The sequence below is a fragment of the Bufo bufo genome, chromosome 3, assembly GCF_905171765.1.
Source record: "Bufo bufo chromosome 3, aBufBuf1.1, whole genome shotgun sequence".
Classification (NCBI taxonomy): Eukaryota; Metazoa; Chordata; class Amphibia; order Anura; family Bufonidae; genus Bufo; species Bufo bufo.
In genome coordinates this window covers 232,376,680-232,519,095 of record NC_053391.1, presented here as the reverse complement: position 1 = coordinate 232,519,095, position 142,416 = coordinate 232,376,680, and the positions used below count along the sequence as shown (strand labels likewise).

Here is a 142,416-nt window from a genome sequence, read left to right as displayed (position 1 = left end):
GTCATAGGTACAAATCTGCTGACAGATGCCCTTTAAATAAAAAATAAATAAAAAAAACTGTTAAATCACCTGTAGCTTCATTGCCCCTGCTCCTACAGTAATGACATAATGTACTACATTCACATGTTCACTGTAGGGATCAGTGGTGCTGGGGAGGTGGGGGTTTTAATATGCAAGTATTGGTTATTTTTTAATTGTATGCTATTTTTAAACCCTTTTTTTCATTAAAAAGAATGTGTAAATCAAGTTGTTATGTTAAACATATTTTGAAATAATTTTTGATTTAATTTCTGATTTTCTATGTTACTATCTATATTCCCCAAAAATTCCTGCAATTTCCCTATTTGCCACTAAGGCCTCATGCACATGGACTGTTGTTTTGGTCTGAGCCGCAGTTTTTGCAGCTCTGATGCGGACCCATTCACTTCAACTTTTTTACATATCCTATTCTTGTCCGTTTTGCAGACAAGAATAGGCATTTCTACAATGGGCCGCCCCTTCCATTCCGCAAATTGCGGAAGGCATACTGGCGGCTTCCCGTTTTTTGCGGATCCGCGGTTTGCGCACCGCAAAAAACTGAATGGTCGTGTGCATGAGGCCTTAGCCTAATAATCTTTTACAGATCACTTTTGCTGGATCTGGGGAGTCCAGCATTCAGTTTCTGTGCTGGAACATAATACCAGAAACTGGCTGCAGATGTGAATGTAGCCTTTTCAGTGCCTTATATGTAGCCTTCTTGCAGTACATTTGCTTTTTGAGAAAGACTCACAAAATTGTGGGGTTAATTGTACTAAATTTTCATATGATAAAATCAAGCACTTTATCTGATTATATTGAGATCTTTTGTCTCCCCTCATCCCTCCACAGTGTTTACATTAGATACATTTTTGTGTACATAAAATATTTTGTATATAGAATGTATTTTGCATACAATTTTATGACCATAAAATGTGTTGAAATGTTGTTGAGTTCACAGAAAATCCAAAAAATAAACAATGTTTCTAACAGTTTGCGAAAGTGTGATTTTCACAGTTCGGCCACTAATAGGCATTTATTAATTCTAATGTATGAGCAGTTGGCTATGGCAAACTCAAAGGCAGGAATTTATTATGAGGGGAATATTTGAAGTCAGTCTGCATTTTCTTACCTTATGGCACATTTATCAAATGTCACATGTTTGTCTTATCCTTAAAGGTGTTGTCTGGGTTCAGAGCTGAACACGGGCATTACCCTTTCTTTCCTCACTCAGCCCTCTGATTTGAGCATCAGAGCATTTCATGCTCCGATGTTCCCCTTGCCCTGCACTGTATCATGCAGGACAAGGGCTGTTTGTTTACCTTTTTAGGCCTCATGCACACGACCGTGCCGTTTTTTTGCGGTCCGCAAACTGCGGAGCCGCAAAAAACGGAAGCCTTCCGCAATTTGGGGAACGGAACGGGCGGTGATTGAAGTGAATGGGTCCGCATCCGAGCCGCAGTTTTTGCGGACCATAACTACGGTCGTATGCATGAAGCCTTACACTGCTAGGCGAAGGCTTCCGCCTAGCAGTGATCCCGGTGACATCACCAGCACTAATGGGTTAGGGCAGCGCTAAAGACTACCCATTAGTGCTGGCGACATCACCGAGCTCACTGCTAAACGGAAGTCTCCACCTAGCATATCCCGGTGCGTCACTGCATCTGAAGAAAAAGCCCTTGCCCTGCGCTATACATCTCAGAGAAAGGCCTCATGTACACGACAGTATTTTTTCACGGTCCGCAAAACGGGGTTCCGTTGGTCCGTGATCCATGACCGTTTTTTTCGTCCGTGGGTCTTCCTTGATTTTTGGAGGATCCACGGACATGAAAAAAAAAGTCGTTTTGGTGTCCGCCTGGCCGTGCGGAGCCAAACAGATCCGTCCTGACTTACAATGCAAGTCAATGGGGATGGATCCGTTTGACGTTGACACAATATGGTGCAATTGCAAACGGATCCGTCCCCATTGACTTTCAATGTAAAGTCAGGAGTTAATATACCATCGGATCGGAGTTTTCTCCAATCCGATGGTATATTTTTACTTGAAGCGTCCCCATCACCATGGGAACGCCTCTATGTTAGAATATACCAACGGATTTGAGTTACATCGTGAAAACTCATATCCGACAGTATATTCTAACACAGAGGCGTTCCCATGGTGATGGGGACGCTTCAAGTTAGAATATACTACGAACTGTGTACATGACTGCCCCCTGCTGCCTGGCAGCACCTGATCTTTTACAAGGGGCTGTGATCCACACAATTAACCCCTCAGGTGCCGCACCTGAAGGGGTTAATTGTGCGTATCATAGTCCCCTGTAAGAGATCAGGGGCTGCCAGGCAGCAGGGGGCAGACCCCCCTCCCTCCCCAGTTTGAATATCATTGGTGGCCAGTGTGCGACCCCCCCTCCCTCTATTGTATTATCATTGGTGGCCAGTGTGCGCACCCCCCCAGCCCCCCCTCTATTGTATTAATATCATTGGTGGCCAATGTGCGCCCCCCCGGCCCCCCCCTCTATTGTATTAATATTATTGGTGGCCAGTGTGCGGCTGGTGAGCTGGTGAGTAGTGATAAGCAGCATAGGCGATATTCCAATTCGCGATATTTCGCAAATTTTTGGCCAAATATTTGCCATGAATTCACAAATTAGAGATCTTCAGTCATTTACTTGACTGCAAAAAATCGGCAATGTAATATATTCGCAATAAAAATTCGCGATTACAATATTCGCAATCAACACTAAGGGGTAGGCAACTTTCCTATTGGTTGTGTAGGGATTTGCTCTGGTAGGCAGGGTAAGCGGACGCAATACAGAGGCAAAACCACGGTTGAAAAGCAAAAGTCAGTGTTTATTCACACAAAAAGTACAAATACTTGGCAGGGCCCTGGTGTTAATTCACACCGCAGGAATCCTCGTGTTAATTCACACAGCAAAAGCCCACAGAACTAAAAAACAAGTCACCTGGCAGTCCACCCCTGGCTTCCAGCTGGAAGCTCTCATGCAGCTCTCAGCCTTGCAGTATGGCAGAACTCCTCAGCTCCCAAAACACAGAGCTCCACTATCACCTGGAGGTTCATTCCACACCCAGCTGAGCTGCTGGCTGGGTTTTTAAACCCCAGCCCAAAACCTGGCCTGGACGTGGGGAACAGCCACCCACCCTGCTCTTTGGCTGCTCCCAATAAGAACCGGCCCGGATAGGCTTTACAGCCACACTAAGTAAAACAGTGTCAGCGAGCACTAGCTGCAGCTGACACACAAAATAACCGGTTCTTATCTCACCGAGGCCAGGAACCTCGGTGACACGTACCTTCCGTCAATCACTGACCCCTGCGCCTTCCTACAGTTGCTAGGGATGTTGCTAAGTGCCGATATTCACGATAAATTCGCAATTAGAATATTCGCAATCAACACTTTTTGTGAATACGAATATATAGCACTATATTCTAAATATTCACAAATTCTCAAAGTGGCAATATTCGGGATTAAAATTTGCGATTCAAATATTCGCGCTCAACACTACTAGTGAGCCCAAAAAGTTGCAAATGCCCCATTTTGCGACTTTATGAAGCCAGAAGTTTGGAGTGAAGGCATTCTACATCAGGGCCAACTCAAAGAGTGATGGCATAGGATATGACACCCCTTTTTGATTGACAACTTATGGTACCTCTATAGATTCTAAAAATGAAGGGCCACATAACAGTTTTAGAGACCTTCACTGTTTAAACCTGCACAGTGGCACTCAAGCGGTGCTGGAAACTTCAGCAGAGCTCTGTTTAAATGAAAGAGTGGTGCTGCAGCTCACTGCTCAGTCTGTGCTTGCAGCCTATCAGAGGCCGGCTCAGGCAGTGCTATGATGTCATTATCATCGCGCTGCCTGAGCCGGGCAGCATACAGCACGGGACAGGCCGGAAGAGGCCTGCATCGCATCGTTGACACCCGCATAGAGGTAAGTATTAGTGTATTTTTATAGATTGCACAAGATAGCAAAGAAGAACCATGGGGCATCTAGGGACATTTTTTTTTTTACTTGCACATTATAGGGGGCACTTGGTGGCACTAAAGTGCCACTTCTTACTGGCCCATTTTTTTTTTTGGGGGGGGGGCACTATGGGGGCATCTGGTGGCTTTAAAGGGACTTTTTTATTGGCATACTTTGGGGGGCACTATGGCATCTTGTGGCACTAAGTGGGCATTTTTTACCTGGCACATTATAGGAGGCACTATAGGGGAGAGTGACACTATTGGACATCTGCTGGCACTATAGGGGCATTATTTACTGGCACGCTATGGAATGCACTATGGGGGAAAGCAGCACTATGGTGCATTTGGTGGCACTATAGGGAGGGGCATTATTTTCTGGCACTATGGGGGAGAGGAGCACTATGGGGCATCTGGTGGCTCTAAAGGGTCCTTTTTTTACTGGCACAATATGGTGGGCACTATGGCATCTGGTGGCACTAAGGGGGCATTTTTTTACTGGCACATTATGGGGCATCTGCTTGCACTAAAGGGGCATATTTACTGGCACTTTATGAGGGAGAGGAGCACTTTGGGGGCATCTGGTGGCACTAAGAAAGGGGCATTTTTTACTGGCAAATTATGGGGGCACTATGGGGGAGAGGAGCACTATAGCGGTATCTGCTGGGGGCACTAAGGAGGGGCATTTTTTACTGGCATATTATGGGGGGCACTATGGGGAAGGGGGATAGGAGCACAATGGAGGCATGTGCTGGGGCACTAAGATCAGGTATTTTATATTGGCACAATACTAGGGGCACAATATAGGGATATTTTATACTGGCATACATTATGGGGACATTAGCTCAACTGTGGGCACTAAGAGGGGGTATTTCTTGTACGGTCATATTATAAGGAGAATTATTACTATTAGGGTCCATTCAGACGTCCATAGTGCATTGCAGATCCGCAATACACCCGGCCGGCATCCCCCATATAACTGCCTAGGACATGTTCTATTTTTTTTCCGGAGCCGCGGACCGGAAGATCGGGGGCGCGCTCCGGAAATGCGGATGCGGAGAGCACATAGTGTGCTCTCCGGATGCATTCCGTCCCCTTTCCGCAATTTGTGGAACGGATGCGGACGTGTGAATGAAGCCTTAGGGGGTATTATGGTGGACTTTACTACTACTGGGGGCTATGGGGAACATGATTACTAGTATGGGCACTACGGGGGCATTATTACTAAGTGTGCTCTGGCAGAGAGTTATTTCTATTGGCAGGATTTTGGGAAGCACTGTTACAGTTGTGGGCACCCTGGCACAGTATCAGCTTAGCACTATTATTTTTGAGGGACATTATGTTTATACTATTAGTGTCAGGGGCACTATTTACTGGGAGCAGTTATTTTTCTTTTTTTAGAGCACTGTGGGCCAATAATTATTGAAGGCACTATCTGTGTGGTACTAGTATTTTCAGGGGGGCTTTATTATGCGCTGAGCGCGCCACATTTTTTTTTCTTTGGACCTCCCCTAGACAAAATTTCTGGGTGCTCCCTTGGGCACCACTGCGCAGCGAAGATTTTGTTGTCAGATATTTTTGGTTTTGAATAAAGATGTGAGAACAGGCCAAAAGTTACTTTACAGAGACAAAAACTAAATAAAAATGAACAAGCCCATTGGTCCCCAGGGATCTCTTATACATGGGTCCTTATGCTAAAATGAATCACCTTTCCTTGGGTCTATGCTTCCAAATGAAGTGAAGGAAAGTTGGTTCCAGCCATATTCTGCTCAAATTAAAAAACTCGGATGTGTGGTCAGGGTGGAGCCACATTCCCATATGCACAAGGCAAAAACAATGTACTGATTTTGCATTTGCTATATAAATGAATATGCAAATATTTGGACCAAAATAAATGATCCCCTACCAGGGGCGTTGCTAGGGTAAAACATTCGGGGCCTGGGCCCCTGATGTTTTGTCCCAGGCCCCAAATGTACTGCCTGCCAGATAGATAAAACTGTATTGCCATCCTCAGGACGGCAATACAATTGAATCTAATGCCCTGCAAGAGCTGAAGGACCTGTGATGACATCACAGTCCATGTGATCAGTTCTTAATGCAGTAGCTGAAAAGGACCTGCGATGATGTCACCATCATGTGACCAGTGCAGGAGAGGACAGCTCAGCAGTGAAGAGAAGTCCTGGGAAGAAGCTGTGGTGATGTCTGTATATGAGGAGAGGTAAGTGAAGGGAGAGGCAGAGCAATGCTGGGAGTTGTAGTTATTTAACTGGGACTGTATGTTAGGGCTAAAGGGAGGGAAGTTATTTACATGAGACAGTGGGGTGGATTGATGTAATTTACATGGGACTGAAAGTTGAGGGGGTGATGTTATTTACATGGGAATGCATGTTGGAGGTGGCTGGGGCACAATGATGTTATTTACGTGGGACTGTATGTTGAAGGTGTTTGGAGGAATGATGTTATTTACATGGGACAGAATAATAAGGGGGTGATGGGACTGTATGTTGGTGTTGGCTGGGGAGGGGGTGATATTTACATGGGACTATATGTTGAAGGGGGCCGGGGAGGAGGTGATGTTATTTACGTGGGACTGTATATTGGAGGGGGCAGGAGAGATGGTGTGATGTTATTTACATGGGACTGTATATTGGAGGGGGTTGAGAGATGGTGTGATGGTATTTACATGGGACTCTACGGCGGAGGAGGGAAATAATGTTATTTACATGGGACTGTATGGCAGAGGGGCTGAGGAATTATATTTTCTGAGGACAGTAAACGGAGGAATATAACTACAGGGGGCACTTCAGGGCAAGCATTATAACAGTAGGGGACAATATAATTACTAGGGTCAATGTAGGTGCATTATAAAAGTAGGTGGCGATATAAATACTGCGGCACTTCAGGGTGAGCATTATACCAGTAGGGGGCATTATAAATACTGGGGGCACTGGGGGGCATTTTAAAGCCAGGTGACATTAGGCGTTCTTTTTACTACTGGGGGCTCTATAGGAGGGACTTCTAGATCTGTATTATTTCTAAGAGCACTATGGGGGTCTTATTACTACTGAGGGGTCTGCAGAGAGCTTTATTACCACTGGGGGAACAATAGGGGGCCTTATTTCTATTGGAGGCTCTGTGAGGGCATTATTAATACTGGAGGGCTCTTCTACTAATGGGGGCACTCTTGGGGAGCACTATCATTGTTGTTGGCAGTATTACTAATGAGGGTATTATAGAAGGGAATTACTATTGGTGGGACTATGAGGAGTACTATTACTATGGAGGGGCGCTCTAATTTTTCTTCAGGATAGTATTTGGGGGTACAGAAAAGTGAGGAAGCTAAGATGTCTGTGTGTTACACTCTGCAGGGACGGGGCGGCTGAGAGAAGTTGTCCGGACTGAATGGGGAAGATGATGACAGAGAAGATCTACATCAGAGGAGACGTCACCTGGGAGGCACTGGATGTGAGAGGTATGTGCTGCTGTATAGCAAGTACAGTAAAATGCCTTCAATGCTAGTGTTTGCGGAAGGGGGGGGGGGTCGGTTGGTCGACTTAGAGAATTGGGCCATATGCATTGGGGCACCTGCCCTCTACCATAACAAGACAGGGTCATTGTGGAGCATTTTGAAGCTAAGGTATGTACTGATGGGTTTTCGTGACAGTTACTTTTTAGTGATGACACTCACACATTGCAATTCTGGTTTTGGATGACGATAACCACATAAATGTGAAGAAAGTTGTGGTTTGACAAAAACTAGCTAAAGGTCCTTTTACACAGATGGATAATTAGGTCAGTTATTGGGTATGAGAGCTTATAGAAATGCTTTTTACCAAAAAATTGTCTCATGTAAAAAGTACCAGCTATCACCTGATGAATGAGCAAACACTTGTTCATCAAGTGATCCTGTCTTTAGGTTGACACCTAGAATTCTTTCTGTGAAGCACAGGAACAATGATTTTCTATGGTGACAAGTGATCACTTGTTCCCATAGAGCAAAGGTGATTACTGCATATAACTGCAACTTTCATCTTCCACTGATGATCAGGCAATTATTGGGAGCATTTGGTTTGTACCCGTTAATTGCCTCAAACATTGGTCCATGTAAAAGGAACTTTACTGTTCATGGGCAGTCAGTGGGACACACTTTAATATATCTCAATGAATTACTGCAAATGGATATTCTGCGCAGACCTTGCATTTATGCTGGTTAAACATGTTCTTTGTCTTGTACTTATACATTTTCTGTACACTAATCAGTAAACAGTTAACAGGCCTTAGTAACCAATTGCTTGATATGGCTGTTTTCACTCTCCCCAGGGAGTGGTTAGAACAGACAGTGTAGGCAAAGCAGAAGCCTATCTCTTATATTATAAAAATGAGTTTGTCTGTCCGTCCATCTGACTGTCTGTCTGTTCGTTCTTTATGCGCGACCAAATGACTAGTGTTGAGCGGGAGGTGCCATATTCGATTTCGACGAAATTCGCGAATATTCGCTTAAATATTCGTCTCATATTCTTCGAAATCGAAAATTCGTCATTATTCTAGTTATCGCGATTAAAATAATCGCGTATTGCGATTTTAACTTAAGGTTACTTCCCTATTGGTTCGATATCTAGAATTAGCGAAGGTGACGAATATGACGAATGTATTCGTCATATTCCTCAAAACGAAGATAAAGTATTCTCCATCTTCGTTTTAGCTCCATATTTGTCAACTTCGCTAATTCTAGCAATCAAATAGGAAAGTTGACTAGAGACAGCTAAGTTTTTAATTCGCTATGCGATAATATTACTTTGCTTTTTTTTTAAATAAATAAAATAATTATAATACTTGATAATTATAATTATTCTATTTATTAAAAAAAAAAAAAGTAATATAATCGCATAGCGAATTAAACACAGCTGTCTCTATAGTCAACCTTCCTATTTGTTTGCTAGAATTAGCGAAGTTGACGAATATGGAGCTAAAACGAAGATGGAGAATACTTCGTTATCTTCGTTTTGAGGAATATGACGAATACATTCGTCATCTTCGCTAATTCTACCAAGCCAACCATAGTAAACCAGGTCTAAGTTGAAATCGCAATGCGATTACTTCAAGTTATAATAATCGAATTGCGATTTTAACTTAGAGCTGTGTTTCTAATGGGTCAGCTTGCTAGAATTAACGAAGTTAACGAATATGGAATATAGCAGTGCTAAGTTGAAATCGCAATTCGATTAATTCAAGTTATAATAATCGAATTGCGATTTCAACGTAATTCTCAAATCCGACAGTACATTCTAGTATGGAGGCGTTCCCATGGTGATGGGGACGCTCCATGAGCACGGAAGTCGGCAGAAGCGGCAACGGGCACTGACTGGAGCAGCCAGGAAGCCAGGAATCCTCAGGACAGGTAAGAACTACTTTTGGGAAGTGGGAAAGAAAAAAATATAACAATAAAATAAAATAAAAAAAATAATATTCGAAATAGCGAATTTATAGTGCTATATTCAAAATATTCGTGAATTAGCGAAGTGCTGATATTCGCTAAAAAAAATTTGAATATTCGCGCTCAACACTACAAATGACTTGACCGATCTTCACCAAATTTGGCACACAGGTACATAAGGTGTCCAGGAAGGTTTTAGAACGGGTCTTAGCTCTCTATGACGTACCGTTCCTGAGATATTCCCAAAAAATGACCTGCATTAGCCAATAGAAGCCTGCAAGTCTTTCACTCTTATCCCAACTGCCATACACACGGTCACATGTCCCTTCTCGGCCAATAGAAGCTCGCAGGCTCTTAGTCTCCACATACACACAGTTTTACGCCAGGTTTCCATAACAACCCAGTCATTTTTCTTTACTGCTATAGGTCAGCTTTAGGCTAGGGCTACACAACGACATGTGTTACGCGACAATAAGTCGCACAACACATAGGGCACAACTACACTGCTATATTAGGGTTGAGCGAACCCATGGAAGTTCGGGTTCACCAGGTTCAGCCGAACTTCAGGTCAAAGTTCGGGTTCGGGACCCAAACTTGACCCGAAATTCACCCCGAACTCCATTTAAGTCAATGGGGACCCGACCTTCACTTTATTATTTTCCGTTATAACATGGTTATAATGAAAAATTATAGCATTCTTAAAACAGAATGCTAAATAAAATTTCTATTGAGGGGTTAAAAATTTTTATAAAAAAAACTCACCTCATTCACTTGATTGCTTAGCCGGTATCTTCTTTTCTTCAGGACCTGCAAAGGTCCTTCTATCTTCATTCAGCAGGACCTGCGATGACGTCAGCGTGCTCACCACGTGGTGAGCGCGGTGACATCACCGCAGATCCTTTTGCAGGTCCTGAAAAAAAGAAGATACCGGCTGCACGATCAAGTGGATGGGAGTTGTTTTTTTAACCCCTTAATAGACATTTTATTTAGCATTCTGTTTTAAGAATGCTATTATTTTTCATTATAACCATGTTATAAACGGAAAATAATAAAATTACCCGAACACCGAACTTCTGTGAAAAAGTCCCGGTTCGGGTCCGGGTACCTGAACCCGCAAAGTTCGGTACGAACCCAAACTTTGCAGTTCAGTTTTGCTCAATTCTATGCTATATGTGTCGCGCGACAATTTTTATAATAGTCTATGGTGTTGCACTGTGACATGCAACATGCTGCGACTGTGACGCAACAAATCCATCTTTTTCCGTCATGTCGCAGCATATCGCATGTCACAGTGCAACACCATAACCTATCATTATAAAAATTGTTGAGACAAAATGTCACGAGACACATGTCGTAGTGTAGCCCTAGCATTAAAGGGCTAGGGCGCTGTGAAGGTCACTGTTAAGGGGGCAGAGGCCACTATTAAAGAGGCAGCTGCTGTGGAGGTCACTGTTAAAGGGGCGGGCACTGTGGAGGTCACTGTTAAGGGGCAGACACTGTGGAGGTCACTGTTAAGGGGGCAGGGGCAACTGTTAAAGGGGCAACTGCTGTGGAGGTCACTGTTAAGGCAGCAGGGTATTGTGAGGGGACGGTTAAGGGAGCGGGGTACTGTGGAGGTCACTGTTAAGGAAACGGGGTACTGTCGTGGTCACTGTTAAAGGGGTTGTCTGAGTTATGAAAAAAAAATATATAGCACTGAAAATCTGATGGGCAGCAATATATAACTAAGCTAAGCAAGTTTTATGGAAAAATAAATAAATAATACATTTCCTCATTTCCCTGGTTCTTTTCTGGCCCTTTGTTTACATGCAATAAAAACAATCTCTGCCCCTGGATACAAGAGCTGCCCTGAGTGACATGTCTGCCTGCTGGGAGACTCTGCAGCATGTTGTATGTGTAGGACTACAAGTCCCAGCTGTATAATGACACTGCTAAGGGAGTGAATATAAGAGCTGCCCTGAGTGACATGTCTGCCTGCTGGGAGACTCTGCAGCATGTTGTATGTGTAGGACTACAAGTCCCACTTGTATAATGACACTGCTAAGGGGGTGAATACAAGAGCTGCCCTGAGTGACATGTCTGCCTGCTGGGAGTGCAGAGTCCCACTCAGGACACGTGGGAACTGCAAAATTACTGTAAAACTGCATTACTGTGTTGCGTGTCATTCTGCATTACATCACTTGTATCTCTGTTCATAGGCTGGTTAGGTGTGTTTTATACATCCCACCACTAGAGGGGGATAGCACTTAGTCTATATAAATACCTTAGTCAGGCCTAGTGTGGGGGGTTAGTTGTTGTGGTTGCTAGTAAAGTGATTCAGTTCAGTTGAGACTCCACATCACAGAGTAGTGAGTGAAGTCAGAAGCAGCTATGTGGTAGTGCCAAGGTGTGAGGACCAGGAGAGCGTTTTCTGTGTCCACTCCAGTCCTCAAAGACTCATCTGATCTGCTGTAAGGACAGCGTCCTGACAGCACCCCAAAAAAACCTTTTTAGGGCTAGTACATCAGATAATGGATAATTTTGCATAGAAAAAACATTAATTTTCTTTGTGATCATCTAAGGTGATCATTAAAGCCTACTAGGCCAACAATGGGCCCACACTGCAGAATCATTGTTTTCTGGGTCACTTAACTGTCGTTGAACTACCTCAGCATGACCATAGGCTTTGAAAGACCGCCATCGCCTGCAAGCTCCCAAACGTGCGCACGAGCACAGTCATCACTACACCAAGATTGACGCATAGAGGAATAAAATTTATGTCATGTGTGTCAACTATTGACAACTCTTTGCGGTTGTCTAAAATCTATTCATAGAAACATAGAAACATAGAATGTGTCGGCAGATAAGAACCATTTGGCCCATCTAGTCTGCCCAATATACTAAATACTATGGATAGCCCCTGGCCCTATCTTATATGAAGGATGGCCTTATGCCTATCCCATGCATGCTTAAACTCCTCCACTGTATTTGCAGCTACCACTTCTGCAGGAAGGCTATTCCATGCATCCACTACTCTCTCAGTAAGTAATACTTCCTGATATTACTTTTAAACCTTTGCCCCTCTAATTTAAAACTATGTCCTCTTGTAGCAGTTTTTCTTCTTTTAAATATTCTCTCCTCTTTTACCTTGTTGATTCCCTTTATGTATTTAAAAGTTTCTATCATATCCCCTCTGTCTCGTCTTTCTTCCAAGCTATACATGTTAAGGTCCTTTAATCTTTCCTGGTAAGTTTTATCCTATTCGATAAACGTCCCCTGATAGGGGACGTAACAGGGATTAAACTGATAAGAATAGTACTACTTAACACACCACTCATATAGGGTGGCACAGTACATTGCACGGCGCATGTGCCGTGCCCCAAATTGGAAGTAAGAGGACCAACCAAGCATCTTTTTCCATCTCCCGGTTCCTAAAATCTATTCCATACACCAGCCCCTGATAGGAATAGTACTACTTAACATACCACTCATATAGGGTAGCACAGTACATTGCGCACGCGCAGTGCCCCAAATTGGAAGTAAGAGGACCGACCAACCATCTTTTTCCATCTCCCGGTTCCTAAAATCTATTCCATACACCGGCCCCTGATAGGGGACTTACCAGGGATTAAACTGGTAAGAACAGATTATAATATATTTTTTTTATATAAAAAAAAAAAAAAAGAAAAAAAGAGGACAACCTCTGCGGAGCTAGGTATTTTTTGGCCATGTTACTGAACACTCATGCACAATGGCTGTAGGCTCATGCGTCCTTTTGCGGAGGTGACAAACCTGGTCAGTCAAACCCAAGGCAACATCATCAACCTCATCCCATATGCGTTTTTTCTGCAGAGTGCTGGATCAGGCTGTAGATGAGCATGAAGAGGAAGAGTTGTGGTCACCATCACCACCAGAAGCAGCCTTGTCATCGTCGATTGCAGAGAGAGGATTCTGAAAAAGAGGAGTCAGAGGAGGCGTCCCAGGGGGCTTGTTGTCACCTTTCGGGGACCCTTGGTGTTGTACGTTGCTGGGTGGAGGAAGAGACCTTCAATGACGTCAGTGAGGACAAGGAACGGGACATGGCTAGCTTGGTATCCAACCTTGTGCAAATGGACTGTTTGCGGTGCGTTAAACGGGTAGTTTGGTCTGTCACTGAAGCAGGCGTAACCTTTACACTACCTGATCGATACAACATCATACCTGATGTTTTAAAGCACGTTATTCCAAACAATTTAGGAATGTTAGGTGATTTATGCCCTTTTGTCACAGATAATGTTGCAAATAGCTGGAAGTTAAGGATAAACATCCGACTGGCTTGATCCCAAACTAAGGAGCATAAAGGTGACCCCTATAAAACCCTAAGAGCTCACCCTGACTGCTAAGCCCATACAAGGGTCTCAGAGGTAGACGATTGCATGCCCTCGTACCTAGACTGTGTGACACCTGAAAACCCTATACTAGTGAGGGGACACGACCACCAGCTCCCTGCACTTAATACGGAGGGAGTCAGGGTCACCTAAAATCAAGCCAGCAAGGAAACACAATACATGAAAGGACTTATCTGAACAAGCAGTAACAGAAATCTCCAGCAGTGAACACTCCAATCCAGGAAGTAGTATAAACCGCAAAGTGAGGCAGTATGGGAGGGGATATATAGGGAGGCAATTAGTGTAAATAAGTGACAGCTGGGAGAAGGAAAGGAGATGACAAAGTGAAACCAAAACAAAGAACATCATGCAAGAGGTACAGAAGAACGTCTGCCAGACCTCCTCAGAGAGCTGGTGGTGACACCTTTATGGATTTAAACCAGACTCTGCGTCAACTACGTAATTTTCCATGGGAGTTTTGCCATGGATCCCCCTCCGGCATGCCACAGTCCAGGTGTTAGTCCCCTTGAAACAACTTTTCTATCACTATTGTGGCCAGAAATAGTCCCTGTGGGTTTTAAAATTTGCCTGCCTATTTTAGTCTATGGCAGTTCGCCCGTTCGCGAACACTTGCGGAAGTTCGCGTTCGCCAACGGAAAATTTTATGTTCGCGACATCTCTATTCATTAGTATAGCCTTAGAGAACAGGAGGCCAGGCCCCAGGGAGTGGTGAATATGCGCTTTACCTTCACTGCTCCTTGGACCTCTTCTGCTGATGCCAACAGCGTTGCGATGTAGTGCGTGTAGGCGTCCACTATAACCTGACGCCACGTCAGCATGTAGTGCAGCGCTGGCAACCATCCTGCCCCAAGTGTCCTTTTTGATATAACCAAAATATGGTCACCCTAGTTTCCACTTTAACTGTACATATGCTTTGAAGCAAAGTGAACTATCCTTGGCTCATCTCTATTAAATTTCAACTTCTGTATTTAGGCATACCTCCCAACCACTACATCCGGCGGGACAGTCCCGGATTGCAGTGGCTGTCCCGTTACGGGGGAGGTATGTCCTACTTTCTGGCAGCTGTCTCTGCATCCATAGAAAGCAGAGACAGTTGCCTGTATTATGATGAAGCAGAGAGACTGCTTCCTGCCTTCCTGCTTCATCATCCCTCCCTCTGTCGGCTATCCACACCTCTTGTCTGTGCGGGGGGGGGGGGGGGGGGGGGGGGGGGGGGGGGGGGGGGGGGGGCAGGGCCAGCCGACAGTCAGCCTTGGCTCCACCTCCTTCACAGACTGTAGCAGCTGATGTCCTGCTGCTGCTAGGAAGAAGGTAAGTATGTGGTGTTTATTTTTTTAACTTTGTTAGGGACACAATGTGGGCATATTACTGGGGTGCACAATGTGGGCTTATTACTGGGGGGCACAATGTGGGCATATTACTGGGGGGCACAATGTGGGCATATTACTGGGGGGCACAATGTGGGCATATTACTGGGGGGCACAATGTGGGCATATTACTGGGGGGCACAATGTGGGCATATTACTGGGGGGCACAATGTGGGCATATTACTGGGGGGCACAATGTGGGCCTATTACTGGGGGGCACAATGTGGGCCTATTACTGGGGGGCACAATGTGGGCCTATTACTGGGGGGCACAATGTGGGCCTATTACTGGGGGGCACAATGTGGGCCTATTACTGGAGGCATAATGTGGGCCTATTACTGGAGGCACAATGTGGGCGTATTACTGGAGGCACAATGTGGGCATATTACTGGAGGCACAATGTGGGCATATTACTGGAGGCACAATGTGGGCATATTACTGGAGGCACAATGTGGGCATATTACTGGAGGCACAATGTGGGAACATAACTGGGCATATTACTGGGGGCACAGATTGGTATAATTTTGTGAAGACCCAATGTGGGCAAAAAAATTGTGTAGTGGCATAAAGGGGGAATAATTACTATGTGGGGGCATTAAGGGGACTGGGTGGGATTTGATGTATAGTTATGTTTTTGGTGGAATTAGAGGCGTGGCCTAGTGCAGAAAAAAATATGTCCCTCTTTGTTTGTTTATAAAGTTGGGAGGTATGATTTAGGTAATCTCACAATGGCTGGCATCACATTGACATGTTTAGAAAGCTAAATCCCAGGTGCATAACAGCATGCTGGTCATTTAGAGGCTCCACATCAACTGAAATGTTCCATTTAACCACCTGTTTTGCCAGAGTCCAGATCCATTAGTGAGAAAAGTAGCTAAATGGAGGGGGAGGGCTGCTTTAGATGCTGCTACCTCCTGAATGACAATACCAGAATGACAGCAATATGTTCAGGACAGGGGAAGATATCACTGATAGAAATCGGGATGCTGTGAATGCAGCTAAAAGTGAAAGTAAAAATTAGGTTTTACCTGTGATTATTCCCAACTTGATTTCTAACAGTGATTTCTCCTCTGTTGCTTGGGCTAATGCTAATGCCATTCAGGAGATCGCAGCATATAAAGCAGCTCTTCCCCCTCCAGTTAGCTACTTTTCCCACTGCCTGAGCTGGACTCTGGCAAAACAGGTGGTTAAAGGGGTTTTCCAGAATTTTTATACGGATAGATCATCTATATGAGATCTGTGGGGGTCTGACTCCCAGCACTCCTGGAGATCATCTACTTGAACTTCTGTGAGTGCCGTGGCCTGCTCACAGCTTGCCAAACACAGCGTCATCCTAGACCATGTGACCAATGAACATGATGTCACTGGCCTATCAAGAAGCAACAGCACTCACCAGAGAAAAGGCAATCATTCTCAAAATCCGTGAAAATCCCTTTAAGTCTTGGAAGTTGACAATTTCAAAATGTAAACCTCTAGCACGTAGGTATTGCTGCATGTCTGATTATAGCACTGAGTAATCTCCTTGTGGAATCTGCATTATCTGGCATGTCATCATAGATATACACACAGACTACATAGTGCTGATGACTCAGTGAGTCTGCATGTAGATACAGAGGAGGAACTGGAGCTAAAAAGAGTAAACATCACATTATTATGGACATGGTATAGTCCAGCGAAACAAGGAAATCTGCGCCCATCGATGTCTATTACATTCATAGGGTATTAAGTCACAGTTATAAAGCAAGAATCTGTTCTTTTAACTCTTTGTGCTTCTACCTATTTCATGTAGACAACATATGCACAAGCTTTATTAATTTCTTCACTGAAAGGTATCAACACTTTATAATGAGGGCACTGATTGTGTGTGTCTGTCTGGTTCTCGTTCATGACAGCTATACATACCTTTTACTGCCCTGGAGCCAACTCCTTAGAGTTAGGAGAGTGGTTTCAGGTGATCAGATTTTTGATGCTCAAGTTGAGGAAATATGTCACAAATTTATTGTTAGAGGTTATCCTCGGAGGTTGTTGCAGAGATCGAGCAAAAAGGTTAAGGATGTTGAAAGAGAAACCATACTGCAGACTAAACAAATTATCAAACAAGATGTACGGAGGATTCCATTTGTATCTACGTTTTGGGAGAGTTTGGAATACCTCCGTTGATGGCTTACAGGAGGAATACCAATTTACGTGATAGGCTGGTTAAAGCGGATATTGGGGGTAAACAGCTAGAGAGACAAAAATACTTGGCCCCGAGGAAGATGGGGAATTTCCCCTGTTTGAACTGTTGGAACTGCAGCAATATGATCAAAGGTGACCCTTTCAATCATCCTTATACAGGGTATGTATATAAAATTAAGAACTATTATGCATGCAGGTCATCTACATGACACAGTGCCCGTGTAGCCTGATCTATGTGGGTGAGACCACTATGGAAGTAAGAGAAAGAATAAATGAACACAAGAGTATGATCAGAAAAAAAACCATGTGGGATAAACCGGTTGCTAAACCTTTTATTGAAAAAGGCCATTCGATTAATCAGTTAAGGTATAGGGTAATTGACAATGTGGGTCAACTGAGGAGAGGAGGGAACAAAGATATGGTATTGAGGAAGAATGAATAGGGATGGATTTATAATTTGAGATAATGTTCAATCCATGGGGTTGTAATGAATTTTAATGTAAGTGGAATTGAATAATGTCTATATGTCTAATCTAGTGCCAGTATGATAAAGTTGTTTTTAATATTTAGTCTAGTTGAGTTCATATATATTTTTTTAATGACAGGTGGAATACTGCCATGGGTGTTTTACATCATGAATAAAGAAGCTATATTGAAAAAAGCCCGGGATAAGGCAATATATAATAGTCATCTTTTCCTATAATAACACTACTCCCTTGAGCTGTCATTTTATTACTATACAACACAATGACTGATGTAATCAGTCAGTGTTTGTGCCGCATGGTGGGGCGTTTCCTTGGATGTAGGACGCTTCCTTGATAGGGAGGAGTGTGCTGACACGTAGGGAGGTGTGTCAGGTTAGGAATGATGTGTATGGGCGCTCACATTACAGAATTACATTCACGTTATGAGTCACGTGATCGGAACTTGTCACATGTCCAATAGAGGTGGAGAAAGCACTTGGGCATGCGCATTGGCGTCAAGGGAACGCTGAGATGTTGTAAAGGGGGAATATTAATCACCAATATTTATGCAAATATCGAGAATTAATATTCATAAATAGGAGCCCTCTAGTGATAATTCCGCCTATTTATGCCTTTATATTTTAACAATACTTTCACTATGCTCTACACTGATCGCTAATGCTAGCTGCATGCGCCTTACTAACTCGCTACCGCTAACAAGTACACGCTACACAAAAGGGTACAAATATAACGGTATTTATTACACCACGCAATACACTAACAATACACTACGCACGCAGTACACTACGCACGCAGTACACTACGCACGCAGTACACTACGCACGCAGTACACTACAATACAGCACTAAATATACAATCCTAAACTACACTACACGTTCCCAATTCCACCCATAAACTAACTACACAGTTCACACATACAAGTATATTAACAATCCACCCCACCTGACTATACACTGTCCCTACGGGGTATGACGAAGGGTTATAAGGATTTGGTTGCAGAGCAGAAGCATGCTCTACAGAGGAACCAAGGCAGGGAACCAGGGCCACCAGGGTTCAGGGGTCTATGGGGGGTGTACCAGGGGAGAGCAGGCACACAGGGAACCAGGGATACAGCAGGGAGTGGGGGTAATCAGGGGTACAAATAAGGATACAATAAGGCAAGAGTTTGGGGGATCAGGGTGTCCAGTAACACGGCAAGGGTAAATCAGGGCCCAGGGTACACATCAGGGACACAAATATACTGGTTACAGGACCAGGGGTGTGGGTTAACCAGGGGAGATATATAGCGGTCGGGGGTCAGGGGATATACTTAATCCTTCCAGCGTTAGTAGGCCATTTCCAGGCGGTCATAATGGAGCTGCACTCTCCCATGTATCTAGTCTGGTTGCAAGAGAAGGCACCTCTGTCCGGTTTGGGGTTTTATAGCCCAAAAGCAACCCCCTCCTCCTTCCTCAGGCATGTGACATCATAGTGTGCCTTAGTCCCCCCTCCTAGTCCCAAAAATGCTGGGAGTAATGGGCATGGCCATGGGGCAGAGGTGTGGAAAACAGGTTATGATGTCTCTGGTTAGAAGGCCCTCTCACGAACGGTGCCAGAGAGTCTGATTGTAAGGGGCCTGAACAAAAGGGGACTAGATGCTAATCAGCTGTTATCCTACAGGCTATCAGAACAACTCTGTTGATAACAGTTGGAATTGCATATATATATCCACAGATGCTTGGGGCACATCTATAAACACATACAAAACCGGGGGTATGAATGGGCAGCAATAAGCCCACATACATACGGTCATGCTGACATAAGTGTATATACATAGACACGTGTGCAAATACATACACACATATCTATATATACACACACCCTCGCATATATCTGGGGCATCACATACAGGGGACATGCATATGTCCCCACTTGCCATACAGGGCCAATATATACACGAATATATACTAACTATAAGGGGACACATATAAGGGGGCACATATATATACTAATATAAGGGGGATTATAAGGGGGCACAGCTTCCAGGGACCACATATTTCCCACAAGGGCCACCATGAGCCCCTGGGGATCACCATGGGCAGACGTGCGCAGATGCTGGGCACATCTGCGCACATCGTCCCATGATGCTGTGGTTAATGTATGCAGATATATACCATACATGACCGCACGTGTTTGCAGGCATGCATGGATATATGCATACGTCTCAACCGTTCCTCAACAGATGTACATCATGATGTGGAACCTATGACTGTGTCCCACAAGACCTGATTTTAATGCACTGAGTCACTATTGGTAAGTGGATAGGATAAGATACACTGGCATTGGTCTATGTCTGTTTGGAGGCAGTGATTTTATGTATATTAACATAATTTGAATAATTAGTTTTGGGGAGGAGTATAAGCACTATTTAAACCCCTGTATTTCACTTTGTTATGCTTGAAAAAGGCTGCCATGTAGCCGAAACATTGCATTTTTTACTGGTGCGTTGGTACACATGCTTTTCATGGACCCACTGTGAATAATGAACCTTTTTGTATAGAGATGCTGCCGTCAATCTGGATTTTGTAAGCTATACCTCCCAAGTCCTCCATACACATACATTCTAGGTTCAGGGTACTTTCACACTAGCGTTTTTCTTTTCCGGCGCCGAGTTCCGTCCTAGGGACGGAACTGATCAGTTTTATCCTAATGCATTCTGAATGGAGAGTAAACCGTTCAGGATGCATCAGGATGTCTTCAGTTCAGTCTTTTTGACTGATCAGACTTTTCAGAAAAACGTAGCATGCTGTATTTTTACCTCCGTCCAAAAATCCTGAACACTTTGACTGAATGCCGGATCCGGTCTTTTTCCCATTGACTTGCATTAACGCCGGATCTGGCGCTGTGTGTTCAGTCAAACCGGATCCGGCTTTTGCATGTTAAACCCGAAAAATGTGAAAAAAAAAAGTTAAAGTCCATAAATGGCGGATCCGTTTTTTCCAATGCATTTTTTCATTGTCATCAAAATCCTGATCAGGATTCAAATGTAATCAGTTTTCACACGTTTTTCCGGATCCGGCGGGCAGTTCCGGTGTTGGAATTGATTGCCGGATTAAAACAACGCTAGTGTGAAAGTAGCCTCAGCTGGTGTATGTGTTGTCAAAGGGAAGAGAGGAGAAACTGCTGCCAAACATCTTTGGTTGCTTATCTCCTAAGCAAACACAAAGATCAAATGTCCCCTGTCATTATCTGAAAATGGTTGGTTCAATACTCTAATGTGCCAATCCACACATTAGGAATTAATAGCTACACCCTGCCCAATTAGCAACTGTTTGTCATACAACAAAAACCTAAGCAAAAAGCAATGCAAATCACCTGTGTGAAGTTGGCACTAGGGATGAGCGAACCCGAACTGTATAGTTTGGGTTCGTACCGAATTTTGGGGTGTCCGTGACACGGACCCGAACATTTTCGTAAAAGTCTGTGTTCGGGTTCGGTATTCAGCGCTTTCTTGGCGCTTTTTGAAAGGCTGCAAAGCAGCCAATCAACAAGCGTCATACTACTTGGCCCAAGAGGCCATCACAGCCATGCCTACTATTGGCATGGCTGTGGTTGGCCAGTGCAGCATGTGACCCAGCCTCTATTTAAGCTGGAGTCACGTAGCGCCGCACGTCACTCTGCTATGATCAGTGTAGGGATAGGTTGCAGCTGCGACGTTAGGGCGAGATTAGGCAGATTAACTCCTCCAAAAGACTTCATTCTGTGATCGATCTGCAGCTGTGGATCATTGAAGTGCTATTATTGACTTGCTCACTTTTTTGAGGCTGCCCAGAGCGTTTTTAGATCACATTTTTTCTGGGGTGATCGGCGGCCATTTTGTGACTTGTGGTGCGCCAGCACAAGCTATCACCAAGTGTATTTAACCATTGATAGTGTGGTTATTTTGTGCTATATCCTACATCAGCTGCAGGCTGAGCCTGTGTCACCGAAGTGCATTTAACCATCAACAGTCTGGTTATTTTTTGGCCATATACTACATCTGGTGCAGGCTGAGCCTGTGTCACCCAAGTGCATTTAACCATCAACAGTGTGGTTATTTTTTGGCCATATATTACATCAGGGGCAAGTTGAGCCTGTCACCCAGCGCCTAAAAAATAGACCTGACATTTCTATTCAACCAAATCTGTACTGTTTTAGCTGGTCAAGTTATTTGTAGTGACGTAAAAGCACACTTTTTTCTGGGTTGAAAAACTATTCCCAAATTTGCCATTCTCCAAATAACTAGTTTCTGGTATTTGAGGCCTACTTGAAATCTATCTCAAAAAGGATATCTTACATTGAAGGTACTGATAGTGTCATTCAGAAAAACCTAAGACACACGCTACCGTGCAGAAAGAAGTCTGATTCTGAGATTCTGCGCTGACATAAGGCCAGATTCTCTGTTACAGGACCTCTCTCCTCTGCCTGGGTGCCTGGGCCTAAATGTGTGACAGTGGCCTGTTCCAGTGGTGGGTGACGTGAAGCCTGATTCTCTGCTATGACATGAAGCCAGATTCTGTGCTGACATAAGGCCAGATTCTCTGTTACGGGACCTCTCTCCTCTGCCTGGGTGCCGGGGCCTAAATGTGTGACAGTGGCCTGTTCCAGTGGTGGGTGACGTGAAGCCTGATTCTCTGCTATGACATGAAGCCAGATTCTTTGCTATGGCATGAAGAGACTGATTCTCTGCTGACGTGAAGCCGGATTCTCTGCTATGGGACCTCTGTCCAATTGATATTGGGTCATTTTTATTTTTTTAATTTTTATTTTAATTCATTTCCCTATCCACATTTGTTTGCAGGGGATTTACCTACATGTTGCTGCCTTTTGCAGCCCTCTAGCTCTTTCCTGGGCTGTTTTACAGCCTTTTTAGTGCCCAAAAGTTCGGGTCCCCATTGACTTCAATGGGGTTCGGGTCCGGGACGAAGTTCGGATCGGGTTCGGATCCCGAACCAGAACATTTCCGGGAAGTTCGGCCGAACTTCTCGAACCCGAACATCCAGGTGTTCGCCTAACTCTAGTTGGCACCCCATGTTCTTAAATTTCAAAAAGAAATACACCATTCATTTGTGCTGCGTTTGTGCCGCAAAAATTTACATTTGCGCCGCTTTGGTTTCCGAGATATTGCGCGCTTGATTTGCTGAAACCCCGCCCACTTTCCACCCCATGTTTTTAACCCTGACCCTAGACCCCCTGGTGTGCTGCAGCTTGCCCCCCTCCTGCCCCCCCACAACTTTTTTTGGGGCACAAGCATATTATTATTTTTTCTGCGTACGCTGACTGGCCGGGACTCTTAGTGTCTGGCCACTTAGCGCATTGCACTCCCCACCGCTGATCAACTTCAGACGTTGTACCGTTTTTATTTTATTTTTTGACCGTGTTCATCTTAGGGGTTAGGTCATGGGGTATTTTTATAGAGCAGATTCTTACGGACGCGGCAATGCCTAATATGTCTACTTTTTTAAAATTTATTTTAGTTTTACTAAATATTTTTGAAAAAATATTTTTTTAGTTTCAGTGTCTCAAGTCTGAGAACCATAGTTTTTTATCCGATTGTCAGTGGCTAAATTGGGGAAGGGGAACATAAATTTAGTACTCTATGGAAGCGTGGTACTCCCTGAAGCAACCAATAATGCAGAGGCACGGATGATCGGGCACGTGTCACACTGAGTAGTGGTGTCCTTCCGTATCCCCTTCCTGTGACACACACTGCACCTTTTTTGGGTCCGTCCCTTCTTTCCAGTATGTGGGACCACACCTGGAAAGTGTTGGCCAGGGACGATCCAGGCGCCTCCAGTCAGGGCCGCTGCAAGGATTTTTGCCGCCCTAGGCAAGATAAAAATCCCCCCCCTCCCTTGTCACTCTCATTATTCCACCCCCCCCTTGTCACTCATTATTCCACCCCCCCTCTCCCTTGTTGTCACTCTCATTATTCCCCCCCACCCCCGTCACTCTCATTCTACCCCCACCTCTAATGTAGCGTGGCCGAGCTCTGTTCGGTCCGCGGTACAGGAGCATTTGTTTCATGTACCCGGCCGGACTGACAGGAAGTGCACACTAAGTGAGCACTTCCTTTCAGTCCGGCCGGGTACAGGAAACAAAAGCTCCTGTACCACGGACCGAACAGAGCTCGGCCACGCTACATTAACAACAGCACAGAGCAGACACAGCAGGCACAGGCAGGATTCTTTAGAGCGGCAAGCGCTCAGCTTCAGCCGCTCAGGCGGCGCAACATGAGGGGCGCCGCAGGCCGCCCGAACTTATATAACCAACTTTTTTTCTTTTTTTTTTTAAACCGCAACAGGCGCCCCCTGCTAAATGGCACCCTAGGCGACTGCCTAAGTCGCCTTACTGGTGGCGCCGGCCCTGCCTCCAGTTCCCGAGGTACTCTGGCCTGCTCTTTCCCGGTCAGAAAAGATCAGGTCCTTGAGGACTGCCTCATAGAACTGAAGAAATGTCCCTGTGTTGCCAGTGCTCCGGGACAGCACAAAAGAGTTGTACAAGGCAACCTGCACCAAGCAGACTGCAACTTTTTTGTACCATGCCCGGGTTTTGCGCATGGCGTTATATGGCTTGAGGACTTGATCAGATAGATCAACTCCTCCAATATACAGATTGCAGTCGACGATGCAATCGGGCTTGAGGACCGTTGCTGCGGTACCTTGCACAGGGACAGGGGTGATGCCGTTACCGTGAATTGTGGACAGTACAAGGACATCCCTCTTGTCCTTATATCTGACCAGCAACAGGTTTCCACTGGTAAGGGCATGGGTCGCACCCCTGGGGATAAATACCTGGAGGGGGTAGGCAGGGAGGCTGCGTTGATTTTTCTGCACGGTCCCACAAGCAGACATGGATCTGGCGGCGAGGGACTGGAACAAGGGGATACTAGTATAAAAGTTAACCACGTACAGGTGCTAACCCTTATCTAGCAACGTGCATAAGGTCCCACACAAGTTTCCCGCTAACACCCAGAGTGGGGGGACATTCTGGGGGTTGAATACGGGAATCTCGCCCCTCGTACACACAAAACTTGTAAGTGTACCCTGAGGTACTCACAAAGTTTGTACAGCTTCACGCCATACCTCCCCCGCTTAGAGTGAACATACTGGCGGAAAATGAGTCTCCCCTTGAAAGCAACGAGAGACTCATCAACCTCGATCTCTCTTCCAGGTACATAGGCCTGCACAAATTTGCCCCCAAAGTGATCGATGACCGGCCTGATTTTGTACAGGCGGTCATAGGCAAGATCATGCTGCATTATCTGCATAATGCAGGCATTTCCGGATGGCCTCAAACCGGGGGCGTGTCATGGCCGTACTGAAAAGTGGGGTCTGGTAGAGGACATCCTCACTCCAGTAATGCTTGACACTAGGTTTCTTGACTAGGCCCATATGCAGCACAAGGCCCCAAAACATCCTCATCTTGGCTGCACAGACCGGAGTCCAGCCACTGGGCCTAGCCAAAAATGTTAAATGTTTTTATTGAACACACCATGTAAACATTCACAGTGCAGGTGGAAAAAGTCTGTGAACCCCTAGACTAATGACATCTCCAAGAGCTAATTGGAATGAGGTGTCAGCCAACTGGAGTCCAATCAATGAGATGAGATTGGAGGTGTTGGTTACAGCAGCCCTGCCCTATAAAAAAAACCAAAAAAAAAAACAAACACCAGTTCTGGGTTTGCTTTTCACAAGAAGCATTGCCTGATGTGAATAATGCCTCGCAGAAAAGAGCTCTCAGAAGGCCTACGATTAAGAATTGTTTACTTGCATAAAGCTGGAAAGGGTTATAAAAGTATCTCCAAAAGCCTTGCTGTTCATCAGTCCACGGTAATACAAATGGTCTATAAATGGAGAAAGTTCAGCACTGCTGCTACTCTCCCTAGGAGTGGCCGTCCTGTAAAGATGACTGCAAGAGCACAGCGCAGACTGCACAATAAGGTGAAGAAGAATCCTAGAGTGTCAGCTAAATACTTACAAAATTCTCTGGCATATGCTAATTGTGGCGAAAGCCACTTCACCACGGTGTTTTGGAGGGGGCTGTTTGCCAGCCTCCTGCCCCTGGATTACGGCCCTTTAAGATACTTTTACTAACTTTTAAACCCCTGAACCTATTCAAGTGAATTTTGGATAGGTTTGGCCCCAAGTTATACTGGTTAAATTGATATAAGTTATATGTATGTACAATGTAAACTCCCAAAGTTGTAACAATTTATAAGAAGTGTAACTTTTCAGCTTAGGAGATAGTTGTGTAGATACAGAAATTGACTCAATTATCTCCTAGACAGAGGGGAGGAATATGCTGGGTGTGTTTCTATTGTCCCATTGTGTCCGATTTGCTGCTGTACTTACATTGTAAGTGTTGTAATATATTAATTGGTTGTATTTCAAAACCCTGTGGGCAGTACTATGTTTGTGGATTGTGAATAAAAGAGGCTGTACGTGTAAGTACAGTGAGTTCTGCTTAACCCTCAAGCGAAGGGTCGTCTCGTTCTTGTGGGAGGATAGGAGTGTATGCTGTTACAGTTCAGGAAATTGGTGCTTGCAGTAACTGCCTGTCAATCTGAAAGGAGGATATCGTCTGAACGGAGTTGTGTGCTGAACAGTCCGTTACACTAATATCCCTGTTACCGAATCTACAATATGTAAAACATTAAACAAGAATGCATTTCATAGGAGGATACCACAGAGGAAGCCACTGCTGTCCAAAAAAAAACATTGCTGCACGTTTACAGTTTGCACAAGAGCACCTGGATGTTCCACAGCAGTACTGGCAAAATATTCTGTGGACAGATGAAACCAAAGTTGAGTTGTTTGGAAGAAACACACAACACTGTGTGGAGAAAAAGAGGCACAGCACACCAACATCAAAACCTCATCCCAACTGTGAAGTATAGTGGTGGGGGCATCATGGTTTGGGGCTGCTTTGCTGCGTCAGGGCCTGGACGGATTGCCATCATCGAAGGAAAAATGAATTCCCAAGTTTATCAAGACATTCTGCAGGAGAACTTAAGGCCATCTGTCCACCAGCTGAAGCTCAACAGAAGATGGGTGTTGAAACAGGACAACGACCCAATCAACAACAGAATGGCTTAAACAGAAGAAAATACGCCTTTTGGAGTGGCCCAGTCAGAGTCCTGACCTCAACCCAATTGAGATGCTGTGGCATGATCTCAAGAAAGCGATTCACACCAGACATCCCAAGAATATTGCTGAACTGAAACTGTTCTGTAAAGAGTAATGGTCAAGAATTACTCCTGACCGTTGTGCACGTCTGATCTGCAACTACAGGAAACGTTTGGTTGAAGTTATTGCTGCCAAACGAAGGTTCAACCAATTATTAAATCCAAGGGTTCATACTTTTTCCACCTGCCCTGTTTACATGGTGTGTTCAATAAAAACATGGTAACATTTAATTCTTTGTGTGTTATTAGTTTAAGCAGACTGTGATTGTCTATTGTTGTGACTTAGATGAAGATCAGATCACGTTTTATGACCAATTTGTGCAGACATCCATATAATTCCAAAGGGTTCACATACTTTTTCTTGCAACTGTATATAAGATAATACAACCGGATCCGTTCATGAAGGATGCATGTGGTTGTATTATTGTAATGGAAGCGCTTTTGCAGATCCATGACAGATCTGCAAAAACACTAATGTGAAAGTAGCCTCATCTGTGATCTCCTGAAGGTCAAACTCTTTTTTTTAAGCCACATTTTTGTCAATTTAACAATAATTGAGCTGTAATGAGTATTAATGAGCTGTCAAGAGTTCAAAGAGCAGGGCTACAGACTGAGCAGGCAGCTCTGCTGGATAACCAGACTGAGGTAACTGGAAAACAGTCTGCAGATATGCAAACTCAACCTCTGTAGTACAACAACTGCTGGGAGTTTTTAATAAATATTTATTTAGCCCAAAATATTGCCTCCAAAAAAAGGTGTCCATGGCTTTTAAGCCTACAACCTAGTTCATTGAAATTATGCTTAAAGACCTGCCACTGTCACTGATTGGTTCCAACATGGACCATGACAGTTAGGGCATCACCAGCCACTCCCATATTCATTCACATCTTGTTAAAGGCATATTTCAGTTGGCAAATATTCTTTATATATGAAAAGCTATCAAATTGTTTAGAGTAAGACTATTGGACAAGATTATTGTCAGTCAATGGGCACCTTCATGGTTTGATTTTTCTGGATAGAAATCTTGCCTGGTTAGGTCATGGATGTACAATGAAAGTTCTTATTGAATAGCTACAAGCAGAGATCTTAAAAGAATGAATAAGAACATTTGAAAATTATATAAAAACTTAAAGGGGTTCTGCACTTTGTTTAAACTTTTGATCTATCCTCTGGATAGATCATCAGCATCTGATTGGCAGGGGTCAGACACCCGGGACCCCAGCCGATCAGCTGTTTGAGAAGGCAGCAGCGCTCCAGCAGCACCGCTGCCTTTTCACAGTTTACTGCAGGCCCAGTGACGTCACGACTAGCATCACTAGCCTGGGCGTGGGTAAGCTCCGTTCCCTTGAATAGAGCTTAGCCACGCCCAGACCAGTTGATACAAGTCGTGAAGTCACTCGGCCAGCGGTAAACAGTGAGAAGGCCGCGGCGCTGATGGAGCGCCACTGCCTTCTCAAACAGCTGATCGGCTGGGGTCCCGGGTGTCGGACCCCCGCCAATCAGATGCGGATGATCTATCCAGAGGATAGATCATCAGTTTAAACAAAGTGCAGAACCCCTTTAACATTTGCTGAAACCGGAAGCAAAGAGATAGTCAATCTAATTTGAGCCTTTGTTGTAAGGGTATTTTACGCAATCAAGTACTGATTGATTATGCATTTTTAATTATTATATCTTGTCTATTTTTTGTAATGATATCCCTTGTAATCAGGCAGGCCACGCACCTGCTACGGTGGCCCGGAATGGATAGAAGGCCCTGCCCAATGTCTCCATTTGTGCATTATGCTATTGCCACAGTCCTATCTGGGGCTCGGACATCCCTGCTTCCACTCTGCTCAAGTTCCCCCTCCTCCCTTACATACATTGTGTGCACAGATGGCGATGTCCCCGACTCAGACTGCCACCACTGCAGCCAGGTGAGCGCTCGCTCTCCTTTGTTAGGTGCTGCACTGGCAGTGCTAAGCTCCTGCTGCTGATTGGCTGGTGTATTGCAGGAGCAGACAGAACTGAACGGGCGGGACGCGGCAGTCTTCAGTGTGATACTGCACTGCCTTGCTCAGTGAAGCCACTGGAATTCAGCCCCCAGCAAGTTTGAGACTTGCCACTGTGTGCCACAGACAAAGCAAGTTGAACACACAGAAGTGAGTGCCTCTATGTACATGAACGGCGGGATGATTGGGCGGGCACCGGAGCAATGCACGCCCGATCACTGCAGCCGGGCCTCTGCTGTATCTGCCAGCATCGCTGTTTACAGCGATGCCGGCGGATTAACCCCTTCTATGCCGCGGTCCGCGCTGACGACGACATAGAAGTGGTTTGCGGCGGGTGAAGCAAAGCATAGAGTCCCCGCACTGCTATGGCTTGGATCTGATGCGTGACAAGGAAGCCCTTGACAAGGGACCTGCCTTCTAGGGGTGCAGAGGAGATCCAGCCTCCTGCTGGGTCTCCTAGGCAACCTGTTTGTGTACTACTCACTGTAGTACATGAACAGGCAATGCATTACAATACAGATGTATTGTAATGCATTGCAGAGGTGAGCAGACACCCAAAAGTTGAATTCCCAGAGTGGGACAGAAATAAAAAAATATATAAAAACGCACATTAGGTATCGCTGCGTCCGTAACGACCGGCTCTATAAATATATCACATGATCTGATAAGCACCATAAAAAATAAAAAAGCCATTTTTGTCACCTTACATCACTAAAAGCGCAACACCAAGCCATCAAAAAGGCGCATGTCCCCAAAATTGTACCAAACAGTCATCTCATCCCGCAAAAATAATACCCTACCTAAGAGAATCGCCCAAAAAAAAAAAAAAAAAAAAAAAAAAAAAGAAAAAAAAAATATGGCTTTCAGACTATGGAGACACTAAAACATGATTTTTTTTTTTGGTTTAAAAAAATGCTTAGTGTTAAATGTAAATAAAACATACAAAAAACCACAGGTATCACTGCGTCCGTATAAACCTACTTTATAACCTACTTTATAAAAATATCACACGATTTAACCCCTCAGGTGAACACCTTAAAAAAAGAAAAATTAATAAATTAAAAAAAAATGTAAAAAAGCCATTTTGTCACCTTACATCACAAAAAGTTTAATAGCAAGCGATCAAAAAGTCATATGTACCCCAAGATTGCATCTCATACTGAAAAAAACCCCTACATATGACATTCGCTAAAAAAACAAACAAAAAAACAAAATAAAAAAACTATGGCTTTCAGAATCCTTTTTATTTTTTCAAAAACGCTTTATTATGTAAAACTGAAACAACTGAAACATATCATTATATTTGGGATGGTCGCATCCGTAACAACCTGCTCTATAAAAATAGCAGATGAACATTGTAAATAAAATAAAAACCGTGGCAAAACAGCTAATTTTTGTTAACTTGCCTCACAAAAAATGTAATAGAGAAACCAAAAATAATCTGTACCCTAATATAGTACCAACAAAACTGCCAGCTTATCCCGTAGTTTCCAAAATAAAGTCACTTTTTGTAGTTTCTACTCTAAAGGTGCATCAGGGGGTCTTCAAATGTGACATGGCAAGTTAAAATTATCCCAGTGAAATCTGCCCTCCAAAAACCATATGGCATTCCTTTCCTTCTGCACCCTGCCGTGTGGCCATACAGCAGTTTTTGACCACATATGGGACGTTTCTGTAAACTACAAAATCAGGGCAATAAATATTGAGTTTAGTTTGGCTGTTAACCTTTGCTTTGTAAACAGGGGGGGGGGGAATGATTAAAATTGAAAAACTGCCAAAAAAGTGAAATTCTGAAATTTCATCTCCATTTTCCATTAATTCTTGTGGAACACCTAAAGGGTTAACAAAGTTTGTAAAATCAGTTTCGAATACCTTGAGGGTGTAGTTTCTAAAATGGGGTAAATTTTTGGGTGGTTTCCATTATGTAAGCCTCACAAAGTGAGACCTGAACTGGTCCTTAAAAAGTGAGTTTCGGAAATTTTCTGAAAAATTTCAAGATATGCTTCTAAACTTAAGCCTTATAACGTCCCCATCACTATCCGTTTTAAAAGCAGAAAAATAGAAATTTGGAAAGTTGAGAATTTTTCAACATTTTTGGAAAATTTGGCTTTTTTTTTTTTTAAATAAAAATGAAATATTTTGATTCAAATTTACCACTGTCATGAAGTGCAATATGTGATGAGAAAACAATCTCAGAATGGCTTGGATAAGTAAAAGCGTTTTAAAGTTACTACAAAGTGACATGTCAGATTTGCAAAAAATCAGTCTGGTCCTTTAGGTGAAAAAAATGGCCCGGTCCTTAAGGGGTTAAATAAAGTTAATGGATAGATGATTAGTGGTGGGAAGAGGGGGCTCTTCTGGGGCAGAAGCAAGCAGAGTTCCTGATCAGGGGGGGGGGGGGGGGGGAGGAAGTGTCGCACTGTTCTTTATATGATGAATGATGAGCCTTATATACAGAACAGTGTGCCCCTCCCCCCTCCCATGAACTCTGCTTGCTGTTCATACTCATATGGACAGTGTGCCATAGGGCAGTCTCCCCTCACCATGAACTGTAGGGGAGGGCTGGTGCACACCAAGTATCAGCAGCAAAAATACTTCAGGTGTGGGTGGGGGGGATGGGGGATGTCAGGCTTTAGCGCAGTGGGCACAGGCAAGAGGACTGATGTGTATGCGGGCCCATGCCCTGCACTCGCTTAGCTGTGCTCGCATACATATGGCACTCTGTGCTCACTCTGCTAAAACCTGACAGCCCATCTATGCCCAGCTCTACCAAAGCAGACAGGCAAGAGCAATCATGTGTGCTGTACCTCGCTCACAGCAGCCCGTGTGAAATCCTTACTCCCATACACCACTGTAATATCAGTGGTTTATGAGAGTACAGATTATAAAGCATTATACGCCGCTGAATACAGCACTATTTCTCATAGAGAAAAAAAAAAAAGTGTTATTAAACGTCGTTTTAAAAGGTACTTACAATAGGTTTTAATACACTGTCAGGGATGTCCAACCTCCAGCTGGTGCAAAACTAAACTTCTTCGCATGCCCTGCCTTGTAGTTGCAATAGCTGGAGGGCCACAGGTTGGATATTCCAGCTTTAAATGGGTATTCCGGTTGTTTGAAGTTATCCCCTATCCAGAGGAAAAGGAGGGGAGGTGGTGGGGGAGGAGCCAGGGCAGTTAGTGGGATGAGCCAAAGGTGGGTAGTGGCCGGAGCTGGGGGGACAATTCAGACTCTTGCTATGGGGCCCATTGATTTCTATGTACGCCCCTGCTTGTAATGTAGCAAGTTAGGGATAGTTAGATAACATATACTAACCTCCCATTGTGCTGTGAAGGCCACATTCCTGAGTATTATCTCAGAGACATGCATACTGCAGACTGGACATTCTCAGTGAGGAGGTATAAACTTTTGTGCACAAAGACAAGTAACTGGAACTCCGCTGAGGACATCATCCAAGTAGGATGTTGTAGGCCACTCTTGTATCACCATGGGATGTTGGCAATGGGCTACAACGTGGTGACAAGAGTTTCCCCCCATATTTTATTGTGCAAGTGTTCTTAATCATCTTTTATTCTGTATGCGATTTGTAAATTTAATAACATTTAGTAATTATTTTTATCATTTAGCCTGCTTAAGCCTATTTATTCTTAAATAGTCAAATTTAAGTTAAAAACAAAGCACCTTAACCTACCTCTCCCAAAATATTTGTTCATAAGGGTCCTTCATTTACAAGACTATAGGTAGGGGGTGCGTTTGTTTAATGTACACAAACCCACTACTGAGGGTGTTACAGAGTACAGAGACAGCCATTTTGTCCCATTCGTCCTGTAGCCATGTACTGTATTTAATAAATTACTCAGGCAAGATTTGAGGATTCAAAATAGTTTATAGGTTTTAAAGAAACATCAGTGCTGTCACCATTACCATAGTACCAGTCTTATAATACAGTGAGTGACCAGTAGATAACTGTAGAACAGATTCTCAGTATATGGAGCAAATAGAACATAAATTATGTACAACAGTTTGTGTCAGTATTGCATATTCATGGCTTGCACACAAGATACCTGTTGCACTGCTCAGCATCCTGCTGTATGCAAAAGGTTTGGATTTTTGAGTGAAAGTTAAGGATTTAGAGATCAATAAACCATTTTCCAATTATCATTTTGGTCTTCTTTTAGAACATGTACGCTTCGTGAATCCTTTATGTGGTTGTATATACAAGGCGTGGATTGATCGATTTTGCCAATGGAAATTAGATAGAGAAATGCATCTTTATAACCTTGGAAGTAAAAACTCTTCAGTACCTGTGGGTGCAAATAAAAATGTATAACAGTATGAATGGTCTTCGTTAAAAATGCTAATTACATAAACCCACTGCATGTGTACACATCTGCATACATGGTGTAAGTACCTACCATCATATTACTTCATGCAAATGTTTTATCATAGTTAAAATTAATAAAAAAAAAAAAAAAAAAAAAAAAGTGAGTTCAAGAAGATCAGTGACCAAAACACCAAAGTAGAAAAAAAAAAAAAGAAAATGACAGAAGTGTCATCTGAAATATATCCATTTTTACACCATGCCAGACCTGGAGTACCTGCTGCATCACTGGTCGAATTGTTTTACAGCAAAATTACCACATGGCCACATTTTCCCGGGGATTATATCTTATTTGTGTGCAAAAAAACTATGAAAAACCTTGCAAGTAACAAGTCTATGAATTAAGTCTGCTTATTTGAGGGGAAAGCCCAGCATAGGCTACTTTCACACTTGCCTTCGGGGTTCCGCTTGTGAGCTCCGTTTGAAGGGTCTCACAAGCGGCCCCGAACGGATCCGTACTGCCCCAATGCATTCTGAGTGGATGCAGATCCGCTCAGAATGCCTCAGTCTGGCAGCGTTTAGCCTCCGCTCTGCTCAGCAGGCGGACACCCGAAAGCTGCTGGCAGCGTTCGGGTGTCCGCCTGGCCGTGCGGAGCCAAACGGATCCGTCCAGACTTACAATGTAAGTCAATGGGGACGGATCCGTTTGAAGTTGACACAATATGGTGCAATTTTCAAACGGATCCGTCCCCCATTGACTTTCAATGTAAAGTCTGGACGGATCCGTCTGACTAACTTCCACACTTAAATTTTTTTGTGAAATATAATGCAGACGGATCCGTTCTGAACGGATACCATCGTTTGCATTATAGGAGCGGATCCGTCTGTGCAGACACCAGACAGATCCGCTCCGAACGCAAGTGTGAAAGTAGCCATAGAATGACCAGATGTAGTCCTGCCATGTAACAGTGGTAAGCAGAAAAAGCTTATCTGTAGGCACTACCTCTCAACCTTTAAATGGATGAGCTACAGAAAGCACCCAGATTGAGTGGGACTTCAGCCAGTTATGGACGAGAAAAAAAAAAAAAAAAAAAAAAAAAAAATTATATATATATATATATATATATATATATATATATATATATATATATATACACATATATATATAAACATATACACACACATATATATACATATACACATATACAATTTTATCTCATATATATTAAAATGAGTTTGTCTGTCTAGACGTTCTTTATGCAGGACCAAACGACTGGACCGATCTTTACCAAATTTGGCACACAGGTACATCAGGTGTCCGGGAAGGTTTTAGACCAGATCAGCTCTCTAGGACGTACCATTCTGGAGATATTCCCAAAAAATTACCCAGATTACCCAATACAAGCCTTTCTTTTCAAATCTCAACTGCCATAAACAAAGTTTTACTCCAGGTTTCCATACCAACCCAGCCATTTTTCTTTACTGCTTAAAGGGGCGGGCACAGCGTAGGTCACTGTTATTAAAGGGGCGGGCGCTATGAAGGTTATTGTTAAAGGGGCAGCCACTGTGGAGGTCAATGTTAAAGGGGCAGGCACTGTGGAGGTCGATGTTAAAGGGGCAGGCACTGTGGAGGTCAATGTTAAAGGGGCGGGTGCTGTAGAAGTCACTGTTATGGTGGAAACTGTCGATATCTTTTACAACACAAAGAAACTTTAAATTAAATAGATGAAATATACCCGTGCGAAGCCGGGTCCTTCTGCTAGTATGTATGCGTATATGCATATATGCTAATTATATTATAATATAATATATATATATATATATATATATATATACACAGTATATTTATTTTTATTTTTTTTATTTTTTATTAGTTTGTCTGTCTGTCTAGACGTTCTTTATGCACGACCAAACGACTGGACCGATCTTCACACCGGTACATCAGGTGTCCGGGAAGGTTTTAGACCGGGTATCAGCTCTCTAGGACGTACCGTTCCTGAGATATTCCCAAAAGATGCCCCCCCAAATACAAGCCTGCAAGTCATTCTCTTCAAATCCCAACCGCTATAAAACAGTTTTACTCCAGGTTTCCATAACAACCCAGCCATTTTTCTTTACTGCTTAAAGGGGCGGGCTATGTGGAGGTCACTTTTAAAGGGGCAGTCACTGAAAGGGGTGGGCATTGTGGAGGTCAATTTTAAAGTGGCAGGCACAGTGGAGGTCATTGTTAAAGGGGCGGGTACTGTTATGGGGAAAACGGTCGATATCTTTTTACGACAAACGGAAACATTAAATTAAATAGATGAAATATACCCGTGCAAAGCGATATAGATATAGATACAGATACACACACAAATGAAACACGATGGCGGCACCGGACAGATGAAGAAAACGGGTGCTAGGTCCAAGGGTATAGCTGCTTACCCAATATCATAGACCGGAAACCGGACAGCACTCCAGATAAAAAAATTGTGATTTATTTACCCATGTGGTGTAGGCCTACACCACATGGGTGAATAAACCACTATTTTTTTTATCTGGAGTGCTGTCCGGTTTCCTGTCATAGGTTATGTAGAATATATTTATATACATATACACAGTCAGGTCCATAAATATTGGGACATCGACAATTCAATTTTTTTTGGCTCTATACACCACCACAATGGATTTGAAATTAAACAAACAAGATGTGCTTTAACTGCAGACTGTCAGCTTTAATTTGAGAGTATTTACATCCAAATCAGGTGAACGGTGTAGGAATTACAACAGTTAGCATGTGTGCCTCCCACTTATTAAGGGACCAAAAGTAATAGGACAATTGGCTTCTCAGCTGTTCCATGGCCAGGTGTGTGTTATTCCAATTACAATGAGCAGATAAAAAAGGTCCAGAGTTCATTTCAAGTGTGCGATTTGCATTTGGAATCTGTTGCTGTCAACTCTCAAGATGAGATCCAAAGAGCTGTCACCATCATTAGGCTGAAAAAAAAACAACAAACCCATCAGAGAGATAGCAAAAACATTAGGCATGGCCAAAACAACTGTTTGGAACATTCTTAAAAAGAAGGAACGCAGCGGTGAGCTCAGCAACACCAAAAGACACGGAAGACCACAGAAAACAACTGTGGTGGATGACCGAAGAATTCTTTCCCTGGTGAAGAAAACACCCTTCACAACAGTTGGCCAGATCAAGAACACTCTCCAGGAGGTAGGTGTAGGTGTTTCAAAGTCAACAATCAAGAGAAGACTTCACCAGAGAGTGAATACAGAGGGTTCACCACAAGATGTAAACCATTGGTGAGCCTCAAAAACAGGAAGGCCAGATTAGAGTTTGCCAAATGACATCTAAAAAAGCCTTCACAGTTCTGGAACAACATCCTATGGACAGATGAGACCAAGATCAACTTGTACCAGAGTGATGGGAAGAGAAGAGTATGGAGAAGGAAAGGAACTGCTCATAATCCTAAGCATACCACCTCATCAGTGAAGCATGGTGGTGGTAGTGTCATGGCGTGGGCATGTATGGCTGCCAATGGAACTGGTTCTCTTGTATTTATTGATGATTTGACTGCTGACAAAAGCAGCAGGATGAATTCTGAAGTATTTCGGGCAATATTATCTGCTCATATTCAGCCAAATGCTTCAGAAATCATGGGACGGCGCTTCACAGTGCAGATGGACAATGACCCAAAGCATAATGCAAAAGCAACGAAGAGTTTTTTTTTTTAAGGGAAAGAAGTGGAATGTTATGCAATGGTCAAGTCAATCACCTGACCTGAATCCGATTGCGCATGCATTTCACTTGCTGAAGACAAATCTGAAGGGAAAAATCCCCCAAGAACAAGCAGGAACAGAAGACAGCTGCAGTGGAGGCCTGGCAGAGCATCACCAGGGATGAAACCCAGCGTCTGGTGATGTCTATGCGTTCCAGACTCCAGGCTGTAATTGACTGCAAAGGATTTGCAACCAAGTATTAAAAAGTGAAAGTTTGATTTATGATTATTATTATGTCCCATTACTTTTGGTCCCTTAACAAGTGGAAGGCACATATGCAAACTGTTTTAATTCCTACACCATTCACCTGATTTTTCACCACATTTTCCATTCAGTTTTGTCATCAGCAAGTGAAATGCATGTTCAATCGGATTCAGGTCAGGCGATTGACTTGGCCATTGCATAACAATCCACTTCTTTCCCTTAAAAAACTTTGGTTGCTTTTGCAGTATGCTTTGGGTCATTGTCCATCTGCACTGTGAAGCGCCATCCAATGAGTTCTGAAGCATTTGGCTGAATATGAGCAGATAATATTGCCCGAAACACTTCAGAATTCATCCTGCTGCTTTTGTCAGCAGTCAAATCATCAATAAATACAAGAGAACCAGTTCCATTGGCAGCCATACATACCCACGCCATGACACTACCACCACCATGCTTCACTGATGAGGTGATATGCTTAGGATTATGAGCAGTTCCTTTCCTTCTCCATACTCTTCTATTCCCATCACTCTGGTACAAGTTGATCTTGGTCTTATCTGTCCATAGGATGTTGTTCCAGAACTGTGAAGGCTTTTTTAGATGTCGTTTGGCAAACTCTATTCTGGTTTTCCTGTTTTTGAGGCTCACCAATGGTTTACATCTTGTGGTGAACCCTCTGTATTCACTCTGGTGAAGTCTTCTCTTGATTGTTGACTTTGACACACATACACCTACCTCCTGGAGAGTGTTCTTGATCTGGCCAACTGTTGTGAAGGGTGTTTTCTTCACCAGGGAAATAATTCTTCGGTCATCCACCACAGTTGTTTTCCGTGGTCCTCCGGGTCTTTTGGTGTTGCTGAGCTCACCGATGCGTTCCTTCTTTTTAAGGATGTTCCAAACAGTTGTTTTGGCCACTCCTAATGTTTTTGCTATCTCTCTGATGGGTTTGTTGTGTTTTTATTTCCGCCTAATGATGGCTTGCTTCACTGATAGTGACAGCTCTTTGGATCTCATCTTGAGAGTTGACAGCAACAGATTCCAAATGCAAATAGCACAATGGAAATGAACTTTGGACCTTTTATCTGCTCATTGTAATTGGGATGAGGGAATAACACACCTGACATGGAACAGCTGAGAAGCCAATTGTCCCATTACTTTTGGTTCCTTAACAAGTGGGAGGCACATATGCAAACAGTTGTAATTCCTACACCGTTCACCTGATTTAGATGTAAATACCCTCAAATTAAAGCTGACAGTCTGCAGTTAAAAGCACATAGTTTGTTTAATTTCAAATCCATTGTGGTGGTGTATAGAGCCAAAAATGTTAGAATTGTGTCGATGTCCCAATATTTATGGACCTGACTGTATACCCGTGCGAAGCCAGGTCCTTCTCCTTTTAGCAGGATGACCCCGCTTTGCACAGATTTATTTAGATTATTTCATTTAATGTTTGAGGTAAAAAAAATAATAAAAAAAAAATAATGTGTCCCCCATAACATTGACCTCTACAGTAACCCTTTCTTAAGTGACCTCCACAGCACCTCAACTTGTTAACTGTAACCTTCACAGCCGCCTGCACCCATAACAGTGTTCTCCACAGCAGCCCGTCCCCTTAACACTTACCCTCCACAGCAGCCTGCTGCCTTAACAGTGACCCACCCCCTTAAGTCACCTCACAATGACCCGCCCACTTGAAAGCAACCTCTACCCCTTTAACATTGACCTTCACAGCAGCCCGCCCCATTAACAGTGACACCTCTCTTCCCCCCCCCCCCCCCCAACAGTGGCCCGCAGCCTTAACAGACCTGCACAGTCCCCCTCCCCTTTAAACAGAGAGGCAAGGGTAGTCACATCAAATATAGTTTCAGCTTTCTCTCGTTCAGTCACTTTACTTTTTCATCAATTAACAAAATGCAAAACACAGTATTATGTAGTTTGCACAGTACTGTAGGCAGGTTGCTGAATCTCATTAAATAGACTAGTCCTGTATGGAGACCTGTTTATTTCCCATGGAGCATTGCCAAGAAGCAAAGAACCATCTGGCTAACCTTTTTTCCTTTGTCAAATCCCAAGGCTTATTGGAAAGTTGGATCTTGACTCCTTGCCAGTGCCACCTATTGGAAGTGGCCCCCTAGAAGATACTTTCTTGGGAGATACCCCTTTGCACATTACTGTATATATATTCTGCTTAGTCAGTACCGCATACAGTACGTCTACATACTCACATCTTCCAAAAGATGTGAATATTCAGTTGAATGCGGTATCGTCATGATATTTTAATAAGAAATAAAGCAAACTGGATTTTACTCGCTGGATCCTGCTCGTTTCTGTTGGATACATGTTAGAGTCTGGACTGATTTGGGATCCGTAGCTGAATTGGATTGCAACTCTCCCACCTGCAAAAGCTGGACTTTTCTACATGCATGTCAGATTTGAGCTACAGTATCTATTGTCTCATTGTCCTGACTACAATATTGCTGGGTACTTTCAAACCCATATCAATTGTGGAGTCAATGCTTTAAAAGATTATATAAAAATACTTACAGTTGTTGTTGGTGGGAATAAAGTTTGGACCACTCTACACATGTTCTGGATCGAGTACAAGAAGCTGGTATTGAAAATATTAACGCATAGATGGCCGACAGGACAATCTCTGGGGCAGATGTCAATCTCCCCTGTGAACGGGGATATCGTTATCATAGACTTTCCATCGAAGAATGGGTGGAAGTTTGTAATCCCACCGTCAACATATCTCTGGTAAGGAGAAAAAACAAATGGGATAAATAAAATTATTCATTCGTGTAAGATATTACTGTCAGAGGCATAACTTGAGAAAAGTCTCTTGGCTCCAATGCAAAATGTGTAACTGGACCTCCCCCACCTACAATGTAGACACCAGGACATGGGTTTGACAACCCTACCTCACCTATAGCTACACCAGTTTTACGTTTATCACATATTATACCATAAGTGACTATGCTGTTGGGTGCTTTTCACACTTCAGAGTTCTGACCCATGACTCCAGATTAGTTGCACTGCCTCTCGTCAGTGGCTCATGCTGCGGCCTCTGATTTAGGCCTCTTGCACATATTTTCATTTAGTTGTTTTTTTTTGCGGACCGTATACGGAACCATTTCAATGCATTCCGTTTCCGTATTTCCGTTCCGCAAAATAGAACATGTCCCATTATGGTCTGCATTACGGACAAGGCTAGTACTGTTCTATTATGGGACAGCTGTTCTGTTCTGCAAAAAATGGAATGCACACGGATGTCAACCATATTTTTTTGTGGACCACAAAATACATACGGTCGTGTGCAAGAGGCCTTATACTAGATCCCTGCGTGTCCGACAGACTGGCTGCTAAGTACGGTATAAACAATCTGTACAGGACGTTAAAGCATTTAGTGTGGATTTCTCTTATAGAAAAATACACCCCAGTCTATCAAGACCAGCATCTCCTATGCCAGAGTTGATGGGTCCTGCACTGCTGGAGCAGGCAATTTAATTGAAATGTTATGTTATAAATTAAAGGCTTCCTCCAGCAGTCAATACGCAAGACTGAAATTTTAATCATTAATTTATGCCAGTTTCTGGCATAATGGTAAATGTATCACAGTGGAATTTATAGGGTTACGAAAAGTGAGATAGATATAGATATAGATATATATATATATATATATATATATATTCAGAAAAATGAGCGGCACTCCAAGAATAAAAGCAGTAAACCCTTTATTCACACCAGTGGTGCAACGTTTCGGCTCTGGTCACGAGCCTTTCTCAAGCAAAGATACAACTCAAATGACAGTGATTATATAGGGGATACAAGTCACGTGGTCACAACCCAGTGGGTGTGTTCAATAATTCATAAAAATACATAACAATCATTAATAGTGAATATACATCGTGCCGTTGGTACAGAAAAATTATACTGATCATCATTATAAGCAGTGACAAGTATTGAATACAAGACAATATATGGATGAGGTACATAAACATGATCGGATAATGTGCCAACATATGGTGTATACATCATAAATAAGTATATGGGGGAGGAGCAACAAAGTAGTATCGCAGAACATATGCAGTGTACTCAAGTTGTGCGTAGTAGGTGTTTCTGGGTGTAGTAGTGCAATATACACTAACCTGGTACAGCTGACTCTCTGCAAGGGCAGGTATAGGTAGGAATAGTTCGTGACGCCAGTGCCAAGTAACGGTGGCACGCCGTTTGCGGATGCAGGAATAATTTGAGGAAACGTGGTGTTAAAACAGAACTCCAACTTTAGTAGTTTGCAGGCAGAGACAATATTGGAAACGCAGTTCCTCAGCATACAGTCGATTTTGCAATTCGGTCGATGCAGGCAATTCAGTACAGCAGGGTAATTACAGAGTGTTAAACACAGGATTTGCAGCAAAGGAGCTTGCACTCTAACTCTGTCTGATCCTGGAATGTAGCAATTCTTCACCAAGGCCCATTAACCCAAGTCTGGCTTTATATCCTTGATTATGGCTTAAATAAGTACCTCCTCTGTTTCTCTCAGTACCTCTGGCTTCTCTGATCTTTGCCTCAGTCTCTCCCAGCTTCCTCAGGCTCTAGAAACTTCTGAGCTCTGGTCTAGGCTGCTTCTGCACTCCACACTAGATCAGGTTACACTGCCTTGCACTTCCCTGTCTGAGCCTTATATAAACTAGGGCTCCCTAGCTCCCTCTATGGACTAGAAGTTGTAATTACACCCCTAGCAGGCCTGTGCATGCACGTTTCAATGACAGGGAAATACACACATTACATTACATTTTATAAAACTGACATACAACAACTCCCCAATATTAAGGAGGGACGACAGCACACCAAGTGACCTTTGGTAGTAACGGGTATTACAACTCCCGTATACTACATACCCCACTGCTTTAAGCTGAGTACGCCCTCGTACTCCATCATGGGTCGCCCAACTGGAATCTCTACCTGAAATAGAAAAAGAGACATGCAGGCATACATATATGCAATTCAACTGCATTTACATCAGGTCCAATTGGCAAAGGTGCAGGGCAGTGACAAGGGGCGTCGTTCTCTTCTCTCAGGATAATGAATGGAACGGGGGCGCTGACCTGGCACAGCGTAACATTAGAACCAGGATAGTCCATGACAATGAATAAGTCCATGATAAAACAGTAGAAAACGGTATAAAAGTTCTTGGAGGCTCAAATAACAAACATGAGTCCGTACCCAGGTTATTTCTTATTAAATCACAGAGGCTCTCATGCGGTGGAGTCCATCTCTGGGCACAATACTTTTAAAAGAGTAAGAATCTCAGAGGCTCAGGTACCTTTTGAGTCTGTCTCCGGGCACGGTTCCTTAGTATGAAGTTGCACAATAACGGACAGCAAGAAAAGTGCTGTAAAACCCCTGATCAACCTGAAAAGGGGGTGAAGGGTAAAAGGTGCAACAAAGGAACAGGCACAACTTGGTGTGGGGTAACAAAAGCAGGCAGGAGGTCCTGGAAACAAACGTGGCCTTGCTGACTTTCTGATTTCAGTGGTCAACACCTACCACTGAGCCGTGGACAAACTGGCAGCTGCAACAAAGGGCCAGCAACATAGGACTCCTGTCCTGGAAGGGTTAACATTAACTTCTTAGGAAATAAATCAAAGGCCTAGCAGGCTGATTACAGTGGCACATCATATCCACTTGGCTCCGCTGGCAAGTACCGTCTGTAGTATTCTTCTACAGGAGGATGGGCCCACATAACAGTGTCAGGGGGCAGCTGTAGGGTAAAGGGGCCCCTAATAGGTATTGGCCCCATAGGCCTAGGGGTGAACCCTCTGGTGGACCGTGCCGGCCCTGGCATGATCACTGCAGGGTGTGACGTGCTTGGCACCGCCGCAGCAAGCGGTCCGGTGCTCTGGGTGCAGCAATTCACGGCAATCGCGGGTCCGGTCTGGGGCACTGACGGAGCGGTGACAACAGAAGGTGGTCGGCGGGTGGTGACAGGCACCCTTACCTCATCCTTCTTCGGCGGCGTCTGGATCCTGGCGGTGTAGGTCTTACGCAGCTCCCGCAACTTCTCCTCCAGCCGGACGATCTGCTCACCGATACTCTCTGTGTCGGAATCGCTGTTCTCTGCTGGCGCCGCCGGCGCAGGTACAGTCACCGATGACGCAGACTCGGCCTCTTCAGGTTCTGGACTTGCATCTGGTCTCCGTCCCATCCGGATGTTCTGGAAGGTAGCACTCAGTCCTTTCAACTGCTCCAGCTCAGATATTGTCTTCTCCCGACGAGGCAGCTCGGGGGAAGGATAGGGGCTCACCCATTTCTCCAACACGGTTGGCTGCCAGAAGACGTTCGGCCCGATGAAGGAGCTCCGCTCCTGAAAGGCGTGATGGGCCGGCTCTGGAGAGCGTTCCGGTTCTCGCTCGCAGCCAGAGTGGTCTTCTTCTTCTGCCTCCCAATCCTCAGGTCCTCGCTTCGGACGGGTCACAGCAGTCGCATAGGGGCCTCGCAGGCCCTCGGCAGGGGTGTACTCCACTTCCTCTCCCTCGCGGAGGCTGTGCTGGTACGAAGGGAGGTAGTCTCTCTTGACAGACCTTCGATTGACATAGAGGTCTCTGCCAGTAAGATAGTCCTGAATAAACCCGTAGCCACGGGATTTGTCAAACGACAGCACCACTCCCTTTCTCCTTTCCAGGCGGGGTTGGGTGTGCGTATGTCTTTCATGTATGGTCTTAGTTAGCTCCTCATACACGATCTTTGGCTGGGTATTTCGCTTGATAGCGGCCTCCCGAATCTCCGCCATCAGGGAAGACCATTTAAACGATGGCTGAAAAAAGTCCCTCCATGAGCCATAGTAGGGCTCGGGTTCTTTCTCCCTGGTGCGGCAGGCAGGTTGCTCCGGTCCCGGAGCGTAGGCCGGTGGAGCCTCCTCTGGCTCTACACCGGTGTCAGTCATCATGTCAATTACAGGTGCGGACGCTGCAGCAACACTCTGTTCACAATCCAACATGCTCGATCCTACTGAGGAGAGCGATAGGGTCGCGTCAATTAGAGTAGCCAGCTCCTCCCATTGCACTGGGGAGCCGCCCCCCAGGTATTCCAGTATATGGAGGGCGGTGTCCATGCTGGCAGACATGCAAATGTCCAGATAAGCCGTGGCGCCTGCCCTTGACCTTCTTCCCGCTTTTTCCTCAGAAAGGCGCCAACTTTTCCCGCCTTTTCGGGATGAAGGTGACGCAGCAGTAAATTCAGCAAGCTCGGCGGCCATCTTTAGGTACAAACGCTGTCTATTCACTGACAGCAAGCAGGAATGTTTAAAGTCTATAAATCCACACTCCAATGCGGCGATTTTCTTCCTCTATATAGCGCAACACTGCACAGCGCTTTTTGGAAGTTTTTGGAACACTTTGGGTACGATTTTCAGTCCACAAAGTTCACTTTAAATAAACAGGAAAATTGTCACTTTGGTCACAGGGCACTTGTATAAGGCACAAAGTTCACGCTTCTTGCACTATAAAGCGTGCGAATCCTGTTCGTGACGCCAAAAGAGAGGTGCAGTGTACTCAAGTTGTGCGTAGTAGGTGTTTCTGGGTGTAGTAGTGCAATATAAACTAACCTGGTACAGCTGACTCTCTGCAAGGGCAGGTATAGGTAGGAATAGTTCGTGACGCCAGTGCCAAGTAACGGTGGCACGCCGTTTGCGGATGCAGGAATAATTTGAGGAAACGTGGTGTTAAAACAGAACTCCAACTTTAGTAGTTTGCAGGCAGAGACAATATTGGAAACGCAGTTCCTCAGCATACAGTCGATTTTGCAATTCGGTCGATGCAGGCAATTCAGTAAAGCAGGGTAATTACAGAGTGTTAAACACAGGATTTGCAGCAAAGGAGCTTGCACTCTAACTCTGTCTGATCCTGGAATGTAGCAATTCTTCACCAAGGCCCATTAACCTAAGTCTGGCTTTATATCCTTGATTATGGCTTAAATAAGTACCTCCTCTGTTTCTCTCAGTACCTCTGGCTTCTCTGATCTTTGCCTCAGTCTCTCCCAGCTTCCTCAGGCTCTAGAAACTTCTGAGCTCTGGTCTAGGCTGCTTCTGCACTCCACACTAGATCAGGTTACACTGCCTTGCACTTCCCTGTCTGAGCCTTATATAAACTAGGGCTCCCTAGCTCCCTCTATGGACTAGAAGTTGTAATTACACCCCTAGCAGGCCTGTGCATGCACGTTTCAATGACAGGGAAATACACACATTACATTACATTTTATAAAACTGACATACAACAACTCCCCAATATTAAGGAGGGACGACAGCACACCAAGTGACCTTTGGTAGTAACGGGTATTACAACTCCCGTATACTACACATACCTACTGAGCGAGGAGGCTCAGTCAGCGCCGTGAAGTCGGCGTTGTGGATGTCTTACTGCGCAGGCGTGGCAGCACACCAATCGCGAGTACTCAGCAAGCCTGGAATACTGCACGTCATCGCAGCGGGCCGGCTTCAATACGTCACTACAGACGTCCTCCCAGAAGAACACAGTGTATAATCCTGTGCGCATGCTCAGTAGAGAATCGAGCTAAACGCGCCATCTTAGTTACTGGAAGACTGCCCCTGAACCACCACTCTGCATATCGCACCCCACCACAAACAAAAGCGTACTGAGATCCAGTTTTTAGATACACGAGTAGTGTTCAACGAGGGTGTGTTGCATACTGAGCTGTACACAAAACCCACTTACACCAACACGTTTTTGTGTTACAACAGCTCACACCCTCGGAGAATGATCCGGTCGCTACCCTTCTCCCAATTTCTTCGTGTCAAACGTGTTGTCTCTGATGAGAGCAAACTGGATGCGACTCTGAATTCCATGGCTGTTAAGTTCCGCGACAGGGGTTATCCTAAACCACTGCTGAACGAACACATGGACAGAGTGCGTATGTTTGATAGGACTGAGCTACTGACAAAACGGGACACTGTCCAGCAAAAGGCCAGGATTCCGTTTGTTTCAGTATATACTGAACTCAGTCCTTCAATCAACAGGATACTGAACAAACACTGGGGACTGTTGGGTACATGCTTCAAAGATATCCCTGAGTTCTCACGTCCACCATTGGCATCATATCGTCGATCACGGAATCTGCGTGACCAGTTGGTCAAGGCCGATATTGGCTCCAGGGTATCTTTGAAGCAAACCAAATTGACTCAGTCTGGCTTAGGCTGCTTTCCCTGCTTAAACTGCGTTAATTGCAGATACATTCGTAAGGGAAGGTATTTTGTACACCCCAACACCGGTGTGTCCTATGCTATTTCATTTCACCTGACTTGTGATTCTAATCATGTCATCTATGTGTTGTCTTGCCCATGTAATTTGCTTTATGTGGGTGAGGCAACAACTGAATTAAAGACCCGCCTCAATAATCACCGCCTCAGTATACGCAAAAGACGGCTAGATTTGCCGGTAGCGAAACATTTTACTGAGGCCATGCACAAAGAAGGTGATCTGAGGTGTTGGATCCTGGATCATATACCCCAGCCTCGGCGAGGGGAGGATAGATCCAGGATACTTAAACGCAGAGAGTTGAGCTGGATCCATAAGTTGGATAGCTTGAAGCCAAAGGGCTTGAACGCTGATTACAATTTTGGGGATGTTCTGTGAGGGTTGGTTTGCCCTCTCTTCATTGCTCGATACTGTTTTGCACTATTGTGTACATACGCTGAGATTTATATAACTCATGATTCTCTTACTCTAACATTTTTTCTCTTTCTTTTTAGATCACTTTCACCTTGCACATTGGGGTATGGAACATATGGCTGGAGTATACGCAGCATACCATGGAAGGGGTTCATTCTATTATAGTTTACATTTTATACTTATGCTTGATTTAGTTTTGTTGCTGACAGGCATGGCAGACACCGCACTATGATATTCCATCAAAATCCTCCTTTTTACAATTTTTCCTTTTATATTGGGATCTGTACTGTACACACTTTTGCAGCATCCGTGGACCATACAGAGGAGATCCCTCTCGGGCAGGTGGGGAGGTTGGATTTCCTGGCGTTATCCCTGCAGATACTGCGGTTGCCGTGGTTGTGCTGGGTTCTCTGCCAGGACGGGGTATATGGGTACCCTGTTTCATGGGGTTCCCTTTGCCCTTTTCTAACCCCCTATGCCCGCTTTTGTTTGTGGTGGGGTGCGATATGCAGAGTGGTGGTTCAGGGGCAGTCTTCCAGTAACTAAGATGGCGTGTTTAGCTCGATTCTCTACTGAGCATGCGCACAGGATTATACACTGTGTTCTTCTGGGAGGACGTCTGTAGTGACGTATTGAAGCCGGCCCGCTGCGATGACGTGCAGTATTCCAGGCTTGCTGAGTACTCGCGATTGGTGTGCTGCCACGCCTGCGCAGTAAGACATCCACAACGCCGACTTCACGGCGCTGAATGAGCCTCCTCGCTCAGTAGGTATGTTCTGCGATACTACTTTGTTGCTCCTCCCCCATATACTTATTTATGATGTATACACCATATGTTGGCACATTATCCGATCATGTTTATGTACCTGATCCATATATTGTCTTGTATTCAATACTTGTCACTGCTTAGAATGATGATCAGTATAATTTTCTGTACCAACGGCACGATGTATATTCACTATTAATGATTGTTATGTATTTTTATGAATTATTGAACACACCCACTGGGTTGTGACCACGTGACTTGTATCCCCTATATAATCACTGTCATTTGAGTTGTATCTTTGCTTGAGAAAGGCTCGTGACCAGAGCCGAAACGTTGCACCACTGGTGTGAATAAAGGGTTCACTGCTTTTATTCTTGGAGTGCCGCTCATTTTTCTGAATATATCCACCAGGGAAACCAGTCCATTCCCTTTGGGACGTGCACCCGCCTTCTCTCTCTGGAGCCAGTGCCGCCATTTTTCACATAGATATAGATAGAGATAGATAGATAGAGAGATAGATATATATATAGATAGATATATATATATATATATATATATATATCTCTCTATCTATATCTATCTATATATATCTATCTCTCAATATGGGGGGCCTATTCATTTGACATAACCTTATGTTAATACAGTTTATTATATCCAGCCTCTCTACACACCCCCTCTATATGCATGTGGGATGATCGCTTCAAAGATGCAGTTTTATAACATATGGCCCAAGAACTTATATATCTATTATTACTCCCCTCCCCCTTTACAATCATGGTGGCAGTATCCTTATCTGCCGTCCTGATTCTCCTCCCTCCTCCCTGCATGCGTTTCACAGGCAGGATATGATGATGCGAGTAAATGCCGGCTCACTTCCGGTTTTGGAATCACATGTGCGTTCCACCTGGCGCTGCGTGCGTTCCAAACACCGGAAGTGGGGCTTTTTTCAATTCCAAGGCATTAATAGGGTTATCTAGGAGGCGGGGCTCAATTCTAGGCGCCAAAAACAGGTATTTTAATCACCTACCCAGCAATACCACTGCACCTTACTATACCAGGAGCTCTGCTATGCAATTATCAGAGTTTTGCCCACCATTATCAGTTGGGCGTTCATCTAATGAAACCTGCAAGAACCTATCAACTATCCTGAGTCCCCTGCTGAACCAGCCTTTATTACGTCTGGGGAAACGCATCGGGACAAACTGCTAAAGAAGGGACGAACATCATCGATCCTTACAGGCAGGGTAACATTAGGCGACAGCGAGGGCTTAGCCACCGAGAGGTGGGGTCGCCCCTTTCGGGGCGGGTGCTCCGCCTGTAGGCAGGGGTACATTGAGGGTTGTATTAGGGATATTGTTCCCTTCCCCTTATCCACCTCCTCTCTTTTCACCGTTTGGCCAGGTCCGCAGTCATCTAACTGTAAGTTGCTGTAAATTAAAAATTTTCTATATATCAGACTTAAAGGGCTTCTGTCACCCCACTAAAGTGATTTTTTTTTTGGGGCTAGTTAAATTAGTTATATAGCGATATATGAAAATATAATTTTATCACAAGACACGGAGGCTTCGTATTGCTTAAACTTCCTTTACTGTTACCATAGCAGCAAAGAAATTAGCATGTCAATCACAAAGAAAACACCATAGTAACCGACTCCTCCCCCTTTATCCCATTATATATAGACTCCACACTCTGGGATCATCCTCTTTCTTTGCTGCTGCCATGGCAGATAAGTATCCTCTTTACCTATAGTATGCTGTCTTGTCATTGTTTTGATTATATTGCGCTTTAGGTGTAATTTACATCGCTCAGGTTGGTCTGTGGTTTTTTTTTGCCCCTTCCCACTTCATTGCTACGTTCTACCTAGTATCGGTAATTTTTGCTTTTCTTTCATCCCCCTTTTGGGTCCGTTCCCCAGTTCCCTGTTCATTCGTTTGCCGCCTCAGACTTCCTTTCCCTTTGCTCCTTACCGGTTCTTCCCGATCCTTTTCGGCCTACTCCTGCACGCTCCGGCCATAATATCGCGACGCACGAGATTTCCTCCTGCCTTCCGGAGCTCCCGGCACTTGCTGTGACGGCCGAAGTCTCGCGATCTGCGAGATTTCGGCCTCCGCTCTTCTAAGCATCGGCGCTCCTATCCTGAACTGCGGCCACTTGAGATCTCGCGAGATCTCGGCCTTTACCTCAGGATTTTTGCGCCGTTTTGTCACCGCTTGTGCTCCTGCAGCTCCCTTCTCACCCGGTGCCGAATCTTCTTAGGTGAGTGTCTATCTTTGTGCCCTACATTGTACCCTTTGCACCTCTGGCCCTCGATGTTTTCCTCTCTTTTTCTTTCAGTTTTTTTTTCTTGTGGTCTGGGGTGACTAACTCCTTCCACTCCTCTCATAATGTCCCGCCGCAGTAGTTCCTCCTCAGTTAGGCAGGACAGGGCTGCCCCTTCCCCCAGCCCCCCTAATGCGCTCAGCCTAATTAATGATTCCACACAGGAGAGACATAATGCTGCGCTGCAGCAGTCTATTTCTGAGGCGATCATGGTTGCTATGGGCTCCATGTCCTCAGTGTTATCGCAGTCTATATCTCAGGCCTTATGTGCTCAGCCCCCTGGGGCCACACAGGATCCAATTTTGGACACTGAAAGGCCATCTGCCTCCAGAACATTAAGAACCGATGGTAATCCATCACATGACCACGCGGTTGTCCCGCGGAAAAGAGCCTGCGCATGACAGGCAGAACATTCTCGTGCTTGGAAATCGGCCAGGACCTTACCTGAGCCTTTGTCCGATTCTGATAGAGAATCCATTGAGGAGGTTCAGAATGAGTATCATTATGACTCAGGGGAGGAGCTTGAGGACGTCGAAACTGACCCTCTAGATTTATTACCAGCTCCTATCCCACCCACGCCTACGGGCGACTTTCAGGCAGGCCCTCCTATACCTGACGACCTTATGATTGACCCGCTAGGTGCCCCACTATTTAATCCAGATGAGCTACATCATCCCAGATCAGCAGAATGGCTCCCTGCCACTCATGTAGCACATTATTTAGAGGAGAAGATCCGTGCTCCCTTAAGCAAGGAGTCCCGCAGTAAATTGCGGGCGGAATGCCCTCGCCCTTTGATCCCTAATAAAGGTGTGTGAAACACCGACCGTGGACCCGAAGATGGTTCAATTCCTTACTAAAACTAAATTTAACCCTAAAAAAGGGCTGGACTCAGCTTTACGAGCAGTTCAGGATAAGCTTCTGGACATCACGGGCCCTCTGGCAAAAATCTTTGACATGGCCGAGTCCGCCAAGGCGGAGGGTAGATTGGTAGACCCTGTCGAGCTAGGAGGATGGGTGCAGAGGGCCATTTGCATTGCAGGCAATGTGAATACCTCCTTAACCATCGAACGGTGTAAAGCCATCTTGATGAAGGTGGAGCCTAAGCTCTCCAACCTTGCGCTGTCAGAAGCAGGCAAAAATGCTCAGGGCCTCCTATTCGGAGACTCATTTATTAAGGAGCTGGGCAGATATGTCGGGGCCTTTACGGCTTTAGATAAAGCCCAGACTTCCATGAAAAGGGTTTTTAACACCCGTTTTTCCAACAGGGCTGGCAGCTCTAGGGGCCGTCTGTCCGGCCGGTCCGATTTCCATTCCCGTGGTTCGGGAAGAGGCTCCTTCAATTATAGATCCTCCCTTCAGGATGCCAGACATCAACCCTCCTTCTTCCCAGCCAGGGGTTTTTCAGGACGTTCCAGAAGCTACCGTGGAGCCCCATCCTATCGACGACCAGTTGGTAAGTGCCCTTCCCCCCATACCGTTGTTTTCTTCAACAGGATGTGTCGGGGGCAGACTCCGTCACTTTTCCAATGCCTGGTCCGAGATCACCTCAGACCGGTGGGTTTTAGACACCATCATGGGTTTCACTATAGACCTGGTAGCCCCTCCAAGCCTTCTACCTATCCCCAGACACATTCTTGTGACTGGATCGGTACAACAACAACTGCACAGAGAACTGAAGGAACTCGTCCTCAAACAGGCGATAGAACGCACCTCACCCCTTTCAGCTGCGGTTATCAGCAGTATGTTTCTGGTGCAAAAGAAGGGTGGCCAGGCGCGCCCTGTCATCAACTTAAAGTCCCTCAACTCTATAGTCCAATATCGCCATTTCAAGATGGAGGGCATCCATCTTCTGAGAGATATGCTCATTCCAGGAGATTGGATGGTCAAACTGGACCTCAAGGATGCCTATCTCACGGTCCCGGTGGCTCCAACCTCCAGGAACTTGCTTTGCTTTCCTTGGGGAGACCAACTTTGGCGCTTCACCTGCCTGCCTTTCGGTCTCTCATCCGCCCCTTGGTGTTTCACCAAAGTAATGAAGCCCGTAGTTTCTTGGCTCCGCAGCAGAGGGGTACGCATGATAATTTATCTAGACGATATTCTTATCATGGCACGGAGCCCGTCCCTTCTTCACTTACACCTGTCCATGACCACCAACCTCTTGTCCAGGTTGGGTTTCATCATAAATCAGGAGAAGTCATGCCTCAATCCTTCAACTTCTATAGAGTTCCTGGGGTTCAGGATAGATTCCTCTTCTCTTACCCTTCACCTTCCTCTGTCCAAGGTCCGCGCTATCCGCAAAGAGCTGCGACATGCACTGCTTCGACCCCAACTATCTCTGCGTCACTTAGCACGCCTGATAGGTCTCCTGGCATCGTCCATCCAGGCCATCTTCCCGGCTCCCTTGCACTACCGAGCTCTCCAGAGACTCAAAATTGCACACCTCCGGACCGGAGCCACATACTCAGACATGGTCACTCTCGATTCGGAAACGAGAGACGAGCTTCTTTGGTGGATCCAGAATCTATCGGTCTGGAATGGCAAAGCCCTGCTCGGGCCCCTTCCGGATCTGGTTATAGAATCCGACGCCAGCTTACACGGCTGGGGGGCACATTGCAATGGGATATCCATCGGAGGTCCTTGGTCCCCAGAGGAGTCCCGCCTCCACATAAATGGCCTGGAATTATTGGCAGGGTCGTTGGCGATTCGCAGTTTCGCCAACGGCACAGTCACGACCTGTATCAGATTACGGATGGACAATGTCTCCGCGGTCCGATACGTAAACGGGATGGGCGGTACTCGTTCTTCGGTTCTGACTTAACTAGCTCAAGATTTCTGGGAGTTTTGCCTTACCAAAGGCATTGTAGTTATAGCGGAGCACCTTCCGGGTCTCCGCAATGTAGTAGCAGACTGGAATTCTCGATATCTTTCGGATTCCAGCGATTGGAAGTTAGACGAGGGGGTATTCCTAACCTTATCGTCTCACTGGGGTCCTCCATCGATAGACCTATTCGCGAACCGCTTGAACGCCCAAACTCCCAGGTTCTTCAGCTGGCGTCCGGACCCGCTGGCAGAAGCAGTAGACGCTTTTCTGCAAGACTGGGGGGGGGAGCACTGATGTATGCGTTTCCGCCTTTTGCCTTAATTCCCCGAGTTCTCCTCCAAGCCCAACTCCAGTCGGCGGATCTGATCCTGATCATCCCGCTGTGGCGGTCTCAACCCTGGTTCCCACTACTTCTGGACTTATTAGTGGATTTTCCAATCCTCCTCCCGGATTTCCCCGGGCTTTTGCGGGATCCTTTGGGAGCACATCATCCCCTCATTCGGACAGGCGGACTTCGGCTTCTCGCTTGCAGGATCTCGGGTGTCCCATCTCACTGTCTGGAGTTTCGGACACGACTCTTTTCTTACTGGAGAGCTCATGGGCCCCAGGAACTAGACGGGCTTATCGCTCCGCCTGGGACGCTTGGGCTCGCTGGTGCGGAGGAAGGGACCTGGATCCCTTTCGGGCCCCTATAATATCGGTTTTGTCCTTTGTCTTTTTTATATGACTCAGGTAAGGCCTATTGTACTATTAATCTTTACAGATCGGCTATATCTTCCCGACACGAAGGTTTCGAGGGTACTCCGGCGGGTCAACATCCTTTGGTGTGTCGTCTCTTGAAGGGCTCTCGCTTGTCTCGACCTCCCAGACCTCGTTTCTCGGCGACTTGGGATGTGGGATTGATTTTAAATTTTCTGGTTTCTTGGTCTTCTAATGACCAATTATCACTACGCCAGTTATCAGCTAAGTTAGTCACACTGCTTTGCCTAATTTCGTGTAAGCGGGTGTCGGATGTGCGGGCATTAGATCACGATGCACGGTCCTTTACACCGGAAGGGGTCGTGTTTAACATTTCCAGACGCACTAAGACGAACATTCATTCTGTTGCTTACCCCGCTTTCCCTCAGTCCCCACAACTGTGTCCGGTTGCATGCCTTCAAGAGTACGAATCTCGTACTGCGCCTTTACGTGTCTCTACTTTTCCCAACTTGTTTATTTCTTTTCGGAGACCCTATGCTCCAGTCGCCAGTGTGACACTGTCTCGCTGGGTTAAGGAGATTATGAGTCAGGCCGGTATCGACACCAATATCTTTACGGCTCATTCCGTCCGCAGTGCTTCCGCTACTTCTATGTCGGTCTCTGGGGCCCGTCTGGAGGATGTGATGCGTTTAGCGGATTGGTCTAGGGTTTCCACTTTCCGGGAATTTTACTTTCGCCCGGAGTCTCATGCTTTTAACTCGGTTATCTCTCAGCTTTAAACTAGCAATACGAAGCCTCCGTGTCTTGTGCTAAAATTTCATGATTTTCCTATTGCATGACGTAAAGTCATGATTTTATTAAAGACACGGAGGCGAGTATTGCCCGCCCTTACCCACCCTGTGGGTTTTCAGAAGAATTTATTACAAGTTATGTTATTTATTACAATTTATGTTGCTTATTTATGCATTTTTGGTTATTTTGATTTTGGTGTACTTGGTATGTTTTTCTCGTTTCTCATGATCTATCCTTACGGTACTACCTCGTATTTTGTGTTCTCGTTCGCAGGTTGAAGTGTGTCCTCCTCAGTGTTGTTGGACTAAACACACACGATGTTGCTTTTCAAGGCTACTAAAGTTCGGCTGTCTGGTCGGTTGACGAGTTCGTCCTAAGGTTCAGGACTGTTGTTTTCGTTCAGGAAGATCCAGTTTCCGGAAGAGTCAGCGATTTGAGTGGCTGTTCAAAGAAAGAGGATGATCCCAGAGTGTGGAGTCTATATATACTGGGATAAAGGGGGAGGAGTCGGTTACTATGGTGTTTTCTTTGTGATTGACATGCTCATTTCTTTGCTGCTATGGTAACAGTAAAGGAAGTTTAAGCAATACTCGCCTCCGTGTCTTTAATAAAATCATGACTTTACGTCATGCAATAGGAAAATCATGAAATTGTGTTCCTTACTTTGATCCAGCAGTTTATTAAAAAAACGAAGTTTTATCATATGCAAATTCGGTCTCTACCAGCAAGTAGGGCGGCTACTTGCTGGTAGCTGCTGCAGAAATCCGCCCCCTCCTCTTGTTGATTGACAGGGCCAGCCGGGATCTCCTCCGCCGGCCAGCCCTGTTGGCGTTTCAAAAATCGCGCGCCTGTGTTGAATCGGCGCAGGCGCTCTGAGATGAGGAGGCTTGTCTCCTCCTAACTCCCTCAGTGCGCCTGCGCCGATGACATCACTGAAATAGAAGAAGTCATCTCAGAGCGCCTGGGCCGATTCAACACAGGCGCGCGATTTTTGAAACGCCGACAGGGCTGGCCGGAGGAGGAGATCCCGGCTGGCCCTGTCAATCAACAAGAGGAGGGGGCGGATTTCTGCAGCAGCTACCAGCAAGTAGCCGCCCTACTTGCTGGTAGAGACCGAATTTGCATATGATAAAACTTAGTTTTTTGAATAAACTGCTGGATCAAAGTAAGGAACACAATTATATTTTCATATATCGCTATATAACTAATTTAACTAGCCCCAAAAAAAAAAAAATCACTTTAGTGGGGTGACAGAAGCCCTTTAACTATCCTGATACGTCCAAGTAAGGCCTTGTCTATTTCATTTGACGTAGCCTAACATACATACTAAGATGGGGTATTATTTTAACCAACAATAGTAAAAGTTATGTTTTATATGAAAAGTCTTTTTTCTCTGATTTCTATAATGGTAAATGTGTCAAGGTCAATCCTACAGCTCACACCCACTATGCCCTGGCAAGGTTGGCTTAAGAATTTCCTATAGCAAGCACGACCACTGCTGATGGACTGCAGGGTGGTCATAACCCCTGGATATGAATAGTGTATAAGGTGATGGAAGAATGAAACAAGCCAGCAAAAAAAAAAAAAAAAAAAAAAAAAAAAGTAAATCTGGACAATCAGAGTGCTATTGCATTTGTGTTTTTGCGTTTGTATATGTATTTTGCCATAGCGATGTGCACCTGCATACAGGGTTGTGCTGACTGAACCCCCCACATTTTTTCTTAATAATAATTACCAATTTAAAAAAATTGTAAGTTGTGCAACCCAAAATGGTGCCATTAACCAGATATGGCATTATGAGCCCACATTTGTATATAGTGGGCTACTGCAATGAGCCCACTCCGTATGCGGCGGGTGCCTGCCCACAGCAAGCACCAGGCCGCAATGACAGGGAATGGCCGCATTCAACAAAGATTGCTTTACCTCACAGATGCTGCAGATGAATGAAGCAGTGAAAATTCTCATGGCTCCAATCTGCTACCATGGCAGCCTGGATCCTTCCAAAGCTTCATAGGCCTGCCTATGCATGAGGCAGAGCTCAGAAGGGAGAGAGAGTTTCAAAATCCTTTTCACCCCAATAGATATCTATTAGGGTGAATAGGACAAGGGATCCAAGGGGGCCAATAGTTAAAGTGAAAAAAAAAATTACGGCTGTCAGAAAATTGAGATTTTCTGTCAGATGAACATGGACTCCATGCATAACGTAAACCAGACAGATCCGTTATGCATGCCATAGACTTCTATTATGACGGAATGAATAACGGAATGCCTCTAAAAAGGCATTCAGTTATGCATTCCGTCATGGAATTGCATTATGGTTCGTGGTAAAGGAATCCACAACGCAATTCAGTAAATACCACAACACAAACTCGCACTTCAAAATATGAAATTCACCAATCCCTACCCTTTATGTATGCCACAACAATTAAAAAGGAAAATGGAGATAAAATTTTACTTTTCTGGCAGATTTTCCATTTCTTCTGTAACACATCAAGGGTTAACAGCCAAACAAAACACATCTATTACCCTGATTCTACAGTTTACAAAAACACCCCATATGTGGTGGTAAACTAAACTAATGTAAAAAAGGTACACAGCAGGGAGCACCACATAGTTTTTGGAAGGCATATTTTGCTGGACTGGTTTTTAGACACCATGTCCCATTTGAAGCCCCCCCTGATGCACCCCTAGAGTAGAAACTTCCAAAAAGTTAACCTATTTTGGAAGCTATGGGATAAGGTGACAGTTTTATTGATACTATTTTAGAGTACATATGATTTCTGATCGCTCTATATTACGCTTTTTTTGAGGCAAGGTAACCCAAATGTCTGTTCTGGCACATTTTTTTTTTTTCAATGTTCATCTGACAGGTTAAATCATGTACTATCATTATAGAGCAGATTGTTACATTGTGATGATAAAAAATATGTCTATTTTTTTAGTTTGTTTCGGTTTTACATAAAAGCATTTTTGAAAAAAAAAAAAAATTTTTTTGTTTCTATTTTCTCAACGTCTTTTTATTTTTCTGCCGATAGTCTTCCGCAGGGGCTCATTTTTTGCAGGAAGAGTTGACCCTATTGGTACCATTGTTGGGTACATACAATTTTTGATCAATATTACACTTTATGGGGCAAGGCGACCAAAAAAATAAATAAAAAAAACCGCAATTAGACTTACCGGTAATTCCGTTTCCTTGAATCCACCATGACGGCCCACATTGAGATTGACCCTTGACCTCTGGAACACAGAGTTTAAATTCCCCCCACCCCTCCACCTCCTCAGTGCTTTACAAATTATCCGAAAGGTGGAAAAGAGTGTAAAAGATATTGATTCATACCCTTAAACTCGTGTATATATATATATATATATATATATATATATATATATATATATATATATATATTTTTTTTTTTCTTTTTTTTTTCTCTTTTTTTTTTTATTACACATATGATTTGGGATGGGAATAGTACGGGGCCGTCATGGTGGATTCAAGGAAACGGAATTACCGGTAAGTCTAATTGCGGTTTTTCCATTTCATCCACCATGACGGCCCACATTGAGATGTATCAAATGACTACATGGGTGGGGATATGGCCTGTATAATCTTCCAACCAAAAAGAGCCTCATTCGAGTCTGGAAGATTAAGGCGATAGTGTCTTACAAAGGTGTTTGTGCTAGCCCAGGTTGCGGCCCTACAAATCTGGTCTAGTGAGACGCCTCTTTTTTCAGCCCAAGAGGAGGCAGTGGCCCTAGGGGAATGGGCTTTAATATTGCCGGGACTGGGCTTGTCCTGTATCCTGTAGCAACACTCGATGGTGGACCTGATCCATCTAGCTATGGAGGATTTAGCTAGCTTCTTCCCTTTATTTTTTCCAGAGAACTGAACTAGGAGATTATTATCTATCCTAAGAGCCCTGGTAGCCTCCAGGTATTGAATTACTGTATCCTTAACGTCTAAGGAGGTACATGTTATCACTAGACCCTGCAACTTCGGACCTAGTGATAGAAGGTAGAAAGATCTCCTGTTCCTGGTGGAAGGAGGAGACTACTTTAGGGAGGAACCCAGGGTCGAGCGTTAGGCGGATGTGATCATTACAGATTTGGAGATATGGTTCCCTGCAGGAGAGGGCCTGAAGTTCTCCAATACGTCTGGCTGAAGTAATTGCTATCAGGAAAGCAGTTTTCAGAGAAAGGTGTTTTAAGGAGATCTCTGATAACGGTACAAATGGAGGTTTTGTTAGGCCTTCTAGGACGATGTTCAAGTCCCAAGTTGGAGCTCTAGATTTAAGGGTGGGTCTTAACCTTGAAGCTGCTCTAATAAACCTCCTGACCCATCTGTGATTGGCTAAGCTGCAGTCGTAGAAGGTACTGAGGGCTGATATTTGTACTTTCAGAGTACTAGGTCTCAGACCTAATTCCAGACCGCTCTGGAGGAAGTCCAGAATCTTGTTGATGGGAGGAGAAGAGGTGTCCGGGTGATCAATTCCTAACCAAGAACAGTATCTTTTCCATATCTTTAAATAGATGGAAGATGTCACTTTTTTTTCTACTGGCCTTGAGCGTGAGAATCACCTTATCTGACAGGCCTCTGTTCTTTAAGGTTTCGCTCTCAGGATCCAGGCTGCCAGTCTGAAGATTCCTGGGTCTGGATGCAGAAGTGGGCCCTGGACTAGGATGTCTCTCTGAAAAGGAATTTCCCAGGGATCCTCCAGCGATAGCTGTCTTAGAGTAGAGAACCAGCTCCTCTTTGGCCATAGGGGGGCTATTAGGATGAGAGTAGCTGGTTCTCCTAGAAGCTTCTGGATGACTCGCGGTAATAGTGGTATCGGGGGAAATGCATAAGCCAGTCTCCAATTCCACTGAATTGATAGGGCGTCTATTGCCCACGGGCCGTCCTCCTGGTTTAGGGAGCAAAAGCATTCTACCTGCGTATTTTTTCTTGAAGCGAATAAGTCTACTTCGGGATGACCCCATCTTTTTGAGATCCTCTGGAAGATCTTTCGGTTCAGGGACCATTCCCCTGGATCTATTTTTTCCCTGCTCAGGTAGTTTGCTACTGTGTTCTCGCAGCCCTTTAAATGGATGGCGGAGAGCGACAGGGTGTTCTCTTCTGCCCAGGAGAAGATTTTCATTGCTACAGCGCCCAACAGGCATGACCTTGTCCCTCCTTGGTGTCAGAGGTATGCCACAGTTGTGGTATTGTCGGATAGAATCTTTAGATGATAACCCCTCAGTAGGTCTTCTCCTTTTGTTAATGCTTCGAGGACAGCGTACAGCTCTCTGTAATTGGAGGATCTTTTCCTTATGTCTTCTGGCCAAGTACCCTGTAGAAGATGGTCTCCTATTTTTGCTCCCCAGCCTTCCGTCTGTTATTACCTGAACGGCCGGGTAGTTCCGCCACTGTAGACCTCCAAGCAGTCTTCTTTCTTTCCACCAGCTTAGATCCGATTTTACGGACTGAGGAATCCATACATTTTTGTCTAGGTTTGTCTGTCTTCCATCCCATACACTTAGGATCCAACTCTGGATTACCCTTGTGTGACTTTGGCACCAGGCAACTGAGGGGATGCAAGCAGTTAGACTTCCGAGAAGACTCATGGACCGTCTGATGGAGCACCTGTGAGAACTCTGAAACATTCGGATCTTCTCTACTAGCGCCACTGTTTTGTCCTGAGGAAGAAAGGTCTTTAAACAGGGCTGAGTCCAGTTCTACGCCTAGGAATCTTATTCTTCTGGACGGGATCAGAGTGGATTTTTTTATATTTATGATCCAACCCAGATCTTTTAGCAACTCTGAGAATCTCTGAGTTGCAGACAGATTTTCGGCTTCTGTATTGCCAAGAATAAGGAAGTCGTCTAGGTATCGGATAATTGTTATACCTTCCTGACGAAGATAGGCCACCATTTCCACTACCACCTTTGTGAAGACCCTGGGGGCCGAGGAGATGCCGAAAGGGAGGGCGACATATTGAAAATGGTGGATCAAGCCGTCCGGCCCTTTTAGGGAGAATCTTAAGTACTTTTGAGAAAGATGATGAATAGGAATATGGTAGTATGCGTCTTTGAGGTCGATTGACGCCATAAACGCTCCTTTCTGGATTAGGGGAATAGTGGATGTGATGGTTTCCATCCTGAATTTCCTGTATAAGATGGATCTGTTTAGAGGTTTTAGATTTATGATGGTTCGCAGGGATTGGTCTGGTTTCTTTACTAGGAAGAGGTTGGAGTAGAAACCTCTCCTTTGTTCTAGTTGCGGGACCCTCTGAATTACCCCTAGATCTAAGAGGTCTCAGACGCCCTGCCATATTTTTGGAAGCTCTGTTTTGTTCTGGGATGAGATGCAGAATCTTCTTGGGGGGATTGATGTGAATTCTATCTTGTAGCCTTGAGAGACTACGTTTAGAACCCAGGGATTTGAGGTGATCTGCTCCCAAGATGGTAAGAACCCCTTCAGTCTCCCCCCTACTCTGACGTCATTGCTGTTTATTTTGACGGTTTTGGGGATTGAGAATGAAGCCTCTCCCTCTTCCCCCTTTGGGATAGCTCCACCTGCCAGATTTTCCTTTCCCCCTGTAGGATCTCTGCTGGGGCTGGAACTGACGAAAGGGCTTCTTTCTAGACTCTTTGTCCTCCGGAAATCCCTTCTTATCCGCCGCTCCCTCTACAATCTTATCTAGAGTGGGACCAAAGACAAACTCCCCAGAAAATGGGATAGAACAGAGTTTGGCTTTGGAAGCCTTGTCCCCTGACCATGCTTTCATCCATAATGCTTGCCTGGCTGCGTTAGAGAGAGCAGCGTCTTTGGCTGAGAAACGGATGGATTCCGCAGAGGCATCCGCTAAGAATGCTGTGGCGGAACGAAGGAGTGGAATAGACTCCCTGATTTCTTCTCTTGGGGTCTTATTTTTTAGGTGTTCGTCCAATTCCCCCAGCCATATATACATAGCCCTGGCTACAGAAGTTGCTGCAATGTTTGCTTTTACCCCAAACATTGCTGACTCCCAGGATCTTTTAAGGAGCCCGTCTGCCTTTCTGTCCATTGGATCACCCAGTTGGGAGGAATCCTCAAAAGGGAAGAGCGGTTTTCTTTACAACCTTAGCCACCTGTATGTCGACTTTGGGGGTCCGATTATATATTTTGCTTTCTGCTGGATCAAAGCAGAGTCGGTTCCTGAACTCCTTGGGGACACCTAATCTCTTCTCAGGATCTGACCACTCCTCCATAATCATTTCCCGTATATTCTCGTTTATAGGGAAGACGATGGAAGTCTTGGATCTAAGGCCGCCAAACATTTCATCCTGGACGGTCCGGGGTCTAGGGGTATCCTCAATTCCCATTGTGGACCTGACTGCTCTGAGTAAATCCTCCATCTCGTCTGTGGAGAAAAAATATTTTTTGTCCTCCTCCAAAATTTCCCCCTCTGACAAGGGGTCCTCAGCAGGAATCTGTCTGGATGTGACGGAAGCTTCCTCTACATCCTCGCCCTCAGATGAGGAGACGACCGACAGTTTGCGTTTCTTGGGAGGGTTGGGGACACTAGCGGGGACAGACATAGTGGCCAAAGAAGATCTGATTTCGTCCGTAATAAAAGTCTTCATTTCGGACAGAATATCTGGTTGCTCTTCCTTCCATATTTCGGCAGTACAAGGCTTGCACAGCCTCTTTTTGTAATTTTCAGGTAACCTTCTTGAGCATGCACAGCACTTTGAGAGCTTTGCTTTAGTTTTAGTTTCTTTGCTGCCCTGGAGGAAGCAACCAGATATGCCATGCTTAGAATTGAAACAGAAGTAAAATTCAAAATACAATTTCCCCCCAGAGGGGACTCACTGTACTGATGGCCGAAGGATCAGAGCCTTCCTGGCGAGGAGTAGGTGCTTCAGACATCGCGGTGCAGCAGGCAAAGGCTGACAACCGCGCTTTTTTAAAATTCTTGTCCCGGCGTCTGACGTCATCAAGCAGCGCCCCGACTGACAGCGCGAGCCTGTGCCGCACCAGCTTGTAGAAAAAAGGTACGTGCGCCGCCCGGCCCGCCTCTAAAGCGCATCATGCGCCGCACCACTCCTCCTGCCGGTCACCTGAGAAGGACGCCAAGCGCCGCGCGCGAGGCGCCTTGTGAAGCCGGCACCCCCGACTATTACCCAGAGGAGGGAAGGAAGTCTGAGGTAGGGAAGGACCGCAGGCCTCAGCATAAGCTAAGACGAGGGTCCTTGTTGCTCCAAGCTGGCCAGCCTTAGCCCCTGCCGTGGGAGGCCAGCAGGAGATTCCTGTAAGAGACTAAAGCTACTACCCTCCTGGAAGGACGGCTCTCTCTACATGTTGGCCCCTGTAGGGGCAGGAAAGCACTGAGGAGGTGGAGGGGTGGGGGGAATTTAAACTCTCTATGTGTTCCTGCCCCTACAGAGGTCAAGGGTCAATCTCAATGTGGGCCGTCATGGTGGATGAAATGGAAAATTTGGTTGTTTAGGCACAGTTTTTGTTCACCTAGGGTTAGGTCATGTGATATTTTTATAGAACAGGTCGTTACAGACGTGGCAATAATTAATATGTATACACTTTAATAAATTAAACTTTTACACAATAACATTTTTTGAAACAAAATAAAATGGTTTTAGTGTCTTCAAATTCTGAGAGCCATTTATTTATTTATTTTTTTGGAGGATTGTCTTATGTAGGGGCTCATTTTTTGCTGTATGAGGTCTCTGTTTGATCGGTACTATTGTAGGATACATACGACTTTTTGATCACTTTGTGATGAAAGGTGACAAAATTGACTATTTTCGCAGTTTAATTTTTACATTTTATATTTATAGAGCCGGTTGTTACGGACGTGGCAATACCCAATATGTGTGTTTTTTTCTATTTATTATAAAATCAGGGGAAAGAGGCATTTTGTTTTTATTTGACACTTACCATTTTTGTCCCACTCTGGGACTTCAACTTTTGGGGGTCTGATCCCCTCTGCAGTGCATAGCAATACATCGGCATTACAAAACCTATGCCGTGGCCCCTTTTGCCATTGCAGACCACTTTTGGCTCATGAATACATCTGCCATTGTCATCGGTAGCCTGATCATGCCAACGGCGTGGTCTGTCTGCCTACCACCCATCATGTTATATCAGGCTTTTTTCAATTGGTCTTTATTAGAAAAATATTGAGCCGCTCTGTCAGTTTGTGTAGCTGTGTGAATTGTACTTTTTACTTTCATTTTGTGCCGCCATCTAATAACCCTTCTCTCTAAACTACCAAGAGGTCATAAATACTTATATAAGCCACATTCTTATCAGCAAGATAAGAACTGAGCTACAATGAGTGTTTTTAATTTCAGAGAGCAGAGATAAGGAGCCGGTCAGATTACCTGGCTGATCGAGCAGAGAAAATTCTGATCCCCCATAAGAACATCTCAGCCCTGTAGAGAAAAGGGTTTGTAATAAAGACCAATTTAGCTAAAAATAATTTAGCACAAAAAAGGAGTACAATGCAAAAAAATTAATAAAAAAAGTTGCCCCCAAAAGATGTACATAGCCATTAAGGGCATCTAGTAACCGCCAAGGCCAGTGATTGGCTATAGCTATGTCAAACCAGATATTTATAGCAAGGGAGCCCAGCAGAGCATTGCATGCCTGGATGAGAAGTAGTGGGGAGCCAGGGCCAGGATGCAAGCTTCCTATTACAGGTCTGTCCTTCTCAAAGTCACAACTTTATTTTTCCGTTGACATTCCCGTATGAGGTCTTATTATTTTTTTTTAAGCAGCATTCCGGTAAAATTTACCATATTCTGACCTCTAGCTTTTTTGTATTTACAGTATGTGTAGGAGCTGTGTGGGGGCTTATTTTATTGCAGGGTGATCTGTACTTTTCAGTGATACTATTTTTGAAGTGTGACTTTTTGATTAGGTTTTATTCACTTTTGGGAGGCGAATTGGCCATTTTGAATTTCCTCTGCTACGCCATTCACCATATGGCTGAAATATATTTATATTTTAATAGTACAGTCCTTTTCAGACATGGTAATTTCTGATTTTTGTTTAAGTTGTTTATGGTTTATTTTAATTTTGTGAAAAAAGGGGTGATATTTTTTCCCCTTTAACTTTGTCACCCTGGGTGACTATAACTAGTAATCAGATTACAATTGTATTCAGTGTTTGGTATTTATCCACAGAAAACACCATTCACTGTATAGCAATATAGTGCTGCCACTTGCAGGCCTGTGTTGGTATATACCAGTGATGGGTATGGGAGCCTGCTTGACCATGACATCTGAGAGGTTAAAGGTCTGCAAATTGGCCATATGGCTAATTGCAGATGTTTTCCCCTGGCCTCTGCTGTTTGAAATGGCAGAAACCCAGAGGCTATGGCACCCATTGCACTTGCGAGCGGCCACAGTCTTTAAAATGCCGACATCCGCTGTACATGTATGGCGAAGGTTGTGAAGGAGTTAAGTATAGAAAGAGCTCCTTAACTGACAGCCTGTTCCTAAATCTATTAATTCATTCAATCCAAATACTCATCTTCCATAACATGGTGCATGTTTGAATCTAATCTAACTGTATTGGGTGCCTTTAATCTGACAGACATCCTGCCTCATGAATGTAGAAGATCAGAAATTAAGATGGATTCCCCGGTTGGGATATTATGTAGCGCCTACTGTCACACGGGACAGCTATAGTCCCGAATGACTGGCCGAGGCGCTCTTGCAGGGGCACCAGAGGATTATGTGATCTTCCTTAAATTTTTCCTGCCCCTGTGACGGTCTTCTGATCTTTAAAATTATAGACACCATTTTGAGCAATTCACCCAACTCAAAAATTACTAGGGAAAAAAAAATATATAAAAAATTAAAGGGGTATTCTCATCTTAATGATCACTGTTAAATCTGTTAATGATTTAACAGTGATCATTTTTCTAAATATATTTAACTAATTCCCACCCCTTAGAAGAAAATAAACATATACTTACCTGACTGTTGTCTTCCGTCTCCCCTGGTTACGGCTACCGCTCTTTTCAGAAATCGCGGTTGCCGCGCTTGTGCAAACGACTTCTTTTCTTCTCCCGGCTGGCCGGGCGCAGTCCAGAAAGCGCACACCGAGGCCGCGCATGCGCTATGGAAATTTCTTCCTGGTCAGTATAGTAGAATTGCGAGAAAGAAGTCACCAGGGCGCATGCGCGGCCTCGGCGTGCGCGTTCAGTCCAGCGCGCGGCTCGGCCGGGAGAAGACTTCAATCAAGATGGAGCCCGCCCCCTGCCGAGTGCCGAAACCGGACAGCGCGCCGGGAGCAGGTAAATAAGAAACGGCGTGTTGAGAATATCCCTTTACATAAAAATAGGGACATAGTTACCCTAAGAATAACTCGCCTATTCACCCAAAATGTCGAGACTGACCTTTGTCAAGATGAGCCAGGATTTCCACCCACCAATGCCTGATGCATCAGAATAGATCATCCATGGTGCCACACCAACACTTTGACAAAAGAGACTGGTTTCTTCTGGCTACCTGCCTCAGCTACTATTATAATGCTGCCACCTGCCTGATGCCAAGTGCTCCTTCGTTTACCCACCATCTTCATCAAGTAACTGGTATTGCCACCTGGCCACTCTGGTCTCCTGATGCTGCAGCCACCTCCACACTGTCATTGTGCCACTCTGTGGTCTCCTCCTGATGTTTCCACCTCACCATTATGTCATAGGGCTACTCTGGACTTCTCATTCTGTTCCCACCCTCCCCACTTCATGACTGGGCCACCATTTTGCCTTTCGGCCAGGCTGACATTATTTATTTGACCCTTCTTCTGATCTGTCAGAAGGAAGGAAAAATGAGACTCACAACGGATCCAGTCTGTGTAGCAGCTCTAAGGCCTGTATGGTCCCATCAGAATTGGCTTATGATTTGGTAGCCAAAAGAAGTGACCGAGTGAAGGGAGATGCTCCACTGACAGGATCTGTTTTTCGGGGGTTATTGTTCTGACGGATCAGAGGAAGGCCAAATTAATCAGTGACGTCAACACAAACTTACTGCTTACACCATCTCCACTCTGTAGGGGGATGGGGTCTACTTGTATAAGCATTTAATAGAACAGGTTCTGTAAACATTTATGTGGAATCAGCTGACGATGGTGTAAAAGGAGTGCACTTCTTCATGGCGCCAACATTGACCTGTAAGGCTGAGTTCACACTTAACTTATTTGGGTAGTCACGGGGCCAAAACTGACCAAATAACTAGTGTGCAGTGATTCTAAGAGAGACGCCTGTCATGTGCTTGTCATACTGACTCAGTATTATTTCACTACCAGAGCAGACTCCCTATGCGCGTTACTGCAAGGCACAGTGTTCTACACCACTCTAAAGGCTCTCTGCAGCCAGGAGATAGTTTTTTTTATGCGATTCACTGCAAATAAATTCATATTGAACCGAATTCTGTCAAAAAAATAAAAAAAATTGGTGAACTGGCCGAATCGAATTTTTTTTTAAATTCGCTCATCTCTAATCACAATGATATCACCATTGCGCTGCCTGAGCCATGATTGCAGGATTGTCACTAGGGGTACTTACAGTTATAAGGTTGAGAGCCACTACTATATAGCAACTGCAACTCAATTAGATTGACTTAAATGGGACCGAGCTGCACAAAAGGTCATGTAACCAATGATGGGCATGCGCTGCAGCCTCTGCCTGTGGCACCACAAGTACTGCAGTCCCTTCCACAAATGTTCAGCAGGCATCCTCAAACTGCGGCCCTCCAGCTGTTGCAAAACTACAACTCCCAGCATGCCCGAACAGTCTACAGGTATCAGCCTACAGCAGGGCATTGTGGGAGTTGTAGTTTTACAACAGCTGGAGGGCCGCAGTTTGAGGATGCCTGGGTTAGATCAAATATACAGAGTATTGGAGTAGTAATTTTTACTTACCACTCCTCGGAACGTAGGTGGCACAAACCCAAAGTAAAAAGGAACAAAACAACCACAGATTATAACCTGTGAAAATAAATTAAAGCAGATTAGTAGCATACTTTATGAAAGAGTCAGTTTGGACACACTAGAATTCTACCAAAAAAATAAATTAAAAAAAATTATAAAAAATAAAAGTGCTATTCATTCCATTTCGCTGTCATATGATAAGGGGTATACATACATACTACAGACAATTGTACTAAGCATGAACAAGACTAGTTACAAACTGGTACAGAAGGAGAGAAGACCCTGCCCGAGAGGGCAGACAGTAGGTCAGTGGGTAAAGCTGGTCATAGGGTTATAGCAGCAGGGTCACTGTAGGTTGTAGGCTTTTCAGGTTTCTTTTGAAGGATTCCACTGTAGGTGAAAGTCTGATATGTTGGGGTAGAAATTTCCAGGGTATGGGGGATGTTTAGGAGAAGTCTTGGGAGGAAATTGTGGGAAGAGGGGAGGAGGTGGTCCTGTAGGGATCAGAGATTACGTGTGGGGATGTATCGGGAAAATAGCTCAGAGATGAATGGAGAGGACAGGTTGTGGATGGTCTTATATGTATTTGTTAGCATCTTAAACTGAATTTGCTGGGTAATGGGGAGCCAGTGAAGGGATTGGCAGAGAAGTAATGGGGGTGAGAGGTGGATTAGTTGGGCAGCAGAGTTGAGGGGTGGGGTGCTAGATGGAAGGCCACATAGGAGGATGTTACAGTAGTCTAGGCAGGAGAGGAGGGCATGTACAAGCATTTTTGCAGACTCCCGGTTGAGGAATGCATGAAAGATTTTTTGAGTTGCAGGCAGCAGGTGGTGGAAAGGGCTTGGATGTGTGGTTTGAACGATAGGGCAGAATCCAAGGTTACTCCAAGGCAGTAGACTTGGTTGACCGGGGAGAGTGTGCAGCCATTGATCGTGATAGACAGGTCTGTTAGGTGGGTTGAGCAAGATGAGGGAACGATGATAAATTCTGTTTTATCCATGTTACATTTCAGAAAGTGTGAGGAAAAGGATATAGAAGATAGGCATTCTGGGATTCTGGATAGCAAGGTGCTGATGTCTGGACCAGAGAGGTAAACTAGTTTGTCGTCATCATAAAAGCGATACTGAAAGCCATGGGACTATGAGCTGTCCCAGACCGAAGATGTAGATTGAGAAGAGCAGGGGTCCTTGAGGGACACCAACAGAAAGATGAGGAGGTGGTCTGAGAGTGGGAGACACTAAATATGTCTGGTCTGTGGTATGATGCGATTCAGGAGAGGGCCAAGTCTGTGATGCCAAGAGATGAGAGTTTTAAACGGATATATTCTATATCTTTTTTTAAATTTATTTTTTATCTGTAATCAACCCTAGGTGCCCGCCTATTTCACCTACGCCTCATTCTGTCCCTGCCAGTATGTATACAGCAAGCCATTGGGTTATGAAACGTTAGACACTAAAGAAATATTTAAAGCAGAGGGACTTATTGTGAACTTATTAGGGCTGTTTCACATGAGCAAGTCCACTGCAGATATGTAGTGTCCTCCTACGTAAGGGTGGGCACTACACAAGGGTCAAGTTGTTCTCCACCTCCTGTGGAACATGGTCATTGTATTTTATATTGCATTTTAATGTGAATTGTCATGTTATTTAGGTTATCTCCTGTGTACCAGGCCTGTTAGGGGTGTAGTTCCTCCTCCTAGACAGTAGAGGGAGCTAGGGAACCCACTAGTATAAATAGCCAGGTCCAGACCAGATAGGTGTGTGTAGTCAGGAGCCAAGAGTGACTTCAGCTAGAAAAGAGCTGAGAAGCAGTTTCTGACATGCAGCGAGATAGCCCAGGCTCCTAGCTTGCCACCAGGAGAAGAAGCTGCCTCCTGAGAAACTAAGTTCCTATAAAAGTACAGTGCAGAGCCAAGTTGATTCCAGCCAAACAGAGCTGAAGGGCAGAAGGATATATTTAAAGCAAGGAGACATATACGAGAGGAAGTTTTCCCTAACCAAGGATAAAGCCAGCAATAGGGCATACGGGCCTTGGAGAAAGACAGACAGGATTCTGAGGAAAAGTGCAGCCTGATCTGTAAGTGTTTAACCCTCTGAGTATCTTGCACGAACATTGCCTGCCATTTGATGTAAAGCCTGCCTGTCACCACCTTTTACATGTGGAACTGACCAAAGACTGTAAATAGTTAAACTGTTCAGTAAAAGGAAGTTTTGGTTCACTGCAACGTGTGTTCCTCAATTATTACTACAAGAAATCGGTGTGCCACCGTTACCGGCACTGGCGTCACGAACTTAAAGGAATCTTGCCGCCGGCACATTAAACCTGCAACACCCAGGGCACCTCACCTACCACCTGGCCTGGTCCCTATACACAGAGAGTGCCCCAGAGGATCCATGTGCCAGCCTCGCCATCACTGATGTACACCTGCCCAGGGTCTTCTATAAAATGTGAGTACCAAAAGCAACCCTCGGTTTATTAACTACCCCTGTTACCTCACACTCGCTCACCCTGCAGAGCTGCGTAGTGCAGATATCATGCTCCGTGTGCGAGCGTGATACTCCATTCTGAACTTGCAGGCGCGCAGGGCATTATTCTTTGTAATGATAAGTGCCTGTAACTATGATTCTGTATGAGTAAGGTCATGCAGCGACTCCTTATAAATCATGATAATGCCCAGCGCTCCTGCAAGTCCAGAATGGAGGATCACGCTCAGTCCTGTAATGGACTCCCTCATGTGAACTAGCCATTAAAACGTCTCCCTCTTCAATTTGCTCTTTAAAGGAGTCCTCCAGCAAACACCTATGTCTGCTTATCCAGAGAACTCTTCTTTACGAGGGTGGCAGAAGCCCATGAAGCACCTGAATCTCTCAGCATGCATAGCAATTAACTCTTGATCACCCCCCCCTCCCTTGCCCTGCATACAAAATATTCCATCACAGCAACAGGTTACATAGGACATCCAATTCTCCCAAATTTCTGTCTCCACTGTCTACAGTGTTTCTGTATGAATTTAGAATTGGGGCTAAATGAATGAAACATGTCTGGACCGCTTCATCTGCTTCACTAGGATTTCAGTTTGCCAACACCAAGGGGAGGAAGAAGGGCAGGGAAGCTTCACCAGCACTGAATGCAAGAGACAGTGGACCAGAAGGATAGACAGCAGTGGGCACTGTTGACGACTATGGCATGCTCTCATCCCTAACAGCAGCATGGCTCAGCATCACTCCCACTCCCCCTGTCAAGTGTTGTCATGTGGTGTTGGAGCTGATTGCTCGCTTGTTTGGCTACTCACCCTGGCCAGTTTGGTTGTCACTAGGGTTGAGCGAACCCGAACTGTAAAGTTCGGGTTCGGACCGAACTTTAGGATTTTTGGAACCCGGACCCGATCAATTTCAGTAAAAGTTTGGGTTTGATGTTCGGCGATTTCTTAGCGCTTTTTGAAAGACTGCAGAGCAGCCAATCAACAAGCGTTTAACTGTGTGACTTTAGAAGCCATCACAGCCATCCCTGCTAATGGCATGGCTGTGATTGGTCAGTGCAGCATGTGACCCAGGCTCTATATAAGCTGGAGTCACGTAGCGCTGCACGTCACTCTGCTGTTACTAGTGTAGGGAGAGGATGCTGCTGCTGGTGATTTCAGGGAGAGAATAGGAGAGAATCTATTATCAGAACTCCAATTGAACTCAGCTATTTACATAGATCTAGTTGTGTGGGTGCAGTGCACAATATTTTTACCCTGTCCTGAGCCCAGTGCCAGGGAAAAAAAAACTTAACCGTCTGTTAGGTGGGCGGCGGCGGCCATTTTATGCAAGCTCAGTGCACCAGCACTGCATCTGTGCTTTTGTGACATTCAAATCCATGCTTGAAATACTGAAATAATAATAATCTGGCTTTGAAAAAACACTCATTTTTGGCAATATCCAACATCTGGTGCCTTTGCAGGATTAATCATTGTGCAATTTAAGCTAGAAATACAGCTATAATTTTCTGGGTTTTTAAAAACACCCTTTTTGGGCAAAATACAATTTTACAGCCTTTGCTGCATCTGCAAGTGTGAAATTCAAGGGTTATATACTGCTGTCATATTCTGTTATTAAACAAACATTTTAGATACTGTGGTTCTATTCAGTTATTTGAAAAACACTCATTTTGGGCAACAAAAAAAAAAATAGTTAAATTGCGGCCTAGTCTACATCTGTACGTGCGAGATACACCCTTTACATACTGTCGTTCTATTCTGCTATTAAACACCCATTTAGGGCAAGATCCTAAATTTGAGAAATATGAGGAGAGCGTCAAATAAGGGACATGGCCCAGGTCGTGGTGCTGCTGGTGGAGCTCCTGTTGCAGGGAGAGGACATGGTTGATCTGTGCCAGCTACACGCACAAGTGAAACCCTTTCCACAAGTGAGAGTAGGTGACAGAACCTGCAGCGGTATTTGGTCGGGCCTAATGCAGCTCTACAAATGGTGAGGCCAGAACATGTACAGGCGATAGTAGATTGGGTGGGAGACAATGTGAATGAACTGGAGGCACTGTCAGCAACCCAGTCTCCTACTGAAAGATCAGAGTTGGCACTTGCAGCTGATGTCCATCAGTCTTTCACCTCACCCCCTTGCAAAAATCAGCCAAGCAGTCTGAGTCCCAAGTTATGCAGCAGTCTCTGCTTTTTTATGACTGTTAGCAGGGTTTCCCAGGGCCATCCACCAATCCCTGCCCTAGAAGTGGAAGAGATGGAGTGCACCGATGCCCAACCACTTATGTTTCAAGATGAGTACATGGGAGGACCATCGCAGCACGTCTCGGATGATGACAAAACACAGGTGCCAACTGCTGGGGCTTTCGAAAGTGTGCAGACCGACAAGGAGGGCAGGGGTGAAGACTGGGTGGAAGATGATGTGGAGGACGATGAGGTCCTCGACCCCACATGGAATCAAGGTCATGCAAGTGACCTGTGTAGTTTGGAGGAAGAGGCGGTGGTTGCACAGAGCCACCAGCACAGCAGAAGAGAGAGCAGGGTGCAAAAGCGGAGCGGCCGTCCCCTAGACAGTACGCCTGCTACTGCCCACCGCAGCAAGGGACCGAGCACACCAAAGCCAGCTCCAAGGAGTTCCCTGGCGAGGCAGTTCTTCAGAAAATGTGCTGACGACAAGACACAAGTGGTTTGCACGCTGTGCAATCAGAACCTGAAGCGAGGCATAAACGTTCTCAACCTGAGCACAACCTGCATGACCAGGCATTTAAGTGCAAAGCACGAGCTGCAGTGGAGTAGACACCTCAAAAACTAAGAAAGGTCTCTGGCTCCTCCTGCTTCATCTTCTGCTGCAGGCTCAGCCTCTTCATCCACCTCTGGAGTGACAGAGGATCTGCCAGCAACACCACCACCTGGGTCACCAAGCATCTCCACATGAGCGATTACATGCTGCAGCGTCTCCGCAACGACCGCCGAGTTGCCCACATTCTAACTTGTGTTGATTACTGGGTGGCCACGCTGCTGGATCCCAGTTACAAGGACAACGAACCGTCCTTAATTCCGTCACTGGAGCGTGATCGTAAGATGCGCGAGTACAAGCGCACGCTGGTAGACGTGCTGCTGGTGGCATTCCCACCTGACAGTGGGGGCACAGTGGAAGCACAAGGCAGAGGAGGAGGAAGAGGTCGCCAACGCAGCTGGGGCACCACCAGCACCTCAGAAGGCAGGGTTAGCATGGCTGAAATGTGGAAAAGCTTTGTCAGCACGCCACAACAACCAGCACCACCAGCTGATATGGAACGTCTTAGCAGGAGGCAGTATTTAACCAACATGGTGGAGCAGTATGTGCGCACACGCCTACACGTACTGAATGACTTTTCTGCCCCTTCAACTTCTGGGTCTCCAAATTGGGCACATGGCCTTTACGCCTTGGAGGTGCTGGCCTGCCCTGCAGCTAGTGTATTATCTGAACATGTGTTTAGCACGGCAGGGGGCGTCTTCACAGACAAGCGCAGCCGCCTGTCCACAGCCAATGTGGACAAGCTCACGTTCATTAAAATGAACCAGGCACGGATCCCACAGGACTTGTCCGTACCTTGTGCAGAATAGACATGTATACCGGCCTTACCCAACCATTGTGATACTACAGCGCAATTGCTCATTCTTGTATTTTGGATATTTTACACTTTTGGAGTGTACCCTAATTAAAATCAAAAAAATTAACCAAAAACCAGTGTTTGCTACCTCGTCCTCCACCGCTGCTTTCACCTACACCGCTACATCCACCGCCTCCTCAAACTCCCACTCCATATGGACCTCCACCTCATATTTTATATGTCATTTCACTAATTTGTCTGTTACAGTTTCAGGTGAAATTCACCAATTTTTGGGTGTGATATACCCCTGATCTACCAAGTAGACAGGTTAGTAAATTACAAATTTTTCTGTTACATTCTTGGGTTGACATTTTACAATTTTGGACGTGAATAAACCTCTGCTCTGCATAGCTGACAGGGAATACAATTTCAGAAATTCCTCTTTAAAGAGGACCTTTCACTGATTATTACACTATGAACTAACTATACAGACATGTAGAGCGGCGCCCGGGTATCTCACTGCACTTAGTATTATCCCTGGGCGCCGCTCCGTTCTCCCGCTATGCCCTCCGGTATCTCCGCTCACCAAGTTATAGTAGGCGGAGATTTCAGTCCCTAAGTTATGGTAGGCGGAGTCTGCCCTTGTTCTGCTCTAGCGCTGGCCAATCGCAGCGCAGAGCTCACAGACTGAGAGGTTATGTTCTCCCAGGCTGTGAGCTCTGCAATGCGATTGGCCAGCACTACAGAAGAACAAGGGCAGACTCCGCCTACCATAACTTAGTGAACGGAGATACCGGAGGGCATAGCGGGAGAACGGAGCGGCGCCCAGGTATAACAGTAAGTGTAGAGAGATCCCCGGGCGCCGCTCTACATATCTGTATACTTAGTTCATAGTGTAATAATCGGTGAAAGGTCCTCTTTAAGGGCTGGTTCACACGAGCGAGTCCATTGCGGGAATCACGCTCCGTGTGCGAGTGTGATACTCTGCTCTGGACTTGCAGGAGCGCATGGCATTATCATGATTTATAATGCTATGTGTCTCTTCATGGCCTTTTTTCCACAGAATCATAGCTACATGAAGCTGTCAGTATGATTCTGTAGAAATAAGGTCAAGCAGAGGGACATAACATTATAAATCATGATAATGCCGTGCGCTCCTGCGAGTCCAGAGTGGAGGATAACACTCACACACTGAGCGCGATTCCCGCAATGGACTCGCTCGTGTGAAACAGCCCTAATTGATGCGCGCCACCTCCTTTTATTCAATGCTTAAACTTTAAACAAGTTGTCCCACATTTGCACTACAATAATTTGTCCCACATTTGTGCTTCAATAACTTTTCCCATATTTCCGCTCGATCAAAATAAAATTTCATCCATTTATCTCCCTTGGATGTGGTCTCTTTCTCACGCTCCCTCTCCGGGGTGGAACCCTGATTCGCCGTTAACCCTGATCAACATGCTAGGCTCAGAGAAAAACATTGAAAGTTGATAGAGAAGATATCCAAATGGATGGTGGACGTCACAGGGACGTGAGATCAGGCAGAAGTTATCTACAGGGTGGGCCATTTATATGGATACACCTTAATAAAATGGGAATGGTTGGTGATCTTAACTTCCTGTTTGTGGCACATTAGTATATGTGAGGGGGAAACTTTTCAAGATGGGTGGTGACCATGGCGGCCATTTTGAAGTCAGCCATTTTGAATCCACCTTTTTTTTCAGTAGGAAGAGGGTCATGAGTCAAACTTATTGGGAATTTCACAAGAAAAACAATGGTGTGCTTGGTTTTAATGCAACTTTATTCTTTCATAAGTTATTTACAAGTTTCTCTGTTTACAGCTATTGACATGTCGCCGAGGTTAACACGTGAGGAGCGGATAGAAATTGTGTTGATGTCTGGTGAACGCAGTAACCGGGTCATTGCAGCAGATTTCAATGCAAGACACCCTACGATCTGAATCTCCCATGCTACAGTTAGCAAACTGCTTGCCAAGTTTCGTGAAACTGGTTCAGTGTTGGATTTGCCAAAATGTGGACGCATGAAATCTGTCTCTAATGAAGAAACATCAGTGGCTGCCCTAGCTTCATTCAGCAAGAGCCCACAGCGTAGCACTCGCCGGATATTAGCTACTCACAAATGGCACCCTTACAAACTCCAGCTACTGCAGCATCTCAATGAGGATGACCCAGATCGGTGCACTGAATTTGCAGAATGGGCAAAACAAAAATTGGAACAGGACCCTCAGTTTACGCAGAAAATTTTGTTCAGTGATGAGGCAAACTTTTATGTGAATGGTGAAGTTAACAAACAAAACCACCGCTATTGGTCTGACACTAACCCACATTGGATACATCCCTCCAAGACTGTTGGAACAAAAAAAATTGATGGTATGGTGTGGTATATGGGGTACAAAGATAGTGGGGCCATTCTCCACCAATGGAAACCTCAAGGCCACTGGATATGCGAAATTGCTACATGATGTTGTGTTTCCCTCTTTATGCACTGAAGCTGGCACGTTCCCTGAGTTTTTCCAGCAAGATGGTGCACCACCACATTATGGGTGCCAGGTCCGAGCATTCCTAGATGAACAGTTTCCTGGAAAGTGGATGGCCCCCAAGGTCTCCCGATCTGACCCCCTTAGAATTTCATCTTTGCGGTCATCTGAAGGCAATTGTCTATGCTGTGAAGATACGAGATGTGCAGCACCTGAAACTACGGATACTGGAAGCCTGTGCTAGCATTTCTCCTGCGGTGTTGCTATCTGTGTGAAGAGTGGGAGAAGAGGGTTGCATTGACAATCCAACACAATGGCCAGCACATTGAACACATTTTATAAGTGGTCAGAAACTTGTAAATAACGCATGAAAGAATAAATTTACGTTAAAACCAAGCACACCATTGTTTTTCTTGTGAAATTCCCAATAAGTTTGATGTGTCACATGACCCTCTTCCTATTGAAAAAACTAAAGTTGGATTCAAAATGGCCGCCATGGTCACCCATCTTGAAAAGTTTCCCCCCCCTCACATATACTAATGTGCCACAAACAGGAAGTTAATATCACCAACCATTCTTATTTTATTAAGGTGTATCCATATAAATGGCCCACCCTGTAGGTGTGTGTGTATAATTATATATATATATATATATATATATATATATATATACACACACATACACATACACATACACACACACACATATACACACACACACACGTGTGGCCAAAAGTTTTGAGAATTACATAAATATAGGAAATTGGAAAAGTTGCTGCTTAAGTTTTTATAATAGCAATTTGCATAGACTCCAAAATGTTATGAAGAGTGATCAGATGAATTGCATAGTCCTTCTTTGCCATGAAAATTAGCTTAATCCAAAAAAAACCCTTTCCACTGCATTTCATTGCTGTCATTAAAAGACCTGCTGAGATCATTTCAGTAATAGTCTTGTTAACTCAGGTGAGAATGTTGACGAGCACAAGGCTGGAGATTAGGTCAGGCTGATTGGGTTAAAATGGCAGACTTGACATGTTAAAAGGAGGGTGATGCTTGAAATCATTGTTCTTCCATTGTTAACCATGGTGACCTGTAAAGAAACGTGTGCAGCCATCATTGTGTTGCATAAAAATGGCTTCACAGGCAAGGATATTGTGGCTACTAAGATTGCACCTCAATCAACAATTTATAGGATCATCAAGAACTTCAAGGAAAGAGGTTCAATTCTTGTTAAGAAGGCTTCAGGGCGTCCAAGAAAGTCCAGCAAGCGCCAGGATAGTCTCCTAAAGAGGATTCAGCTGCAGGATCGGAGTGCCACCAGTGCAGAGCTTGCTCAGGAATGGCAGCAGGCAGGTGTGAGCGCATCTGCACGCACAGTGAGGTGAAGACTTTTGGAAGATGGCCTGGTGTCAAGAAGGGCAGCAAAGAAGCCACTTCTCTCCAAAAAAAACATCAGGGACAGATTGATCTTCTGCAGAAAGTATGGGGAATTGACTGCTGAGGACTGGGGCAAAGTCATATTCTCCGATGAAGCCTCTTTCCGATTGTTTGGGACATCTGGAAAAAGGCTTGTCCGGAGAAGAAAAGGTGAGCGCTACCATCAGTCCTGTGTCATGCCAACAGTAAAGCATCCTAAGACCATTCATGTGTGGGGTTGCTTCTCATCCAAGGGAGTGGGATCACTCACAATTTTGCCCAAAAACACAGCCATGAATAAAGAATGGTACCAAAACACCCTCCAACAGCAACTTCTTCCAACAATCCAACAACAGTTTGGTGAAGAACAATGCATTTTCCAGCACGATGGAGCACCGTGCCATAAGGCAAAAGTGATAGCCAAGTGGCTCGGGGACCAAAATGTTGACATTTTGGGTCCATGGCCTGGAAACTCCCCAGATCTTAATCCCATTGAGAACTTGTGGTCAATCCTCAAGAGGCGGGGGGAGGGACAAACAAAAACCCACCATTTCTGACAAACACCAAGAAGTGATTATGAAAGAATGGGTTGCTATCAGTCAGGAATTGGCCCAGAAGTTGATTGAGAGCATGCCCAGTCGAATTGCAGGTCCTGAAAAAGAAAGGCCAACACTGCAAATACTGACTCTTTGCATAAATGTCATGTAATTGTCGATAAAAGCCTTTGTAACGTATGACGTGCGTGCAATTATATTTCACTACGTCACAGAAACTACTGAAACAAAGATCTAAAAGCAGTTTAGCAAACTTTGTGAAAACTAATATTTGTGTCATTCTCAAAACTTTTGGCCACGACTGATAGAGAGATATAATATATATATATATATATATATATATATATATATATATATATATGTCCCGATACTATTTTTTTAAGAGTGAGTATGAGTACCGATACTTTTAAGTACTCACCGATACCAAATTACCGATACCAATTTTAAGAATAAAAAACACACACACACACTCTGACCAACCAAAAGGCCCAAAAACAGAACTATAAACATTCCAAGGAGACATTATACTGTATGGGGGCAGCTACAAGGAGACGTTATACTGTATGAGGGCCACAAAGAGACGCTACTGCAAGGAGTCATGACAACAATTTTTGAAGCCCCTCCCTCCTCAGTATAATAGTCTTGTGGCCATCATACAGTAATGTATATTTCTTCTTGCCCTAATGCCTGCTTTTAGAGATCAATGTGCAGCTTGCAGGCAGGAAGGGAAGGACCAGGGCCATAGAAGACAGACACAACACCTTTATTTCTTTCTGTCTGTGACCACTTGGGCTGGTTATAATCTTCTAACTAAGCTTTATTCTCTTACTAGGGTCAGTTCCTATAACTTAAAACTACTGGCAGGCGAACTCTGAGGAGGCCGGAGGGTGTTTGGACTCTGGAGAGGCATTTCCCGCGGCTGGCTTGCTCCTATTCGGAGATCAGATGTCTGTGTGGAGTCATCGGGAACATGGGGGGAGGAGCCGGGGACGGTGGCGGTCGCTGGTAATCATGGCGAGGGGCGGAGACTGGGAGCAAGAAGAAGCTGTATTTGCTGTGCGAGATGCAGGGGCAGGCCGCGGACGGACAGACACATTTAGAAGCGGCGCACAAGTATCGGCAGTGGTATCGGGGACATTTGCACGAGTACATGTACTCATGCAAATGTCCGGTATCGGTCCATCTAATAAAATTGTGTATATATATATATATATATACACATACATATACACACGTCCATAAATATTGGGACATCAACACAATTGTAACATTTTTGGCTCTATACACCACCAGAATGGATTTGAAAAGAACAAGATGGGCTTTAACTGCAGACAGTCAGCTTTAATTTGAGGGTATTTACATCCAAATCAGGTGACCGGTGTAGGAATTACAACAGTTAACAATTGTGAGGCACATATGCAAAGTGACCAAAAGTAATGGGACAATTGGCTTCTCAGCTGTTCCATGGCCAGGTCTGTGTTATTCCCTCATTATACCAATTACAATGAGCAGATAAAAGGTCCAGAGTTCATTTCAAGTGTGCTATTTGCATTTGGAATCTGTTGCTGTCAACTCTCAAGATGAGATCCAAAGAGCTGTCACCATCAGTGAAGCAAGCCATTATTAGGCAAAAAAAAAAAAAATCTGAGATGGCAAAAACATTAGGCGTGGCCAAAACAACTGTTTGGAACATTCTTAAAAAGAAGGAACGCATCGGTGAGCTAAGCAACACCAAAAGACCTGGAAGACCATGGAGAACAACGGTGGAGGTGACCGAAGAATTTTCCCTGGTGAAGAAAACACCTTTCGCAACAGTTGGCCAGATCAAGAACACCCTCCAGGAGGTAGGCGTTTGTGTGTCAAAGTCAACAATCAAGAGAAGACTTCACCAGAGTGAATACAGAGGGTTCACCACAAGATGTAAACCATTGGTGAGCCTCAAAAACAGGAAGGCCAGATTAGAGTTTGCCAAACGACATCTAAAAAGCCTTCACAGTTCTGGAACAACATTCTATGGACAGATGAGACCAAGATCAACTTGTACCAGAGTGATGGGAAGAGAAGAGTATGGAGAGGAAAGGAACTGCTCATGATCCTAAGCATACCACCTCATCAGTGAAGCATGGTGGTGGTAGTGTCATGGCGTGGGCATGTATGGCTGCCAATGGAACTGGTTCTCTTGTATTTATTGATGATGTGACTGCTGACAAAAGCAGCAGGATGAATTCTGAAGTATTTCGGGCAATATTATCTGCTCATATTCAGCCAAATGCTTCAGAACTCATTGGACGGCGCTTCATAGTGCAGATGCACAATGACCCAAAGCATACTGCCAAAGCAACCAAAGAGTTTAAGGTAAAGAAGTGGAATGTTATGCAATGGCCAAGTCAATCACTTGACCTGAATCCGATTGAGCATGTATTTCACTTGCTGAAGACAAAACTGAAGGGAAAATGCCCCAAGAACAAGCAGGAACTGAAGACAGTTGCAGTAGAGGCCTGGCAGAGCATCACCAGGGATGAAACCCAGCGTCTGGTGATGTCTATGCGTTCCAGACTTCAGGCTGTAATTGACTGCAAAGGATTTGCAACCAAGTATTAAAAAGTGAAAGTTTGATTTATGATTATTATTCTGTCCCATTACTTTTGGTTCCTTAACAAGTGGGAGGCATATATGCAAACTGTTGTAATTCCTACACCGTTCACCTGATTTGGATGTAAATACACTCAAATTAAAGCTGACAGTCTGCAGTTAAAGCACATCTAGTTTGTTTCATTTCAAATCCATTGTGGTGGAGTATAGAGCCACAAATGTTAGAATTGTGTCAATGTTATGGACCAGAGATAGAGATATATATATATATATATATATCATACACACATATACACACACATACATATATGCAAAAAAAGGGGGTCAGCACCTCCCAGTGCGCAGGTGCACGCTGCCATGGCAAAGACCTAGAGGAAAAAAAAAAAAAGACAATGCAGCAGCACTCTGCAAATCAGACAAAGTACAACAATGCTTACAAAAATTATGGTGCTAATACTACGCTTATTTATAAAAGCGAGATGCTTGGACAATGCATTTTGTACAAAACCATCTAAACCAGTCTGCCGAACGTCAAGGCGATCTCTGTTAGACGGGTCCCAACACTAAATACTACCTGTTATGCGCCATAATGACCGCCATAAAATTCAGGGCTTGTTGGACCCACATGCATGTTGGATCCACTCTGCCTTTTTCCATTTGTGCCAAAATGGCCTCCATTACAAGGGATGGCAGGTACAACATGCATGCTGAGCCCACTCTATACCGTTCCTGGTGCTAGACAGCTTCCAATGAATGTAGTGAGAGCAGGCTACAGCTTTAGACTGAAAATTAAAATCAGCCTATGGGGCAGAGAGGCTAATCAGGAGTGCGCGACTATATTTATTACACATACACTTACCGGTAATCTTTTTTCCTTGAGCCTATGACAGCACCCGTAGATAGCGTCCGCCTCCTCCTCAGGACAGGAAACACAACCACTTTAAAAAGGAGGTACCAACCTCCCTCACACTAGTACTATTTCAAGAACTAAAGAAACATCTCATACCAATAAGAAATATATGTATGATTACACGGGTGCTGTCATAGGCTCAAGGAAAAAAAGATTACCGGTAAGTGTAATCACATATTTCCCACCTAGCCTATGACAGCACCCTTGGATCTATAAGAGAGATCAGATTAGGGAGGGACAACGGCCTGATGGACTTTACGTCCAAATACTAGATCCTCCTGAGAAGGAACTGAAGCCTGTAATGCTGAAAAACATGTGAGGAGAACTTCAGGTGGCAGCCCTCCAAATTTGGTCAATGGAGGCAGAGGCTCTCTCTGCCCAGGACGTAGAGACCGCTCTGGTAGAGTGGGCACCAAATCCAGTCAGCAGGGAAACCCCCTTGGAGGAATAAGCTAAAAGAATAGCCTGTCTTATCCATCTGGCTATAGTTTGAGGAAGCAGCCAAACCCTTTTTCTTGCCTTGAAAAGAAATGAGGAGCTTAGAGGAAGATCTCCAAGCACTGTAAGGCTACTTTACCACTAGCGTTCGGGGCTCCGCTTGTGAGCTCCGTTTGAAGGGGCTCACAAGCGGCCCTGAATGCATCCGTACTGCCCTAATGCATTCTGAGTGGACGCGGATCCGCTCAGAATGCATCAGTCTGGCAGCGTTCAGGCGTCCACCTGGCCGTGCGGAGGCAAGCGGATCCATCCAGACTTACAATGTAAGTCAATGGGGACGGATCCGTTTGAAGTTGACACAGTATGGCTCAATTTTCAAACGGATCCGTCCCCCCATTGACTTTCAATGTAAAGTCTGGACGGATCCGTCTGAAGCTACTTTCACACTTAGAATTTTTTCTACAATATAATGCAGACGGATCCGTTCTGAACGGATCCCAAGTCTGCATTATATGAGCGGATCCGTCTGGGCAGACATCAGACGGACCCACTCTGAACGGTAGTGTGAAAGTAGCCTAATAAACATCTCCTGACATCTAAAACAGTGGAATTCTGATTCTTTTTTATTTTTTGGAGAGGCACAAAAGGAAGGTAAGATGATATCCTGAGAGCGAAAGGAAGAAAAACACTTTAGGAAGGAAGGATCCAGTGAAATACTCTCCCGATCTTCCAAAATGTTTGAATATGGCTTTTCTGTAGAGACGGCTGAGATCTCACCTACTCTCCTAGCTGATGTAATGGCCAGTAAAAAGGCCAACTTCAATGTTAAGACCTTTATGGAGATCTCTTTAATGGGCTAAAAGTGTTCTGACGTAAGGGCGACAGAACTAGATTTAGATCCCATAGAGGAACTTTAACCTTTTGTACTGGGGCTAATTTACAGATCGCTGTGATAAATATTTTTATCCAGGGATGCTCAGCCAGCCTGAACTCAAATAGAGCACTCAAGGCTGAAATGTGTACCTTTAGAGTACTAGGTCTAAGCTTCTTTCTCCATCCTGCTTGTAGAAATTCGAAAACTAAAGGCAAGTCAGGAGCTTCAAATACATTGACGGGTCCATTTGCGAATGCACAGAAGGCTTTCCAAACCCGTAAGTAGATTTTGGATGTGAACGTCTTACAGCTTGCTAAAAGAGTATTTACTACCTCCTCTGATAGCCCCTTCCTCAAAATCTGCCTTTCAATAGCCAGGCAGTCAAATGCAGATTCTCCACCTCTGGATGAAGGATAGGACCCCGAGTAAGAAGTCCCTGGAAGACTGGTAGGACCCAAGGGGAAGACACTGACATCCTGCGTAGCCAAGAAAACCAAACCCTCCATGGCCAAAAAGGGAGCCATTATGATCACAGAGGCAGTCTCATCTCTTATCTTCCTCAGTACTCTCGGCAGTAACTTCAATGGGGGAAAAGCGTAAAGAAGTCCCTCTCTCCAAGATTGAGCTAGGGCATCCACAGCAGACGGACGCTCCTCTGGAAAGAGAAGAATTTCCTTTACCCCTTTGCTGTCTCTGTGGCAAAGAGATAAAATGATTGGGAGACCCCATAATGCAACCATCTTGTTGAATATCTGCAGATTTAAAGACCATTCTCCCTGGCGAATCTGATGGCGGCTTAGGCAGTCTGCTGTCACATTCTCTTTTCCTTTTAAATGAACTGCAGAAATTGATAAGATAATTTTCTGCCAGACAACATTTTTTGACTGAGACATAAGACTCGGGGATCTTGTACCTCCCTGCCTGTTGATGTATGCCACCGCAGTCATGCTGTCTGAGTAAACCTGAACATTTCTGCCTTTTACTAGCTGAAGACTCTCACTCAGGGCCATTAAGATATTGTTTAATTCCAAGAAATTGTGAGATTAGTCCTGGATCTCCCGATTCCACTGACCCTGCAGGAGGAGAGATTCTATGTGAGCCCCCCAACCGAAAGAGCTTGCATCAGTGGTCAGGAATAAGAAATTTTGTCTCTGCAATGGAACACCTCCCTGAAGGTTTAATAGGTTCATCCACCACTCCAGCGAGGAGAGCGTCTGGGGTGATAAATGAACAACTGCATCTAGGGACAAAGGATTTTTGTCCCACATTTCCAGAATTTGTTGTTGGAGAGGCCTCTAGTGGAATTGAACCCACTCCACTCCGGGAATAGCCGCAATCATGAGACCTAAGACTGACATGGCCTCCCTCAGAGACACTGACTGGCGAGAGGAAAGCCACTGAACCTGGGATCTGATGAGCCAAGCTTTTTAAAGGGGAAGAAAAAAAAAAAAAAAAAAACACTTCTGCGTTCTGGAGTCTAGGGACATCCCCAAAAAGGTGCACACCTGACTCAGCACTAGGCTGGACTTCTCCATGTTCAGGTCCCAACCTAACCTGTCCAATACCTCCCTGAACCATGAAATCTGCTGTTCTAGCTGATTTGATGTCTGAGAGAAAAGGAGAAAGTAGTCTAGATATGGGATAATGACCAGATCTCTCTCTCTCAGATGTGCCGTCATTTCTGCCACAATCTTTGTGAATATTCTGGGGGCTTGAGACAACCCGAAGGGAAGAGCCTGAAATTGTATATGAAGGATTTTGTCCTTTAACTGAACAGCTACTCTTGAGTATTTCTGATGATCGGGATGTATGGGGACGTGATAGTATGCATCCCTGAGATCCAGGTATGCCATAAAACAGTCTGGAAACAGATTTAATATCACAGATCTGATTGTTTCCATGCAAAATTTCTCGTACACTAGATACCCGTTTAGAAGTTTTAAGTTTATTATCGTTTGGTAGGTACCATTTGGCTTTTTTACAAAAAATAAATAAAATGGGTATTGAGTAAAACCCCTTTGATCTTTCCTGCACTGGGACTTCTAACATTATTTTCTAATAGGGAAGATACCTCTGAAAACAAGGCCGCTTGTTTTGGGGACAGGATCGATAGTCTGTTATAACGAATCTTTCTGGTGGCATTCTCAGAAAATTTATTTTGTAGCCCTCCGACAGGATGGAGATTATCCAAGGGCTGTTTGATATTTTCTTCCAAAGCAGACCTCCTTCCAGGGCTCTGGCGTCATTGGCGCTGCTTTTTTGAGGCCTCTGTGCTGGAAAAAAAATGATAATCCTTGGATCTTCTAGTATTGCTTGAAATCTGCCTGTATACATCTCGCCTTATATAACCATTTCTATTTGGCTGAGGGCGGAAAGGTCTCTTATGAGACTGCTGGTTAGTTGACGGGAAGCCCTTCTTGTCTGAAGCCTTCTCCAGCAGGTTATCCAAGATAGGCCCAAATAAGAACTCTCCCTGACAAGGTATTGCACATAATTTTGCTTTGGAGGACGAGTCACCTTTCCAGTACTTTAACCAGATGGCTCTACGAGCCGAATTAGAAAGGGCGGAAGCCTAGCAGAGATTTTAAAGAGTCAGCAGAAGCATCCGCAAGGAAATCAATGGCATTAAATATGGTTGGAAAGGAGGAAAGCAACTCATCTCTAGGGGTTCCCTCCTGAATATGATCTTCTAATTCTTTCATCCAAATTTTCATGGATCTTGCAATAGAGGTGGCCGCAATGGCAGGTCTAAAAGGCACCGCCGTAGCCTCAAGCACTTTTTCAAATACATTTTTTCCCTTCTATCCATGGGATCTTTCAGGGAACCAAGAGTCCTCAAAAGGGAAGGGCTGATTTTCTGAAATTTTTAGCAATGGGGCATCCAATTTTGGGGCTCTGTCCAATAGGCTGAAACATCATCTAGTTTTAAGGCAGAGGGAATAAACATTTTCTATCTGGTCTACTCCACTCTTTTGATAACAGCGGCAATATTTTCATGGACATCAAAACCCTTAATCTTTCTAGGGCCCAGACCTTCAAACATGGAGTCTCTAACAGACTGTGGCTCTTTACAATCATCCAACCCATGGTGGCTCTAACTACTGAGTAAGCAGCTAATATTTTCGACTGAAAAAGTGGCTTTCCGCTACATGATCATGAAAGGATTCATCCGATTGTCTTTCTCCCTCTAATCCTGACAATAGTTCTGGTCGCTGCAGGGGTGAATAGAAGTGGGTGCAGAGGTTGCTGGGGTGATTCTCCAGGAAGGTTATTAACAGACTCCCTCACCGAATCCTTAACTCATCCTGTGCATCTGCTTTAGGCTTGTCATAAGAGATGGGGCCTCATCCTCTAGCAGCTTGCCTACGCAGACTTGACAAATAGGGGTGTGCCATTTGTAAGAAAGTTAGCTCAGGTGGGGGAAAAACCTTTGTCCTTAGACCTGAAACATTCTACTCTCCTTGGAAACTAAATATAAAAATAGCTTATAAGAAAACTTAGCTATAGAGATTCTGGGGTATTCACCCCTCCTACCCTACCACGGTAGATTCTTGGTGGTTTCAGTGGGTTTGCGCACTGCATCTGCTCCATAGATCCACTCTTAAGTCAGCAAAAAAATGGAGACAGATACTGCTAGCTTTTCTCCAGCTAGCAGTGTGAGCTGGCTGAACTTAAACTCTGCTGGGCACGCAACGGCTCCCCCCCCCCCATTCCGGTCTACAGCATTTGTGCTTCCTCCTGCTGCCGAAACCTGAAAGGGACGTCAGACGCCGGCAGCAAAACATGCGGACACAGAGGTCTGCGATCCAGTAGACTTGTAATAACCTCCCGGCAGAGAAGGGTCGGGGGGGGGGAAGAATAGAGTCAGAGCCAGGCTCTGCAGCGGCTTCCTGAGAAAACTTACACCGCCAGGTAGGCCCTCCTCATAAGTACTCACATGGGGCGCCCGCAGCTCTCCTTGACGTGGTTGTGAATCCAAACTCTGTTCCCTTAGGACAGGAAACAGAACAGGCGTGAGGGAGGTTGGTACCTCCTTTAAAGTGGTTGTGTTTCCTGTCCTGAGGAGGGGCGGACGCTATCCAAGGGTGCAGTCATTGGCGAGGGGGGAAAAATTAAAACCAAAAACCAGTGTTGGATACTTCGTCCTCCTCCACCGCTGCTTACCACCTACACCGCTACGTCCACCGCCTCCTCAACTCCTACACCATATAAACCACCACCTCAAAATAAAGTTTTTTATATTTTTATTTGTATGCATTTATTATAGGTCATTTGCTAATTTGTCTGTTACATTTACAGGTGAAAATTCACCAATTTTTGGGTGTTGATATACCACTGCTCTACCTAGTAGACAGGTAAAAAAAAAAAAAATAATAAATTTTCATATTTTTTCTGTTACATTCTTGTGTTGACATTTTACAATTTTTGCTGTGAATAAACCCCTGCTCTGCATAGGGGACGGACCGAAATTTTTAAAAATAATCTGTTCCATTGGTGGGTGACATTAACCCATTTCTGGCAATGAACAACCCCTGCTCTGCATAGGTGACAGAGAATTAAATTTCTAAAATTAGTCTTTAATTGGCCCTTTCATTCGATCCTTCTGCTTTAATAACTTGTCCCACATTTCCGCTTCATCCCATTGCAGCCATTGACCTCCCTTTTTCGCTCTCCCTCTCCGGCGTGGAACCCTGATTCGCCGATAACCGTGATCAAAATGGTAGGCTCAGAAAAGAACATCGAAAGTTGATAGAGAAGATATCCAATTGGATCGTGGACATCACTGGGACGTGCGACATGGTGGAGCAGTATGTGTGCACACGCCTACACGTACTGAATGATAGATCTGCCCCCTTCAACTTCTGGGTCTCCAAATTGGACACATGGCCTGAGCTTGCCCTTTATGCCTTGGAGGTGCTGCCTGCCCTGCCGCCAGTGTACTCTCTGAACGTGTATTTAGCACGGCAGGAGGCGTCATTACAGACAGACAGACGCAGCCGCCAGTGTATTGTCTGAACGTGCGTTTAGAACGACTGGAGGGGGTTATAACAGGTTATATTTCACAATGTTTTGGGGTGTACCCTAATTTAAAAAAATAAATTTAAAACCAAAAAAGCAGTGTAGGATACCTCCTCCTCCACTTCCACCGCCTCCTCAACCTCCTACTCCATATGGACCTAGTCCTCCTAGATCAAGTATTATTTTTTATTTGTATGTATTTTATGTTATTTAAAGTCATTTCCCTATCCACGTTTGTTTGCAGAGCACTTGGCATGCTCTTAACCACATTTCGATGCCATTTGCAGCCCTCTAGCCCTTTCCATGACATTTTTACAGCCATTTTAGTGCTCTAAAGTTCAGGTCCCCATTGACTTCAATGGGGTTTGGGTTCAAGTTTGGATCCCGAACTCGTACTTTTTTGTGAAGTTTGGCTGAACCAGAACATCCAGGTGTCCGCTCAACTCTACTGCTCTTCATATTTAGTTCACAAGCAACCCTGTCTATTGACTATTGCAGGGATATACGCTCAAGTGGTAACACCCAGTTCTTAGTTTATTAATAAATTTCTAGTAAGAATAACAGAATGGGAGAGTTCTTAGAAAAGATGATCCTGAAAGATTACCTAAAGAATAGGAGGCATTTACTAAAACAGTCATGCCAGGAGAGAGGTTAACAGGCAATCAAGCACATGATGCTGCTTCGTTTTTATGGAGAACCCGATACCTTAGAGCCGAAGGAAGTCTATCCTGGTGCCTCTTGGATAATCAGGCAAGTACATGAATCATCTTAAAGGGTTCTACTCATCTCAGACTTTGAAGGCATATTGCGAAGATTGCCAAAGTCAGATAGGAGTGGGTCCAGAGTTAGGACTCACAACCATCTCCAGAACAGGGATCTCAAGTGAAAAAGCAGTGTGTTCTCTATTAATTTCTTTGGGACTTCCAAAATAGCAAGCATGCCTGTTTGGTTAATAGAGCATATGAAAATACAGCATGTGTTTATCAGTCCACTGTATTTACAAGGATTGGTCCCCCCCAGACTTCCAATCTAACAGTTATAGATATGGATAGAGGATGAAGGGGTATTTAAGTAAGAACAAGTTCACTAAGAAAAAAAGCTGTTGTAACATGTATTGCTTTACTAGAATTAAAAAACAAGCAAAATTACATTCTGCATTTGGTGGAGTTCTCTCTCCTATGCTAGATTTCTAGAAAAAAATTAAATAAATAATGTTTTACAGGACTTTTACAACATATTATACCTCAATGACTTCTTCTTTTGAGTTGTATTTCAGAAGCCAGTATGGCTTCTCCATCTGATAGACGTGTGAGAGCAACAAAGAATCTTCCGGTTCCAATTTCATGTGCGTTTTCAGGCAACAAGTCGAGGAGAGCTTTCCGAAAATTGTTGCCAAATTAAAGGTTGGAAAAAAAGGCCCAAGTATGGTTTTCCTAGCTTCAGCGGCTGCATCCAAGACTACTTTTCTTTAGCTTATCTGTAAGGATAGGGAAAAAATAAAAATAATGTTTGTGTTAGAATCGCAATTATAATAATGTTGCCATGCACAAAAATGGCCAGAGAGATTGCAAACCAATGGCATATCTGTAAGGAGGTTGATCGACTTTTTGTAGCTACAAAAAGGCAATCACGCTGAATCTCAATGAAAGCCCAGTCTAGGCCACAGATCACTACAAATGGATTGGTCATTTGTTCAAATTTTAAAGTGTAGATGAGTTTTCAAAGAAAGTTTGTATAATGGCCCCGCTTCATTTAGAACCATAACTGAACCAGTTTTGTTTGTTTTTCCCTAATGTCTTCCTCAGCCGGCCATATTATATTATTCCCTCTTCCACAGCTAGATACATTTCTCTCACAAGAGCGGTGGTGGTGGGGGGGGGTTAAGTCTCCCTCTCTGGAATCTGCCAGTACTGTATGCAGCGATTTCACTTCCCATTATGTTTTGTTTTCTTCTAGGAGTGATCCACTTACACACAGGATCTCTTTGCTCTGAAGCAGTGTAGAAACAGTTCTATCAGGCTCATAAATTCAGCTGGCTCTGACCACATCCCTATTTCATGTGAACCACCTATTGTCTGTTACTAGACACAGATCTAGCCCGACAGGCGGTGTACTGCAAATTATGTTTAAATGAGACCTCTAGTGGTCATGACTATACAGCTTTTTTTTCCCCAGTGGATGCAGGCAGATTCATTTTTTATTTTTAAATGAAGAGATTTAGAAATTTGCTAGTCACAGTATTCTCTATTAAGTATATAGCCTGGTGTTAGAACCTGCAGCACATGCTAGAGTCTGAATCTCTTGCTAGCACTGGCAAGATATTCAGACACACGCATGCACTGCAGGTTAAGGCAGCGGAAATTGGAAACATTCAAAGAATATATAACATTTCTAACTTACTGGGAAGCCCTGAGACTTAGGAAAACTTTGCAAAAACCCATAAAGAATTCATAGCAAAAAAGGAACACTATCAGGGCCCATCATCTGCACCCCATGCCGGACAGAAAAGTGCTGCTTGCAGCTCTTTTCTGGCCGCAATAGAGACTCAACTAAATGGAGCTGAATGCATTCTGTTTCATTCAGTTGTGTCTCCAATGACAATGAATAGGGACAAAACTGAAGTGTTTTCCTCCGCTATTGAGATCCTATGATGGATCGCAATAGAGGAAAGGGAAAGTGCAGGTGTGAAAGTAGCCTAATACATCCTTTTTTCTAATCCATTTTTATTATATTAATGGTTTATTCTATTTCTGAATAGGATTATGGGGGCAGCCATCTTGCAGAGTTGGTTTGCAGCATTTAGAAGACTGCTTTCGGCTGCCACGTTAGACACAATGGTCAGGAGGGGACCTCAGTGAGTTTTCTAGACATGCTCTGTGCAGGGTCATTGTACAAGAAAGAATAGATAAGCTCTGACCAATTGCACATTGTGAATTATGGATCCTGCCTTCTCTATAAGCAGAGCCGATATCATTACAGGCAGGATTAGAATGACTGATAAGCAGGTAACTGCAGTAAGGTAATCTGTACAGACAAAGAATTATTGCCTATTAGGCTTAGTGGTCAGTGTGAAAACTGCAGGACTTTTTGGTTTAAATATAGATATTGAGATGGTGTATACATCGCTATCTAATATATAAAGCCGTGTGTGATGTATGTGTGTGATGTATGTGTGTGATGTATGTGTATGTGTGTGATGTATGTGTATGTGTATGTGTGTGATGTATGTGTATGTGTGTGATGTATGTGTATGTGTGTGATGTATGTGTATGTGTGTGATGTATGTGTATGTGTGTGATGTATGTGTATGTGTGTGATGTATGTGTATGTGTGTGATGTATGTGTATGTGTGTGATGTATGTGTATGTGTGTGATGTATGTGTATGTGTGTGTGATGTATGTGTATGTGTGTGTGATGTATGTGTATGTGTATGTGTGTGATGTGTGTGTGATGTATGTGTATGTGTGTGATGTATGTGTATGTGTATGTGTATGTGTATGTGTGTGATGTATGTGTATGTGTGTATGTGTGTTAGGGGCTCATGATAGTAAAATACCATAATGAACGTAGGATGGTATAAAATGGCAAGTCGGTTGTGGTGTGCTGGAACCGACAATGAGGTAGGCCTGAGAAAGAAAAGGGCAAAAATTAAATAAATCAAAATTTACAAACAACCAATACAATACATATATCAACCAGACAGGTCTTTGAATGCATTTCTTAATTCTTGTACTGGGTTTGGTATGTAGCGTAAGTAAGCGAATGATTTCCAGCGCCCCAGTGCTTTAATAACATGAATTGGAATGTTAACACTGGAGGCTGCTCCTATGTGGAAGGAGTGACCAAGTAGTTAGCTGGGTTGAGGCCCAGATGAGCGAGTAAAGACCTGACGTAGGTCATGAAGGTCGTTAGTGGTGAGTACCGAACCTCGTAAAATGAATAATGGTTGTGATGGTTAATGAGTTATGATGCATCGAGAATCTTGACGGGGCACCACCTATTGTGCGTAGGATAGTATGCTACTTCTACTGGTGCCTGCTGACTGGTCTTGGAATGAGGCAGAGTCAGGATGTAATGATCCATGTGTTTTGTTAAGTGGGAACAGAGGAGAATAGGAGTAGATTGTGTGGTGTTGGTCGTAGTGAATTCTCTAGGCTATAGAAATCCATAGAAAGCTATGTAGATAGCTGCCTTGATGACATCATGCGTGATGTCGAAAGGTTTTAAATCAAGCGGGTTAGACAATGCTTTGAAAATATTGTTGTCTATAGGTAGCCTCTGTGATGTACGTGTGGGTTCAGATCTCTGAATGCCCCTGAGGATAGTCTTAATCTGGTGAGAGGCCATGAAACTTGTGTTTGGTTGTAGGGTTAGCATATGATGTTGAATGCCTGTTAAATAAAGTTTAATTGTGTTGTATGACATCTTAAGTTTAAGGTGGCAAAAAGAAGCAAAACCCAACAATGATGTCATGACAAATGGTTGCATGATGTCATGTTCCAAAAGGAATCTCTTGAATAAGGTAAAGGCCCTGTCATATGTTTTGTGCGTATTTTTAGACCGTGCCAAATGGGACAGTGCTCTGCTATGATGCAGAATAGCGTCTAGTCCATTAGTAGTTGCTGGAAAGTTGGAGTTGGCGTGGCTGTGAGCACGGCTGATGGGAGTGCTTGATGGAATGCCTGGAATTTAAAACGAGACAAACTGTCAGCAGCTGTGTTACATTTACCTGGAACATTGAAACAATGCAGGAAGAAATGACAAGCAGCCAACCAAGTGAGTTTCCTCAGAAATCTCATGATCGTAAGGGATTTGGAACGACCTTTGTGGATGATGTGACAGGTTGCCTGGTTATCTGAGTAGCAACATACTGACAAGTCTGCCCATAAATGACCCACGGAAGCTGCACGATGGGATAGATCTCGAAGAGACCTGAGGTAGTGGAAAAACCCTTCACATCCTGAACTGCTGTAGGCCAGCTGCCCCAAAGCCATTCATTCCCAAAAATTGCTGCAAAACCTGTGGTAGATGACGCATCTGACCAAATCGTAGGTGATGAGTCAGTCAATTGAGGGAGGAAACATACTTTTCACCATTCAAGTGGTTAAAAATTTCTTCCACATGCGCAAGTCTGCCATAGCTTGGGTATCCAAGGACAACCTGTGTGTGTCGTGTAGGAAGAGTGGAATAGATACAGGAGTTGTGATTTGAAGGAGCGGCCTTGAGGTATGATACGCATGACAAAATTTAGAGAACCCAGCAGGGACTGTAGCTCTTTATGGTTGCAAGTACCGAGCTGGAGGTAGTGGTTGATGTAGGTAAGAATGTTCCCTATCTTGTCGTGTGGCAGGATTGCTTGCATCGTGATTGAGTCTAATTGAATACCCAGGAATGTTGATGATTGTGTCTGGCCCTCGGTCTTCTTTGGGGAGACTGGGACACCTAGTTGCTCAAATAGATTGATGGTAGCTGTGAGGCTACTGGGATGGGAAGTGTTCTCCTCGACCAGTAAGAAATCGTCCAGGTAGTGTATTACAGTAGGGCATCTGGCTATGTTCAATAGTAACCAGCACAATGCCTTGGCAAATGTGTCGAAAATAGCAGGGCTATTTTTGGACCCAAAAGTTAAGCGGGAGAAAATAGTAGTTCCCGGACCACTTGATGCCATGTAGGTGCCATAGGCTAGGGTGAATTGGAAGCAATTTAAAGGTGTGAGTAATATCGGTCTTACTAAGCCATGCTCCGACCCCTGCCTGTATGATAGCTGTAATGGCGTGATCTATGGTCGTGTATTGCAGGGAGAATTCTTCGGAGGGTATGAGGGAATTGAGACTGGGATTAGCCGATGAGTGGTGCAGACAGGTCATTAATGAGTCTCTGTTTAAGGGAAGATTTCCCTGTGACAATACCAATGAGGTTAGTGCACCATTCGCTGAATGGAGGAGACTCAAAAGGCCCCAATAGGAAACCCTCAGCAACTTCCTGAGTGTCAACAGCTGTAGGGTTGTGCTGTGCAGACTGTAGATTAGGGCATTCCAGAATCCCGGATGGTATGTGTACAATACCCGTGTGGAAGCCTTCTGTTATACAAGAGATAAGAAAATATACCAAGTGTCTAGATGGGTGATGTGACAAATGCTGTAAATGCTGAAATGTTAGACGTTAGGTATGGCTTAGGGTACATTTTATTCGGAAACATGGTTTTGGCATGTGCCCTGAAACATTTTAAACAGATATGCAATAATCTACAACCACTATAATTACAAGACCAGACATTGAAATTATTACATATCTGGGACTTGCCCAGAAACTTGATCGGGCGTCCCAGTTTGTCTCTGGTCAATTTCTCTGAAAACAGAGGAACTAACTCCTTGCGTGGAAGCATGTTCGTCCGCCGTGGTGGGACAAAAATTTGTCGTATGCACGTAGAGGAGCAGTATGCACAAGCCGGTGTTTAGACCTGCAAAGTGTCTGCAAAAAAATGACAGTATCGATCCTACCCAGTTGGATCTTGTACCATACTGGGAGAAGGCCCAGACACTTTTGCAGAAAAATACCTATGGTAGTCATAAAAGGCTGATCCCACCATATTTGTTGCCCAGGTCTACCAGCTTGTGCATATAAAGATCAAACTCCTCTCGTCTATTGGGATAGACCGCACAGATGACATCCCGGTAAATACCAAATGCTAGGACAAACTCTGGGATAGTCAGTTTCCTGTTTAGGCGGGCGTCCTAGATCTGACAACGGACACATCATCATAGGCATAAGTCTTATTTTCAACGATATCCTGGGAGGCAATCAGCAGAGAAGCCAGGTTGACGTCTTTACCTTCCAGGATATCTCTTAAGGTGCTCAGGGATCATATGAGCAGGGTTAACTTCCTGGTCCTCATAGGTGATGGCTGGAGCAACTAATAGCAAGTTGGCCGATGCTGGTGAAGCCGCAGCGGGTGGCCCGGCTAGGGTAAGGGCCGTGGTGACCGACTCAAGCCTCTCCAGCCTGGAGTTGACCTTGCTCATGGACGCCATGAGTGATGATAACATGGAATGTATGTCACCGGGTTGGAGTGGCTGGGCCCTTCCCCAGCATCCATGTTGTCAGTTGAAGTACGTAGTAGTTTGAAAAGCTCCGCTTTCCTTGCTGTAGCGGCGTAGGGGATTTGCCATCTCCTCAATTCAGTAGTTATTACGAGGGATCGTCCAGGATCTGATTGATGCTAGACTGGTTACCTCTCCTCCTCGTGTAGGAGAAATTGCTCTAGCCGTGGTGCTAGGTAGGGAGAAAATCCTCTACCTCTTCTTGAGACATACTAAAATAAAACAATTTAATTAGTGTATGAAGACCACAGAGTTTGTACTGGCAGGCTAGCTAAGCCCAAATGGCGAAACAATTAAACTTGTTTGGTGACAGGTGAGGCCCTGCTAGTTGCCAAGTGCCTTGAGAGGCTCTATCTATGCGTTGGTGCAAGGGGATTCGAGGCCACCGTCGTAAGTGGCAGAATTGTAGGCCTCTCGGTGACTAACACAGAAAACAGGGGAAGGGACGTGACAGGTGAGGCCCTCTCTATGCGACATGCGAGGCGACTAGCTCACGTGTGGCCCGATGGGTGTTGGCCTCGCGGGACCACTAGCCGATGGCAATGTCAAGAAGGGGTAAATACCTAACTGTGGAGCCTGTGACACTGTTGCCAGTACTCTAAACAGGGGGGGGGGGGATGAAATGTATGTAAGAATACTACGTGAGCAGGCGTACGTACCTGGTAGTATGCGCATATTTCTGGTTTTCCATAGCATCATCACGACAGATCAGATCAGAAGCTCTGTAAAAGTAGAGTCTGTAATGCTTTACAAATATATGGACACTGGCCCATGTGGCAGCTTTACATATGTCATCAAGGGAAGCTCCAGCCCTTTCAGCTTGAGGGGATGACATGGCCCTTGTTGAATGGGTCCTCGGGACATGGGAGATTCTGAATCTCATAGCATAGAGAGATAGTGTTCCTGATCCATCTGGCCAGAGAGGATTTAGAAAATTTCTGGCCTTTGTTCTTCCCTGCAAACAGGACTAACAGATTGTCGGACTTCCTGAAGCTCTTGGTAGCGTCAATGTAATTTAATACAGAGCATCTGACATCTAAGGAGTGGAAGATTAACTTGTTATTTGAGGGGTTTTGACAGAAGGAAGGTAGGATGATATCTTGGCTGCGATGGAAGTTGGACACAACTTTAGGGAGGAACCCTGGATCTAATCAGAATAATCCTGTCGTCCAAGATACGCAGATAGGGTTCTTTGAGAGATAGCGCTTTTTTTGCCCTAGTCTGCTATAGGCTCAAATGAGGGTAGCATTAGCCCTGAGAGTATGATGTTTAGATCCCAGGAGGGAACTTGCGACGTAATAGTTGGACGAAGTCTAGAGGCCGCTCTCAATCCTAAGTCAAGCTCCTGCTAAAAAAAAAAAAAAAAAAAAAAATTTATATATATATATATATATATATATATATATATATATATATACACACATACATATACACAGGATCTTCTGAACGTTGGGTCTTTTTACATTTGGAGAGGGGGCGGAGCCAATGGAGCATGGTGCAGGACGCTTGAACTAATAGCTCCTCACCACACCACCCGGCTTCTCAGCTAAAACAGCGTTTATACTTGCCGAATCATGGGCAAACTTAGTAAAGAAAGAGGTAGAGACTCGGAGGCCACCCCTAGGGTCAAGAAATCTCAGGGAGACATGAATAAGTTTTTCCAGAAGAAGTTGTCTTTAATGGCCGAGCGCAGCAAAATGGCGCCTGCAGACTACAGTGATGTGGCGCATGAAGACTGACGGCACGAGTTCATGCGCTCACTCTGAACCACAAGAACGGGAAGACCCGATGCCCATCACCAGATCCTTCCTAAAGCACACACTGGCACAAGCACCATCGCCAGTCATGAAGGAATGGCAGCATAAAATCAGAGGTGAAACACATGGGGCACAGAGTGGGGGCCTTGGAAGAGTCACAAACTTCTATTATCCAGCACAGCAAAGGCATACAATCGCAAATGCAAGTGCTTCGCTCGCAGGTTAATAACGCTTATCTGTATCTTGAAGACCAAGAAAATTGGGGAAGAAGGAAGAATGTGAGGCTGAGAGGCATACCCGAATCGGTTTCCCCTGACGAGCTGATGGAAGCGGTCCGCCGTGTATGCTGCTGGGACCAGACCGCGCGGTAACCATCACGATAGAAAGGGCACATAGAGCGTTGAGGCCGAAACCTCCAGCAGGTGATCCTCCCAGGGACACCATTTGTGCCTTACTTATCTGGGACACTGCAGACGTCCTGAGAGCAGCGAGAGATAAAGAAGAAGTCCTGCTTGACAACAGCAAGATCCTACTATTCCAGGACTTAGCTGCTAGCACCCTGGCTAAGCGCAGGGCCCTTCGTCCGCTAACAGCAGAACTAAGAACTAGGAAGCACCCACTGAGATAGCTGTTTCCATTCGGTCTCAGTACCACCATCAATGGAAGACAGATCCTGGTGAAACACCCATACGATCTGCACAAGATCTGGGAGGCATTAGATATCGCGCCGATGGATATTCCACCTTGGTTGCCAATTTTGATGAACTTCCCAAGTTAACCATCCCTTCTCCATGGAATCGAGTGGGGAAGTTCAGATCCCCCCAAGAAGAGAGCTGATCCAGCGGACTGAGGTCCTTCACGTGAGACTCTTGTGGAAATTGTTTAACCCTTTGCTTTTCAGGTCAAGTGAAGGGACTTATAAAATATACTATAACTAGACAATTATGTTAATATCAGTGTCTAGATTTGCATCAACCTGGGTCACAGAAATTTGCGTTAACATAGGTTATAGATGCTTGCACAGTTAATGGTTAACGTTTTTCACCCCCTCCATTTATGTAGATGGCTAGGTCAATGCCTCTTCGATCCAAACAGATGATAGCGGGACTAGGAATAGATCTACTGATGTAATTGTGTAAAATTATCACTCCCTTGATTTGCTTTTCCAGCATTAGCAGGTTACACTCTGCTCAAGCCGAGGTTGTGGTGCTCAGAATATGACCTTGGCTCTCACCACTAAGTCACCTCCCCCAACATGCATCCTTTTGTATGTTGCCTTTCTAATACATAGGTGTATGTTTTTGATATGCCTCCTCTTTTATGGTAGGCTGATATTGATTTTTGTTCTTTTTTTGACATTAGTTTTTAAGTCAGCTCAGGAATGGATATCAATGCTATCTTTCAACCTCAAACAACTCTCATATGGCTGAAGTCACGGCAGTGACATTGAATGTAAACAGGATGAATATACCACAAAAACAGTCAAGTATATCACATGCTCAGGAAGGAGAAAGCTGACATTGCGTTTCTGCAAGAAACGCACTTCAGACATTTACACATACCCAATATGGTAAGCAAACACTATAATAGCTGGCATCACGCTACGTACACGTCAGCAGCTAGAGGGGTCTCAATAGGGATCAACAGCAATATTCCTTTAGTGGTGCTAGACAAAAAGGTGGATACCGAAGGAAGATTGTTTCTCAAAAGGTATAATTCTGAATTCTATTGTTACTCTTGCTAACTTGTATGCCCCTAACACTAAGCAGATTACATGGTTGATCCAGACATTGGATGTTCTGAAGTCATTTACTGAAGGAACTCATCTTGGGTGGAGATCTTAACTTGGCATTGGATCCCTCAAAAGACTCCACCACCAAACATGCCTCTATTTCTCTGAAACAGATCCGTAGGACCCAAATTAGACTAGCTGATTTGGGAAAATCTGATGTCTGGAGGATACTCCATCTGAGTGATAGGGATTATACCTATTTCTCCCAAGTCCATAGATCCTATAAAAGGTTGGACTATCTATTTCTTTCTAATACTGCTCTAATGTCTGTCACTAGCACATCAATAGGTTCTATAACAGTATCAGACCACGCCCCAGTAAGTATGTGTTTAAGGCTCCAAGACATTCCACCTAAAGCTTGGTCGTGGAGACTTAACACTACGCTAATAGAGGACGTGGTTAATAGAGACTTGATCAAAAATAAGATTTTAGAGTATTTCAGAGTTAACGACACACCCGGCACTTCAAAAACCATACTGTGGGAAGCTCATAAAACAGTTGATTAGCCTAGGTACTAGGGTGGAAAAAAAAAGAAAAAAAAAAAAAAAGTAGAACACCTCCTGTCACAAATCTCCATTCTAGAAAAACAGCACAAGTCCAATATGTCAGATGCTCAGAATACCCTGAGTCTCTTACGCTCTTAACTGAAGGACACGCTCAATGTTCAGTCGGCCAGAGCCCTGCAAGCGTTAAGGTTTAAAATATTATTCACATGGTGACAAAGGATCTAAATTAATGTCCTCTCTTTTGAAAGCCCAGAGAAACAAAACCTTTGTTAGTGCGGTAAAGACTAAGGACGGTAATAGATTGACTACGACCCCTGCCATAGCAGAGGAGTTCTGTAAATTCTATACTTCACTTTATAACCTAGAGGAACAATCAGACGCGCCCCCCCCCCCCCCATATATACAAGATCACATCAACTCCTTCCTTCAATCTATCAAAATACCAACTATCTCAGAAGCAGGGAAGGCTAGCCTTTTAACACCTTTCACAATACAGGAAATAGAAAAAACACTTCATACCATCCCTTCTGGTAAAAGCCCAGGTCCTGACGGGTTCCCTATTGCCTACTACAAAAAAAATACAAAGAGGTACTTTTGCCACACTTCACCAATATGTGCAACTCTGATGTTGGGCTCTTCCCTCACTCCCAGGCCCAGTTGGCTCATATCACTATTTTGCATAAAGAAGGGAAGGACCAGAGGACTGCAGCAGCTATCGGCCCATATCCCTCCTTAATACGGATTTGAAGTGGTGTGCTGGCTCAAAAGCTTTGTCCATATCAAAACTGCTCCCAGACCTGGTAGGACAAGAGCAGGTGGGCTTTGTTCCGGGGCGGGAGGGTCGACACAACATCAGTAGATTACTGCATGCTATATTTCTAACTAAAGAGAGAGAAGGTCTCCACTTTACTCTCAAGGACAGATGCTGAAAAGGTGTTCGACAGTCCAATTGGCTTTTCATGAAATCCTGCTTGGTTGCATTTGGCTTTCCTTCACAAACTATTGACGCAATATTTTCATTGTACTCAGCCCCCTCGGCCAAGGTGCTGGTTAATGGTACTCTGTTGAACGCCTTTCAGATTAGAAACGGAACCAGACTGGTGCCCCCCTTTCCCCCGCCCTCTATCTTGACCCTAGAGATACTTCTCTTGAAATTTAGATAGTCCCCCAAAATAAAGGAATAAGGATCAATGGCGTACATCATAAGATGGCGGCGTTTGCTGACGACCTACTGATAACGAACCCTGAAGAAGCTATGCCTCATGTTTGAGATTTTGGAAATATTTCCAATTTTAAAATAAATATGGGAAAGTCTGAAGCCTTAGGAGTTTCATTGGACACGGCTAAAAGGAGACATATAGAGGCTGCGACCCCCTTCAAATGGCCCACTGAAGCTTTAAAATATTTAGGAATAATGGTGCCAGCTAATCCAGCTCTCCTCTTCAGACTTAATTATACTCCCTTATTAAATAAAATACTCTCTTCAAAACCTCGATGCCTAACCTCTCTTGGCTAGGGAGAAAAAAATGTTTTGACGACGTATATTCTTCTTCAGGTTATGTACACGTTTAGATCTCTCCCCATCCCCGTCCCAAAATGGTTTCTGAATAAAATTAAAACACTCATGGGTAGATTTCTCTGGGCGGGTAAGAGCCAGACTCTCGCTTCTAATGAGACGAAGAAAACAAGGCGGTATCTCCCTTCCAGACTTGTCTACATATATTCAGGCTATTCATCTGGAAAGATGGGTTGCCCTATCCAGGCCGCAACCTTTTCCACTGCATATTTCACAAGAAAGTACTCCATTGGGAATAAATCAGGAACACCTTCGGAGACACAGTAGTAAGGCCCCCAATAAACAAGTTAAAAGGGAGATCACAAGGTGTACCATTATGCACTGTAACGCTTCCTTGGCACTCAATGAGTGGGAAATGTCTTTCACCCATAATACCCCTTCCGCTACTACCTCATTTACTCTCTACTAATCCAATTAAACGATCCAGTGTTTGGAGATCTGTCCATAATTTCAGATTAGGCGACCTATCTAGAATTTCCCTGAATACTGATTATTCTGCCCTTACTGGGAATCCTGCCGTTAAAATAAATATGATCCAGAAATGGGACTTTGAAAGTACTTGTGCTCAATTTTCCAGGTCTTCGCACCTTCCTCTTCCAGATCCAACCTGGCTGGAGAATTATGTCCTTCTCCCTTCTATTCCCCCAAAGTGCCTTTCATTAAAGCGAACCTTTCACCTCATTTTCACTTTATAAACTAGCAACAGTACCTTATAGATTATCTTGAGTGTGTTGTTATCCATGTTAGTGCCGCTTTCCTGGGCTCTTTATACTTCAAAAAATCGTCTTATAAACTTCACATTCGGTGCTCCAACAGTCATGCAACCAGTCAACGGGGGTAGCGCGATCCCGTCTTTCTTGCTGACAATTCTCTTACATGATCGCGCTTTTGTCAGCAAGAAAGACGGGATCGCGCGGCGAATCAGGAGGACGGCGCGTGCGCAGGTTTCGGAAGCGCCGTCCCGGCGACTGAGCCGGCTGTCAGTTAAGGAGCATAGAGGAGGGGTTAGGGCAGGGGCCGTACGGCCAGAGGAGATGGAAGGGCTACCCCCTTGACTGGTTGCATGACTGTTGGAGCACCGAATGTGAAGTTTATAAGACGATTTTTTGAAGTATAAAGAGCCCAGGAAAGCGGCACTAACATGGATAACAACACACTCAAGATAATCTATAAGGTACTGTTGCTAGTTTATAAAGTGAAAATGAGGTGAAAGGTTCGCTTTAATCTATAGACAACTACTAGTTGAGAGGGACCAGCAGACCCCAGCATATTTGAGGGAATGGGAGAGAGAACTGAATATCACAATTGACGACTCAGATAAGGCATTTATACTTTCACATTCCCATGGATTCTCTAGATGTGTAAGAGTCCAAGAGAATTTGGTCAAGATTCTTATCGAACACCGGACTTTTACAGAATTAATTTGATTCCTTCCAATGAGTGTTGGAGAGGCTCTTCTGGAGTGGGAAACATCTCGCACATCTGGTGGACTTGCCCTACCGAGACATTTCTGGCATGAAGTCGAAACAGCTATTAACAAGGTATGCCGCACCCAAATTAAACTCACAGGCCCACTGGTCCTACTGTGGCGCCCCGAGAAAAACTTTAGGCCGAATAAATCTTCGCTTGCCACACATGATTACAGCTGCAAAGCTTCTTATCCCCATTAAATGGAGGGAAGTAGATCCCCCCCCCACTTTGACCATGTGGTATGATAAAATGAACCTTCCATGTCGAATGGCGGAATTGGCGGGGTGGGAGAATAACAAAAGGAGTGAGTTCCTAAAAACTTGGCAACCCTGGCTTGTACACATGGACAAGAAGTAGGCTGAGGCTAAAGGATAGTCCACCCGATGTTCCCACTCTATAATATTGGTAATGTGGATATTTTATTCCCCAATTGTTCATATTTCTCATGAATGTGAGGTTCACTGTTTATACATGAAAAATCTATGCTCGAATGCTTGATATCCTGACTGACTTATATTCTTCCTCCCTTGTTCTTGTTGATTAATGTTACCAATGTTTGTTCTCCAATTTTGCTCTAAACATTGTGGAATGAGACCATCAGGAGGCTATAGGTCTCTTAGCTAAAATCTATTTGGGGCATTTGTTAAAAGCAGCATGATTGAAAGAGTTAGTTGACTCTAGCATACAGTTAGGTCTCCAGTGCTCCTTATTCGTGACTTAGGTTTCCTGGAGTCCTTTTAATTCCATTTTGATTGATTGTCAGAGATGTGATTTAATGTTGTATGTACAGTACAGACCAAAAGTTTGGACACACCTTCTCAAAGAGTTTTCTTTATTTTCATGACTATGAAAATTGTAGATTCACACTGAAGGCATCAAAACTATGAATTAACACATGTGGAATTATATACATAAAAAAACAAGTGTGAAACAACTGAAAATGTCATATTCGAGGTTCTTCAAAGTAGCCACCTTTTGCTTTGATTACTGCTTTGCACACTCTTGGCATTATCTTGATGAGCTTCAAGAGGTAGGCCCCTGAAATGTTTTTCACTTCACAGGTGTGCCCTGTCAGGTGGATACACAACAGATAGTCCTACTGAATAGACTGTTAGAATTTGTATTACGGCAAGAAAAAAGCAGCCAAGTAAAGAAAAACGAGTGGCCATCATTACTTTAAGAAATGAAGGTCAGTCAGTCAGCCGAAAAATTGGGAAAACTTTGAAAGTAAGGGCTATTTGACCATGAAGGAGAGTGATGGGGTGCTGCGCCAGATGACCTGGCCTCCACAGTCACTGGACCTGAACCCAATCGAGATGGTTTGGGGTGAGCTGGACCGCAGAGTGAAGGCAAAAGGGCCAACAAGTGCTAAGCATCTCTGGGAACTCCTTCAAGACTGTTGGAAGACCATTTCAGGGGACTACCTCTTGAAGCTCATCAAGAGAATGCCAAGAGTGTGCAAAGCAGTAATCAAAGCAAAAGGTGGCTACTTTGAAGAACCTAGAATATGACATTTTCAGTTGTTTCACACTTGTTTGTTATGTATATAATTCCACATGTGTTAATTCATAGTTTTGATGCCTTCATAGTCATGGAAATAAAAGAAAACTCTTTGAATGAGAAGGTGTCCCAAACTTGGTCTGTACTGTATACGCTTTAATCTCTGATGTACATAAACATGCTTTGTATGTCTTGTGAAAAAAATTGACAAAAAGATTTTTAAAAAATAAAAAATTTGGAGAAATGTCCCCCGACCAGGAACAGAACCCCTTTCATATCTTAAGATACATTGCTCAGGTCACCTTTTTCCTAGAGGCTTTCAATGTATTTATTACTTTGTCTGACAATCCCTCTCTTTTCAGAATCTGGGCTTCAGGATCCAGGCAGACAGACAGTCTCAGGAACTGTGGATTGGGGTATAGAACTGGACCCTGATGTAGAAAATCCTTCCTGATGGGAAGAGGCCAAGGTTACGGGTGGAGAACTTTGAGAGAAGAAAACCAGCCTCTTTTCGGCCAGAACGGGGCTATTAAGATTAATGTGGTTCCGTCCTGATGTAATTTCTGAATCACCTTTGGGATCAATGGTAGTGGAGGGAAGGCGTAACAGTTTCCAATGCCACTTCACGGCGAACGCATCCAAGGCCCATGGGTTGTCCCTGGGGTTTAGGGAGCAAAATTTTCCCACCTTCGAGTTTGCCTTGGAGGTCAAGAGATCCACTTTGGGGTTTCCCCTATCTGTCCACCACCATCTGGAATACCTATTCGTTAGGGACCACTGTCTGATCTAGTCTGTGGCAGCTGAGGAAGTCTGCTTCTTGGTTTAATACACCCCTGAGATGAACTGCTGAGATGGAGCTCACCTTTTGCTCTGCCCAGGTGAAGATCTTGGATGATAGTGACTGAAGAGCCACTGATAGTGTCCCTCCTTGGTGTGAGAGATAAGCGATGGTCGTCGTGTTGTCCGAGAGGATCTTTACATCGTGACCCTGAAGACTCTCCTCTGCAACTTTTAGGGTTTCCCAGACCGCCATCAGTTCCCTGAAATTTGATGACTGACCTGATTGATTGGGGCCAGGTTCCCTGAAACAGATGGTCTCCTACATTCGCGCCCCAACCTGAAAGACTTGCGTCTGTCACGACCTGCATGTAGGGAGTCTTCTGCCACGGTGTCCCCTTGGACAGATTTGAAGAAATCTTCCATCAGTCTAGGGACTTCACTGACAGTAGGATAGGTACCATGCAGTCTAGTGAAGACTGTCGTTTGTCCCAAATCCCGAGGATCCAGATTTGTAAGGGCCTGAAATGATTCTGACTCCAGGGTACTGCTGGTATGCATTAGGTTAATAGACCCAACAGGCTCATTGCTTCTCTTATTGAGCATGTCCTCTTTCCCTGGAAAGTTCTGATTCTTCATTGCAGAGCTGTGATCTTGTCCTGGGGAAGAAAAGTAGCCTGGGTCTGGGAGTCTAGAATCATCCCCAGAAAGCTAATTTTTGGGGATGGTGAGAGGATAGACTTGTTCCTGTTCACTATCCATCCAGTCTGCCTAGTGTTGATAGAAGGGTGTCTAGGTCTAATTCGATTTGGCGTGGACTGTCGCTAAATCAGAAGAAAGTAGTCTAGGTACGGAACTAGCATCAAAAATTGAGTAATCACGTTCACCTTCAGAAGGCCTCCCTGCCATAGATTCGTTTGGAAGCGCGTTAAGAATCTGTTTGGGGGGTTTTGAAGACAGTATCCTGAGCCTATGATCTCTCTTTTCCAAGGATTCTGGGAGATCAGTTCCATGAAGTTTGAACAGCCTTCCCCCCCCCCACCCCAGCATCATTGTTTATCGCTTGGTTTAGAGTGGGAGGTAGGGAAACTTTCCTCTACCCCCTTTGGGGGTAGCTCCAGCGCCCGGTCTTCCCCCTGTAGGATTTGAGGAGGGCCGAAAGGTATATCGGCTTTTATAAGACCGGTCTTCAGGAAACCCCTTTTTGTCAGAGGCCCTCTCTAAAATCTTATCCAAACACTGGGATGAACACGTACTCTCCTGAGAAGGGAAAGGAGCAGAGCTTCATTTTAGATATCTTATCCCCCAACCAACACTTCATCCAGAGTGCCCTTCTGGCTGCATTGGAGAGGGCCGCATCTCTAGCTGAGAATCGAACCGACTCGGCCGAGGCATCAGCCAGAAATGCGGTGGCCGATTTGACGAGGGGTAGGGAATTTAGAATCTCCTCCCTAGGGGTTTTATTCTTAATATGGTCCTCCAATTCATTAAGCCAGAGGAACATAGATCTGGCCACGGAGGTTTCCGCGATATTAGACTTGATGTTAAACATTGCGGCCTCCCATGGACTTCCTCAAGAGGCTGTCGGCTTTCCTGTCCATGGAATCCTTTAACTGGGAAGCATTTTCAAAAGGAAGGGAAGGGATGTTTTTTTATTCACCTTTGCCACCTGGACATCGATCTTCAGTATCTCATTAAAAATTTGACTCCTCAGGATCGAATAACAAAATTGATTTTCGAAGGCAGTGGAGACCCCTAAATGTTTCAGTGTCAGACCACTCCAGAATCATGTCCCTAATATTCTCGTTAATATAGAATACACGGGTCTTCTTAACCCGCAAGCCCCCAAACATTTCCTCTTGGATAGAATGGGTTCTCTGTACCTCTTCCACCCCATAGTTGATCTAACAGCTTTTAGGAGATCAGACATGTCCTCCATAGAAAAATAAAATCTACGGTTACTGTCTGATGATCCTGCGTCCGGGTTCCCTCCCCCCTACGATCTGACTGACAGAATGTCGTCTAACAGTCTCAGAATCGGAGGATGAAGGAGATCTAAGCCTCTTTTTGGTGTGGGGTGTATCCACAGGATTGGAAGACAAGTGAGATAAAGATGACCGTAGCTCTTCCTGAATCATTGTCCCAAGTTCTTCTTTCAGAGAGGGAGCTTCATCACAGACAATGTTGGAAATGCAGGCTTTGCATAACTTCTTGGGGTAAAATCAGAAAGCTGAGCATTACAGGAAATGCACTTTAAGAGATCTTTTGGTTCTCTTTTGTGCCTCCTTGGAGACCTTAAAAAATAAAAAAGTGTATCCATGAGGGATAGAAATACGGGGCCCATCAGGAGTGCTACAAATATATATATATATATATATATATATATATATATATATATATAATGCACATATAATACCACAGTAAGAGGAGAGGGGGAATCAAACTGAGACTCCCTGACCAGCATAATGAACCCCTCCCCCCTTCCCCAAGGGGGACTCACGGATGGCGGCAGTGGCGGATCCAACTCCTTTCGGGAGTGCGTCTCCGTTCCAGACATCGTGAGGCCCAGACACTGCTGCTTGGTGCACGGGCTCAGAACAAATGCCGGGTGTTCGGCTTTAAGCCGGTCAGGACGCCGCATGCTGCTAGTGTTACGCCATCCGACGGAAGTGACGTCATGAGGAAGCGCAAACCCGGCTTGACCTACTAGAAGTAAGGCGGGAGAAGTTGCCCCGGGAGCAGGCTCCAGATAAGACCAGAGCGAGCCCTAGAAGCTTCATCTCCCTACAGGGAAACCTTTCTCTGCCCTGTGCTCTGTAGGGACAGGAAGCCACTGGTGTTGGTGGTGGTGGGGGGGGGGGGGGGAAATTTAAACCTCTGTTCCTGCCCCTACAGAAGTCAATCTCCTTGTACGCCATCGTGATGATGCTATGGAAAAGGTCAGTTTCTTCACATTTTGGGTGGACAGGAGAGTTCTCCTTGGGGCAACTATGGCCCCCGCCGCCCTAAACACCCACTCTGATGCCACACTGCTGGCCAGGCAGGAAAGCTTGTCCAGGGCAAACTCAGCCACAAATAGAGTTTGCCTGCCCAGTAGTCCAGGGGGATCTGTAACACCCCAGAGTTGTGTTATTACACGCCTCTACTATCTCCTAAGAGCCTTCACACTGTCATCTGATATGATTTTGCTCATGTCTTCACAAATGTGCATGTAACACAATGTTAAATTCCATTTCCTTGTTGGGGAAGGCTGTGTGATAGAGTCCCCCTGCATAGGGAAGCCAGAATCTTGTTTCAGCTGAGACATTGATCATAATACCCAGTCTGAGCCCTGCAGCCTCAGCTGGATGACAAGAAAGCAGACAACCTCCAGAGAGTGTCAGGACAAAAGCATTCCCTGAGAATATATCTGTGAGTAAAGTCCAGAGACCTAGGAGAAGACATATTCCTCCTCAGCTCGTCAGTCCCCACCAAGCAGAAGATAAAGAGAAGCGCAGAAGAAATTCCTGCCACAGTTAGAGCCACTAAGAAGACATCTTATCCTGCAAGCTCCAGATTTATATAGTGTAGAAGATTTATTCCTGCCAACCATTGCTAAAACCTGCTAGGACCAAAGATGTATTCGGTCTGGATTCAAGTTATCTTCAGTAAAGAAAAGTTTGAACTTCATCTAAAGGTCTGGACATAATTTCTGCTGCAAAATTCCCTTACTCCTCCTATCACTACACTCAATTTATTGCAAGTGAGCCAGGAGTCCAGCCGTACCCAGGTAGGAGACACCGTTGACACAATTATCACCACCTATAGAGACATTATAGGCCATTACACCACTCTGGTATTCCTAACATGGGACGTGCGTTATAACACCTTCAGAGGGCCCTGTGATAGTACCCTGCGCACTCTGCAATTGGAGTCACGAACAAAACATAGATCATCTACACCTGACTCAGTCATTGCATAATTTGGCATCAGTGTTTACCCATATACTGCGCTCATTGCAGATCTTTGATGTGTTGTGGCAGAGTGCACTCCAAGTATTCCACAACCTGCTGGTTCAGGTTCTGCTCCATGTCTACCTGCTGCTGGTTTGTGGTTTCTTCAGTAGGTGGGTGAAGAGAACTGCTCATCAGCGACTCTAGACTTGGGGTTGCTGCTGATGGCAGCAACCCCGAGTGGCTGAAGTGCATGCAAAAGTTTCCTGGCCATTTTCAGGATGTCTTGCAGATAGGGTGAAGACTTCAATCTAGTTCTAAAGCGGTTTCTGAACACATTGGCCATGCAGGGCGCATGGCTCAGACCTCCTTGATGCAGCACCGACACAATGCTCTTCCCTCTGTCAGTCACTATGGTTCCGATTTTGAGTTGTCAAGGAGAAAGCCAGGATTCGATTTCTTGATGGACACGGAGCACATGTGGTATGATGGTGAGGACTCACCTGCATAATGGAAACTGGACGGATCCGTTTTGCAGTCCATAGACTTCCATTATGACAGAATGAATAACGGAATGCCTCTAAAGGCTTTCAGTTATGCATTCCATCATAGAATTGCGTTATGGTCCGTGGTAACAGAATCCATAACGCAATTCACCTTTTGAAAACAAATAAAGCGTGAACAAATTTTAAAATATGAAATTCGCTCATCTCTACTTGTGACTTTCCCACTTGGTCCTCCCTGTGTAGCAACAGCACATGATCCCAAAGACAAAAACACACTGGCTCCTTCCCCTCCCAAGTGTGTGGAGAGACAAAAAGGGCAACTGTCATATTTTCATCCAAAAAAATAAATACATTTTTTAAAACCAATTTTAGCATGTTACTGCTGCAGCAGCATTATGCATTAAGCAATCTTTAGTTTCTTCACATACCACTGTTTTCCTTGAGTTTTTCCCTTAGTTACAGCTGTTTAAACATTCATAATATGAGGACCTTCTTAAGATGGCTCCTCTGCCAGTTCTGAGGCCAAGGCTCCCTGCCAGCTAATCAGATTGGATTACTCAGAGACATGCCTCCTCAGTCTGAAACCTAATGCAGGGTGAAGGACCGCCCCTCCGTCTTCCTGTCTTCTTAGCCAGAGACAGACAAGTAGTGTTGAGTGAATTTGTGTTTTAAGTATTGCGTCCAAAGTTCGGGTTCTCGAAGAATCCCGTTAAAGGGAACCTGTCACCAGGATTTTGGATATAGAGCTGAGGACATGGGTTGCTAGATGGCCGCTAGCACATCCCCAATACCCAGTCCTCATAGCTCTGTGTGCTTTTATTGTGTAAAAAAACTGATTTGATACATATGCAAATTAACATTAAAGAGTCATATCTTACTTGTGTGACCAGAGAAGAGTCATATTTTCAAGCTCTGACTCATCTCAGGTTAATTTGCATATGTAACAAATCGGTTTTTATACACAATAAAAGCACACAGAGCTATGGGGACTGGATATTGCGGATGTGCTAGCGGCGATCTAGCAGCCCATGTCCTCAGCTCTATACCCAAAATCCAGGTGACAGGTTCCCTTTAAGGATTCCAAATTCTGTTATGGTCCATGGTAGCAGAATCCATAACGGGATTCTTCAATAACCCGAACTTTGGACGCAGAACTTAACACAAGTTCGCCCAACACGACAGACAAGCCCCATAGCACCTGTCTTTTAAAGAGACCAGTGTAAAGAGACAGAGGACATTAATGAAAGCTGTTATTATAAAGGTAATTACAGATCTTCTGACAATCATTGACAGACTAACTCAGGTATATGAAGGGATTGAAGGGTTAACAAGAATTATCTGTATGATCTGTATGAAGGACAGGAGGTTGGGTGACATCATATTGAAGGGTGACTATATATACATTTACCTCCTCTCTGTATAAGGAAAAGTTTCTAGTCAGCATTATTATAATGAGTTGCCTGTCTCTATAAGGGACTGCTATTATTGTAATGAGAGCTGCAGCTATTCTTGTATGTATGCATGGATGTATATAAGGCCAGTACAACCAATCAATAAATAGAACTGTTACTGACATCATACTGCTTGTGTCACTGACATGTTCTCCAGACGTCTGTCTTTGGGGACAAAGGATGAAATCACGGTGCATTGAGACGGGATAAATATTCTTTCAGTTGGGGGCTCCGTCCGTGTATTAGAAAATACAGGAATTCGGTAAGTAACGGAACATTCCTGTCTAAACGACTGGGGACATTCCGATGCTTTCCGTAAAATTTTCTGTTGCTTCTATTTTGAATCCGCTTTAGACTCTGAAAGATAATGGTAGCTATCTTTAGGAAAGATAGAATGAAACATAATGGTGTCTGTCTTTAGGGAAGATAGACTGTAAATAGACTCCTGGCCAGGTCACACAGATAAAATCTTTGGGGAAGTATTTATTAGATATATCCTTTAAGGGGAAGGATTTACTAGTGGAATTTTTTTTGGGGAAAAATTCATATAGAGTCTGCACCTTGATTTCTCTTGTCACCCCCTGTCTGTTGCTTCTTTTCTGTCGCTTTCTTATGCTTTCTGTTGTTATGATGTTATGAAGCATTAAGTACTTTTTATGCTGAAGGTAAGCAGCAATTGATACTGTGAAAAATGTACTAGCTTTATTGTGTGTGTCCTGGATGACCTTCTAACCCAGACACTGGTGAACGCAAGTAACTATTTTAAGGGATTATACTAACAGACAGTTGAGCAGGAGGTTGTGCATAGACATAAGTCCTTCACGGTTCTGTACAGCCAGTTCTGGGGAAAATTTTGCTCTGCCTCCATCTCAATTAAGTTATATGACATAGGTGCAAAGCAAGGAAAGGTCTCTCCACCCCCTCCGAATGTAGGAGAAACATGTAGGGATTATGTAGCCCGAGTCTGTGGGACTGATTATTCTTTAGTTCCTCCCTGGGTAGATAATATGCCAGGATGGACAGAGGCAATAAAGAGTATAAATTCGTTCCCTCGGGAAGGGGCTAATGACACCTTCCATATGGATATGGTGAGAAAGGTTATGTTTGGGTGACACTGAAGCTTACCCATATTATGGTCCAGACCCCCAGTGGGACATGCAGTATATGCAGTCAAGAAGGGAAAATTGCCTTACTTATGCACCATACTGGTATGATTGACCAAATAAAAAGGTTCACAAGCAGAAGGCAGAGAACCAGGAGGGAGATATATATATATATATATATATATATATATATATATATATATATAAAAAGAAACATGAGTTATAAAAAGAATTGATAAGGAGTTCACTCCAGAAGCCCCATCCTCCCTATTTAGGAAATATCCCACAGATATATCTGTCCCTTCTAAAAGTTGACTTAGATTAAAAGTACTTTGAGGCTCAGGTATTCTTAAATTGGCTCAAAAGGGAAGAAGATAGGAGGAGAAGAGCTGACACTCTAGAGTCCTTTCACAGTGCACACTTCTTCTTCAAAGCATCTGTTGGGTGATAGTTCAGACGCTGCCCACAGCACCCTGCCCCCCTCCTTCTCCTCATGTCCATTACATACACAAGGCTTCGAGTGACAGCAGTAAAGGGAGGGGGGGGGGTAGCTCCTGAGCTAAAAATGCATTTTCTGACAGTTTGGGATTGACCAGTTGTTGTCCTGGAGATACGAGAACATGTAGAATACAATTCACACATTTCTAACACTAGAGATGTCATATCTCCCATGCGCCTCAGATCACAAAAAAATGTTTTCCCAAACCTGAACATATACACATCATGATGAGGACAGTGACCTTGAGGAACAGTTCACTTTTATGACTGTAGGGGTCACCTTGTTAAAGGAACCTATTGAAGTAGATGTTATTTATAAGATTGTTATTTTACCCATAGCCCCTGTGGTTCCAAACGTACCATCTCTGCTATCAGCTATTTCTGCCAATGCAGAGTTTTTTCTCTGTTATTGATTTGATGAATGCATTTTTTTTTCTGTCCCAGTTGACAAGGAGACGCGGCCACTTTTTGCTTTTACATTACATGGTGTAGAATGCCTCAGGGTTATGTACACTCCCCAGTAGTCTACTCCATGGTCCTCCAAATTACACTGCGCCCTTGGACTGCCCCTCATGGTTCTGTCCTTTTACAATATGTGGATGATCTCCTCATATGTAGTTCTACTCGGGAGGCCTGCCAAGCAGACTGTGTTAGTTTACTACTGTGGTTATGTGAACATGGTCACAAAGTTTCTAGGAAGAAATTACAATGGTGTATGGAAAGTGTTGAGTATTTGGGCTTTGTTCTCAGTAAAGGTGAGAGGAGAATCAGCCATGCCAGAATTACCTCCGTTCTGGGTCTGCCCCGCCCACAAACCAAGAAAGACATGTTGACCTTTCTTGGCATGATTGGTTACTGCCGCCAATGGATTGCTGATTGTTCCTACTATGATAATATTCTGAGACAAGCCACTAATACTGAGATGCCTGACTCCATTAAATGGTCTGATGACATGTTACAAGCTTTTAGTCATTTGAAATGTGCAATAGTTTCAAGTCCTGGTTTGGGCCTACCCGACTATGGCGTGATGTTTCACTTATTTGCCAGGGACAATTGTAAAACCATGGCAGGAGTCCTGGCGCAGGATCATGGAGGTAAATTCCGCCCTGTTGCTTTTTTCTCAAAAGTGGTTCCCGTACAGGTTCAGGGCATGCCTGCGTGTCTCAGGAGTTTGGCAGCCTGTGCTATGGTTGCTGAGATGGTCACGCCTATCACCCTAGGTCATCCCACCACTCTGCATACCTCACACAATGTTCAGGTCCTATTGAAGAACATACATACGCAACATATGTCAGCACAAAGACTGAGTGGATATGAAGTTTTGTTGCTATCTAATCCTCAACTTCATATCAAATACTCAGCCCCCACATTCGGTCCAATGGCTGTACTGAATGCCCTACTTGGCTACAAGGGAGAGCAGGATGATTTGCCTCCTCCCCATGCATGTACTGAACTTATACATGAGCATACCTCACCTAGGCCTGACTTACAGTCCACACCCATTGAAGGAGCACCTGATGTTTTTGTGGATGGATCCTGTTCCCGCCCTAATGACAACACTTATCATGCAGGATACGCTGTGGTTCAGCTCCCTGATGTTATACTGGAATCGAATCCTATACCTTTTCAGTCAGCCCAAGCGGCTGAACTGATTGCCCTCACTAGAGCTTGTTGTCTTTTTGAGGGTAGAGATGTAAATGTATACACTGATTCCAAGTATGCCTTCGGGGTTGTACACAATCATGGGGTAATCTGGCAGAGGAGAGGCTTCATAGCTGCAGATGGAAGACAAACTTCACATTCCACCCTAGTACATAATCTCCTGGCCGCCATCCAATTACCGAGCGGAGTTGCTATTATCCATTGTAAGGCACATACTGGACTCCAAACACACATAGCTAAAGGGAATGCCCTAGCTGATCAGTCAGCAAAAGAGGCTTCTATTAGTACGGCAGCGACAGTTCAAATGCCCTCCCTAGTTCCAGTCATTACCCTTACTGACATTCTATTGCTAAGCCTCCAGGATTTGGCTACCAGTAGTGACAAAATAGAATGGCAGTCGGTAGGTGCAGTACAAGACCCTAATACGGGTCTTCTCTGCAAAGAGGGGAAGCCATGTATCCCAGTTGCAAGCGCCCCGATTTTAATTGCACAGTATCATGGTCTTAGCCATAGGGGAGCACAGGCAACCACTGATCTCATTCAGAGAGATTTTTTTATACTGGGTCTTAGATCAAAGGTACAATCTTATGTTTTACGGTGTATTATATGTAGCAGAAATTAGGATGCAGCCTAATAAGAATACTGGTTATTCACCATTTGAGGTCCTAATGGAAAGACCTTCCCCAACCCTTGGGGTCCAAAGGCCCCTGTGATAGAAAAAGGGGATCTAGAAGTAGTACAGGCAGATAATGTGAGGAAACTTGTAGAAATCTTAGATCAATGTGAACAAGATATTGCTCGTGCCTCTCCTTTCTCTCCACAGGAACCTACGCATCCTTTCCAACCAGGAGACGTGGTGATAGTCCAGCACCTGGCAAAAGGACGAACACAGACTGAGTTCCCGTTTGGACCACCCAACCGAGTGGTAGCAGTCACCAGAACAGCGATTCTCACAGAAGAGGCTCCAATCTGGATTCACGCTAGCAGAGTGATAAGGGTCCCTGAGGCTTCTTCTCCGGTGACGGACAAAGATAAGAGGGTGAAGCAGGTGTGAAATCCCTGAACAAAGAGGGGAGCTCAGAAGAAGTTCCCCTGAAAAGTGCCTTGCCACAGGCTGAAGATGATGACCCCCACAATATTCTGGGAGATTTGTTTGTCTGCTGATAATTATTAATCTTTGTGTTTTCTTGCCAGTCTGGCTTATTACATGCACCCAGAGGAGAGGAGTTTCTTCTGCGGTGCGCCAAATAATCGGCTAGTATATAAAAGAGCTCAGGAGTAAAATCCCTTTGCTCCCGTCCCCTTTTATTCTGAACAGAATAGTATAGACAGGATGGCAAATGCCCTAAATGTTAGTTCATTGTGCCTTAAAGACTTACATAGCCCACGGGATCTTATACAAACATGTGTTATTGCTGTGCCTACACCCGATGAATCCCTCCTTGAAGTCTGGTCGAAGGCTAACAATACACAATCTTTTATTCCCTTGTATGACCTCTGTGGGGAGTGTCAGAAATTAGGAAATAGCAGGGATAATATTAGAATAACTACAATTAATGAGACTGCAGCAGAAATTTGTTTTACCTTTTCCCAGGATATGACTTTATATTGTGATAAGAGAGACATAAAAAGTGGATTACCTAGGAATAGTGTATATGAGTATATTGACGACACCTGTAAAAAGAATAGTAGACTTGCTAGCTCCCTGGATAATTCCATGAGTTGTAATAAGACCATTGTGACTCCCAGTTTTATTTATAATATAATGCTCCCTAAGAGATGGTTTTTGTCTTGTGGTAGCAGCACTTACAATTACATTCCTGCTAATGTTATTGGAGGTCCCTGTGCGTTATCCAGGCTGACTTTGGCCCTTCCTAGTCAACCCCCTATCAGGAGAGCTTACAGATCGGTTACCAAGACTTTATCAGAAGACTGTGACTCTACTTTACCCCTTCTCAGCCGTACAGAATATACAAGTTTGGGAACCTCTATATTAGGAGTGCCTGGACTAGCTATATATAATACTCGTACTATAAATTCTATTGCATCGGTTTATCAGACATGCTTTTAGATATACAAGGCGTAAGAGGAGCAGTGCTAGAAACTAGATTCACTGTAGATTATCTGTTACTGAAACATAATATAGGATGTCAAGATTTTAAAGGAATGTGTTGCTTTAATTTATCTGATCATTCCAGATCAATCCAGTCCCATATTCAAGGGTTACATGAAATTGCTAATAATATCAGGAAAGATGTTGAGTCATCCTCTTGGTGGTACTGGTTATTGAGCTGGCTGCCGGATTTGAGTTGGTTAAGAACATCATTTATCAGTATTGCAATTATTATTGCTTCCTTGATTGTCATATGTTGATGCATCCAGTGTATCCCTTCCCTCATACAGATGTTTTGTGGAATGTGTCCAAAACCCACAGATCCTGGACAATCATATGCTACTTACCTCTCTATGAGAAAAGATAAGTCATATTCATGACTTAAGAGGGGATTGAAGGGTTAACAAGAATTATCTGTATGATCTGTATGAAGGACAGGAGGTTGGGTGACATCATATTGAAGGGTGACTATATATACATTTACCTCCTCTCTGTATAAGGAAAAGTTTCTAGTCAGCATTATTATAATGAGAGTTGCCTGTCTCTATAAGGGACTGCTATTATTGTAATGAGAGCTGCAGCTATTCTTGTATGTATGCATGGATGTATATAAGGCCAGTACAACCAATCAATAAATAGAACTGTTACTGACATCATACTGCTTGTGTCACTGACATGTTCTCCAGACGTCTGTCTTTGGGGACAAAGGATGAAATCACGGTGCATTGAGACGGGATAAATATTCTTTCAGTATACATGCCTAGCTGTAATAAACTAGCAAATAAAAAATAATAATTACAGTTACCCTTTAACCACCGCACGTTGACTATAAACGTCCGGGAGGTGGTTCTCTATTTCTGAATGGACGTTCCAGAACGTCCGTTCAGAAACTGCAGCTGCACGCTAATCGTGCAGCTACTGATCGGGTTGCCTGCTGTCAGTGACAGCAGGGCAACCCTTAGGGCTGTTTCACACGAGCGGATGCAGTGCGTGACATCCGCTCCGTGAAAGAGTGCCAAGACCCGATGCAGACTGCAGAGGCACGGAGCATTAACATGACTGATAATGCTCCGTGCCTCTCTGTGATCTCTTTACTACGAAATCACAGTTGTCACTGTGATTTCCTAGTAAAGAGATCACAGAGAGGCACGGAGCATTATCAGTCATGTTAATGCTCCGTGCCTCTGCAGTCTGCATCGGGTCTTGGCACTCTTTCACGGAGCGGATGTCACGCACGGCATCCGCTCGTGTGAAACAGCCCTTAGGCCCCTTTCACACGAGCAAGTTTTCCGCGCGGGTGCAATGCGTGAAGTGAACGCATAGCACCCACACTGACTCCTGACCCATTCATTTCAATGGGTCTGTGTACATGAGCGTTGTTTTTCACGCATCAGTTCTGCGTTGCGTGAAAATCGCAGCATGTTGTATATTCTGCGTTTTTCACGCAGCCCTGGCTCCATAGAAGTGAATGGGGTTGCGTGAAAAACGCATTGCATCCGCAAGCAAGTGCGGATGCAATGCGTTTTTCACTGATGTTTGCTAGGAGATGTTGTTTGTAAACCTTCAGTTTTTTATCACGCGCGTGAAAAACGCATCAAAACGCATTGCACCCGCGCGGAAAAAAACTGAACTACTAAACGCAATCGCAGACAAAACTGACTGAACTTGCTTGCAAAATAGTGCGAGTGTCACTGAACGCATCCGGACCTAATCCGTCACGCTCGTGTGAAAGAGGCCAGGTGTCCCTGCCTTCTAGATCACCGAGCGCTGTGTATACAGAGCAGGAAGCGCTATGCGCTTCCTGTTCCAGCCCGGCGGTCATGTGACCGCTGGAACCGGAGAGTGCAGGAGCTGTGTGAGGTCTTTCAGAGACCTCGATCAGCCCTGCACTGAGGCTGTACAGCCTCTCTGGGGGGTGTATTTCTCCTGTAACTGGGGCTACTATGTCAGCCCCAGTTACAGGAGAAATCAACAGTGAGGGGGGAAAAAAAAAACAAAAAAACCCACACACTACTATAGCTCTCAGAACATGGACACATTAAAACATAATTTTTTTATTTCAAAAATGCTATTGTGTAAAACTTAAAAGAAAAAGTAGACATATTCGGTATCGCCACGTCTGCAACAATCTGCTCTATAAAAATATCACTTGACTGAACCCCTCAGGTGAACGCTGTAAAAATAAATAAAAACTGTGCTAAAACAACCAATTTTTTGGTCACCTTGCCCCATAAAGTGTTATAATGAATGATCGAAAAAAAAAAATCATATGTACCCAAAAATAGTACTAATAAAACTGGCACCTTATCCCCTAGTTTCCAAAATGGGATCACTTCTTGGGAGTTTCTACTGTAAGGGTGCATCAGGGGGGCTTCAAAATGGGACATGGCATCTAAAAACCATGTGGAGTTCCTTCTGCGCCCTGTTGTGTGCCCATACAGCAGTTTATGACTACATGTGGGGTGTTTCTGTAAACCGCAGAATCTGGGTAATAAATACTGAGTTTTATTTGTTTACCATAGATGTGTTAAAGAAAAAAATTGGATTAAAATGGAAAATCTGCCAAAAAAGTGAAATTTAAAAGTTTGATCTCCATTTTCCTTTAATTCTTGTGGAACGCCTAAAGGGTTAAGAAAGTTTGTAAAATCGGTTTTAAGTAACTTAAGGGGTGTAGTTTCTACAATGGGATCATTTATGGGGGTATCCACTATGTAGGCCCCACAAAGTGACTTCATACCTGAACTGGTCCTTAAAAAGTGGGTTTTGGCAATTTTCTTAAAAATGTGAAGAATTGCTTCTAAAAAAAAAAAAAATGATGCCAACATAAAGTAGACATATGGGGAATGTTAAGTAATAAATATTTTATGAGGTGTCACTTTCTGCTTTGAAAGCAGAGAAAGTGAAATTTAGTTTTTTCATAAATAAAAGGTGAAATATATTGACTCAAATTTATGACTATCATGAAGTACAATGTGTCACGAGAAAACAATCTCTGAATGACTTGGATAAGTAAAGGCGGTCCAAAGTTATTACCACATAAAGTTAGATATGTCAGTTTTGCAAAATTAGGCCTGGTCAGGAAGGGGGCAAATGGCCCAGATGGGAAGTGGTTAAGGGCATTTGCAAATACGATATAATACCTAGGCTTTCTGAACTAACAAGGAAAAGTGGGACCATTAGTATTCAGCGTCCTCAGAGGCAGTCCATATGAGCAATAAAGCAATGATGCTAACAGTATAAAGTTAGCCATTCAAAAAGTGCATAAGAGGTCACATTGTTGTAACCATAAGAGTCCATACAATGGGCTAAAGTGCTTGAACGTTGCAGAATCTTAGAACTTTAGTGCAAAAAATGTCAACATACCACATGTCACACTGGAAATCAAAGATCTCAGGTACACGTTTTAGTCTATCCTTTGGGTGCAGGCTTGTAACGTTGCAATCTAATTATATATATATATATATATATATATATATATATAATACACACACACACATATACATACACACATACACATACATACAGGGCCGCTGATAGGCCAGTACAGCTGGCCCAGTTGTACCGGGCCCGGCTGGCAGGGGGGCCCGGCAGTGGCGTAGCTATAGGGGTCGCAGCGGTCGCAATTGCGACCGGGCCCCTAAGTCAGGGGGGCCCACGGGGCCCCCCTCAGCCAGGAGAACGCGGCCCCAAGCTGGTGAAATCAGATTCACATGGGGCGGAGGCGAGGCCCTGCATGACGCGCACTGTGCAGGGCAGGGCAGGCTAAGTAGGAGGAGGGAGGGGGAGTGGCTTCAGTTGAGGTCAGAAGACGAAAGAGGAAGCTGTGTGCAGCCGCCGGTACTGACTGACTCCGCCTCCTCTCCTGGCTGAGAGCTCCCCTCCTCGGCTCCTCCTATCCTGAGCCTGCGAGTGCGGCTGCCTGCCAGACTGTCTGCTGTGCTGAGGTGAGCGTGGCTAGCTGGACCATCCGACTGGACCAGGGTCCTGGTGGTCCGGTCCAGACCAGTTAAAGTGTGTGTCTGTGAACTGTGAGTGTCCCTGAGTGAGTGAGTCCGGTCCGGGGGCCCTAACCCGCCTGGTGGAAGCGCCGGTGGCGGTGACATAGTCAGTGATAACTAAGCCCAGCAGCCCCAGACCAGACCAGTCAATACCCGCTCCTTTAGGAGAAAACTAATCAGTACTCTCATCACTCAGATGTCACTGCAGGCAGCACAGCAGCAGGCCAGAAGCGATCGATCAGCCAGGATTAATGTGCACAGCCTGGGTGGGAGGCCCCCCTTACCCTGGCCTTAGGCAAGTGACAAACTGCCCCCCCCTCCTCAATCTGAATCCACAGATCCCCTCCATAACAGTGCCATCCACAGATCCCCTCCATAACAGTGCCATCCACAGATCCCCTCCATAACAGTGCCATCCACAGATCCCCTCCATAACAGTGCCATCCACAGATCCCCTCCATAACAGTGCCATCCACAGATCCCCTCCATAACAGTGCCATCCACAGATCCCCTCCATAACAGTGCCATCCACAGATCCCCTCCATAACAGTGCCATCCACAGATCCCCTCCATAACAGCGCCATTCACAGACGACCCCCCAGCGCCATAAATATCACTTGTAGACAAATCTGCATGTTGTTTCAAGGCGGCGTCTGGGGAGGGGCCAAGGGCGGGGCCAGGGGTGTGGCTGAAGGAGGGATCAGGGGGTGGAGCTGAAGGGGGCCCCGTCATGTATGCTGTACGGGGCCCCATGATTTCTATCAGCGGCCCTGTATATATATATATATATATATATATATATATATATATATATATATATATATATTATTTATTTATTTTTTGCATTATATGTCATTTGTAGTCCACATGAGGTATGGCTCCAATGTGCACAAGCTGGAGATAGACTCCATCAGCCAATAAAATAAAAAATACACAACAATCGGTGCTCTTCTGGGCAAGAGGTAAAACAGGGCAACAAAACTGATAGATGGACCAACAAGTTCTCACCCTTCAAGTTCAGTCCAAGATGTGGCTCACATTGTCCAATGAATTGTTCTCCTCACAGCATGAGGTCACTTACAAGAGGGGCTGGAAGTCTTCCTCCTAGGTCCCATAGTTGAGGGTGCAAAAGTCCTTCTTTAGGCTGTGCGACATCCTCATCGCCGTCACCGCTAGCTCTAGTGCCCAATGTAGCTGCCCCTCTGGCAGAAACGTCATCTGCGATCTCCTGGTGGCAGGACTTTAATTGGAAGATCACCCTCTTCTGGAGGATGCTCTGCAATCCTTGGCTTTTTCCTGGTAGGCAATGATAGACCCTTGGTCTTTCATAGCAAGGAGCTCTGAATTATTTGGTGGTTCCGGAGTGCATGGGGCATTATCAGTGGATTCCTCCTTATCCTCGCACACCTCAGGGCAGTGCTCCTGTTTGGTGGGCCCAGGCTGTACAGCAGCAGTAGGCCTGAAGATTTCTGTAGTGGCAGCGATAATGGCTACAGACTGGCGCTTCTCTGGCTCTGCTACTCCAGTAGTCAGGGGCAACTGTGGTAAAATTCGCCTGCCAGGTGGCCTGGTGCTCCTTAGAGGGACTGGGAGTCTTCGTCGCTGTTGCTGCAGCGGTTGGGAGTCCCTAGTGGCAATGAGAGTGGCCACAGCAGTCCTTCTCTGACCCCACTATGGCGGGGGACTATGCTCTTGGCTTCAAGCTTCTGCCTCCATGGCCAGCAGAGCTTAGGGTGCTCTGGCTGGCATTGGCGCGTCCAGCAGAGACGTGCCCACGCACACCCTTCCCGGGGGTAAAACTAGACTAACTGGTCCCCACTCTTCCGTCAGGAATTAAGGCTAGCCCACTTCTCTGCTGAGGGGGGGGGGGCGATAATAGAATGGCAACTTCCATTCTTTCTAACTACAGCTCTGCCGTGTTTGCTGCCACCTGCTGGTGAACCAGGTACATTACATATGAACAGTTGCATAACAGAATTAGGAATGCACATTGTGGAGGACCTAGACAAAAATACATAGATGGCATTGGTGTTAGCCCAAGAGATAGTAGCAGGGTGCATGAGTGGTAACACCACTCTGGGGTGTAATACTTCTGCTTTTGTGTAATAGCAATTTGTATCCCCAATAAGAGCAGTAAGGTGTAATAGAATTGCTCCTATTACCCAGGCTGTACACTCTCCTATTGCATCCAGTTCTCCTTTTATAGGTACTTGTGGTCTGCTGCAGGCATCCTGCATTGTATGCATTTTTGCTGGGGATTGCCATTAGCAGCAGACCACAAGTGCAGGATCTGCCCCCCCGCGGTATAGATGCACCACTGCATATGGGGGTTGAGCACGCCCTTTTTAATACCACGCCAATTTGTAGTTTGTATTTTGAATTTTTGGGAGGTGTAGAAACTCCTAGTCTGAATGTGCCATTATTTCCATCTACAGGCAGCATTCTGGTGTACATGTGAGGCCCGGGCTATATCAGCCAGTCTTGGGTGGGGCTCAGAGCTCTCTGCCTCCTCCCATTGTATGCATGGTCACATGCTGGAGGTTACTGGGAGATTGCTTTGAGTCGGACCTTGCGCTCCTGTAATTCGCCTGATGGCTCCTGGTATTGCCCCCACGGCCCAGGTAGGTTTAGCGTTAGGTCCCGAGCTACTTGAGAAACCTTGGCGCGGTGCTCGGGCTCAGACATGTCATGTCCTGTCCTCACATAGGACATGTTGGCTAATCTCTCAATTTTAACACCAGTTTGAGGGCTTAGTAAGACCGCAGAGTGCACCTGTCTTTGTTATATCCTTTTATAGTGTAGATGATGACTCCCTATCCTTTCCCTATAGATTGAATAATCTTTCCCTGTACTTGTAAATCATTTTTTCAGCACAATAAAGTCTTTCCTAGCACTGTATCTAGCACCTGTTGATATCTCTCCCTGCACTAAGTACACTGGAAAATGGAAGAATCCAAAATGGCTGAGGGTATTTATAGGGCTGTGACATCACAGGGGCTGGCTGCTGATTGGGAAAGCGGGATCACCCGTAATGCCAGAATTCTTTGCTCAATGTCCTAACACATGCAGCAGCCATTTTAGGAAAAAAAATTTGATTCGTTACCACGAAGCGTGAGGAAATTCAGAGCGAATCGAGTTTTTCCTGAAATTCCGATTGAATGCCACTTCGTCAACTTAAAGGGAGTCTGTCACCAGCATTTCACTTTTTTTAACCCTTCCCACAGCTCCCTAGCATGCTTACAGTTAATAAAAACGTTACCTCTGGCATCAATCCTGGACTTATAGAACCCTCAAAAACGATCTTTATAAGATATGCAAATGAGGGCTCGCAAGTGTCCAGGGCGGCGTTACTCTCTTAGGTGCCCTGCTTGCTCAGCCTTCTCATTGCGTCCCCCCGCCCCTTCCTACCCTCTGCCCGCCCATCCTTTCCCTCTGACCACCTTTGTACTAACTTATGCTGCCGATATCCCGCGCCGGCGCATGCGCACTGCGATGCCCATTCCTTGTACGGCATCACAGTAACTATTGCGCATGCGCCAGCTAATGACACAAAAATCGGCGTCGTTAGCCGGCGCATGCACAATAGTTACTGTGATGCTGTACAAGGAATGGGCATCGCAGTGCGCATGTGCTGGCCAAAGGAATGAGTGCGCCGGCGCGGGATATCGGCAGCATAACAAGTTAGTACAAAGGCGGTCAGAGGGAAAGGATGGGCGGGCAGAGGGTAGGAAGGGGCGGGGGGGGACACAATGAGAAGGCTGAGCAAGCAGGGCACCTAAGAGAGTAACGCCGCCCTGGGCACTTGTGAGCCCTCATTTGCATATCTTATAAAGATCGTTTTTGAGGGTTCTATAAGTCCAGGATTGATGCCAGAGGTAACGTTTTTATTAACTAAGCATGCTAGGGAGCTGTGGGAAGGGTTAAAAAAGTGAAATGCTGGTGACAGACTCCCTTTTATCTCGCTCATCTCTTAGTTAGGTCTTTCAAACAGCAAGAAAGGGAAGGAACCAAAAAAATGCTCATAGTGTGTGCCAAAAGGGGGCTTACATATTTACCTTTCACCATCCACCACTGCTTGATAATTTCCTTGAGGGGTTTAGTTTTCAAAATGGGGCCACTTTTTGGGGTTTTCCAGTGTCAGGGTATCTCAGGGTCTCTTCAAATGTGACATGGTACCAAAGAACCATTTCAGGAAAATTTGCCCTCCAAAAGCCACAAAAATTGAGGGAAATAACTAATCAGTATATGGCCTCTTGCACACGAACGTATTTTCATTCCGTTTTGTTTTTTTGCGAACCGTATATACGGAACCAAATTTTTTATTTCTTATGTCCAACTGCAATATTTCTGATGAAAATATTGAACAGTATTTATGTATCAGAAATATTTCCACATCTTTAGGCCTCGAGCACACAACAGTTGTGTGTTTTGCGATCCGCAAAACAGATGGCGTCCGTTCCGCAATTTTCAGAATGGCGCGGACAGCCATTAATATAACTGCCTATTCTTGTCCGCAACACGGACAGGTTATATTTTTTTTGCGGACCACGGAATGGAGCAATGGATGTGGAAAGCACACAGAGTGCTGTCCGCATCTTTTGCAGTCCCATTGAAGTGAATAGGTCCGCATTTGAGCCGCTAAAACTGCGGCTTGGATGCAGACCAAAATGGCCACGTGCATGAGGCCTTATAGTGAGCCAAAACCAGGGACGGGACAAAAACGCAGAACAGGAAGAAATCTTTCCATTACACCTGATCTCTGAAGGCTTCACTGCTGGTTTTGACTCACAATAAAGCCTCATGCAGACGTCCATGGTACACGGTCCGCGAGATACCGGACTGGCATTGCAGGAGCACACGGCATCATTGGTTGCTATGACGCTGTGCACTCCTGCAATGCCAGTCCGGTATCTCACGGACCGTGTTCCACAGACATCTATCTGCATGAGGCTTAACTGACGGAAAAAAGGGTGGGTTCACATGAAATTTTATGCCTCCTTTTGATGTATACTAGTCAGAAAGTGTCCATCCCTGCACCAGGTTTATCATCCAACCTGAGCCCCTGTAATACACCTGCTGCAGAGCTTCACATGTACACAGCCTCTTAGTTTTTGCCATTTAGAATTCATCTTGGCTTGTGCGAGAAAGAACCCTTCACCTCCAAGTTACAGTTTCAGGCCGTTTCACACGAGCGGATGCCGTGCGTGGAATCCGCTGCGTGAAAGAGCCAAGCCCCGTTCCAGACAGCAGACAGAGCATTAACATGATTAATAATGCTCCATGCCTCGGACCTTTTTACTACAAAAATCTGTGAGATAAAGTTGTCACTGTGATTTTGTAGTAAAAAGGTCAGAGAGGCATGGAGCATTATTAATCATGTTAATGCTCTGTCTCCGCAATGGGGCTTGGCTCTCTTTTACCCTTAAGGGTAAATTCACACATGCAGGTTTTTGATACTTTTCCCACTTCCGATTTTCCTTTAAAAACTGCATTTAGACAACCATATTTTTGGATCCGCATCCGTTCCGCACCCATTCATTTTAATAGAAATGTCAAAAGATGCGGGCAGCACACCGTGCAATTGCGGACAAGAATAGGCATTTCTATCCTAGGGCTGGCCATATGCACTCCGCAAAATGCACACGGTCGGGATGAGCGTTTGCAGACCGCAAGACACATGTTTTGCCTAAGGGTGTGCTTGGTATTCCTTGCAATTTGCGGTCCCCAATGCACAGGCAACATCCGTGTGGTTTTCGCAGACCCATTCAACATGAAAATATAATTTTTACACTTTTAAAACATTTTTTATTTGCAGTGTGGAGGCAAGTGAATGGGTCCGCATCCATGATGTGGTGCACAAACGGCCGAGGCCTGTAAATTGCGGACCCAGAATACGGGCCAGCCAGAACCCTTAGGCTGGTTTCACACGGGCGTTGCGGGAAAAGATGCGTTTGCGTTGCGGGAACAGGTGTGATTTTTTTTTCCCCTGCGAGCGCAAAGCATTTTAATGCGTTTTGCACGCTCGTGAGAAAAATCGGCATGTTTTAGTACCCAGACCCGAACCCGGAATTCTTCACAGAAGTTCGGGTTCAGTATTCTGTAAATTTTTATTATTTTCCCTTATAACATGGTTATAAGGGGAAATAGCATTTTTTAATACAGAATTCTTAGGTCAATTGAGGGTTAAAAATAAAAAATTAACTCACCTCCTCCAATTGATCACGTAGCTGCCGGTCTCCTGTTCTTTCTTCAGGATCTGTGGTGACATCACTGTGCTCATCACATGGTACATCACCATGGTGATTAGCATGTGATGAGCACAGTGATGTCACCACAGGTCCTTTGACAGATCCTGAAGAAAGAAAAGGACACCGGCAGCTGTGCGATCAATTGGAGGAGTTATTTTATTTTTAACCCTCAATTGACCTTCTACTAAGCATTCTGTATTAAAGAATGATATTATTTTCCCTTATAACCATGTTATAAAAGGAAAATACAGTGAATAGACTTTCATCCTAGCAACATGCGGGGAAAAACAAAACAAAAAAAAAAAAACGCACCGTATCCGCACTTGCTTGCGATTTTCACGCAGCCCAATTCACTTTGATGGTGCCTGCGCTGCATAAAAAAAAAACCAAAAAAAAAAACACAATATAGAGCTTGCTGCGATTTTCACGCAACGCACAAGTGATGCGTGAAAATCGCCGCTCATGTGCACAGCCCCATAGAAATGAATGGGTCCGGATTCAGTGCGGGGGCAATGCGTTCACCTCATGAACTGCATCCGCGTGGAAAACTCGCCCGTGTGAAAGGGGCCTAAGGCCTTATGCACACGACAGTTGTTGTGTTCCGTTCGGCAAAATGGGGTTCCGTTGTTCCGTGATCCGTTTCCGTGTGCCTTCCTTTATTTTTGGAGGATCACCAGACATGAAGGAAAGTAAACAAAAAAGTCCAAGTCAAGTTTGCCATGCAAATGATAGGAACAAAAAAACGGACGCGGATGACAATCTTGTGTGCCTCCACGTTTTTTCACGGTCCCATTGACTTGAATGCGTCCGCTAACCGTTTTCCATGAAAAAAATAGGACAGGTTATATTTTTTTGACGGACTGGAACCACGGATGACAAACGGTGCATTAGCCGAGTTTTCAACGGACCCATTGAAAGTCAATGGGTCAGCAGAAAAAAAAACAAAAAAACACGGAACGGACACGGAATAAAACAACGGTTGTGTGCACACTTCAGTTATCTGGTCAGTAATTTCCAGATAGATGCAGGTCAAAATACACAGAACAGGTGCAGATCTTTCCATTACACCTGATCTCTGATTAGGCTTCACTACTGGTTTTGGTTCACAAAGGCCTCATGCACAAGGCCATTCCATGCATTGGGGGGACCGCAATTTGTGGTCCCCGATGCATGGACAACGCCGCCGGGACGGATTGAGACCCATTCAATTTGAATAGGTACGTGCCTCCGGATTTCGGACCCATTTAAGTGAATGGGTCCACATCCGTGATGTGGGGAGCACACAGCCAGTGCCTGCATATTGCAGGCCCCAATACGGTTATGTGCATGAGGCCAAACACTGATGGAAAGAACTGACTAAATAACTAAAAAGTGTGAACTCAGCTTTACTTGATTTTAAATCCACTCCTGGCCACACACACACACACACGTTTCTGCAGGATCAGCAAAAATGCTTGCGTCAGGGTGATACAACCGGCAGCATGCTTTCTGAATGGATCCAGTTGTATTAGCTCTAAAATAGCTGGTTTCCAACACACACGGATGTCATCCGTTCTTGCAGATCTGTTGTTGTAAAACATCACAGAATGCCAATGACAGACCGCAAAAACAGAACAGACTTTTTGCGGCCATGCAGAACGGATGCACAACAGACAAAATCACAGAAATATAGTGGAACTGCTCAGACCCCAAACACTGTAGCGTGTTTCTCATTGGGGGAGCAGTCCCACCGCATGTGGACCGCAGCAAACAATGGAGGATGCCGGCGCAGTCCACATGCACCACAAAGTCATCCTACACAAAACGGAGCATTGTGCGGATGAAAATGTAATTATATAAATCACAGAAAAAAAAATATGCACTAGTTGTTCTGATATGTGGTTGTGTGGAAGCTTGGCTGCGAGCTGGATTTCATCACCTTCAGACCGTGTTCACACCATAGTTAGCATGGCAAGAGGTCCTACCACTACGCTGAGTGACCGTGACGTGGTGCATGATGGGTTCCGATGTGTTCCTGACAGGAATATATTGGCAAAAGTCTCAGCTTTTAACAACAGACAGAAAAACTGAATCACGGATCTGCAAAATGTGGATCGAAAAACACATATGTGCACGTGGCCTGACACGCACTTTTTTGCGCAGAATCCACATTGTTAAAAAACACACAGCCACACACCACTGTGTGAACATACCCCAAGTGCTCCAAACTTGGGAAATTCTGTATTTTACTGCACTACCAAATGGTGCCATGAAGGAGGAGATATAATCACAGACCATAACGCGATTCTTCGATAACCCAAACTTTAGACACTACCATGTTAAATAGTCACACACACACTCCATTTTGAAAACACCCAAGAAACACATTTCACAGGTAAAGCAAAGCACATACAGCATGTTCTGTGTGCCCCTCACATGAACAAGTATGTAGAAGTCTAGAAGAAAGGGTTAATGTGTCAGAATGAAGTCCAATAACCTAGTATTATGTAACATCAAAGTGTAAACCGCATGCAGTTCTTACCTAGATCGACATTGAAGACCACAGCAGCTGCAGCCAGACACCCCGCTGATGATCCATACACCTGTGGTGCGGACTTCAAGATTTCTGGGGCCAGGTCAAGGAGGGCTTGGACCACTCCAATCTGGTATATGCACAGAAAACCACCCCCAGAGAATGAGAGAGACAGAGGGCTCCTTCCACAGGATGTCTCACGTTCCATGGTCTAATGAGAGAGCTGAGGATTCCTTGCCTTCTGTAGAGCTCCTTTCTGTCTCTTCATGAATTCATGTTGCAGAGGATTTATTTGATGAGGTATAAGGCCCCCGCCCCTTCACAGACCCTCTGCATAATTAGGATAATAGACTGTGGTCGACAAAGAGTCTCTTTGTAGAAACCAGTTATTGACATGCCCCATTTTTACTGCATATTACATAAGCTGACTGACACCGAGGGGCACATTTAGGGCTCATGCACACGACCGTTGTTGTTTTGCGGTCCGTTTTTCACTAATCCATTGTTCCGCACCTGAGGTTTTTTTTCTCTGATTTAAGTCCTCTTCCGTTCCGTTATTGCACAAAACATGTCCATATGGTTTCCATATTTGATCAGTTTTTTGCGGATCGGAAACAGTAACTTATTAATCACCAAACACATGAGCAATATGGGCTGGGCATAGCATTTCTACAGTATGTATCCACGAAATACGGATGAAATTCTGTTGTTTTTGTGGACCCATTAAAGTTAATGGTTCCGTATAATACGTTGGTTTGCATGAGCCCTTAGGCTAGGGCAGGCATGGCCAACCTGAAGCTCTCCAGCTTTTGCAAAACTACAACTCCCAGCATGCTTAGGCTACTTTCACACTTGCGTTCAGAGCGGATCCGTCTGCTGTCTGCACAGATGGATCCGCTCCTATAATGCAGACGTTTGGATCCGTTCAGAAGTGTGAAAGTAGTTCCGACGGATCCGTCCAGACTTTACATTGAAAGTCAATGGGGGACGGATCCTTTTGAAAATTGAGCCATACTGTGTCAACTTCAAACGGATCCGTCCCCATTGACTTACATTGTAAGTCTGGATGGATCCGTTTGCCTCCGCACGGCCAGGCGGACACCCGAACGCTGCAAGCTGCATTCGGGTGTCCGCCTGCTGAGCGGAGCGGAGGCTGAACGCTGCCAGACTGATACATTCTGAGCGGATCCGCATCCACTCAGAATGCATTGGGGCAGTACGGATGAGTTCGGGGGCGCTTGTGAGACCCTTCAAACAGAGCCCCGAACGCTAGTGTGAAAGTAGCCTTAGACTGCCTACAGCTATCAGCCTGCAGCAGGGCATGGTGGGAGTTGTAGTTTTACAACAGCTGGAGAGCCTCAGGTTGGCCATGCCTGGGCTAGGGCTGCACGACACATAGGGCACAACTACACTGCAACATGTGTCGCACGACAATTTTTATGATGATAGTCTATGGAGTCACACTGCGACATACTGCGACAGTTGCAGTCCAGTCTTGGATCATCATAAAAATTGTCGTGCGACACATGTCGTTGTGTAGCCCTAGCCTTAGGGTGAGTTCACACTTCAGTTAATTGATCAGTTATTTCCATCAGTTAAGGGCTCTTTCACACTTGTGTTCTTTTCTTCCGGCATAGAGTTCCGTCGTCGGGGCTCTATGCCGGAAGAATCCTGATCAGTTTTATCCTAATGCATTCTGAATGGAGAGAAATCCGTTCAGGATGCATCAGGATGTCTTCAGTTCCGGACCGGAATGTTTTTTGGCCGGAGAAAATACCGCAGCATGCTGCGCTTTTTGCTCCGGCCAAAAATCCTGAACACTTGCCGCAAGGCTGGATCCCGAATTAATGCCCATTGAAAGGCATTAATCCGGATCCGGCCTTAAGCTAAACGTCGTTTCGGCGCATTGCCGGATCCGACGTTTAGCTTTTTCTGAATGGTTACCATGGCTGCCAAGACACTAAAGTCCTGTTTGCCATGGTAAAGTGTAGTGGGGAGCGGGGGAGCAGTATACTTACCGTCCGTGCGGCTCCCCGGGCGCTCCAGAGTGACGTCAGAGCGCCCCACGCTCATGGATGACGTGTCGCATGGATCACGTCATCCATGGGCATGGGGCGCTCTGACGTCATTCTGGAGCGCCCCGGGAGCCGCACGGACTGTAAGTATACTGCTCCCCCACTCCCCACTACTACTATGGCAACCAGGACTTTAATAGCGTCCTGGCTGCCATAGTAACACTGAACGCATTTTGAAGACGGATCCGTCTTCAAATGCTTTCAGTTCACTTGCGTTTTTCCGGATCCGGCGTGTAATTCCGGCAAATGGAGTACACGTCGGATCCGGACAACGCAAGTGTGAAAGAGCCCTAAGGCTCCTTCACACAAATGTGTGATGCCCGTTGCCATATTGCGGACCCTCAATACACGGGCACCGTTCAGTGGCCATTCCGCATCACAGATGTGGACCTATTAATTTCAATGGGTCCGCAAATCCAGAGATGCGGAACGGTGCGGAACAGAACACTACAGAAGCACTACGGAGTGCTTTATGGGGTTCCGTTCCATGCTTCCGCACTGCAAAAAGATAGAACTTGCTCTATCTTTTTGTAGAATGGAAGGATCTCGGACCCATTCAAGTGAATAGGTCTGCGATCCCCATGTGCCTGCCCCATGGACGGTGCCCGTGCATTGGGCACAGCACGGGCTTCACACGTTCGTGTGAACGAGCCCTAATTGTGAGCCAAAACCAATAGTGAAGCCTACTGAGAGATAAGGTCTAAGGCCTCTTGCACACAAATTTTTTTTTTTCCATTTACGTTCCGTTTTTTGCGTTCCGTATACGGAACCATTAATTTCAATGGATCTGCAAAAAAAAGGAAGGTACTCTGTATGCCTTTCGTTTCCGTATTTCCGTTCCGTCCAAAGATACAACATGTCCTATTATTGTCGGCATAACGGACAAGGATAGTACTGTTCTATCATCGGCCAGCTGTTCCGTAAAAAACTGAATGCACACGGACGTCATCCGTATTTTTTGAGGATCCGTTTTTTGCGGACCGCAAAATACTGAAAAAGCCATACGGTTGTGTGCATGAAGCCTAATGGAAAGATTTTCACCTGTTCTGTGTTTTTGACCCGCACCTGGTTTTGGCTCACAATAACTGATGGAAATAACAGATCAAATAACTGAAATATAAACACAGCCTTAGGCCTCATGCACACAACCGTTTTTCGGGTCTGCATCCGAGCCGCAGTTTTTGCGGCTCGGGTGCGGACCCATTCACTTCAATGGGGCCGCAAAAGATGCGGACAGCATTCCGTGTTCTGTCCACATTCGTTTCTCCGTTCCGAGGCCCCGCAAAAAAAAATATAGCATGTCCTATTCTTGTCCGTTTTGCGGACAAGAATAGGCATGTCTACAATGGCCCACCCGTTCCGTTCCACAAATTGCGGAAGGCACACGGCGGCTTCCGTTTTTTGCGGATCCGCGGTTTGCGGACCGCAAAAAACGGAACGGCAGTGTGCATGAGGCCTTACCAAGCTTGCCGGTTTTTCAGGCGTATTTCATTTGGTTGTCATTCTTTTGCCGAGCATTTGTTAAAAGTCGTGCAGCAGGTCATAAATTAGACCAGGTGTATTTCTAATAGTCTGACCTCTGGTGGTTGTTTTTCAGTTAGACAGGTTCATATTCACTTAGATTGGTCTAATTATTTGTGCATGAAAAGATTCTAATCTTTACGGAGAAAAGTCACATGTCAATAAAAAAAAAGTCACAATTCACCACTTAAAACATCTGAAGAAAAGTACACCAGCCCTGGGGTGGCATAGAAATTATCCTGTTTTTGCGACAAATTCAGGCGTAAAAAAAGGCACACCTGGAAAAAATTTGCAAAAGTTAGAAATCTTCTGAATTAGGGCTCATGCACACGAACGTATATTCTTTCCGTGTCCATCCGTTTTTTTTTTTGCGGACCGCATATGGAACCATTTATTTCAATGGGTCTGCAAAAAAAATGGAAGTTACTCCGTGTGCATTCCGTTTCCGTGTGTCCTAATTTCCGTTTCGCCAAGTAATAGAACATGTCCCATTATTGTCCGCATTACGGACAATGATAGTACTGTTCTATGAAGGGCCAACTGTTCCGTACTGCAAAATACGGAGTGCACACTTAGTCAAAAAAAAGATCAAAATAGTTGGATAAGAGACAAAAGCATCCAAAACAGGTGAGGTTTCAGTAGTTAATGTGACGGGCACCGATCTGTCAGCACTGCAAAAAAATATAATAAAATAATAAAATTCTATATTTTTTTTTGTGGTGTGGAGGCATAGACCGAAATGCCATGGAAGCGCTCTATAGTGCATCCGCGGCCTTCTGGTCCGTATCTTCCGGATTGTGGACCCATTCAAGTGAATGGGTGAATGAGCATCCGGGATACGTTGCACACACCGCCAGTGTCCGTATATTGCAGACCTGCTGTTTGTGGGCCGCAATACGGGCATGGCCTGCACATGTTCGTGTGCATGAGCCTTTCACGTGTCCCCGAGACTTTCTGGTAACAGGCTCTTCAGTCCACATTTGCCGAGTTCTGATCTGTTTGGGGCAGTACTTTTTGAAAGTTTCAGATAAACTTGATAATGTTTTTCCATATCCAAATATACAAATGGAGTCATGAACCGCGATGTGACAGTCGCAAAGATTTGGGTTGGATTAGTGGTCGATTGTCGTGCGTGACTTTATAGACCACAATGAAACTCACCTGGGACTTGGCTGTGTTTTTACTGCCAAATTACAGCTCTAAAATTGTCATATAACAGCAAGTTTGAAAAATGTTTGTGGTTGTGTGACACTTCACCGTGTAGTCCCAGACTCATATTTTATCTATATGTGAAACAATGTAAAGGTGCCTTCATACCCCGACAAGCCCCCCTACATGCCCCTGTCCCACCCAACTGCCGAACACACGTGAAATCGTCTGTGCTATTAAACACAGTCGCACAGCCAGTTTAAAAAAGTGACCTGCAACAATTTTTTCTACTTAAAGGGACTCTGTCACCACTTTCTAACCCCCCCTTTTAAAAGTATTGTTCTCTCCATGGCGCCCTTGTGATTACAAAGGTGTTGTTATAACATAAATTCGCCGTCTCGTTTTGATAAAAATACCTTTTATCTAACCTGTCAATCTTGTGGATAAGGTGCCCAGGGCGTTTCTGAAGGTCTGAAGCCGCCGCCCGCCGCCGCCGCCGTTGGTGCCCAGCTCCTCCCCTGATCCTTTCAGCGCCGCCTGAATGTAAAGAAATCCGCCTCCGGCTCTCGCTCAGTGCCCCCTCCTCCTTTTCAAAGATCCCGCGCGTGCGCACAGGCCTGTGCCTGATGCGCCCGTGCGGACATTTAGAATCAGCCTCATTGAGCGAAGTGCGCATGCGCGCACTTCGCTCAACCTCCTCATAAGACGAGCACTGCAGCCAGCCACTCAGAGCCTGCGGCTCCATACAGCGCTTGGCAGGCTTTTTTCCCACCAGAATTGCATCCATTTGACAACTGCTTTTCACACGTGTGAAGAAAAAATGAAAAATAAGGACTCTTTCACATGTCAGTGCATCACAGATAGCACATGTACCTATTGAGTTATTTTTAGGTCTCATGCACACGACCACATTTTTGGTGCACATCCAATACACATTTGTTGCGGGTCCGATGTGGACCCATTCACTTCAATGGGGCCGCAAAAGTATGACTATTTTGCGGCCCCACAAAAAAATAGAACATGGCCAATTCTTGTCTGTTTTACGGACAAGGATAGGACAGTTCCATAGAGGGCAGAATGTTCCGTTCCAAAAAATGCGGCAGGCACACAGCCGGTATCTGTGTTTTGCGGATCCGCAATTTGTGGACTGCAAAAAATGCTACAGCCGTGTGTGAGCCCTTAATGTGTTTTTTTACACTTGTGGAAAAACAAAACCACGGAGACATGAACTACTTCGGTCCATAATGCACATGACCATATTTTTGCTCTGCATCCAATCCGCATTCTTTGCAGAACCATTCCGCACGTCTGCAAAAGGATAGAACATGTCCTATTCTTGTCCGTTTTGCGGAAAGGAATAGGCATTGTTATAATGGATCCGCAAAAAAAACAAAAAAAAACGATGCAATGCAGACACCATCCATATTTTTGGCGGATCCACATTTTGCGGACCGCAAAATACATAAGCTCGCCTTTTTTTTGTGAAAAAAAAACAACAAAACAGGTGTATTGACAGTCTGTCTTCAATTTGCATGCCATTTATTATGCTATCATGAATCTGCAGTGGTGATTCTAGGAACAATATATAGGGGGGGTACATAAGATACCACAGTCAAAAATGGGGGGGCACTAATCATTTTCACGACTTATTCATACTACTGAAAAAAAAAGAAATAAGTATATATAAATAAGATTGCAAAATACGAGAGTATTGCGGTATGCAGGGATACCTTTTTATTGTACTAACATACAGTGATGGCCAGTTCGCCGTGTTCGCCCGTGAACACATGCGGGCTGCCATCTTAACTCACAAGTCCCGCCAGGCACAAGTAAGTCCTTACCTGTGCGCCACGAGCCGGTCTGAAACAAATGCGGTCACCGGGAGCAGGAAGTTCCGAGAACAGCCCGATGAAGGCCCCCGGCAGCTGTTCTCGGAACGGCCTGCTCCCGGTGACCGCATTTATTTCAGACCGGCTCGCGGCGCAGGCACAGGTAAGGACTTACCTGTGCCTTGCCGGACTTGTGAGTTAAGATGGCAGCCCACATGTGATCGCGGGCGAACACGGCGAACTGGCCATCATTGCTAACGTAATGCATTTTTTTGGTATGAGATGACGGTTTAATTGGTACTATTTTGGGGGGCATACGCCTTTTTGATCGCTTGGTATTACACTTTTTGTGATGTAAGGTGACAATTATTTTTTTTACGGTGTTCATCTGAGGGGTTAGGTCATGTGATATTTTTATAGAGCAGGTACTTACGGACGCGGCAATACCTAAAATGTATACTTTTTTTTAATTTATTTTACTTTACACAATAAAAGCATTTTTGAAAAAAAATACATGTTTTAGGGCTTGTTCACACGACCGTGTGAAGCCCGTGCCCATGGACAGCAAATTGCGGTCTGCAATGCACGGGCACCGACCATAGCCCAGCCGCATGGGGATCGCAGACCCATTTACTTGAATGGGTCCGTGACCAGTCCATTCCGCAAAAAGATAGAGCAAGTTCTATCTTTTTGAGGTGCGGAGGCACGGAAAAGAACCCCAGGAAGCACTCCGTAGCATTTCCATAGTGTTCGATTCAGTGCTTCCGTTCCGCATCTCCGGATTTGCGGACCCATTGAAGAGAATAAGTCTGCATCTGTGATGCGGAATGCACATGGAATGGTGCCCATGAATTGCGGATCCGCAAATGCGGTCCGCAATACTGCAATGGGCAGCACACGTTCATGTGAATGAGCCCTTAGTGTCTCCATAGTCTGAGAGCCATATTTTATTTATTTTTTGGGCGATTGTCTCATGTAGGGGATCATTTTTTGCAAGATGAGGTGACAGTTTGATTGGTACCATTTTGGTGTACATACGACTTTTCTGATCACTTTTATAACTTTTTTTGCAAAGTGAGGTGGGGAAAATTTTAATTTCATCCTAGTTTTTTAATTTTTTTATGGCGTTCACCATGCGGGGAAAGTAACATGACCCTTTCAGAGATCAGGTCGCTACGGACGCGGTGATCAAACATGTGTAGTGTATTTATTTTTTTACATTTTTAATCAGTGATAAATGTGCGGCTATAAGGAGAAATAATTTTTATTTATTTTTTTACTTTTTTTTTTTACCCAGACCCACTTGGTTCTTGAAGATCCAGTGGGTCTGATGCCTATATAATACACTACAGTACACTATATAGTGTTCTGTAGTGTATTGTGACTTTACACTTAGCCTGATCAGGCTGCTGCCTTTAGCAAAAGCCTGATCCGACTTAGCTATACCATGGCAAGCCGGAAGCCTGTGAAGGCATCCAGTTGCCATGGTAACCATCGGACACTGCAACAACAGAGCAGCGGCTGATGAGGGAGGGAGCCCCCTCCCTATGTGATCCCATCAAGTATCGAGTGGCTGCAACGGCACAGCAGCGCCCGATAAGAGAGGGAGGGAGCTCCCTCCCTGTTAACCCCTTCCATACAGCGATCCCTATGGACCACGGCATGTAAGGGGTTAAACGGCTGACATTGGTGTCAATCTCGGACGTTTCAAGCAGTGTGTCAGCTGTATGCGAAACCGATCGGCCATCCTGAAAATGGGGGAAGTGTGTGTGTTGGGGATGATCGCGCGTGGTGGTTTGTGCGCCTGTCCGCCCGGCCATCCATAAAATGAGGAGGGGCCACATTGAGGGTTGCAGGAGGGGGGATATTATACATACATTTTAGAAGGTTCTGATCCCCGCAGAACCTGTCAGCCGGCATTAGGATCGTCTGATTGACTAGTCAGCATGGGCATCGTGGACCGATTCCGCAATATGGCAACGAGAAGCACACGTTCGTGTGAATGAGCCCTTAGTCTAACATCTAGTAGTCGTTTTTGTGTAAGACCAATTTAAATTCACTAAACTGGTCTAAATAGTATGTGTATGAAAATTTTGGCGCAGGTCTCCATGAAAGTAGGCAAATTCGGCGCAACTCACCACTCAAAACAGAGACAGAAAAGCCCACCAGCCCTGGGGTAGCATAGAAATGAGAGTTTTTACGACAAAATCTGGCCTGAAATAAGGCGCATTTACATAAAAAGAAAACTTCAGAATTTGTCTAAAAACTCAAAATTGGCGCAATGCCTCCAAAATAGGTGCCAAATCAGTAGAGATGTCCCGAACTATTCGCCGGCGAACATCGCTTGCGTTTGCCGCGGCGGGCAAACATATGCGATGTTCGGTCTGCCCCCTATACGTCATCATTGAGCAAACTTTGACCCTGTACCTCACAGTCAGCAGACACATTCCAGCCAATCAGCATACCTTCCCTCCCAGACCCTCCCACCTCCTATCAAAAAGCAAGGACAGCATCCATCTTAGATTCATTCTGAAGCTGCAGTGTTAGTTAGAGCAGGGAGAGTGCTGCTGCTGCTGAATTAATAGGGAAATCGTTAGCTAGGCCAGTGTTCTGTGTCCACTCCAGTCCTCAAAGACTCATCTAATCTGCTGTAAGGAGAGCGTCCTGACAGCACCCCAAAAAGCCCTTTTTAGGGCTGGTACATCAGTCTCCTTTTATTTTATGTTTTCTATATATATATTGCAGTTGCCTGCCCGTGTGTGAGAGGCCACAGGCCCACAGATTGTACTGTGTGCACACCACTCATATCGGGTGGCACAGTACCTTGCAGATAAAAAAGTCATTTAATTTTTTCTGTGTAATATAATTGCAGTTGCCTGCCAATGTGTGTCAGGCCCACAGACTGTACTGAACCCACTGCCCACCACTCATATAGGGTGGCACAGCACCTTGCAGATAAAAAATTCATTAGATTTTTCCTCTGTAATATAATTGCAGTTGCCTGCCAGTGAGTGTCAGACCCACAGACTGTACTGTGCCCACTGCCCACCACTCATATAGGGTGGCGCAGTGCCCCAAGTTGGAAGTAAGAGGACCGACCAACCATCTTTTTCCATCTCCCGGTTCCTAAAATCTATTCCATACACCGGCCCCTGATAGGGGACAAAACAGAGATTAAACAGGTAAGAACAGATTTTTTTAATAAAAAAAAAAAAAGAGGACAGCCTCTGCGGAGCTGGGTATTTTTTGGCTGCGTTACTGAACGCTCATGCACAATGGCTGTAGGCTCCGTCCTTTTGCGGAGGTGACAAACCTGGTCAGTCAAACCCAAGGCAACATCATCAACCTCATCCCATATGCGTTTTTTCTGGAGCGTGCCCTGCGAAGAGTGCTGGATCAGGCCGTAGATGAGCATGAAGAGGAAGAGTTGTGGTCACCATCACCACCAGAAGCAGCCTTGTCGTCGTTGATTGCTGGACCTGCGGCAACGCAGAGAGAGGAGTCTGAAGAAGAGGAGTCAGAGGAGGAAGGTGGCTTTGAGGAGGTGGAAGACCAACTACAGCAAGTGTCCCAGGGGGCTTGTTGTCACCTTTCGGGGACCCTTGGTGTTGTACGTGGCTGGGTGGAGGAAGAGACCTTCAATGACGTCAGTGAGGACAAGGAACGGGACATGGCTAGCTTGGTATCCAACCTTGTGCAAATGGGGAGTTTGCGGTTGTGCAAATGGACTGTTTGCGGTTGTTTGCAGTGCGTTAAACGGGGAGTTTGGTCTGTCAGAGTTTGGTCTGTCACTGTGAAGCGGGTGTAACCCTTACACTACCTGATCGATACAACATCATACCTGATCGTATACACACACTGGATGTTTTAAAGCACGTTATTCCAAACAATTTAGGAATGTTAGGTGATTTATGCCCTTTATGGATTAAAACCCGACTCTGCGTCAACTACGTAACTTTCCATGGGAGTTTTGCCATGGATCCCCCTCCGGCATGCTACAGTCCAGGTGTTAGTCCCCTTGAAACAACTTTTCCATCACTATTGTGGCCAGAAAGAGTCCCTGTGGGTTTTAAAATTTGCCTGCCTATTGAAGTCTATAGCGGTTCGCCCGTTCGCAAACATTTGCGGAAATTGGCGTTCGCCGTTCGCGAACGGAAAATTTTATGTTTGCGACATCTCTACAAATCAGTTGGTAAATGAGGCTGAAAAAATAAGACACAAGCTTTTTACTCATGAAAACAGCCGGCAACAATTTAGTAAATGTGCCCTAATTAAGGCACAATGAAGTCTATGGGGCACATTTAATAAGGTGACCTTTTTTTGGAGTAAAGAAATAACAGGCACATTTGCAAAGTTTGTCTTTAATTTGTGCCTCATTTATTATCCTTTCATAAATCAGGGGGAGATTAATCAAAAGTGGTCTAAGGCCCCTTTTACACGGGCGAGATTTCCACGCGGATGCAAACTGATTGTTGCTGCAGCTGTCCGGGTGGCTGGTCTCAGACGATCATGGAGGTGAACATGCTTGATGTGGAGGTCCTGGGCTGGTGTGGTTACACGTGGTCTGCGGTTGTGAGGCCGGTTGGATGTAATGCCAAATTCTCTGAAACGCCTTTGGAGACGGCTTATGGTAGAGAAATGAACATTCATTGCACTGGCAATAGCTCTGGTAGACATTCCTGCTGTCTGCATGCCAATTGCATGCTCCCTCAAACGTTGCAACATCTGTGGCATTGTGCTGTGTGATCAAACTGCACATTTCAGAGTGGTCTTTTATTGTGGGAAGTCTAAGGCTGAGTTCATAAGGGCGAGATTTCCGCGCGGGTGCAATGCGTGAGGTGAACGCATTTCACCCGCACTGAATCCGGACCCATTCATTTATATGGGGCTGTGCACATGAGCAGTGATTTTCACGCATCAATTGTGCGTTGCGTGAAAATCGCAGCATGCTCCTCTTTGTGCGTTTTTCACGTAACGCAGGCCCCATAGAAATGAATTGGGTTGCATGAAAATTGCAAGCATCCGCAAGCAAGTGCGGATGCGGTGCGATTTTCACGCACGGTTGCTAGGTGACGATCGAGATAGGGACCCGATCATCATTATTTTCCCTTATAACGTGGTTATAAGGGAAAATAATAGAATTCTGAATACAGAATGCATAGTACAATAGAGCTGGAGGGGTTAAAAAAAATCACCTTAATCCACTTGTTCGCGCAGCCGGCATCTCTTCTGTCTTCTTTTGTGAGGAATAGGACCTTTGATGACGTCACTACGTTCATCACATGGTCAGTCACATGATTCATCACCATGGTTTGAGAAGGCAACGGTGCCCCAGCAGCGCCGCGGCCTTTTCACTGTTTACCGCCGGGCTGCCGGCCCACTGACATCACGACTAGTATCAACTAGCGTGGGTGGAGCTAAGCTCCATTCAAGTGAATAGAGCTTAGACCCGCCCACGCTAGTTGATACTAGTCGTGACGTCAGTGGGCCGGCGGCCCGGCGGTAAACAGTGAGAAGGCCGCGGCGCTGCTGGAGCACCGTTGCCTTCTCAAACAGCTGATCGGCGGGGGTCCCGGGTGTCGGACCCCGGCCGATCAGAAGCTGATGATCTATCCAAAGGATAGATCATCAGTTAAATGAAAGTGCAGAACCCCTTTAAATTCAAGTTTAATATATACAGCTTTCATATTCTGTTAGCAAAAAAAGACTTTTTTGGCAATCTACAACATCTGTATTAGTCAGTGTGCAATTTTGTCACCGCCAGCTCTCTGAGAAGGTCTGGCAGACGTTCTTCTGTACCTTTTGCATGATGTTCTTTGTTTTTGTTTCACTTTGTCATCTCCTTTCCTTCTCCCAGCTGTCACCTATTCACGCTAATTGCCTCCCTTTATATTCCCTCCCATACTGCCTCACTTTGCGGTTTATACTACTTCCTGGATTGAAGTGATCACTGCTGGAGACTTCTGTTACTGCTTGTTCAGATAAGTCCTTTCTTGTATTGTGTTTCTTTGCTGGCTTGATTCTAGGTGACCCTGACTCCCTCTGTATTAAGTGCAAGGAGCCGGTGGTCGTGTCCCCTCACTATTATAGGGTTTTCAGGTGTCACACAGTCTAGGTACGAGGGCATGCAATTGTCTACCTCTGAGACCTTTGTATGAGCTTAGCAGTCAGGGTGAGCTCTTAGGGTTTTCCAGGGGTCACCTTTATGCTCCTTAGTTTGGGATTAAGCCAGTCGGATGTTTATCCATAACTTCCAGCTATCTGTCATATCATCCTTGACAAATTTAAGGTAGAAATACACCCATCATTTTCTGGGGTTTTAAAAACACACAATTTTTTTCAAAAAACAGTATTTTCCAGATCTGCAAGTGTTAAATTCAAGTTTAATATATACCATTTTCATATTCTGTTGCCAAAAAAAGACTTTTTTGGCAATCTACACCATCTATATTAGGCCTCCTGCACACGACCGTATGGCTTTTTCAGTGTTTTGCGGTCCGTTTTTTACGGATCCGTTGTTCCGTTTTTTTGTTTCCGTTGTGTTTCCGTTTCTGTTCCGTTTTTCCGTTCCGTTTTTTCCGTATGGCATATACAGTATACAGTAATTACATAGATAAATTTCGGCTGGGCATAACATTTTCAATAGATGGTTCCGCAAAAAACAGAACGGAAACGGAAAACATACGGATGCATTTCCGTATGTGTTCCATTTTTTTGCGGACCCATTGACTTGAATGGAGCCACGGAACGTGATTTGCGAGCAATATTAGGACATGTTCTATCTTTAAACGGAACGGAAAACGGAAATACGGAAAAAACGGAATGCATACTGAGTACATTCCGTTTTTTTTGCAGAACCATTCAAATGAATGGTTCCGTATACGAACCGTATACGGAACGCAAAAAAACGGCCAGTAAACGGGGGGAAAAAATGGTCGTGTACAGGAGGCCTAAATCAGTGTGCGATTTAAGGTAGAAATACACCCATCATTTTCTGGGGTTTGAAAAACACACTCTTTTGACAAAAAACACTATTTTCAGGCCTTGCAGCATCAGCACGTGTGAAATTACAGGCTTATGTACTGCTGTCAAATTCAGTTTTTAAACAAACACTCATTTGGGCACAAAAAAATTAGTTGGCAGCCTTTGATGCAGATATCACTGCGAGATACACCCTTAATACATTTGGGTTACATTCAGAGATTTTAAATACTGCCATTTGGTGCACCAATATTGAATTCAGGCCTACACTGGTTCAGGCCCTGTAAGATACCCCCTCTACATACAGGTGTTTGAATTAGGCATTTGAAATACAGCCATTTAAAATACAGCCATTTTGTGCAAAGATATATTTACTGCAGGCCTACAGATGTTCAGGCCCTCTGAGATACTACCTCTACATACAGGGGTTTGAATTAGGCATTTGAAATACAGCTGTAACGGTGCACTCGGTCTCCCATTAGCTGCAGACCTGCTGCTTAGCTTCAGGAGCGAGGATCTGTGTTTGACCTCGTTCCCAGTTTGGCTTTGCTAGCTGGGAGGCCCCCTGCTCCCAAGACTGCCTTGAGCGCCTAGCTGATCACTCGGTGCTCGACTGGTTGGTCTGTCGGTCATGTGACGCTCGCCACGTCACATGACCCTCACTTCCCACTATAAATACA

General features: G+C 44.8%; 1 protein-coding gene and 1 non-coding gene across 2 annotated transcripts; both read right to left on the bottom strand.

Moving 5' to 3' along the window:
- Positions 1 to 12,893: 12,893 nt before the first annotated feature.
- LOC120996710 lies at positions 12,894 to 13,091 on the bottom strand. The gene has a single exon (XR_005777846.1). It is a non-coding gene; the product is annotated as a U2 spliceosomal RNA (small nuclear RNA).
- A 19,803-nt stretch (positions 13,092 to 32,894) lies between these two features.
- Positions 32,895 to 128,484, bottom strand: LOC120995057 (omega-hydroxyceramide transacylase-like). Its single transcript, XM_040424030.1, has 5 exons — positions 128,191 to 128,484; positions 88,923 to 89,156; positions 67,303 to 67,368; positions 39,860 to 40,069; positions 32,895 to 33,326 (listed from the first exon to the last, which is right to left on the bottom strand). Exons 2-5 carry the CDS (start codon positions 89,022 to 89,024, stop codon positions 33,159 to 33,161), a joined length of 546 nt encoding a protein of 181 aa, XP_040279964.1. The 5' UTR covers positions 89,025 to 89,156; positions 128,191 to 128,484; the 3' UTR covers positions 32,895 to 33,158.
- Positions 128,485 to 142,416: the final 13,932 nt, after the last annotated feature.

Bases quoted from the DNA above. Each gene is read 5' to 3' on its own strand.
- LOC120995057 (XM_040424030.1), bottom strand. From the start codon at position 89,024: ATGAAATTGGAACCGGAAGATTCTTTGTTGCTCTCACACGTCTATCAG. The intron at 40,070-67,302 runs GTAAGTAAAAAT...TCTCCTTACCAG, and splicing joins CACCTACGTTCCGAGGAGTG to AGATATGTTGACGGTGGGAT. The intron at 33,327-39,859 runs GTAAGTATTTTT...TTGCACCCACAG, and splicing joins TATTCCCACCAACAACAACT to GTACTGAAGAGTTTTTACTT.